Source organism: Oryza brachyantha, chromosome 5 (genome assembly GCF_000231095.2).
Source record: "Oryza brachyantha chromosome 5, ObraRS2, whole genome shotgun sequence".
NCBI classification, from domain to species: Eukaryota; Viridiplantae; Streptophyta; class Magnoliopsida; order Poales; family Poaceae; genus Oryza; species Oryza brachyantha.
The window spans coordinates 5,655,007-5,799,185 of record NC_023167.2 but is presented as its reverse complement, the minus strand read 5'-3'; the positions used below and the strand labels follow the sequence as shown (position 1 = coordinate 5,799,185).

At 39.5% G+C, this 144,179-nt stretch overlaps 9 protein-coding genes and 1 pseudogene across 11 annotated transcripts; 5 read left to right on the top strand and 5 right to left on the bottom strand.

Annotated features, from left to right (window-relative positions):
• The first annotated feature begins 786 nt into the window (after positions 1–786).
• Positions 787–3,532, top strand: LOC102711158 (annotated as a pseudogene).
• A 4,535-nt stretch (positions 3,533–8,067) lies between these two features.
• Positions 8,068–11,576, bottom strand: LOC102710878 (serine/threonine-protein kinase AGC1-7-like). Its single transcript, XM_040524537.1, has 3 exons — positions 11,387–11,576; positions 9,915–10,708; positions 8,068–9,224 (listed from the first exon to the last, which is right to left on the bottom strand). Exons 2-3 carry the CDS (start codon positions 10,670–10,672, stop codon positions 8,309–8,311), a joined length of 1,674 nt encoding a protein of 557 aa, XP_040380471.1. The 5' UTR covers positions 10,673–10,708; positions 11,387–11,576; the 3' UTR covers positions 8,068–8,308.
• A 2,363-nt stretch (positions 11,577–13,939) lies between these two features.
• LOC102710593 (cytochrome b561 and DOMON domain-containing protein At3g61750-like) lies at positions 13,940–18,001 on the top strand. The gene is made up of 4 exons (XM_006655060.3): positions 13,940–14,186; positions 15,352–15,754; positions 17,158–17,444; positions 17,540–18,001. The coding sequence occupies exons 1-4, from the start codon at positions 14,013–14,015 to the stop codon at positions 17,834–17,836; spliced, it is 1,161 nt and encodes a 386-aa protein (XP_006655123.1). The 5' UTR covers positions 13,940–14,012; the 3' UTR covers positions 17,837–18,001.
• A 1,008-nt stretch (positions 18,002–19,009) lies between these two features.
• LOC102707213 (cyclin-A1-4) lies at positions 19,010–22,673 on the bottom strand. The gene is made up of 11 exons (XM_006654109.2): positions 22,623–22,673; positions 21,649–22,030; positions 21,430–21,569; positions 20,653–20,745; positions 20,434–20,567; positions 20,258–20,333; positions 20,109–20,185; positions 19,994–20,027; positions 19,761–19,910; positions 19,537–19,671; positions 19,010–19,436 (listed from the first exon to the last, which is right to left on the bottom strand). The coding sequence occupies exons 2-11, from the start codon at positions 21,794–21,796 to the stop codon at positions 19,365–19,367; spliced, it is 1,059 nt and encodes a 352-aa protein (XP_006654172.1). The 5' UTR covers positions 21,797–22,030; positions 22,623–22,673; the 3' UTR covers positions 19,010–19,364.
• A 784-nt stretch (positions 22,674–23,457) lies between these two features.
• Positions 23,458–27,692, bottom strand: LOC107304170. Its single transcript, XM_015837035.1, has 4 exons — positions 27,634–27,692; positions 26,984–27,299; positions 26,798–26,889; positions 23,458–23,575 (listed from the first exon to the last, which is right to left on the bottom strand). The coding sequence occupies exons 1-4, from the start codon at positions 27,690–27,692 to the stop codon at positions 23,458–23,460; spliced, it is 585 nt and encodes a 194-aa protein (XP_015692521.1).
• A 1,696-nt stretch (positions 27,693–29,388) lies between these two features.
• On the bottom strand, positions 29,389–35,267 carry LOC102710306 (disease resistance protein RGA4-like). Its single transcript, XM_006655059.2, has 2 exons — positions 34,447–35,267; positions 29,389–31,564 (listed from the first exon to the last, which is right to left on the bottom strand). The coding sequence occupies exons 1-2, from the start codon at positions 35,265–35,267 to the stop codon at positions 29,389–29,391; spliced, it is 2,997 nt and encodes a 998-aa protein (XP_006655122.2).
• Positions 35,268–59,983: 24,716 nt separating this feature from the next.
• LOC102709743 (disease resistance protein RGA5-like) lies at positions 59,984–70,834 on the top strand. Its single transcript, XM_015837033.2, has 12 exons — positions 59,984–60,069; positions 60,213–61,003; positions 61,991–63,817; positions 65,359–65,414; positions 67,526–67,686; positions 67,801–68,062; positions 68,360–68,588; positions 68,713–68,866; positions 69,170–69,358; positions 69,899–69,997; positions 70,121–70,306; positions 70,474–70,834. The coding sequence occupies exons 2-12, from the start codon at positions 60,240–60,242 to the stop codon at positions 70,525–70,527; spliced, it is 3,981 nt and encodes a 1,326-aa protein (XP_015692519.2). The 5' UTR covers positions 59,984–60,069; positions 60,213–60,239; the 3' UTR covers positions 70,528–70,834.
• An 11,838-nt stretch (positions 70,835–82,672) lies between these two features.
• Positions 82,673–112,941, top strand: LOC102706940 (serine/threonine-protein kinase TOR). Its single transcript, XM_006654108.3, has 58 exons — positions 82,673–82,915; positions 83,040–83,095; positions 83,917–84,255; positions 84,325–84,399; positions 85,038–85,210; positions 88,223–88,321; positions 88,543–88,702; positions 88,867–89,010; positions 89,094–89,266; positions 89,352–89,547; positions 89,617–89,814; positions 90,736–90,888; positions 92,269–92,390; positions 92,462–92,561; positions 92,649–92,744; positions 92,828–92,958; positions 95,426–95,528; positions 96,043–96,225; positions 96,304–96,396; positions 96,487–96,522; positions 97,012–97,113; positions 97,236–97,346; positions 98,064–98,226; positions 98,308–98,429; positions 98,689–98,741; positions 98,938–99,061; positions 99,627–99,809; positions 100,621–100,773; positions 101,060–101,212; positions 101,300–101,371; positions 101,450–101,584; positions 101,661–101,722; positions 101,914–102,011; positions 102,310–102,419; positions 102,506–102,679; positions 102,765–102,830; positions 104,204–104,272; positions 104,344–104,454; positions 104,539–104,679; positions 104,757–104,885; positions 104,984–105,149; positions 105,285–105,499; positions 106,573–106,779; positions 107,961–108,074; positions 108,152–108,343; positions 108,550–108,630; positions 108,716–108,790; positions 108,875–108,941; positions 109,393–109,553; positions 110,017–110,190; positions 110,286–110,414; positions 110,504–110,587; positions 110,670–110,731; positions 110,818–110,890; positions 111,098–111,232; positions 112,099–112,269; positions 112,356–112,621; positions 112,739–112,941. The coding sequence occupies exons 1-58, from the start codon at positions 82,870–82,872 to the stop codon at positions 112,755–112,757; spliced, it is 7,398 nt and encodes a 2,465-aa protein (XP_006654171.1). The 5' UTR covers positions 82,673–82,869; the 3' UTR covers positions 112,758–112,941.
• A 1,423-nt stretch (positions 112,942–114,364) lies between these two features.
• On the bottom strand, positions 114,365–117,301 carry LOC102709466. 3 transcript variants are annotated; one of them, XM_015837392.2, is made up of 3 exons: positions 116,941–117,140; positions 116,388–116,455; positions 114,365–116,061 (listed from the first exon to the last, which is right to left on the bottom strand). In XM_015837392.2, exon 3 carries the CDS (start codon positions 115,342–115,344, stop codon positions 114,589–114,591), a length of 756 nt encoding a protein of 251 aa, XP_015692878.1. In that variant the 5' UTR covers positions 115,345–116,061; positions 116,388–116,455; positions 116,941–117,140; the 3' UTR covers positions 114,365–114,588. The 3 variants fall into 3 exon arrangements, with proteins under 3 accessions (XP_015692878.1, XP_015692880.1, XP_015692879.1); XM_015837394.2 differs by lacking the exons at positions 116,388–116,455; positions 116,941–117,140 and adding an exon at positions 117,189–117,301; XM_015837393.2 differs by lacking the exon at positions 116,941–117,140 and having other exon boundaries at positions 116,388–116,468.
• A 3,313-nt stretch (positions 117,302–120,614) lies between these two features.
• LOC102706656 (DNA replication licensing factor MCM6) lies at positions 120,615–128,398 on the top strand. The gene is made up of 18 exons (XM_006654107.2): positions 120,615–120,808; positions 120,913–121,062; positions 121,421–121,561; positions 122,672–122,834; positions 122,913–123,106; positions 123,190–123,385; positions 123,488–123,565; positions 123,964–124,193; positions 124,585–124,699; positions 125,060–125,134; positions 125,217–125,357; positions 125,490–125,693; positions 125,770–125,931; positions 126,194–126,249; positions 126,324–126,448; positions 126,539–126,661; positions 127,515–127,645; positions 127,822–128,398. Exons 1-18 carry the CDS (start codon positions 120,732–120,734, stop codon positions 127,954–127,956), a joined length of 2,496 nt encoding a protein of 831 aa, XP_006654170.2. The 5' UTR covers positions 120,615–120,731; the 3' UTR covers positions 127,957–128,398.
• Positions 128,399–144,179: the final 15,781 nt, after the last annotated feature.

The following is a 144,179-nucleotide window of genomic DNA, read 5'->3' as shown; positions in this document are numbered from 1 at the left end:
GATACTTGTTGATACCACTTAGTATCGCCAGGTATCATATGATACCAGATGATACCATATATCACATCATACCGGAAGGTATCACCTAATTCCAGCATGTATACATATGTTATAATTTTTACACTAGACGATACCATATTGATACTTGTTGATACCACTTAGTATCGCCAGGTATCATATGATACCAGATGATACCATCACGTATCGTCAATATAAAGTTTGGTATTAGTAGTTACTTTATGGTATCACATCATACCGGAAGGTATCACCTAATTTCAGTATGTATATACATATTATAATTTTTACACTAGATGATACCATATTGATACTTATTGATACTTTATAAATTAGATGACTATGGAGAATACGGGTGAAGATCAGCACCAATATGCGGGGTAGCACGGAGGAGCGATGACGAGCAGCGTGGAGGAGCAGCGCGACGCGGGTACATGGAGGCAACGCCAACGGCACAAACGCACGGGGGAGAGCATCAGAGTGATAAAACGCAGACTGCGTGGTACGTGGTAAGAAAACCGTCCCATCGGTATGAAATCCCGTATCGTAGTTTTTCTGTTTTTTTTGGTAAGTGACCTTTTCTTGTTTAGAAGAAGATACATGTTCTATTTGCTCATTAATTCTGCAACGATCAGAAAGCCATACATACACAAAAGATAAAATTTCCAACATTTAATGGGATCGAGAGCCCTGCAGATCGTATGGCTCACGTGACAACATAAATCAAACACCCTTCCGGATAAGCTAAAGATAAATTAGGGATATGAATTAAATTAAAGGGAAAATTACAAAATTGGCACTATGATTATGCAAAATTAAAAATATGTCATCCTAACCCATATGTTATTGACTGATACAGGTCATATGTGTCATTGAAATACCAATAATATATATCTAACTTTGCAAAATTATAATTACACGTTTATAAATTTTTATTAATTAAATGGAATAGAAGATCGGACCTACTTGTGCGCGGAGCCGCGGATAAAAACATACAGGCACTCCCGCCGCTCCCCTCTCCCTCCAAAACTGCGCCTCCCGCTCCCGCGAAAACTCACCCTAGATCGAAACCGGGATGGCGGCGGCGGTGGACGTGATGGAGGAGTACGTGGCGACGGCGAGGGAGCGGCGGGAGGAGGAGCGGCTCAAGGACGTGAGCCTCGACGAGTGGCTCCCCATCACGTCGTCGCGCACCGCCAAGTGGTACTACTCGGCGTTCCACAACGTGACCGCCATGGTCGGCGCCGGCGTGCTGGGCCTGCCCTTCGCGATGGCGCAGCTCGGGTGGGCGGGCGGCGCCGCCGCCATCGCCGCGTCGTTCGGGATCACGCTGTACACGCTGTGGCAGATGGTGGAGATGCACGAGGAGGTGCCCGGGAAGCGGTTCGACCGGTACCACTAGCTCGGGCAGCACGCGTTCGGGAGGCGCCTGGGGCTGTGGATCGTCGTGCCGCTGCAGCTCATCGTCCAGGTCGTCACCGACATCGTCTACATGGTCACCGGCGGCCAGACGCTGAAGAAGTTCGTCGAGCTCAGCTGCGACGGCCGGTGCACGGACATCCGCCTCACCTTCTACATCATGATGTTCGCCTCCCCGCAGTTCGTCCTCTCGCAGTGCCCCAACTTCAACTCCGTCTCCGCCGCCGCGGCCGCCATGTCGCTCTGCTACTCCATGATAGCCTTCATCACCTCGGTGGTCAGGGCCGCCTGATGGCCCAGCTCACCTTCTCTCACAATCTCAGTGGTGTATACACGAACACAAGCTCGCTAGCTTCTCTCGGTGGATGGAAACACACAGATGCACAGGAACAAAAGAAGTAGCACACACAGAAGTTATTCGGTACTGCACACCAGCACCAGAACTTGCACTTATATTCAGCTCACTGCATAATCACACCACTGATTACATAGCTTAAATAAGCACACACACGCACTGATTCAGCCACGTTTGGCCGCACGACTCGGCCAAACTCTCCCGTGGCCACACACTAATCACCTTTCTACATGCAAAGCACATTTCTCTACATGCAGATCACACCACTAACCACTACATGCACGAGCGATTTGATCCACTCTTCTACCCATGACTGATTCACTTGACTTGGCCCCAACTCCACGCCAACGTGCGCATGCATGACTGACCAAACTAACTAACACATGCATCGGCTAATTTGCTCCTAATCACTCACCACTAATTGACTAAGCACCTGATCGCACAAGCATTCCCACCATACACAACTCACACAAAAAATATATATAAAACAACAAGATTAATTCTAACACCGCCCACCCGGCCGCCGCCGCCGCCACCGCCGCCGCCGTCGACTACGGCTTCAAGGCGACGACCACGTCGGGGCGCGTGTTCGGGGCGCTCAACGCGCTGGGCGCCATCTCCTTCGCCTTCGCCGGCCACAACGTGGTGCTGGAGATCCAGGCCACCATCCCGTCGACGCCGGAGAGGCCGTCCAAGAAGCCCATGTGGCTGGGCGTGGTGGTGGCCTACGCCGTCGTCGCGCTCTGCTACTTCACCGTCGCCTTCGCCGGCTACTACGCCTTCGGCAACGCCGTCGAGCCCAACGTCCTCATCTCTCTGGAGAAGCCGCGGTGGCTGGTCGCCATGGCCAACCTCATGGTCGTCATCCACGTCATCGGCGGCTACCAGGTCTACTCCATGCCGGTGTTCGACATGATCGAGACGGTGCTCGTCAAGAAGTACCAGTTCACCCCCGGCCTGCCGCTCCTCGTCGTCGCCCGCTCCGGCTACGTCGCCGCCACCATGGTCGTCGCCATGACCTTCCCCTTCTTCGACGGCCTCCTCGGCTTCTTCGGCGGCTTCGGATTCGCGCCAACCACTTACTTCGTAAGCGATCGATACCATTGCACCCATCGTTCCATCGCCATTGCTGCATCAACAAACTGCTCCTCCAAACGCATTAATTAACGCATTAATTCTTGGTTAATTGTTTGCTTAATTAAACGTGCATGCGCTGTTTGATGCTGCAGATTCCGTGCATCATCTGGCTGATTGTGCGCAAGCCCAAAAAGTACGGCCTCTCGTGGTGCACGAACATAGTAAGTTTCAGTGTTCACTCTGACGTTCCTGAAAAATCAAATCAAATCATGAGTTGTTTTAATCATGTTCTTAATTGCTTGGTCAGTTGTTCATCATCATCGGAGTGCTGCTGATGCTGGTCTCGCCCATCGGAGGATTCCGGCAGATCATTCTTGACGCGAGCAAATACAAGTTTTACTCTTGAGCTGATCTTGCCTAGAAGATTAATTACAGTTTTCAGATAACAGGTCTAGAGGATGACAGTGGAATTCATAGATATAGCTATAGTTTTTGTTTTCACGGTTTCATCAGCAGTATAAGATGTAGCTTTCCCAGTACCTGGAAGACCAGACATGGATGTATTATTTGATCTGTGCCCAGGTCTCTATGGAAAAAGTTTTTTAGCACATGGGTGTACACGGCGTTACTTGCATGTCATCTAAATAGTTATAAAAAATATGAAACAATTTGACAAGATAGTTTAATATGAGTTATATCACTCCACCAACATGCTAATTTAAATTCAACTTCTACAAGTTGTAGCAAAAATAACAAAAACAATTATGAATATCCGTATACTTAGTTTCAGTTTTGTTTGTTTTTTTTGCTACAACTTGTAGAAGTTGAATTTAAACTTGTATGTTTATGGAGTGATATAACTCATATTAATCTATCTTATCAAATTTTTTTATATTTTTGATGACTATTTAGATGACATACAAACACACGGGTGTACATATACCCGTGTGCTAAAAACTGTTTCCCAAGTCTCTATCTTTAAATTTTAGAGTTACAATATACGGAGTATAGTTAGAATCTTGCTATATTTTCTTAATTGCCTGTGTATTACTATATAATTAATTAATTTTAGCTTGTGTGCAATAACTTGTTTGGATGGGCCTCCTTATAGGTTGACCCGTACATATATTTTAGGTATCCCGTACATATATTTTAGGTATTCCGTTGTGTCTCGGAACATTTACATGCATCTTACCTGATTTAAAACCAAACAAATACAGCGTTGTGTCACGGAACATTTACATAAAAGATATTTTTAAACCAGAATCAGGTAGATATATGAAACCTCGTTTTAATTTTTAAAACCAGAATCAAGCAGATATACGCGTGAAACCTTGGTTGGAAAAATAATACTCCTTCCATTTCATAATGTAATAAGTTTTAGTTATCCTTAGATTTATCTATTAATCAATGTATATTGTTTATATATATGTCTAGATTTATTGATATCTATATGAATTTAGGATACGCTAGAAAATCTTACATTATGAAACGGAGGTAGTATATGATTGTTTGGCATTTAGATAATAATTTAACTCGGATGGTTAAATTGGTAGATATAACTTTTTTCCATGAAGTTGGATTTAGGCCTTGATTCTTTTAGCTTAGGATTATTATAATCTAGATTATTGGGAGTAAGCTGAAAGAAACAAATAATTTATTAAAGTAGTTTATTATAATCTAAAGAAACAAACAATTTAGGTGAGCTTTTTCTAGCTTATTGGGTGAAAAATTACCCACCATGCATGCCACTCCACTCCCTCTTTACACTTGCAAACCCAATAATCTAGTAAAGAAACAACTCACAACTTATTCTCCTACAGATTATAACAATCTAGCTAATAATCTGACTCAATAATCTAGATTATAATAATCTTAAGCCGAAAGAAACAAAGTTTTAGTTTTTGTTTGGCATCCAGATAATAATTTAACTCGGATGGTTAAATTGGTAGATATAATTTTCTTCCATGAAGTTGGATTTAGTTTTTGTTTGGCATCCAGATAATAATTTAACTTTTTTTTTGCGGGGAAGATAATAATTTAACTCGGATGGTTAAATTGGTAGATATAACTTTTCTCCGTGAAGTTGGATTTAGTTTTTGTTTGGCAGATATACGACGATGGTAGAGTAGAAACGCAGGATATATTTTGACGTTATGCATGACGTAGATTTGCAATCAGGAGCGCATATCAAACCGATCTCGCCGTGGGAATTCTCGAATAGCTCCGGCGACGGCGAGTACTCGAACACCAGGAGAGCAGGACTCTGCCGTCTCTGCGTGGACGTTCAACGGACAATGGTTCAAGCAGCTGCGCTGCTGGCTGCTGCCCTACAGTACGTCGTACACCCCTGCGCCTCTAAATCTCTAACCAGGTGATCGATTCTACGAAGAATTTAAAATTGATTAATAGTTGATAGTTGAAGTGTTAGAACACTTGAGAACAGTCGGTAGTCAATGGTTGGTTCATTCTATATTTCTATGATTCTAGCTCTCTCTCTATACAGACTTTATATCTTGCGTGAGGAGTACAGTGAGGCATCGATTACTAAACACTCCCTCCATTTTATAACGTAACGTATTTAACTTTGTTGCTTGCAATATTTAATCATTTGTATTATTTTAAAAATTATGAAAATTTTATTTATTTTACTTATGACTTACTTTATTATAAAAAAATTTTAAGCAAAAGAATTTTAAGCATGATTTGCCTTTTTTATATTTGTACTAAACTTTTTAATAAGACGAATGGTCAAACGTTGTAAAAAAAAGTCAAACATATTATGTTATGAAACAGTTGTAATAGCTGATTAGTAAACACTAATAAGATGAGCAACCCTGCTGAGAACCACCGTACGAGATCATGTCCATACATCAAATTACCACGACAATGACTGAGTTTGTGTTAAGCCGACAGCTAATAATGTTAATTTATTTTTAATTACTAGGCCCCATCTATGATACAATGTCGTCAAGAAAGTATCCATAGGATAGTGAGAAAAGAATACTGTGCAAATTTCATACATGTATTATAAAATTTAAGTGTTTAATAATAGTGTGTACTGAATCATCTAAGCTAATATAAAAAGTACCACTTAATTTTTTTTATAAGCCCACCTAGAAAAATTTACGCAGGAGTTTAGTAGTCGTAGCCGTCAGATACATCAGGTCTGTCTTCACAGATGTAACTGCCTATAAGCCAAAATTTAAATTTTAGAACTTAATTTTAGACTTAATTTTGTGGTTTTTTTTATCGTGGTTTATTTTACACATTTCGCTTTTGAGTTTATATATACATATATATAAAAGTTTTACCTACAAATAATTTTTCGTTTAAAAAACGCGTTTTTTGCTTCTTCCTAAAAAAGCGAAACGATGGAAGCCATCCATCCGACAACCCAGTAAGTTGTATTAGCCTTCCAATTACTGCTGTAATTAACATGCCACCTCGCAACCACGTTCATGTTGTCCATTTTAACCACGTCACATCGCACCTACGCCACGACCCTCATCCCACCGTCGTGGTTGTGATTTCTCCCTCAACCCGCCGCCGCCTCTCCCTCGCCCGCGCTGCTCCCTCACGCCGCCCCCGCCGCGCGTTCGCACTCCCTCGCCCAGTTCTCCCTCTTCTTCGGAAGGTCCAATCAGTCGATCAGTAGTTCAGTGAGGAGCAACGGGTGGTGAAGGAATGCAGCCAATTCATCGCTTTTCAGGTAATTACAGCATTCTGAGATCCGGTATTATTTGGATGCACTAAAGTATATTTTGCTTTTAATAAGCAACTGTTGACTGGTGAAGATATTATTTATTACACATTTTGTGTGCATCTTTGTGAAGTGTTTATCATTTGCTGCAGGGACTTAAACATACAAGTAAAATTGAAGGAACTTTTGATCAACTGGAGAGATCAGCTAGAATATCATAACAACTGAAGACAGTTGAAGTTCAATTAATGCAATGTGATTGATGATAGCGCTCTTAAAGTTTTGAGGTACCTGTCAACATGTAAAATTTTCGTACCTTTTCTTTTACAGCTTTGAAAATGTTACTTGACTGAAAGCCACTCAGGCCGAGTTCGTTCCCAATCCATTTCCTCGTTTTTTTTTTCACGCATCCTATACTACTAAATGGTATGTCTTTTGTAAAACTTTTCTATAGAAAAATTTCAACACAAAATTCAGACTAATCTATTTTTCTAATTTTTTATAGTTAATAATTAATTTATGATGTACTAATCTATTTTTCTAGTTTTTCGTGCCGGTTAATAACAATACTGCTCAACGCAGCCTCAGCTATCTGCTATCTAGGCTGTAACACTGTTGTAAGGAGCCAATGAATTGATTTTTCTTGCCATGAAGTGGTGCAAATTACTGGCCGTCACTTCCTGATTGTATGTGAGGCTATGCTAATTTGTGGTTTGGATAACTATGAACTGAAACACAGAGGGGAGAGAAAATGATGCAGGTATTGTGGCCAAAATCCTGTTTACTGAAACCTCGAAGTAACTGAACATGAAAATATCTTGAAGCAATGATTTATGAAATGAGAAGGGCAGCAAGATTAAAAAACATATATTACAAGGATTGAAACTGGCTTAGCAATATGAGCAATCAGATCGTTACTACTGGTACTGTCGAAATCAGAATTCCAAAACAGATATTACCAGGATTGAACATTAACAATGAGCCTCAGGGAATGAAGTTTTTTTTTTCCTATATGAGCGCTTCGTGGAATATACATTTACAATCACCGTACTGCTGCTCCATCCTCACCGTACTGAAGAACCATTACGGGGGCTTTGTGGAATATAGTTTTTTTTTTCCTATAAGAACCATCGATGTTTATATTAAAAGAACACAAATCAAATCACTCACACCACCATTTGCTAAGACCAATGATCACTGCTGCTGCCTCAATCACCCAGGAGGTCAGGACAAAGGGTTGCACATGAACTCGAGGAACTTAATGATAATATACTCCTCCAAAAAAAAAGAGTGAAAATGACAGGCATTCATGACAGGAATGTTTTTAAGCTGCACGGGTGGAGCCAAACCAGCCACCGAGTGAAAGCATCTGGACCGAGGGCAAAATCGTCCACAAGAAAATACAGTCACCCAGAACAGTATAAAACTCAGCTCAAAGCGCAGATAATGGCATGGATCAAATTTAGTAAAATAATAGTGGCATGAGTCAGCATTGACGAATAGTAATGATATTTTTTTAATTCACTGTATTTGTAATGGCATGTATCCAATAAACCCTAAAACAAGTAACAAAAGTTCACGGATAACAAACCACATCAAATTAAAATCGCTACATTTTCATATGATTTTTATAGGTATATGGTGAATCTACCAGTCCATGAATGAGTTCTTGAATTCTCAGTAATTCACAACCATCCATCAAAAACAATATCTGCTGTGCAACAACATTGTCAGCAATACTAAAAATACTCAAAATCGGTGTAGGACTCGCCGGTGCTCGACTTGGCGGCGGCGCCATCCGCCGCCGGCGACGGCGCCGTGGTGCCTTCGGGCGTCTTCTTGTCCTTGGGAGTGGCGGAGGCGGCGTACTGCCGGAAGTCCACCGGCTCCGGCACCGACGGCGGCGTGAGGCTCCTAACGAGCGCCCAGTTGACGCCCTCGAAGAAGGGGTGCTGCTTGATCTCGGTGGCGCCCCGGGTGAAGGCGATCCTCCGGTGCGGGTCCTTGACGAGCAGGCCGCGGATGAGGTCGCGCGCGACGGCGCTGGCGCCGTCGGAGGGGAAGCGGAGCGGCTGCTCGATGACGTTGCAGAGCGTGGCGCGGTTGCCGGCGCCCTTGAACGGCGTGGCACCGTGGAGCAGCTCGTAGAGGAAGATCCCCAGCGTCCACCAGTCGACGGCGCTGCCGTGGCCCTCGCCGCGGATGATCTCCGGCGCCAGGTACTCGTGCGTGCCCACGAACGACATGGACCGCGCCTCCGTCGGCTCCGCGTTGAACTCCACCGCCGCCGCGCCGTTGAGCAGCAGGCCCATGTCGCTCTTGGACGCCTTCCGGCTCCGCCGCGGCAGGATGCGCGGGAAGAAGGACGACGGCTGGATGCAGCCCTGGGTCGACGACGCCGAGATGCCATCGCCGTCCAGGCCGTCCCTGCCGCCGCCCATCCCGCCGGCGCCGGCGCCGCCGCCGCCGGTGGCGTGCACCGAGGAGGACTTGACGAGAGTGGGGCAGACCGTGCAGCGCAGCGAGAGGTCGAAGTCGGAGAGCATGATGTGGCCGTCGTCCCTGACGAGGACGTTCTCCGGCTTCAGGTCCCTGTACACGATCCCCAGCATATGCAGGTACTCCAGTGCAAGCAGCACCTCCGCCGTGTAGAACCTGACGCGTAAAATATTGCGCTTTTTTTCAGCGAAAATTTCAGTGTTGATTTTTTTTATGTTGCCAATATATACAGTTGTATATTGAATAGTAGAAGTTTACGTAATTTTAGTATCTCTCGATACCATACTAAATTTTAATTTCAATAGAAGGTGTTGACCTTTCTTGATACAAACTTAAGAACCGTAAAATCAACCTCCAGTTTTTTCAAACATAACAAATAAAAGCTTAAGTTTGAACAAATACTTCCTCTACTTTCTTTTGGCATCTACATCTGACTATTTCTTTTATTTAAAAATTTACATAATTATTAAATTATTTTTTATGATTTGATCTATTACTAAAGACATTATAAACATGGTTTATAATTTTACATATACGAATAGAACGAATAATCAAATATAAATCTAAAAGTCCATTGTGACCAATGTTAAATAAATAAACTGGAGGAAGTATTAAGAGGTGATCGTAGCGTGCCTGTAAACGAAAAAAATATTTTGTGAATAAAATTTTTATATACGTGCTAGTAATTTGAAAGTCCAGGCTAACAAATAAACTACGACGAAAAAACTTCAAATTTATTTAAAAATTTAAATTTTGGTTTATAATTATAAGCAGAAGCGAGAAGATGGGATTTTAATTTGTTTAAAACTTATAATGAAACAGCATGAAAATGGAGTGGGCGGTGACCTGGCGGCGGGCTCGGAGAAGTGCTTGCAGGGCTGCTTCTGGCGGAGGGAGTGGAGGTTGCCGCCGGAGCAGTACTCCATGACGAGGCAGTAGAACTTGTCGGTCTCGAAGTGGGTGTAGAGGGTGGGGAGGAAGGGGTGGTCGAGGAGGCCCAGGATCTCGCGCTCCGTCTCCGCGCGCGCCATCTTGTTCCGGCTCGCGATCGACGCCTTGTCCATCACTTTCATCGCGAAGAACGCCGGCGTGCCCCGCAGCTCCACCAGGTACACGCTGCCGATGTCGCCGTACCCCAGCCGCTTCAGCAGCCGGAAGTGCGCCAGGCTCAGCGCCGCCCCCGCGTCGCGCGCCGTCGCCGCCTGGATCGCCTCCCACCGGCTGTCCCCGCCCGTGTGCCGCTTCACGTGCTGCGCCGCCGCCGCCGCCGGTGCCGCCGCCGCGGACGCGCCGCCGCTGCTGCTCTCCAGGCTGTTGCTCCGGGTGCTGCCGCTGCTGATGCTCTCCAGGCTGCCGTTGCTGGCGGCCTCACCACGGCTCGCGCTCGCTGCTGCCGTCGTCGTCGTCTCCGGCTTCTGCGGCGGCGCCGTCTTGTCGGTGTGATTCGGCTTGTTGTTCTTGGGCTTTGGTTTCTTGTCGGAAGAGGTCTGGGAGTGCGACGATGGTTTGGAGGTTGTCGATCGAACGGCGACTTCATCTTCAAAGCTAGTCCGATTGTGTTCTGTGCTATTTTTATGAGGGCTAAAATCCATGCCGTCCTCCATTGTTGTACTTTACTGAAGCTTGAGTTTCTTGGTAATCTGGAAATTCACATGGTATAAATCACAAATTGATAGGTAATTTAAGTAATAGTGTGTTACAATCGATAACGGGTTTAGCAAACAATATTAGATGAGTCTGAACAACTTAAATAGAGTTTCAGTCTCCTTTGCATTTGATTTTAGGCTTAGTGGAGATTTCAATGGTCTTGACAGAGATAGTGCGGATTCAAGCCCCCACCGTTCACATGCTAAATCCGTCCTTATTTACAATGCAGGAAAAATTTTCATGTTTGTACAAATAATGCACTTGTCCTATTTGTACAAATAATGCAATTGTCCTTTAAAATTTCTATGGTGTAAACATAGCCAAATTATTCTTGTCTTGGGGCATTCTCAGGCCTCCTTGACAAGTTGCTAGCACTTGATACAGTTCTAGTTGATTATGCGTCTTCTTTGCTTATTGACATCTAGAATGAGTTTGAGATTGAATTTTTGAAAGATCATACAACTTTAGATGCAAATAATTTTGAATTCTTCGAAGTCATTTGTACACAAGATCCCACTGCTAATTTGTTATGAGACTATTCATTCTAAAACAGATAATGAAAGGTTATGGCTACCATATAGCTACTAATATAAAAACAAAACCGGTAACAGTACGAGGAACTTCATTTATCGCAATAAAACAACCTGAAGATCAGACCAAGAAACACAAACCTGGAACCAAATCTTGATAAAGGGCTTCAAAGTTCGAACAGCAGCCAAATTTGAACAATGCTTCATGTGATACACAAGGAAATATAAAAGCTGAAGGGGATTAATCAAACAAGATTAACAGAAGGTCTCTTATTCGTCCTGCCATGCTTGGGAAGCTGCAATTGGCAGCAAAACAGGGGAATGCTTGCTTTGTTGGGAGGAAATAAACAGAGTAGAAATGCATACAGACTTTGCGTTGAATGGTTTGTGGGGCTGTGAGAGCAATCCGTGCGATGGAGGGCAGCATGAATGGACCAAGAATGCACTTGCTAAGTTTAGTGAAAAACAAGTGAGGTATTCTGGGTCATCCATGGTCTCCCTATTCTTGTTCTTGTCCCAGGTCATCCTTTGCAGAGTCCTATTTGAAAACGTGTGAAATTGTGCTTCAACTTGGGCTACCCAAGAAATTTGCTAGAGTCCAACATGTGTATGCTCTCACAGACATCCCACCGACACCAGTAACAAATTGTCTGCAATACAATTTGATCTTTTTGTTTTTTTATGAATAAAAGATGAAAGATAAAATATTGTCTAGCTTTTTATTGGATATTTAATAGTGTAAATGATATAATTAACTACTACAAAGTCGAAAATATATGTAAAATCTTTTTATAAAAGGCGTACCAATTAGCATTTCAGAGAAGATGTAAAAAAAACCAAAAAATAATCTATACTATATAGTGCTATAAGAAAGAATTCATCCCTTATACCTTGTATCTTTATCGAAATTGAGGATTTACATTTCTAACCACGTATTAGTGACCATAGATGACCCCACATGTCACTTGGCATTGGAGAGTAATCCTCAATTTTCAATCAAGCCGGAGGTACATGATCCAATCTCCCATCATGAAGCTAGGTTGACTAGAAACAATTTCCGTTCATGATTATACTCCTCTCCATATTAAAATATAACTGTCTTCTCGGAGTCGAATTTGACTCGAACTTCTTCACCTACCTTGTTGCCCCCCTTGCCCCAACTAATCAAATCATCTTTCATTTAATTTTCTCGTATTTTTCTTATCTCAATCAATCGTAAACATCTCTTATGCCATTTCTAATTTCTCTAAAAAAACATAATTACCTATATTTTAAAAAAGGAGGGAGTAAAATTTAAGCCAAAGATGGCAACAATGTCCAACGATTTAGGCATGGTAAATTTAGTTATAATAACCCACTTTTACTAAAATTATGCTTGTCTTAGTTTTAAGAGAAATTCCAACGTAGCTTCGTTTGTGTACACCTCCATGGCCTAAATCATGCAGCTAGCCTCCAGTTTTGGAAACACGATAAGATTATGTTCCCAAGATCACTGCTTTTATTTTTGTCGTAAGAAGGTAGAGGTGTCTCTACCTGTAGCCATTTAATTGATTGAAATGAAGTGTTACAGGGAAAAGAGGGGGGGCACTGCTAATAATTGGGTGCCATATTTTCTTTTTCTTATTATGTCGAGTGCCTCAGGTAATGGTAAAAGATCAAAGGTGCACCAATTGAGTGTCATATTATCAAAAATATTTTTTTTACCATCTTTGAGAAGTATGTCAAGAAAAAAATTAGTATAAAATATTTGATATCTCAAGATATAATATACTTCAAGAACTAAAAATTTTACACTAAACCTCGAGATAGCTTTTTAAAGATAGGAAAGAACCTCTTATCAAAAAATCTCCAGGTAATGGCATTGTGACCTTTTTTTTTTTAACAGAACGGTACAGAGTTTTTGCTTTTCAATTAATCAGGGCGAAATAATGGTTTGCAAAACAGAACGACATAACTGCGAGGAATTGCAGAAACCGTGAAGCTTGTCCCGTCTGAGCTCAAGAACAAGATCAGTGGATCAACAGTATCTACTATCTATGGAGATGGCTGAAAAATACAGTAGCTTGCTGCCAATAACACAAGACGATGTCTTTAACATCAGAAACCATCAGAAGAGGTCTCTCAATTTACGCGTGTTAAAAAAAAATAAATCCTTCTCCTGGTTGAACAACTGTCTACAGAGTACAGACATCATCAGTACTAGCATTTTTTTGGTGGATTTTTCTTGTCCAACTTCTTGTTTTTACCATTTTTTTCTATTCCATTTCATAGTTTTGATCCTTTTTCTCTTCGATAATTAAGCAGAGAAATTCCAAAAATAATGCATCAATGATCATGCCAGTTTCATCACCACAATCATGCCCTGATAGCATACCAAAAGGGTAAACTGTTTCAACTGCTACAGCCTGCTATCTTTGCTGGTTACTGCTGCCAATGGTTACTGCAGCAGAGTCCAAATACAATATTGCAGGAAAGCCACCTTTGGATCACTTTCTTCCATACTGGGTGTAACTGTGAGCCATTTTCCATCTCAACTGATGAAGTAGAATGCAAGAAATGCTTTTTAGTATTCTTTCATAAAAAAGTAGCCATGATGGCTCCAACCACAATAACCACCGCTGCAAACAACCAAAGCTTTTTCTCTTCCTCCCAATGGAAGCATCAGTTCAGAAATATAACCATCATTGCTGCTCGATCTGCTCTCATTGTAGCATCCTCTACCTCTAGCTGCTAGCTAGTAGCTGCTCCTTGCTCTGCATCAACATAGATGGCTGTGCCAAAGCAAGTTCAGATCGTCCTGTTCGTCACAGTGATCCTTGCTGCAGTGGCTGTCCATGCACAGAGGGATACCTGTGGTGCCGAGCTGAACACCTTCCTGCCGGCGCCTTTCAATTCATCCAGGCTCCTCTGCAGATCAGTCTGGAACGGCTTCATACTCAGGGTAACATTCCTTATCTGCTGAAAGGGATCATTTGCAAAATAACCATGCATTCAGAAAGATTGTTGCAGATGCCAAGTATAGATGTGCTTGTCTCACCTGTCAAATGTTAACCCTTTTTTTTTTAATGTTAAAAGTAGAATAAGGCTAAGAGGCAAGGATCAGGAAAACGGGTCATAATTGGAATATGCTAAATTATAGCAAACATGTATTAGAGCTTCTAAATGGTACAAGTTCATCTTGCTGCATCGTGCATACATTCGTATTTGAAACCACCAGGGCAGCAATAGTTCATAAGGCACTTCTATTGATTAATTTAGCTATTCTTAGGTTCCATGAGATACTGAAGGACCATAATTTGGTCTTCAGATAACAGTCTAACTTGAAGTAATTTCCCCTGGTGCTCTTCGATAACCAAATATAAGAAATAAATTACTCTGTTATTCAACTTTTTTTTTTTTACTTTTTTACTTTCTTTCGTTGTGCATTGTGAACCATGGTTAGTAACTTCTAACCATTGGAGTAGCTGACACTATTACTGCTAGTCAGTACTCAGTAAGTGCCTAGGAAAATATGTCCACATATATATTCCTGCAAATACTTGAGCTGTCCAATTCTGTTGATTCTTGTCTCTTACACTTGTTCCCAGTTGTACAAGATGTCAAACTGATATTGTACTTTGATTTTTTTTTTCCTTCTCCCCTCCTTTCGCAAACTGTGCTATGGCCACCAAGAATCCAAGACAAAAGTGGAAAGCAGAAGAATTGAGTTGATCTTTAAATAGCACAAACTGATCTTTACTCTGTAGAAGATATCTGCTGAATAATTAAAATTGAACACTTTGGAAGTATAATCTATGAATTGAAAATTCTGAAAGCATTTTCTAGGAACAAATTTAGACTTAAAAGACATTCTACTAGATGGGAATATCCAAAAATGTAGAAGTACTATCGAACATTTCGTAATCAAATAAGAAGTATCAGACATTCTTAACAAACATAATATTACAAAAATGCACATGTTCTAAGAAGATCACGACCATCCATGTAATATTTGATATTGATCATGTTATTCCAAAAATATTTATTTATTTCACCGCTCTGCTTTCTTCATTGTACAAAGTTGTAAAATCTATCCTTAGTTCATGTTGTCTCTGCACATCTTGCAGTATTCACATTTGCAGATTGAAGATGACACCACCAACATTGTACTTTCAGCACCCTATTCATCTGGATGGGTTGGAATTGGTTTCTCAAATGATGGGAAGATGGTTGGGTCCAGTGCCATGGTTGGCTGGATTGATAATCAAGGGAGAGCATACATCAAGCAATACTACCTAAGTAGTCAGGCTAGTTCAGGAGTGAAGGTAGATGAAGGCAAGTTGCCCACAACAGATGTTCATTCTGCAGCTGTGCTCTATGGAGATAATATTTACTTAGCATTTCAATTGAAATCCCCTCTTCACATTGCTCGACAGTCCGTAATTTTGGCTTTGTCAAAGGTATCACCAAATAAGTTCCATCTTGCAGAACATGATGACAAAACGACTCTGTCTTTTGACTTCTCATCAGGTATAGTTATTGACTTATGTTCTATCACAGATAAATTTATTTTCTATTGAAGTTTGTTTTTATGCTTGGTACTCCTCCGTTCCAAAATAACTTTATTTTCACTCCGCACATACATTGCAATACAAAAACAAAAAGATTAGAATACCCTTCACTCTATAAAATCCCAATACATTTATACCACACTTTATCTATTCCCAATGCATTTACTCTTTGATTTCATACATTCCAATACAATGATTACTCAGAGATGAATTATTTTGAAACAAGTTAGAATGGGAAAAAATGATCTTATTTTGGGTAGTAATAGACTAATTGTACATGCCATGTTGAAGCATTCAACGCATTCTTGGAGCATTAAGAAAGTAGAATCAACTATGATGTACCTAATTCCAATTCACTGGACAATTTCTAGAATGCCCATATAAAATATGTTTCAGCTCAAAAGGATGCTAAACTACTTGAGCCTGTTCCGTCACAATTATAGAAACACAACTCAGAAGAAAAAGTTTTGTTATATTGTCCCAGAAACGTGAAACATTATAAAGGTTATTAGCATTTACTCACGGCACAACATGGCACATTTTACAATTGTCACTTGGTTAGATTTGTATTACATAACATTTAACTGAAAAACGGACCTTTCTGAATCATTACCTAGATATGCAAATATGATTTAAATTCTGATTTCAAAAGGATGAACTAGACTTTTAACAGAACCCGATCAGTGATAGCTGGAGATAACGCCAGAAATGGACATAAAAGAAAATTAACAGTGACAATTTCAGCAGATCTTTGAATGTCACAAGAAATTTACAGGAATTTGAACTCCATTTAGAAGGAAGGAATTTTTCATGCAATAAATGGGGAAGTTACAGATATGGTTAAATTCCTGGGGGGTTTGATGGTAGAATGGCAAAGGAATAGTGCGAAAATGCATTATGCAGCTGAGAAGTGGGTTATTGTTGGATATAGAACCAAGAGTCTGAAAATTGATATTTGTTTCAATAACATGAAAAAACATCCCAGATACCACATTATGCAATGAATACAGCCAAAAAATTCATTGATCTTGCTGGAAAAGTTACCTGAATCGTCAGTCGTCACAAAGACAATCCCATTAAGGTTCAACCAATGTTTATTAGATCTCATTAAGAAACATGTTTGCCATACGATTTGATGATAACACATCATAACACAAAAGTTCAAAGAATATTTTCATTTTTCAGACATTGAACTAATTTTGTACAAGTAATAACATATTAGCAACCATACATCAGCAAAAGTTCAACCTAAAATGTAATACAAGTCCAAGCCTGGCCCATTTACTGCCATGTATAGTACCAAATTTTCTTTAACAAAATGTTTTTCAGTACTAACCTTCAGATAACCTTTTTCCTGCTCAGGTGATTCTGTTAGTACTTATTATTATCCATACCGACTGAAGAGGAACCATGGTGCATTTGCAATTTTGGGCTGGGGTGTTCTGGTACCACTGGGAGCAATTGTTGCTCGTTATCTCAGACATAAGGACCCACTCTGGTATTACCTTCATGTTCTTCTGCAATTCATGGGTTACATCATTGGGCTTGCCGGTGCTGTTTCTGGCATTGCTCTGTACAATAGAACTCATTCAAATTTTACTACACATAAAAGCCTTGGCTTTTCAGTTCTTGCCCTTGGTTCTCTTCAGGTTAGTATGATCATGCAATTATTTTGAAATTCTGACTGCCAATGCATATATCATTTGAAATTCTGAAGCCATTTGTTTGTACTACATTTTTACAGGTTATTGCATTTTTCATCCATCCTGATAAGGATTCTCAAGTACGGAAATGTTGGAACCAGTGCCACCATTGGTTAGGCAGGCTTTGTATTTTCTTGGCAGCCATTAACACTGTTCTTGGCATTGAATCAAGTGACACCAACATCTCATGGAAAGTGGGTTATGGAGCTGTAATTTCTGTTTTGCTGATAAGTGCCACATGCCTGGAGATCGTGATGTGCACTAGGTTGTCCAAGGAAGGCACTTGTGCCGGTGGACTCCAAATGCCAAATCATCATCACACATTGACTGTAACCTAGTTTGTTTCTGATATGACAAAAAAATTTAAAATTTTCTGGTGGTTTTTGTTTACTGATGTGAGAAATAGTCAGCCTACTAGTATTTTTTTGTGTTCATACGTGCCAGTGTATTTCTTTTTATAATTTTCCCCTTTAATGAAGAAGAGAGTGATATTTTTATGAATCAGTTCATTCCTCTATGGTTGACGGCAACATGATACCAAAGAAAAGCTGAATTGTATGCTCATTACTCCCTCCGTCCTAAAATAAACCAATTTTTCACTTTTTACTTTTAATTTTTGACTCTTCGTCTTATTCAAAATATTTTTGCGATTGATATTTTTGTTTTTATTAGATGATAAATCATGAATAGTATTTTACGTGTGACTAATTTTTTTCTAATTTCCTGAAAAATTTTCAAATAAGATGGATGGTCAAATATTGGACACGAAAACTGGAGAATTCGTTTTTTTAGGACAGAAGAAGTACTTAAGAAGCATCGAAATATTTTAACCGCAGTTCTTGGAAACTGCACTAGTTCGAACTAGTAAGTTCTTAATTTGACATGAGCATGTAATTTTGTGATCAATGAAAAAAATTCAAGTTAATTATACAACAAAGTTTCCAACCGTACTTTCACATCATAAGAGGAGTCCATTAAGCTATCCATGAAGTAACGTGCTCTCCAGATTCAAGAATAATGTAGGATCACATTGAAGCTAGAAATTAGGAACCAGCTTTTATATATTCTTATCAGTTATTTCTTAGAATCACAGTGCCTAGGATATCCAAAAAAACATCGATGGGAAAGAAAGGTTGTAAAAAAAAGTAGTAAATTTTATATTTACTCTTCGTGACTTTCGATTCTCTTCTGGAGAAAAAAAAATGGTTTAGGAAATGGACGAGACAGCTAGACGATCAACGCTTCCCAGAACTTTGCAAATACATATACTCCATATATAACAACCGTGTTAAATGGAATGCTACTCCATTTTAACCCGAAATGGATCCTCACAGTATTTCAATAATGATTTTTCTCTTAAAAATACGGATTATTCTGCTACATTGAAATAAGGCTGAAAAATAATTTGTAAAAAAACTTTTATATAGTTGTTCATATGATCTAAAATCAAAGGCTGAAAAATAAACTATGACACGAAAACCCCAAACCAACTTCAAATTTAAAATTGAGAATTCCCGAATGAGCAATGGAAGGACAAATACTTAAGACTTCACGTGCCCTTAGGCCTTAGGCATTTATCTTTTTGTCCAGTAATCCATTTTGTTTAATAGTCATATCAAACAAGTTTGGATTCACAAACTAGGATGACCATGCAAAAATGGATACAGTGCAGGACAGAGGGCGTAAGAAATGTCACCGCCAGCGACTTGCGGTGGGTAGACAAATGAGTACAGCTCAACCACTTCATCTACAATGTACAATCTAAAACAATCTTCTGACATAAGGGCGCATCGCGTGTGCTTGCCTTGCGTATGAGCAACCTGTACAGATCAGCCTAGCATTCTGGGCTAATCGGGCTTTTAAGTTTTAACTGCTTGGATCTTGGAAGAACTCAGCTGGAATTGATGGTGGAGAGTACTTCTTCGCTACAAATTTGTACTGAGAACAAATAGATAGGTGACAACAACAATTTATCAGCAACCAGAAAAATGAAGTAAATGCTTTCCGGATCCAGCGGCCTTAGATTGACTGCACTCACCTTGTGCTGACTGTATTTCTCTCTAACTGCTCGAAGGTTGCTTCCAGGGCCAACCAAGAAAAGCCGATGTAGTCCTTTTGTACAATCGCGCAAGTCGGATGGTTTGTATTGTGTGTAAAAACAAAGTGTTGAATTCTGTTTTTAGTTTAAGAGAGAGAAATCAATACACTCAAGTCTAGTTTGAAGAAGACTACTAGAAATGTGGAAAGTTAAAGGTATTGTACCCAAGGATTCTCTGTTGGCTTAAGGATAAACTTTGCCAAGAAAATAGAAGACGCAGCTATCAGTGACGGTACATAGCAAATTAAGCTGTACTCCAGAAGTGATAGCTCAGCAATGTAATTAGATAGGAACTCAAGATGCAAAACTGGAGCCTGCAGAAGGAAGGTTGGTTGAGTAAGCTACATGAGAATGCAGAAGTGGCCAAGATTGTAAGCCATCAAACAGAAACAAGTACCTCACAACATACTTGAGCTGCTCGTAGAAATCTCCTATTATGGAAACAGGACAAAATATTTGGTGTTAGTAACTATAAGCATGATAGTGAGCATCACTGTAACAGATAATACTACCTTAAAAAGCATTTTGCTGTAGGTGCAGTCATCTCAAACTTCAAGTACTTCAGGACAGAAGCTTCCATTTTCAAAACCTGTTCATTAGAAGATGAGAATAAGAGACAAAGAACTAAATAAACAAGCCTAATCTATACTGGGACACAGACCTCATCCTTAGTGTATGTATTGTCAGTAATATAGCACAGCTCTTCTATTTGGGGTGGGCATATCTCTTCATACTTACTGAAATTTGATCATATAGAAACATCATCAGAATAAAACATAAAAAACAAATATAAGAGAAAAAATAAGAGAACAGAAACAAAAACAAATGGGATCTTACGCAGCTATAAGCAAGCATGCGACACCAAGTAATTGCATTCTCTGCCGATTGATCACCTTGAGAGAGAGATACCGGTCAATGTAATTGACTGTGAGGTATAATGTTTCAGGTACAAGCCGGTATTCTTCTGTGACCTGAATTGAAATAGACATTCAATGGATCATTAGCTTCGCCTCTAGATTCTCAACCCTGTCTTTATCCCGAAATAGAGTTGCTTACTTCCACAAGCCAATCTATTAACACTGCCCTCATGCTTGTGTCAATGCTCTTCTGAATGGTTTCCAGAAAATCTGTTGAAGGCCTTTTCTTGGTCTGCTAAGATGTAGCACAATAGCAAAAAACGTAGATATCAGATTCTTTGCGAACAAAACAAACAGGAATGGCCAAGTGCACTGATGTTACATTATCTTACGTAGCATTATATTTTACAATAAGAATATACTCCGCAAGAAGCTAAATTGGAAAGCATACAAAGATGATGCAATGCATCACTCTATACAGTGACTGAACAGAGACATTTATAAGGAACTGCAATGTTTTGTTTGAGAATAAGGGTGCGTTCGGGATATAGGGTTCAGTATCCTTCTCCCCAGCACTGCAAAACTAGGTGACATATTAGTGGATGATTAATTAAGTATTAGCTATAAAAACTTAAAAAATGGATTAATATTATTTTTAAAGTAAATTTTCTATCAAAATTTTTTTTAGCAAAAAAACTCACCGTTTAGTAGTTCGGGAAGTGTGCGAGCGGGAAGGAAGGGAGTAGAAGTTGGGCAAGGGATCTGCTGAACACGAGTTGTGTTCTATTTGTTTGATCCAATGAATGCAAATATCATTTTTGGTGTGTTATGCAAGCACTCCCAACACCAGAAACATCTTGTGGTACACAGATATATGCATTCATTCTGCATGTATTATTGCTTCTTCAAATTGTTACTTTTATGCATAGTACATCAACATATTAGCAGAAATATGCCATGTAAAAGAATCAATCACCTCAGCCACATGCAAGTTCTTGTAAATGTCAAAAGCAAGAGTTGCACACAGCTGCGGATCCTCATGATTGTTGTCAATATCAACGATATAATCAATTTCTACAGAATTAGAACCGTGGTATGTCCAGTTGGATGCCATATCTGTGAACAAACCAGTAATAAACAATTGTTTCATACTATGCATCAAAACTGAACTGTCCATTTTGATGAGGAAACAAACCTGGAGCATCCCTATTGTCGGAGATATGAAGCTTATCATCTGCCAGATGTTGCAAGGAAGATTCCACTAAGGAGTCCCCATCGTCAAGGAAATCAATAACAAGGCCTTCCGTCGAATCACTTGTTGACATAGCATCTCCCGTAGACATAGAATTGTCAGATAAGCCAGGTGAACAGTCATGGTGCCCCAATGACGGCACAGTGGTGGGCCGATATGGGCAACAAACTAATTCTTTCTGAAGGGTACTGCCTCGATGTGGTATTGCTTGATCAAAATGGCCAGAAGTTGGTTTTGGGACAGAAACTCGTTCTGTGTTCAAATTGCGAAGGCTCGCCAAAGACCCCTTCTTGACATCACTGACTGTGCTAGGCAAACTCGATTTCTGCAATATGAGCAGACTTGAATTTTCGTCGAATTTCAATTCAATAGTGCCACCAAATACGCACAAAAAAAAAGATCATAAATCAGTGAGTCATTGACATAATCATGATGCACATAATACATTCCAAATGGATAACTGAAAGATAAGTAAAAATAGAGAAATGATGAAGCATGGATGAAAAAGAAAAACATATATAGCCTGATGATAAAACCCCTGCAAGATTCTAAATGCACCCAATTAGATTATCAGACAACACCAACCAAAATGCTGCCCCAGGACTGGTTGAACAAGCAAAACAAACTGATGCAGACACCGAAATAATTCTGTTTGTTGCGTAAATTGATGCAGGAAACAGGGGATCTGTACATGGTAGTAACCACTACAAAATCGGATTAGTGTTGCACAAAATTGATCAAGACGAGAACAACAATAATAATTATATCAAGCAATGCCTAATCAAACTGAACCAATAAAACTTTCTAGCCGATATCAAGAATCCATCCCTTCTCTACATTATATTCCATTTACTAACGACAAACCAAAACATTTCACCCGGGAAGAAATCGATCGAGCAAAGCCCTACCGCACCGACCTCGGACTTCGCCGCATGGGCCCTCGCGCCGACGATGTTGGTGAGGTTCCGCAGCGGCACGCGCCTCTCGGACCGCGCCGCCGCCTTCGCCTTGCTGGTGCCGCCCGCTCCGGCGCTCTCCGCGACGGACGAGCGGCGGGCGGCTGCCCAGCTCGACATCGCGACGAACGCCGGAGTCGTCAGGGAAATGCCGACCTCCTCGCCATCCTCCTATCTCGACGACGACGAGGAGGGTTAGGGTTTAGGGGAGGCGGTGGTGATCAAAGCGGAGGCGAGGGCTTTTGCTTGGCTTCCGACGGCGAGGTGGCGGTTTTAGGCGAGTTTTTCTTTTTCTTTCTTGTTTCTTAAATAATACTCTCGTCTAGTTGATCGTCATACAGGAAAAGAGAGAGAGCCTATCGTGTATTAGTTATAAGGCGAATAACTTTCAATTCACATGCCCATTAAATATATGCATACATCCATCCAATCGGTCTTAGGTGATTTGCATATTTCAGTTTTGCATGTATAAATGCACCTTGGGATATGTGATTTTTGGTTTTTTCAATGTTGATTAAATAGATTCTTTTTATTTGTATCCAGATCTTATATAATGGTTTATTTATGACAGAGGGAGTAGTATAATACTATGTAACACTATGAAGAAAATTGACATCATGCCACTTTAAACAGTAGGTTTTGATGTAATGCCACTTCGAAAAATGGCTTTGTTAAAATGCCATCACCGATAAATGCCAATCCACTGCTTTGTATTTTTTTTTCCTATTTTCACCGAATTAAGGCACTATTTCATTTTATTTATGACTGTTGTGACCCTAGCTCATTTGTATGAGAACTAAAGCAGGCATTTTGGCCATTCTGCAAGCTGAGTTGGGTTGCCGCGCTCCTTCGGCACCGATGGTAGTTTAGTGCTACTGACGCCCTTCTCCTCCCTCTCGTCCTCATCTTCAACACTGAACAGTCTCCCAAAGCCGTCATCATCCGTTGAGACAAGCAAGAGTACTAAATTCTTACCACAGGACTAGCTCATGCCAGGTACATTCCATCGGTTCCACCGTATTCCTAACTTATGCTAGGGAGCTCATTTTTGTATGGGGCTCACTTAAGCGCCTGCATGAAAAAATCAATTTTTCATACGAGCCACTTAAGCAACCGTATGCGCAAGTGATCCTCGATTTTCTGCAGATGCCACTGGTTATCGTATGTTTGCAAAAGTCATAGATCTCGTATAGGAAAATCACTTTTGTAGTAGTAGATTTGTATTAGCTTTGAAGTTCAAACTATAAAGTTCTTTAGATTTAATAATTATAAAATTCTAAATTATACATATGCAGTTCTACTTGTGTGGAGTCCATATCAGTTACAACTCTTTTTGTTATTAATTTCAAACTCTATAATTTAGTTAATAAGTTTCTAAATTGAGAGCTCGAAATAAGTACGACCCTATCTTTGTTAATTCTGGAATTAAAAATAAAACTACATATTCAATGTAATTTTTAATGGTGTATTTCACTTAACACCTGTTATTAAGAAATTCTAAACTATGATAATATAATCTACATGGTCAGCGGCCAAAACTAGGAGCTTCCGCACGGTGCCTAATTAATATAGCAGCTAACACAATTTTTTAATTGACCTATGATTATGACTTATACAATCCACCAATAAGATACTTTTAGTTAGCGTGGAAAATCCCTTAGTATTGTTATAAATATCAACATTATTTGTGAGGAGAAAACTTATACCAAACATTTCAACAGTAGGTATTATTTGGGGAATAGGGTTTGTATTGTGGCATCCCAAAGTCTTGACTTTTCATGCATTCTTCTCATCATCAACAGAATATATATACATCAACAGAATATATATACAGTGGTACAATGTGAAACACTATAGAGACGATGCGCGGTACGAAACAATGTAGCGCGACACACAGCGATTAAACCAACCCACCTCCCATAACAACCCAACTGCTCGTGGAGTTAAAAAATAACTTACAACTAGGTTGGTGGTGGGTTGCGATGATAACGTTGTGGAGTTAAAATTTAACCATTGTTTATATTATATGAGTGATTGTTGTGGATTTAAATTTTAACCTGTCTGTAAGTTATTTTTTAACTTCATTAGCGAGTGAGTTGGTTTCGGAAGTTAGGAAGTTAACTGTTAACTCTATAAATATGACATCGTAAAAACAACCACCTGTTGACGTTAAAAGTTGACTAGTGACGTGTCACGGACAAATGCTTGGAAGACTTTCTTAGATCGCTTCAGTGTAAAACCTAAATTCTTATAAAAAACCAGGCATGGTAGTCAGTTTGATACTGTAACTAACGAGATATGAAAAACAAGGATAAACTGTGAAACCCAAAGATTTTATCGACTAGATAGTCGATATCGCTTGAAGAACCTAGCCGATGGATTAAGACGATCGACTTTGTAGGAACTTCATGATATATAACATAAAAATACCTTATCGGTTGAATTATAAGTATGATAATAACTAAATAAACCAGCCCACTAGCCTTTCTTGAAAGATTGGATTTAACCGAGACAATTTCAAGATTAACCAGCCAATCGGACCAATTTAGCGATTTTCGCACGTGCAATAAGTAGCCAATAGGGTTCAGTGTAACGATATATGAATTTAACAACCAAACCGATGGATTACTTGAGATAATGCTAGCTAGAACTCTAGCGGAAAGATTATGCAAATACTCGATCTAATCTATAAATGTGAATTCAGCAAACAAGATTGATCAGACCAAACCGAGGTAGAATCAAGCGTGCAAAACTCATATTGACAGATTTGACAAAGTATCAGCATAACCTTGATCGAGAACTAACTACTGCTTCAAACTAATAAATAGATTGAAATAACAACAAGTCTTAGATAAACCGTCAAACGAATTAGATAGAAGATTGAACTAATAAGTTAGTTCTATCTAGCCAATCCGATGGGTTGACAATCACGAATTCACATTGCTTCTATCGAAAGTTGATGCGATGCACCCAAAGATGTATTGATCATATGATTGTTGATAATTTTACAAGCCACGAGATGTTGTATTTATACCCCTACACTAACTAGAATTGAATATGTATCTGTATCTATTACCTAACTTATTATACATAGACTCTACTTAAATAAACTACCTAAAACAAACTCTAATATTTACAAATATTACTTCGTGTGGATTTTTTATCTGTTTCCCGAATGTATCTGCATCGTTTCTAGGCCCAATAGGACTTATCTCCCAATCCGAGTCGATTTCCATCAGCCTTATTTGATTCATTTTTTAGCTGATTTGTCCGATTGCTTCGATTCTTGTCCGATTTGGTTGTTTTCTCCCGCTTTTCTTTTCAACAGCTATTTCCAAATTCTGGCGTTAACACCATCCAATATATACTAAGCTAACTAGTTAGCACATGTTTCACGTTTCACGCATACAAGATTAGTGAATTTAGCTAATACAATGGGCGAGCCCCGATATGAATTGCCTGTTATTCTTTAGCTTTTTGCCATATTCCCTTTGTGTGAATTTACTCTTAATGTTGTGTTTGCAAGATGAGTAATATTTTAACTCTTGATCAGTGCAAACTGAAACGTAAGATACATCTTTTTTTGTTAACTCATTCGCATGACGATCCCGAGGCGTATGACCAGTTATTGTTTAATTCCCAGCATTATAAACTTGGAGTGCTTTTTATACTCCAAACATCATGTTAATTAAAAATAGTTATTTATTAACTTCTCTAGCAATGAACCGATACTTAGAGTCTGTTGCTGAGTTAAAATTTCAATGCAAAAGAACGTAACTGCTGTGTGTCAAAGCTTATTACACATAAGAGTTAAAAATTAACTTTGATATTTGGTTCCATGTGAAATTTGTTTGGTATATGAATCAAGAGTTAATAAATAGCTCAAGAAAAAAGCAATCACACTCGGCATTATATATTGGGGTTATCAAACTGGCCAATTGAGTTAAATATATTGGGGTTACCAAAAAGAAACCTATTAGTTTTGCGTGCGCACAAGTTGGATGATGTGGTTTGCCTTGGAGCCATAGGTTTACGACAAAAGTTATGGATCCCAAAAAAAGGTTTGACAAAATGGTTGAACATCACATGTGTTACACCGAAGGATCAACAATAGCGGGTGTGTCCGTGTGTGAAACTTTTCGATATCGGGATGGTGCAACGCGGCTTGGTTGTGCTCGTTGAACATAAGCTGGCGGAGGATGCTTGAGCATATAATCGTCGAGTTGGTCTGCTTTATACATTGGGGAGATTTTGTTAGAGGAGTTATATGATGAAAGGTGAGCTTGTCAATCGTTCAATGTGAGTATGATATAATTTGTTACCAGGATGGTTAGCTTCTCGATGGGTTCCTTGTTGCCGTCATAAGACTCCATGAACCTCATGACATAAAATACGCAGTCGTTGGAACAAATCTCCATCTCAGGGCACTCCAGTATGTTCTTCCTGAACCCGCCAAATCTGCAGTAACTCTTCGACGCAATCGTCTGCAGTGCATCGCTTAGCCACTTCACGACCCTTTTGGACAACACACCGTGGTGATCGCTGACCATTGTTCCAATTAACTGGTAGTTGTTTGAGTCCATTATGTCGACCCGCTTATGTGCGATGTTGGTTGCATATAGTGACCAGTGACTAGGCCTGGATAACGAGCTAGCTTGGCTCGTTATAGCTCGGCACGATAACGAGCTAGCTCGTTATGAGCTACGAGCTAAAACATCGGCTCGGCTCGTTAAAAGCTCGAGCCAGCTTGTTTGGCTCATGAGCTAGGCCTGAGGCAACGTTCTGCAGAAAGATGTTGGCTTGCTGTCAGGGTGATAGAGGCAGCGTGCTGCAAACTGCAATGGCGACGGCGGAGCGGAGCGGCCTCCTGCTGGAGTGTCGGTGTGTGTTCTGCCTAGGCAACGACGATGGCGGGGCAGCGAGGCATGATGTCGCCTGTCGGGCCATCGGAGCGACGACAACGGTGTGCTACCGAGACGGTGGCGGCGGCGTGCTACTGTGGCTGGCGGCGGTGGCCTCTTGTCGGGCCATCGAGGTGACGACGGTGGCCTCCTGTTGGGCTGATGGTGGCGGCGTGCTACCGGGGGCGACAACGGCGGGGAGGTGGTGGTGTCGGCGTGGTTGTGTGTTGTTAGTGTTGTACGCATGTGTTGGCTGATTAGGGTTTCACTATGGATTGTGGGCTATGTGGGTTGTGGCCTGTGACTGTGGTTTGTGGGCTGTCTCTTATGGGCCAAGTTTCGAAGGCTCGTTTGGCTCGTGAGCCGCTTGCAAGCTAGCTCGAGTTGGCTCGATAACGCTATCGAGCTAAAATGCTGGCTTAGCTCGGCTCACCGGGCCAGTCACGAGCTGAGCGAGCTACCGAGCTTTAAGTTTTCCGTCCAGGCCTACTAGTGACTGTTATGGAGCACATGTACGATTATCTAAGCATGTGGGGGAGAAACAAGTTTACACATTCCTAAAGTTTGGATGGGTTCCACGTTCATTACTTGTAGAAACAACCCATGATTTTTTTGGAGCGAAAAAATAACCATATCAAAACAATCAAAGGATGCTTACTATCTAAGTGTTCGATGTGTTATGTGCTGAAGGAAATCGCCCAAATTTCTAGCCAATGCATCGACAAATTTTTTTGTCTTGCCATTTTGTTTGATAAAGTCGATGTTAACTAGTGTAACCAATAGTTGGTGTCAACCAAAAGATAAAAATCACAAAAAAACAAGCAAAGATCATGAACTTGTGTTAAAAAATTTCAAAGGGGGTGTCGTTCACGTTACCGAGATAGTGGTCGGAATGAAAATTATTTTTACAATTGTTTCTGCCATGTTCCTCATGTCATCCTCGTACATAATCAAACCGAATGCGTCTATGAACAACCACTTTATCAATTTCTCACTAGAGAACAATTACTCTACATCATTTCTATAAGCAATAGAGTTGTCGATCTGTAGGAGTTTTATACTGTGATTGTTTTCAAATATAAATGGGATGTGATCGAACAAATGTTTATTGTTCAGTAAACATTTAACTGAATACACTGCAGCCTGCAAAAAATTGTTGCAAAAAAATCAACTATAAAGAAAAAAAAGAAAAAAAAAGGTGCTCACATCGTCGCCTATTGCACCCTCACCGACCAACGTAGCACGCCATTTTCTTTTTGGCTTCCTATATGTGTTGCTTCATCCCCACCATTGACGAAGATGCTACATCACTAGCCACAGATTTTTTTAACTAGTGAATTTACCTAGGAGTGACAAAATGTGCTGCTACAGGGATTCACCCCATTCGTCTTGCATCTTATGGGACACCTACATGGTTCATCACTGTTGACCGGAGGTGCGATTGGATTGGCGGCATGAAAGACTGCTTTTAGACTTACGGACCTATCAGCCCTTGTGAACCACACATTTGGAGCGATGATGGGCTTGGTAGGCCCCTATGCAAACCGTTGGATAATAATGATGACAATAATGAGGGGATCCGGCAGAGGGCACCCGTACATATTCTCTATGCTTATCTAGATGCATGCATGAATGAATAAATGAACATTTTTTATATCAGAACATCTTATAAAGTAAAATAGAGATAATAGTAGCTAAACACACAACTACTCTAGTTCATTGATGTAGCAGAGCACGATAAGACAACTGTGAACATGACTACTTTCTACACTGAAACAATCAAAATGAGGCTAGACGTATCCATTTTGAAAATGCACAAGGAGGCATCAAGCTGTCCCAATCAAGCCAATGCTTGGCATCTCGGTTGAAGCCAAAGAGGGGCCTGGAAGTGAATGATTCAGGTCAGCACTAATCAAATCGCCAGTTGAACTGGACTGGGCAGCATCAATTTCACATTGCGGGGAACCCATCCTTGGAGCTGGTCTCTCGGCAGCAACGTACTTCACCATTGAATCGGTGTCATTTGGAACGATCCTTTCAAGTAACAGAACCCTGGGCCTCTTCGGATGTTTCTTAGCCGTGCTTTCCCAAATCTGTACTGTTCCTGGATTGACCTTAGAATCAAGAGCAACCACCCCAAGTTGTTTGAAACATGTGATGTTGATGCCTTCAGAGAGACCATGCATAGATCGACAGAGCAGCTGAAGCGAGACGAGTTTTGGCGAAGCTCCTTCTCTGATGACAGGAAGCTTTGGACTTCTCACCACAATGCATAGGCCACGAAGTTCCGGGAAGTGCCCCTTTTCGATTAGGAAACCCTCAAGGTCGTCTTGGACCAGTTTGAGGTAATTCAGCCGCCTTAACTTGCACAGGTTCGACAGCTCACTGGCCGACAAATTTGTGGATGAAAGGCACAGCTCAGTGAGACCACAGAGCAAGGCAACGAACCGAGGAAACTGATTCAACTCACCATGCAGTTTGAGTGATGTCAGATAGCCATACGAGTTCCCTAGAGAATGATCTTTCAGAAACAAGGCATCTAGAGAATGAAGAAAGTTGGCAATGGTATTTCCGAGGTACAACGACAGAGAACGAGATTCAGTGGCGGTGTCGATGCCTTCCTGGACGAACTTATTGACGGCCTTCAGAAGGTGCGCCCAGCTCTTGCCACCTTGCAGGTCAGTGGAGGAACTGCACCATATCTTGACCTTTCTCAGCATCTTCATGTGAGCCATCAGCTGCGGCAATGCAGAGGTGTTGTCCAACACAAATCCTGCCAGAGTCTGCAGGTTACTTTGTTTTGACAGGATCCTTTGATGTTTACTTATCTTAAACAACTCCTTGTTAACCTTGATCTTCCCAAGCAAATGAGCCAGGTGAGGGAGCCTGATGATTTCAATGGGCACTACCGTCTCTACACTGCTCTTCCTCAGGTCTAGTGTCTCCAAGCAGTGCAGCCTACCGAGTCCCCTTGGAAGACTTGCGACGGTGCCCCCGAGGCTGACGTACTTGAGATGGCACAGCCTACCTATGCCATCGATGTCACCGTCGCCGCATTCCTCGAGATCCAAGACTCTCAGAAGCTCACACTGGTTGAAGCACGCGGCATGCTCTCCTGCATTCCCGCAGATGGTCAGAGACCGCGCGCGGAGTTTCTTCTTGGGATCGCCGCTTGTTGCCGCTGCCGGGTTGGTCATGGTGCCCGGTGCCACCGTGCTGCCGCTGCCGCAGGGGTTCTTCGTCTGGGCGACGAAGAGGTGGCAGGAATTGCTTCGGTTTGGGTCGCGCAGCGACGTGATGAAATTGCTGGACATGGACTCCCTCAGCATGAACTCGTGCATGATGCCGTGCGTCCTGCATGTCTTCGCCTTCCCGTTCTTGCCCGCGGCGATTGGCCGGACGATGCTCCGGTCGGTCAGTTCCCTGAAGTTGTCATCTGCAACCTCCTGATCGCTGCGTGGAAACTGACACTGCACGTATCCTTCGGCTAACCATCGCCTGATCAGATTTTTCCTCTTGATCTCCCGACCATTTGGGAACACACACATGTACTGTAAGCATGTTCTCAGAGGGTTGCCAGGCAGGCCGACGAAGATGTCCGTAAGAACTTGTCGAAGCTTTGAGAAGACGACCGATTTTTGCATGTGATAACCCAGGTCACGGCAGAATTGTTCACGTTCTCTTTCTGTGGCCAAATCCTCCCTTGCTAAGAAATTGGCTACGCTGACAAGAGCGAGCGGGTGGCCATCGCACTTATCCACGATTGACGATGGATGCAGCCCAGGTGAATATTCACCCAGAACTGCATCTAGCAAACCCTTGGAATGCTCTTCGTCAAGAGCTCTCATGCTGTACACATACCCATTGCCATGGCTGCTGCAGGCTTTAGCTACTTGCTGCATACTCGTTGTCACTATTATTCTGCTTCCTGCTTCTTCAGGGAAGATGGACTTGATAGATTCCCACTGTTGCTCCTCGATATCATCGAATACAATAAAATACCTACAAGATATAGATGGAGAAAAATGAATACTGATTAACCGTACAAGATATAGCTGTCTCACACAATTCATTTGATTTTAGTGTTCTTTAATTGGGTTTATTTTCAGTCTTAGACTTTCAGATAGCTAATGATACGTATAAAATTTGTACCTATAAATTATTTTTTATTTGGAAATATGTCAATTGTTTTTTTCTAAATAAACCAAACAATCACCCCCTTGCATCCCAAATGCAAATCACGGAGTTCAAACTTTCATATTCAAAGTTCCCTCTAAAACCCTACATGAAACTTACCCTCCAATATTGAAATTCCAAATTTAGTCAAAAGATTCAAATCAATACCCTAAAACATTTCCCGCGTTTTCCATGAAATATTATCTGAATTTTAACTCCAAAATTTCAAATTCAATTTCTTATGTTTGAATTCCTCTGAAATGTTCCTTCAAAGTACAAAACACAAACCCATTAAATAACATTCAAATTTCCCACCAAGATTAATTCCATTCCTTGAATTTTCTGCAGATCAAATTCAAATTCAAATTCAATACAAAATATTCAATTCCTTAAAAAATACATAAAAGTTTACTGTTCAACATAACCCACCCTTTTTCTCCTTCAAGACCTACCCCTCCCAAACCGCATGGCTCCCATTCCCCTCCGCGTGTCATGTCACCCCTTTTCTCCCTAACATCCCAAGGTTTCCGTTACCGCGGTAACAGCTGCGGTTGCCACGGTAACCGGCCCCTCTGCGGATGCGTGGTATGGTATGTACCACAGTTTTGAGTTTAAATTTGAGCAGAATTTAAAATTTTTGAAGAAATTTAATAGAAAAATATGTTGTAATAGGTTGATATATAGTATAGTTTTGTCAAAGAAATTTATGAAAAATTGTATATTTTCGGTGTAATTAAAAATCATAATTGAAATTTTCGGAGAAAAAAATTAAAAAGTATAGCGTATTGCAATTAATATTTCGTAAGAAGATGGTTAATAATATTTTGTTGTTGAGTCATTATTAATTTGCACTAGACACACGTTGTACATATTGTTGAAATACAAATATACAATGATGAAAATAGGGAAAATATGCATGGAGGAAAATTATATGCATGTTGGTAGATATATAATAGTTGTGTTTGTAATAATGGATAGTAGGTATATTTGTGACGCAACAATTAAAATAAAGTTGTTGTTACTCGTTATTGATGTGAACTATTTGTTGAAAGGTGATATGACTGTTATTTGTATGTTGCAATGTCAAGAATTTAGAAAATATCATATCAAAATTTTCTTGTTTTCCCTATAACATGTCCTAAATATCACAAATATAGTCACAAAATATTTTTCTTATTTTTTTTATTTTTCAGATTTTTTAAAGTTTTATTGTATTTGACATCTCAAAAATTTTCTTGTTTTTAAATCTTCTTCTCCCCGCGGTTTCCTCGTGGTAACCGTGGTTTTTGCAGCCAAAACCATGCGGTTTTGCAATTTTTTCGGCGTTCTCAGGTGTTGTTTCGGCAAGCATTAGCCGTGGTTATCGTGCGAAACCGCGTGGTAACCGCGCAAAACCGTGCGGTAACCGAGATTATTGCATGGTTTTTGTATTCAAAATTTTAATTTTAAATTCATCACAGTTTTTACGGCATCCACGGTTACCGTGCGGTAACCACGCTATCGGTTACCGCGGTAGGGACGATAAAAACGGGAAGTGGAACCCTGATTCCAACCCACTTCCGATTCCCTCTACTTAGCCCGCCCCATCCAACAAGGCTATGTACGTTAGCACTGTCGGTGTTTTTTCTCATGCCTCCTATATAGTCTGCGTCACGAAATTGGATTGTTTGTACTACTAGTTACTATACACAGCCGTTACAACATCTGACAGGTGAGCCCTATGCCTCATATACTCATTTAGAATGCAATGTATACATTTGGAACCTCAATCACAATATTGGTGTGGCATGTGCAGTAGCACAAGTCCGGACAAAACAATGTTAAAACATCACCAATAATACTTTGTGTTCAACACTACGACATAGCTGCTCTAATCATGATATCGATCAAGATTCTATACAATATACCAATATTGTTAGACATCTAAATAATCAAATCACTAACAATATTATCATAAATAAATCTTTGGTAAGTAGGAATGGGTATCTGCGACTCTAGACATATTTGGTTAACAACATATTTTTATGTAAAATAAGTAAATTCTTTGATCATCAGATAATGCATCACTCCATAATATTTTTTAATCATTGAAAGATATGTGCACAACCTGTATTTGGAATTGACAAATACCAAATTGGACTCACTGGATTTGGAGGTTTTAATTAGTTGCTATACTCCCTTTGTTTGTTTAATCTATATTTCACCATTAGTCTTATTCAAAAAATATAGAATTATTATTTTATTATGATTTTATTTATTACTTAAAAGAACTTTAATAATAACTTATAGTTTTGTATATTTGCATTAAAATTTTTGAATAAGGTAACAATCAAGCGTAGATTAAAAAGCTAATGATGTCAAATAAAAATCAGGAAAGAGTATTTTCTTAACATGATAATTAAATACTACACACAGATATTCGATTAGCAAAAAGAATACTAGGTAATTATCGATCAATAACTAATTGATCGATTTGTTATTGGTCTACACTCTAGAATATGATTTAGCTTAGAAATTCGGTAAATATGTCTTTGGAATCTAAATGGTCATCTTTGTTACTAGATGGGGAGAGAGAAGAGAAAGAAAATAAGTTTTTTTATCGTCCTTGAAAAAGTACTTTTAAATACTAGAAATTTGTACTAAGTACCTCGAGATACTTTTTAAAGATAATTAAAAAAACCCAAAGAAAATAGTTAAATTAGAGGTACCTCTTATTATTCATCAGATACGTTTTTATGTCGGACTGGAGATGCTGGAGATGGGAGTGTACTAGCCCTTGACTAGTCAGCGATCCTGTAGAACGAAGCAGCTTGTGGAGTAACGCGGCAAGGAGCTCCTCGGTACCCTTGTACCGCCGCGCCTCGACCCAGGCATGGCAGGAGAATTCACCGGCGAGGCTGTCATACACCGCCCTTGCGAGCGTCGTCTTCCCGGAGCCGCCGAATCCCACGATTGGGATCACCCTCAGCTGCGGCGGCTCGTCACCGGCGTCGTCGGCCTGTGCCTGCAGGCCTAACAGCTCGAGAACCTCCTGCTTGGGTATGTCGATGCCGACAGCAGGCGTGGCTGCCGCCGGCGCCGCCGCCGTGCTGATCTCCTCCTGCGCTCCGGCGTTGTCGTCGTCTTTATAGCGGCCTCTCCGCTCGTGCGCAGCAGCCAGTCGCTCCTTGAGCCTCTTGACCTCCGCCGCGAACTGCTGACGGCTGGTGGACGACGGGAGCTTGCCGCCGCAGACGGTGCAGGGCAGGAAGCGGTCTAGGCAGTCCTCCATGTCATGCGCCAAGTCGCGCATCTCCTCCCTGGATTTGAGGCGCACCACGCCGGGGGGCCGCCGGTCCGTCCTCCGCGAGATCAGGTCGTCCTCTGTTTCGCCGGCGATCATGTCCAGCTCTCTTTTCATGGACCCGATGTCGTCGACGAGGCGGCGGTCGTGTTCCTCCTCCTTCGCTAGCTCTAGCAGCGCGACGAGCTTCGACACAACGGCGGCGGTGACGGCGGAGTTCACTATACTCGGTACCAACACCTCCATCGGTTCCCGGTAGATCACCGCCTCACTAGTCACGACTGCTAGTGCTAGTGCTACTACGACACTACGGATAGCTTTTTTACCGTACTTAAAAAAAAGTATCTTAAGATACCATAATTTTTAGCGTAAAATGTGTGGTACCTTAACGTACATGTATGGGACCTTAAGATACCAAAAATCCATACTAAAATTTATGATACCTTGAGATACTTTTCAAGAAAGATAAAAAACCCTAGTTTATAATACACCCGGCCGCCAAATCTGCTTAGGTACACTGCGCTATACTTGCATATTTGTATAGCATTCTACTTACACTTTCACACTCATTTCGTGTAAAATAGTTAACCCCGTATATGTACCATACTTAATACTTTCACGATATACAAGATTCATTCCCGCATATACCATACTTGGTGTGAGCTAACCCAACCAATCTAAGCTTTGCAAGTGGGACTAATTGTACCAACCTAATACGGGACGACCTAACGAGCTAAAACAAGAACTACACAAGCGGGTCTAAACATTACTAATGAGTTAGGATATTACGATTGATGTTTGTTTCTTCCGCATGCACTACTTCTATATATGCCACTCCCTCAATTTTATATTATAAAACTTTTTAGATCAATATATATTTATTTTGTATATGAGTCTAGATTTTCTATTATCATTCATATGAATCTCTTAGTGAATATTAGAAAATCTTATAATGTGAAATGAAGGGCTAATTAAACCTTTGACGTTGCTGAAGGAAAATTGATTTCCATGACAAAAGAGTATGTATGAATTATAAAACTATCTTTATTTGTTGTTATATGAGTTTATTTCAGGTGCTTTCTATGTAAGCTCTGGATCAATTTATTCAAATCCTATAAATAACTGAAATACTCCTATATGGTGAACATTTTCGGACAAGAGAGGCGATTTGCACCCTTCATCAATCATCCCGAGAGTAAAAGACAGTCGACAAGAAATGCTGCGCTTTATGAGACAGAGAATTAGTATTAATACAGATGTGTTCTTCTGGCTATGTTTTTTTATCGACTTTTACATGCACACATTTATGAACTTTTAAATAACAAAATTTTGCACAATATTTTTATATAGAAATTTATCATCTCATATTTTAAGTAATTTTTAATTAATTATATCATTTATTCCATTAAACAGCTACCACAAAGTTAGGTAATCTTTCATCAACGTAGCCTCGGAAGCAATTTTAGATACTAAATGTGGCGCGGAAAAAAACAGGAGGTAAATATCTCCGTTGTGTTCACTGCAGAATCTGTCATTGATATGAAACTATACATGAAAGTTTCATCATCTATTCATTATCCAAAAGAAGAAAATCAACCATGTACTTCCATAGGAAGCTAAAGAGAAGCTAGAAAACTCGTCCAGAGTGTTGTGTAGATATGTTGGTGTAGCTAGGTCAATCTAGCTGTGAGCATATGATTAATGACTTTGCAGGTTGGGTCGTCACACATCATAATCCCCAATACGAGGTTTTCATGTGAAAGACTTTAAGCTAATTATATATATAATGCAACTTGTTTATGGCCAAGAATATCGACAAGGGAAAATAGACCTTTTTTTTTGTTTAAAAAGAAGTCATTAGTGTCACTGCGGAATGAAACAGATCTGCCGATAAATATACACAATGCGGTTGTGATGTTACCTCGAAGCAAGTTGGAATTAATTGCGGCCACACAACCAAATGGCTAGTTTTGGTCAGACATTGACTAGTATTCTTAAAAACACCGAATTGAATGAAAATACCGTTTAGAGCAAGTACAATAGCAGGCTATAAGTTGGTCGTAAACATATTTTAATAAAATAAGAGAGAAGATAGAAGAATAGTAAACTATAGATTTGTAGCTAGCTGTAGCATAGACTCTAAGACGTAGTGTGTGTAATAGATAAGATATAGTAGTATATGTTTTGTAGGTAACTATTATATAAATTGGATATTAGATTGGTTATAGATGAATTGGAGCCAGTAGTTGGCTATACTGAACTTGCTCTTAGAGCTTTTCTCACAAGAGTAAAATACCATTAATGTCTGTTCTTTCTGTGGTTCATCTGTTGGCGGAAACAGATTCGGTAGAACCACTTTGGCCCTGTTCAGTTTCCCAAATTTTTTTCTAAGAACATCGTATCAAAATCTTTGGACACTTAAATAGTGCATTAAATATACATGAAGACTAAAACTAATTATACAGTTATGAAGGAAATCGTGAGACGAATCTTTTAAGCCTAATTAGGCCGCGTTCGGTTCGAGGGCGTAAGTTAACTTATACCCTGGCACAAAAATATAGTAATAAATTAGTACATGATTAATTAATTATTAATTATTAAAAAATATAAAATAAATTAATATCATTTTTTAAAATAACTTTCCTATAGAAAATTTTTGTAAAAAATACACTGTTTAGTAGTTTAAGAAGCGTGCACGTGAAAAACGAGTGAGTTAAGTTAACTTAGCCTGGCCAGCCGAACGCGGCCTTTGATTAGTCACAAGTGCTACAGTAACCAACATGTGCTAATAATGGATTAATTAGACTTAAAGGATTCGTCTCGCGGTTTCCAGATGGAATCTTAAATTTATTTTTTTTATTCTTATCCAAAACCCTAACTAATATTCGGTCAAATGTTTGATATGCCCTTTTGCCAAAATATTTGGCAACTAATCGAGGCCTTATATATGTAAACCGTAAACATGCGCGATCTGCAAGTTGCCAGGCTTACTTTTTGTTTAATTAATTGTGACATCAACATTGCGGACATACATCCATCAATTTTAAAATTTCCTCTTGTTATAACAGTGCCTAAATAACACGTAACTAAAACTGTGGGCACGTTTGTCAAATTTCTTAAATCAAGTGGCCTCACTAATAAACCCAAATTTTCGTACAAGTAAATCAAGTGGCCTCACTGATAAACATGTGGCATTTTTTGTATTTTAACTGATGAGTGATTTTTTTTCTTTTGCATTGCATTCATGTATACTACATCTGTAAGATAAGTTTCAACAATTAATTATTGTGGGCGTGCAAAAAAAAAAGACATCATAAAAGATTGTATGAAAAATTTTGCCAAATTTATCAATTTATTTGGGTCCATTTGCTAGGCCTCTAGCTCCAAATTTAACTGATCTAACCCAACTCTGTCTCATTAATTCATTTTTTCATATCACTCCAGCCTGCTCTGCTCTTATTTCTCATATAACTAAAACCGTTTGGTTGGACACCAACTCTAGAAGAGATGAAGCTGAAGCTGGATCGGGTTCCAAATAGGCCCCTGCTACCTAAATTCATTTGTTGAAAGTTGCTAAAACATGAAATAAATCATAATGCTGGGGGAGTTAAGCCTAAGTCCCTTGACCTAGACTATTATGCAATATGTTCAACATGAACCCCTCTGCTTGTTGAGTAGCAAGATCCTAAATATGATATTCAGGGGACATAGGGTCGTATCATACCATGTAATCTATGAGACTATATGAAGAAAAAAGACATGGATATGTATAATGGTTCAGGTCCCCAACATGGGTAATAACCTTAGTCCAATTTATATATATTGTTGATGGATAGACCACACCAAGTACAATTCCGGGAAATTTCTAACCTACAATACCAACAAATCTCAGCAGAAATGTCAAAGTTGTAGTCAATAACAATATAAAGTTGGATGCTATATGCAAGATCCTCCTAGCAACCGACTTGTTGTAGCATGGATTACCTAACTCGTGAATTTGATGCCCTCCACTTCTAGGAAGCCCTTGCATTTATACTGAGGTTAAACGATTCTCCAAGTAATACTTGAGTAAACTAATCCTGATACGGGTAGAGTAGTTCTTACCGTACTTGGATCCAATTTCTATATCCTTCCCTTATCAGGGCAAAACATCTATCCCTACCTATGTCCTTAAGCATATCTGATTATCACCTTTCGTATATCCTTGGGTATTTGATATTTTCGACTACCTTGTGCACATGATCATGTGTGTGCCATATCTACAACACTGGCAGTTGCCCATAAACCTTATTCACATGATCCTGTTAACTAGTCCTTCAGATCTTCCATAGTCAAGACACAACCATGCTTTATCACAAGGTCGATCATGTTTTTTTTGACCACGTTGTCTTACATGGTAAAGTATTCAGTCATAGGATTTTGGATAAAGTTTAGAATTCTAATCGTTATCCATGAAGCGCTATCTCTAGTGATAACATCAACATGGATGAGATCCTGAACATCAGGATTCTTTGAACTCCTACCCCTATTTGCAGCCCACAAACCTCCTTATTACTTGCTCCCTCCAATGCCCAAAACCCAAATATTATCTTCTTGCTCTTTTTCCATCACCACCATGGATTTCGAAGCAATCACAAAATTGTTGGTTTTTTCTTTTGTCCATAGTGCATCCCATCTCATCCCTTTTAGTTTCTTACCTCAGTTCTTGATTTATACAGGATTTGATTTCTTCACCTCAACCCTAACTCCATTGTTTTTCTTAACGCCTTCGCCCGTCTATAATCTATATGAGCCATATCTCGGAGTTCACCCCTTCCTCGATCTCTTATCCTACTTCTACAAGCTCTCGTTATGAACAAATCCAAAAATACCATATGTCTTCTCTATGGCAGCGGGATGGGTACATTATCATCAACACTAATTCTTGCTTGAACTCTCACAGGTGATGGTAAGGGTTTTAGATATCATGCCCCGGGAGGGATTCCTCCCAGAACCATAGCTACAAAGCCAAGACGAAGTTCATAGTCCAATATGAAAATGGGTTTTTGACGAAGGTGGTGGCTCAAAGAACTCGCCCTCCGGAGGAGAAAGGTCTTGAATGGATAGCTGCTCCATAGTCAAAAAGTAAAAAAAAAAAGAAAAGACACACAGACTAGGTTCAAAAATAAAGTAGGAAGCACTCCTTGGCAACAGTGCCAGAAATGCTTGTATGTACTTACGTCCATAAATAAATCTACAAGTGCACGCATATCGCGGTAACACATCACCTCAGAATATTCAAAGGAAACATGTGTGTACTCCGAAGGAAACAGGTTCAGGAAACTATAACAAACTAAAATGATAGCCAAAGGGTGGAGAGTATTCCTATGATTAAGACTCTTTGAATTAAGTTAAGGAAAAACTTTATCACTTACTTCAGGTATCGGATTTCTCCTGGTCTAGCAGCTGAATTCAACCTTAGCTCTATGACATATCCTAACGTGGAGGATTACAAAGGATGGACATGGCTATCACCACCTACCACATACCTCTACAACTCATGGAGTACGCAACAAACACAGGAATCCTATAACCTATACACCACGTCTATGCTTTTGATTACTACTTTAGCCTTGACAAGGAACTTCCTTAATTCTTTATCCAGAGTATTTGAGTAGAGCACTCAATAGATTAAGCGATGAACCTCTAAGCAATGAGAATATATCATACCTAAAAAAGAAAATTAATTACCAAAAGTAAATCATGAAACACAGGAATCCTATAACCTATACACCACATCTATGCTTTTGATTACTACTTTAGCCTTGACAAGGAACTTCCTTAATTCTTTATCCATAATATTTGAGTAGAACACTCAATAGATTAAGCGATGAACCTGTAAGCAATGAGAATATATCATACCTAAAAAAGAAAATTAATTACCAAAAGTAAATCATGCATACTTTGTTTATAAAAGAAGCATCCATCAAGATACAAAAGTGAAGAGAGTGCTAAGAGGCCTAACACGTACTTTTTCCAGATCTTCCCCTCACTTCCTATTTTCTAAGCACTACAAAGGCAAGGCTTCACCTTTGAATGAACTTGACACCTTGAGTTGTGTTGTATGTACTGAGAGTAGAAGAACATCCATTTTATACAATTCTAATGATGGTTGTAAGATGGTTATCATCCTTAACCGTCATAAGGGATCAATAAGTTATCTTCATATGGCAATAGAGAGTGAGAGGAGGCATGGTTGGGTCGGCTAACCTAGCCTAACTGCCTCTAGCCACCGCATTTCTTCCTAAGTATGACATGTGGGCCCTTGCATTGGAACTCGGTGAATTGGTCTCAATTAGGCCAATTTACTTCATTTTGTGGGTGGTTCGATCCTTTTGCTTCTTCACATGACGAGTGTGTTTCATACATAATTACCTGCATACATATGTTTCACTAACACTTTTGGAAATGGTTAGCAATAAACCCTACCACTGTGCTTAGTGTTTCAATTTTTACTTGCTTTTATGAAGAATTGACGGTTAGATTCAGTGTTTTAAGGACCGTGAATATTGATGTCATTGGCTCTTCACTCCTCTTGATCTTGATCAAAACACTTTCAACCTTGGTGGATACCTAACATAGCTCTATAGGGAGAATTGCCTTGACTCTATATACTAAGTGGAAATGGGTGTCCTTGGTGACCATAGTTGCATGGTACATGCAGCCCTTAGTTGCATGGTACATGGTTGTTGTTCACATGCTTTAAATTGATCATACACTTGGGTTTTAATCCCTATAGTATGGTGCCATTAGCATGCTCAACTTGGCCATTTGTCACGCCCAGAAATTTACACCAAATTTCTGAACAATAGCATGTATTAAATCTCGGTCCAGGCATCAGCCCGAGTACACACTATGACAAATCAATACACAGTTCCACGACTTAAAAACAAATAAAAACAATTATCTATCGAAATGCAGCGGAAAAGGAAAACAAACTAAACCATCTAATCTTCAGCTTCAGCTAGTGAAGACGGCTCCACACCACAGGCACTCTCGACGGCGGACTGAACCTTACTTCAACCTTCGGAACAACCTTCTTCTGACACAGGCTCTGGCACTTGCTCTGGTGGGGAAAAAGTAAGCAAGGCTGAGTACAAACCACCGTACTCAACAAGTAACACCCAAGAGAGGGAGAATAATGAATGCAATAGGGTAACAAGGATAGGCTAAGGTTAACTTGCACAAAAGCTGCAGTAATTTAGCAAAACAGTAAATAGAATAAACTGAAATAAAAGTAAAGTAACATTTAAAATAATCATCCACTGTCCAACGTTACACCACGTTGCAACAGGCCCAAACCACTGTCGAACGTTACACCACGTAGCGACAGGGTCAACCCTCTGCCCAACGTTAAACCACGTTGCGACAGACCCAAACCACTGCCAACGTTACACCACATTGCGCAGGGTCAAACCAATTCCAAGATTTGTAAAATTATTAAAGGGGTTCAACTAATCCCAGTGAGTCTGTCAGTTTGCCCAATAACCGCGGGCACGGCTATTCGAATAGTTTTACTCTGCAGAGGTGTACAACTTTACCCACAAGACATGGCTCCCAAGCATGTTACCATGCCCCAACGTATCACCACGATACCTCAGTACGGAAACCATGATAAGACCTTTCACCCAGCCCTCCCTAGACAATCGCACCACACTTCAGGTTTCACCCCCTCCTTTACACCAAGTCGGGCAGTCCCCTCTTGTGCCTTGGTAGATCCGGAAGCAGGAGAAGCTTTCGTTACACCACGATTGCCCGTCCATACTCCATCACGCCTACCCTTGCCTGGGTACGTCGAATAGGGACAAGCTAGATTACGAGTCTCACCGTTGCCCATTCTGGCTTGTGGTTAGTACGTGTAAGACCTTCAGGGTTTCCTGAGAACCGGTCCTTAATTGCCATGGGCACGACTCTCAAAACCATGCACCCACAGCCCACCATAAGCAATATTTTAGTTGTATTAATCCATATCGGGAAATGAATAATGATAACACCCATTAAAGGTCTATCAAAGTTTAATCAATAATCAAAATAAGAACTGGTGAGCTAGTTGAACTAAGCATAGCTAAGCATTGACTAACCCTAATTCTAGTCAAATTAACCCTGGGATGACAATAATAAATAGGAATCAACGGATATAGAGGTAATTGCCCAATAGATAAATAAAGTAAATAGATTTGCATAAAACAATGCATGTTTGAATGTAAAAGCGGGGGATTTTATAATCATAGGTTCAATATGATCAAAGAAGGGTGCCACTTGCCTTGCTTAGACCCACGAGGAACTTCGGCGATGACTTCGAGAACGAACGGCGCTGCGACGGGGTCAAAACCTACGACAAACAAGGCAAAACCAACAAAACAGGCTATAAAACTACTGAAACAGAGAAAGAAACTATTTTTAATGGATTCTTGGCATTTTTCTGGATTTAATGAAACTTGAATGGACCTAAACGGAGACTAGATGAATTACTTATGAATCTTAGAAGTTCTCTGGGTTTTTTAGCTAAACAGAAAAGTCATAAATCAATTATTGCGCAATTAATGGGGCTGCTGACGTCAGCGAGGAGAGAGGAGGCTGACGGCTGACAGGTGGGGACCACCTGTCAGTGGGAGAGAGGGGAAGTGGGTGGCTGACACGCGGGCCCGGGGAGGAGAGAGAGGAAGGGAGGGTGCGGCGGCGGCTGACGGGTGGGACCCGTCGGTCGGCGACCGTGGAATAGAGAGGAGAGGAGCGGGGTCCGGCCGGGGGAGGGAGAGGGGCGGCAACGCCCGGGCGGCGGTGGACGGCGACCGGCGGAGGACGGCGCCCGGCGACGAGCGGCGCGAACTGGCGGGCGACGGCGGAGACGGCGACGGCAGCCGGGAAGCGGGAATGTCGGCGGTGCGAGCAGCGGCGGCGGGAGCGGCGGAGACGGCGAGGGCCGAGGAGAAAGGGGAGGTGGCGGTGGCGACTGAGAAGGTGGCGATGGCAAAGGTGGTGACGAGAACGGCGATGACGAGTCGGCGCGGAGGAGGCGGAGACCGCGACGGGGTGGTGCGGCTCAGAGCGGCGACGAGCGGCGGGAGGGAAAGACGGTGACGGACGCCGGCAGCGGGGCTTGGCGACCGTGCGACGACGGTGACGAAGGGCGGAGATGAAGGTGGTGGTGGGCGGAGGGGCGACGGCGACGGCAACGCAAAGATGACGATTGCGACGAAGTGGGGAACGGCGGCGTGGAGACACGACCGAGAGGGAGAGGGATCGGGGCGGCGCGGCGGTGAGTCAGCCAGCAGCGCGGCGGGCGGAGGAGCTCAGCGACGACGTCGCGAGGGAGAGAGGGATGAGATGCGGCGTTCAGCCGGGGAAGCGGCGTCGGCGCAGCAACGACGGTGTCGGCGACGACGTCGGGCGGCGACCAGTGGGCGGCGACGACGGCGCGACGACGACGACCGGCGTCCGTTACAGCGCGTGGCGCGCGACCGAGCGCGGCGCACGGCGACCAGTGGCACGGCGACGGCGGGCGGACGCAGAAAGCGGCCATGTGGGAAGGCGCGGGTGGCGCGAGGACAGCGTGACGACGGCGGAGCTGGGCGACGGTCTGGCAGGGGCCGCCGGCGACCGGCGGAGTCCAACGACGACGGCGCGGGGTGAGCTCGGAGGCGATGATGGAGGGAACGGGAGAGGGAGAGGGGAAACGCTCACCGGCGGCGACAACGAAGGCGGCGCGTCGGCGAGGGCGAGGCGGAGGTGATGACGCAGACGCGCGGCGGCTGGCGACGCGCGGTGACGAGATTGGCCGACGGCGTCGAGACGACGAGCACGGCGGCGGGAGGGATGAAGGGGCGGCGACGACGCTCGGGTGCACACCGGCAGCGACGGAGGCCGACGGGAGATCAGCGAAGACGAGGCGGCGGTGGTGACGCGGGTGGGCGGCGACGTCCGACGGCCGACAAGAAGATCGGCGGCTGACGGCGACGGTGGGGAGCGTCGGGCGGAGAGGGGGAAAGTGGCGGCGGGGCAGCGGCACGGGGATTTTATAGGGTGGCGGCGCCGGCTAGGGCGGAGCGGCCGGTGGAGACCGAGTCGACGACGCGGCGAACTCGGTGGCGGCGGTTGCGGCGGTGGTTGCAGCGGCGGCGCGGCGTCCGGAGGAGTCGGGCAGAGGCGGAGTCGGCTGGCGCGGCGCGGCGCGGGCGCGGGCGAAGCCTGGTCGCTGACAGGCGGGGCTCGCCTGTCAGTGGCGCAAGGGAGGCGAGGCGGACTTCGCGGCAGCGCGGGCGCGGACGCGCGAGCGGGCGAGCTGGGCCGAGGCGGCCCGGCCGGGAGGAGGCGCGCGCGTGCGCGGGGACGGAGCGGAAGGCCGGCTCGGCTGGGCCGGCCGGCGGGGAAAGGTGGGCCAGCTCGGCTGGGCCGGCCCGGGAAGGAGGTGAGGAAAAAGAAAAAGGAAAAAGAAAAGGAAGGGAGGAAAATTGGACTTCGGCCCAATTTGAGAAGGAAGGGAAAAAGGAAAAAGGAGAAAAAAAAGGAAAACCCCACTTTTGCCAAATTTTAAATTATTTTGTTTGGCCAAATTTTATACTTCTGCAATTTAAATTTAAATCCTGTTAATTGATTTGGAACCTCGATTTAATTAAATTAATTCCTTTTAAAGGGATTTTTCCTGAGTTAATTAAACCAATGGTTATTTACGAATTTCTTTTTACGATTTTAGGCTTAGGACAAAACTCCGGGCGTGACACCATTGCTTTGACTATGGTGTATAGAAGTGAAGCAGACTTGGATTCCTAGACTTCCACAATATTTCTATCATCACTATAGATTTGGGAGCAGTTGTCTATCAAGATAAAGTAAGATGGGCCAAAACTATAAAATATCCCTTTCATCAACTCAATGGCTTCATTAGATGTTATCTCCCTCACTAGTTGTACTTATATCAATTTAGTGAATTTGTCAATAGCCATGTACAGGAATCTGAATTCTCCTTATGCTAGTGGAAACGGCCCTAGTACGTTCAGCCCATAGCACAAGAAAGGCCATGGGATGGGTATTGTCTATTGCGCCTGTGTTGGCATCTTGGTGTGCTTGTTGTAATATTTACAAGCCTCACACCTTTGAACCATATCACAGGCATCCTATAGGGTAGTTGTCTAGTAAAAACCTTGTCAAAAAGCTTTACGAACCAATGTACGTCCTGTAGTGTGAGGTCCGCATATATCCATATACCCTCATGGAGACATCATTGAGCAATCATACATCGTTAGCCCAAGTGATGCATTTCATAAGTGATCCACTATGTCTAGGATTATACAACTCATTCTTGACCATCAAGTATAGTTTTGCTCATTGAGATAGCTTTGTCACATTTGCATCATCGTTGGGAAAAATATTAGATATCAACACCTTTGCTCATTGGGCTTCCCATCGTTGTTGGAGTAAAGTTTTGCTCATATGCGACAGTCCTGTTAGTCATGCATCATTCCCACCACTTTGTCAAAGGGAAAGCCCACTATGGGGTGGTATTAGAGTACCCCTTGTGTTAGCCCTTCAGCCATTATTGGCTTTATCACAACCACCATCCATGACATGGTGGCTTTTGAAAATTTTCCATAAACACGCCCTATCATACAAGCTATCGTCTAGAGGCTATCCCAGCTAGTTCACTAGCTTCAAAGCTGTCCTTGCAATACGCATGCCAGACTTCATGATTGTTGAATCATGTTTTGAGCTTGCACAATGTTGCCAAGTACTTTGATAACTCTGCATTAGAGTATTGGTGGTCTTTGTGCACTTGTTTGGCAAAGTTGTGAGACCCCTTTGAAAACTAATCACATGATGCCAAGTGTAGCGGCTACTCTCAACCCTACTAAAAATCCTTCATAGGCAACGGTGTTGATTGTTGTCCGATAACTCAAGTCGTATGATATTCTTGAGCCTTTCTCCAATCAGTTATTGCAAAATTACCCTAGCCCCCATGCCTTGAACATTATATGCCCCCATCGAACATCATGGTCTAGGTATCCTGTGTTGGTAAGTCAATCATGGACTCTGCCTAGGTGGTCTAGTCAGCAACTAAGTCAGCCAACAACTATGACTTAATTGATGTTCTCAAGAGAAAGTTGATGTCAAACTATGGGAGTCCTATTGCCCATTTAATTTGACGTCATGCAAAACCTCACTGACAATAGTATGTTACTACGTGTGATTTGTCCCTTTTGACAACAAGGATGAAGCCGACATAGGACGAAGTAGCCATGTTATATATGAACAGTTCCTTATGTGTGTAGAGAGTGTCCCAACATCTTTGTTCAATTTAAAACCATCGTGTTTCTTTAAGAGTTTGAAGAAACATAGTTATTTCTTGCCCACCCTAGCCACGTACTTGCTAAGGGCAGCATTCACCCTATCAAATTTTGTACCTCCTTGAGTCTTCGCGGTGACTTAATCTCCACGATCACATTTACGTTTTTTTGTCATGGCTTAGATGCCCCATCCTCAAACAAGGAATTCGAGCAACTTCCTTGATAGGACATCACATATGCACTTGTTCTTGATTCAGCTTCATGGATCTTGGGTCTTTGACAAGACGACCACATTATCTATGCCGAGCAGCCTTGTCTACTAGGGCATATCTTTCCACATCATCGAGGAATTTGATCAACTTCCTTGACAGGATATTGAATGTACACTTGTCCTAGTTTAACTTCATGCGATCTTAGGTCTTTGTCCTAATGACCACATGATCTACGTTAGACGACCTCATCTAGAGCACATCTTATCCCATTGTCAGATGTGTCATGATTGAGCTTATCCCTTCTACATAGTTGGTACCTAATTAGCCACGTCGTTCACATCTACTCTAGCTACATGAAGGAGCATGTAATATACTTCAATAAATTTCATGGGGGTTTCGATCATGTCATATTTCTTACCAGTTCTAGGGAAGAATTTGGGTGGCCACCTAACTCCAGAAGGGCATGGGTGAACACGTTTCATGGCCAAAAGAGAGGAGGCTAACTATGAGATCTCAGATGTCAAAGATATGGATCTGAGGACGGGGAGGAAGAGGATGATGATGGGTTAGTAGGGTCACCATGCCTAGAAGGGCATTAGTGGTTAGTTATCATACCTCCTCTTCCAATTTAAATCATTGTGGTGTTGTTCGTTGAAGTGTTGGTTATTATTGTAGCCTAATTCTCACTTACTTGCGATCTTCTCACTGTTGATTCAAGGCTATCTATGAAGTCTTGTTCTCTTCGATATTATTGATCTTGATCTTGGTGATGTGAATGGTAATGTATAGGGATGAACCGATCATTTTATACATTTGAACCGATCGAATTCATATTTTCAAACAAATTCAAAATATTAAAATTTAAAAATGGAACACAAAATTTGGAAAACGAAAATAGATTATAATGGTTTTACACGTGTTTAATCGATTTCTATATTTCCACATTTTACTTGGAACATTCTGTATTTCCAAATTCAGTTGAAACCAAAATTGGCCCACTATGATAAGTCTCAGGGAGTAACAACCCAAGCCCATTAGCCGAAAACACTGTCTCCCCATTAGTCTGTCACCACCCCTCCTTGGCAATGGCTATGTGCCTGACGGCCTGCGTTGCCCCCGCTCATCTAGTCTCAACGACCACGAGAGGGACCACAAACCAACGAAGGGAACTCTAGGCTGCCCTCCACCTGCCGGCGTCATGTCACGCCTAGAAATTCCTCACACGAATTTCTGAACAGTATTATGTATTAATTCTCCATCCAGGACCAACCAGGGTACACTAATAGACAATGTTGATTACATCACCAGCATTCATAAGAACCAACAATAAATAACATTAAAGTCTAACAACATGCAGCGAAGAGTAAAATAAAGGACGTCGGGCTCCAACGTAGCTTGGCTCCAATCCACAGGCAGCACCTTGACAGCGGACAAGCATCAAACCTTAGAGTCGCCTCCATCTGAACCGTATTCTACCTCTGAAGGGGGAAATTACACAAGGCTGAGTACAACCACGTACTCAACAAGCAGCACAGAAAGGGAGTAATAAATGAATGCAAATAAACTCAAGGAATAGGCTAGGGTTAGTTGCACCAAAGCAGCAATTAAGCAAAACAGAGGTTTAAACATAATAATAGGATTTAAATAAACATGTAAAGCATTTAAACAAACATCTCCACAATGTTCAACGTTACATCACGTTGCAACAAGCCCAACCACTACTCAATGTTAGACCACGTTGCAGTAGTCCCAAGTGGAAGTCAGTTTACTTAGGTTATTAAAGGTTCAACTAATCACAGTGAATCTGGGAGTCCGCCCATGACCATGGGCACGACTATTTAGATAGATTTACTTTGATCAGAGGTGTACTACTATACCCACAAGACACAGCTCCCCTGCACTTGAACGTGCACCGATGTGCCACCATGGCACACCGGAAAGTATACCATGATAGGACCCGTCACATAACCCTCTCTATTTAATCGCAGCACCACACTTCAGGTTTCACCCTCTCCTTTACACCAAGTCGGGCAGTCCGCTCTTGTGCCTTGGTGAATCTAGAAGCAGCAGAGACCATCGTTACATCACGATGTCCCGTCCATACTCCATCACGCACATCCTTGCCTTGGTACGTCAAATAGTTCGAAGCTACGCTTCAAATCCCACCTTGCTCATACTCGGCTTGTGGCTAGGACTAAAATACTTCCAAGGTTTCCCGTGAAGCGGTCCTTAATTGTCATGGGTCCGACTCTCAAAACCATGCACCCACAGCCCACCATTATCTATATTTTAGTTGGAATTAACCCTGACCGGGTAATGAATCATTAACAAGTAAAATTAGTCTAACAGTGATTAAAGGTTCCCATGTGCTACTTGTTCTAAGCAGGACTAAGCATGGTCTAGACCTAATTCTACTTCAATTACCCCAGGTATAAAAAGAATATTGAATGGGTAAACAACGACATAATAATAATAGGTTAAACCCGAAAAATAACATAAAGTAAAGTACGGTAAATACTTTAAGTAAATAATGCATGTTTGAATGAATAAAGCGGGAATTTTACAGTAAATTGGATCAATATGGTCAAAAGGAGTGCCACTTGCCTTTCTCAGCCTCAAGAGGGATCTCTACGACGATCTCGAAGTAAACCGGCACTTCGACGGGGTCCGAATCTAAGCGACAAAGCACAAAAATAAATAAAAAGGCACAAACTGTACTGGAACAGCAAAAGAAATTATTGTTAATGGATTCTTCGCATTTTTCTGCATTTAATGAAATTTGAATGCACTAAAACGGAGACTAGATGAATTAGTTATGAATTTTAGAAGTTTTCTAGGTTTTTCAACTAAACAGGAAAACATTAATTGAGTTATTGCGCAATAATGAGTCCTGCTGACGTTAGCCCGAAAGGAGGGAGGCTGCGCCGATAGGTGGTCCCCACCTATCGGTGAGAGGGGAAGGGAGGAGGGGCTGACGGGTGGGACCCGAGGAGAGAGAGAAAGGGGGGCGGGTGGCTGACCTATGGGCCCAGAGAGGGAGAGAGAGGGGGGGTCGAGAGAGGCCAGCTGGCGGGTGAGCCCCGCTGGCCAGAGAGAGAGTACAGGGGAGAGGGAAGGGAGGTGACCGGCGGCAACGGCCAGCTCAGGTTGGGAGGCCGGCGGTGAGGTGGCGGTGGCCCGATGGTGGTGGCAACCGGTGGCAACGGCGGCACAACGACGGTGACGAGCGACGACGCGGGAGGAGGCAGCACAGTGCGTCGCCGAGAGGGGAAAGGAGCGGCGCGGCGACGAGGACGACCAGTGGTGCGGGCATGCTTGGGCGCGACTAGCGGCGACTCGAGGACAGCGTCATGGAGGCGACGATGACGGCAGAGGGGCGGCAACGGCAACGGCGGAGGGACGGCGACGGCGACGAGCGGTGGGGATACCCGGCGATGGCGCGGGGCCAACACGTCGGTGACTATATGAGGAAAATGGGAAACGAGGGGACAGGGGAGCTCACCGGCTGCGGGAAGACGTCAACGATGACGGCGAGATGGCAGGACGCACGGTGACGGGGTCCGACGTGTTGACGTCAGAAATATGATCCGACGTATCACATAGAAAGGCATGGGAGTCATTTCTTAGAACGCTCCAGTGCAGGACCTAAATTCTTAGATTGCGCGGGAGTGCCAGTCAATTTGATCCTACAACTAACAAAATGAAGAATAAAATAAGTCGATCGGCTATCGAGCCGATAGGTAACCAAATATCCAGCTGATCGAATGTTAATGTAGCAGCGTTTAGCCGTTAGGCAAGACAATCGGCTGTTGAAAGCAAGGATCGGCTGGAAACTTGATAGAAATAGACTTGGATAAAAAATAAATAATGAATGCTTTGCTGCAATCGGCTAAATCCAATTTGCCTGTAATTCACATAAGTCGATGCAACACTATCGATCTAACTAAATCAAGCCGATTGGTATAAAAATAACACAGTAAGACGATCGGCTACTCTATTCATGTAAATATGATAAGCATGTAGATTGGCAAAAATCATCGGCTATAGATGGCGAACAAACAACCAAGATCTATAAAATATCTAGCCTAGATTACTAAGAATAATCATAGAAGATCGGACCAAATCGAGACGATTCAAGATTACACCTAGCAATGTGAGGCTAGATACTAAACAGATCTAGATTGCTATCAAGCCAATGGATCGATGACTGATAACTTATCGACTGGTACTTCGATAAAACAATGAGCCAAATACATTGATCAGATACAAACCATCTGATAAACACAATCTACTGGATCGGACCGAACCGAGACAATACTAGATTGAATATGTCAAATAGCAAATATCAAACCAACGTAGATCGCCCAAAGTGGTCGACCAGATCAACTCAAAACACGAAAGCGATCTAAGCTGAAACTGATACGATAACTAACAATCGCACAACCAAATTAGAAGATCAGACCGAACCGAGACAGTTCTAATCTAGCCGATATGATTACCTTGGTCGGCAGAACGTAGGACTTACCCCCTCCGTCGGAGATCGATACGATGCAGCCCCACGTCAGGTGCTAAGTTCCACCAGAGTTGAAACATCGATGAAGAGGGGTGGTGATGCACCGAAATTTGATTGATCTGTGATGTAGATGATTTATAATGACCCTGGGCATACATATTTATACCCTCGGGTGGATAGTAGTCCATGTTGGACACAACATGAGACTCCTAACAGATAAAAAGAAATAACAAAGTCTATTTGGACTCTATCTCTAATTCCTACCAAATACGACACGATTTCTAATAGATAAAAAGAAAACAAACAAATCCCGATCGGACTCTAACTCCCCTAAAGATAAATCAAAAATCCTAACTAACTCTAATTAATAGATAAATTTATGTTGCCATGTCTTGGTCTTCATGATTCCCTGTTGAATTCGAACTCTTCCGGATAAAATTTCTTTCGGTTATTGCACCTTTCCATATTCGAATCCAATAAGAATCCAATAAGGAAATTTACCAAATTTTGGTGTTAACACAAGCCCCCAGTTTTGAAGCATGAGAACTCATGCTTCAAAATTATCTTTTCTGCTCCGGCTCTGCCGACCCAAAATTTTTCTTCTTCTGCCTCTTGTAATCGGCTTTCATGAACTGACACCGTTTGAATCAAATGCGCCAAGCTTGAAAACTCGTGGCAAAAGAATTTGTCTTTGATAGATTCTAATAGTCCTTCGAATGCAAGCTCTGCCATATGTTTGTCATTCAAGCTCCAACCATAGCATCGGCTGCGAACATTACGAAATCTTTGTATATATTTCATAGCCGATTCATCTTTCTGCTGCTTAACCAGAATTAAATATGTAAGTCTCAGCTCATCTGTTCCAGCATAGAATTTTTTATGAAATTGTGTGTCGACGATTTGGATGTCGGCAATATATATGGGGTGGCTAGCGAGGCGTAAAGATCGATAGTTAGGATGAAGAAACAGGGTTACCCAGGTTCAGGCTCTCGACTAGCGTGATAATACCCTACTTCTGCTTGGCGATTGTATTGGATTGTGGGTAGATCAACTAGAACATAGCCAATTTGAATATGCCGTCTATCTGGCCCTCCCCATGAGGGGTGCCCCTATCCCCCTTATATAGTGGGGGATAGGGCTTACAGATAGACTCCTAATCTTATGAGTCCTACTCGGCTGTAACGGTTAAGCCAGTTGGCATAACCTACCCCACGGGCAGAATATCGCCGAAGGCTGTATGTCTGGGGAACCATGGCACAGTTAGGATAGATCTTAGTCTTATTAGATTAGGACTCTATCTGTAAGCCCTATCCCCACTATATAAGGGGGATAGCGGCACCCCTCATGGGGAGGGCCAGACAGACGGCATATTCAGATTGGCTATATTCTAGTTGATCTGTCCACAATCCAATACAATCACCAAGCAGGAGTAGCGTATTATCTCGCTAGTCGAGAGCCTGAACCTGGGTAACCCTGTGGCTTCATCCTAACCATCGATCTTTATGCCTCGCTAGCCACCCCATATATATTGCCGACATCCAAATCGTTGACAAACATGAACATCGATATAATACTTGATTTATTGATTTTTGTTTACAGTACATGGGAACTTCATGGTTTTCTCTAACATTTCGTAATTACTTTCATCTATTGATGCAGGCCCTGAAGACCCTTTGAGTCAGAGGTCACACAGCTCGCATCCCGTTCGACGACCGGTACATCTCGTACCTGTGGCGAGCAAAGTTGTTGCCTTTCGTCACCATGGCGCAGAGGCCCATGCCTCTATACAACGCTGCAGCTCTGATTTCTCTGGTCGACCAGTGGCGCCCAGAGACCCATACCTTTCACCTACCCAGCGGAGAGTTGATGGTCACACTAGAGGACGTGGTGATGATCCTGGCTCTTCCTATATGGGGCCAGGCAATCACGGGTGACACGGCTTCATGGCACTAGAGGCAGAGAGTGGTGGAGTACCTCAGTGTTGAGCCTCCAGTTGCACCTGATGGTCAGAGGTTGACGAAGACCTCTGGCGTTCCACTCAGTTGGTTGCGTGCCAACTTCTCGCAGTGTCCTGAGGGAGCGAACGAGGACATTGTTGGGGTTAATGCAGAGCCTGTGCTATACACTTTTTGGAGTATTCTGTTCCCTGACTCCGGTGGCGATATGGCTTCGTGGATGTGGCTGGACGAGGCGGGTATGTTCAGCTAGGGTCCACGGCGCTATCTTGGCTGTATAGGCAGCTTTGTGATGCGTGTCGAAGAACAAGCGTAGACGCAAACCTTGCAGGGTGTGTTTGGGTGCTCCAGGTGTGTGGCATCAATAATTCCTTGACACTTTTGTTGTGTTACATAATTCTTAGTCCTAACATGTTTATTGACCTACATATTTGGATGTGGATGCACCTACCTGTAGGTCATCCCACATGGAGGACGCATCCAGTTTAGCCCTACTAGGTTCCTGACCGATGACTCACCGTCGCCTTCTTGTGGGAGTCTGTGTGCCCATCACCGGTAGTCGACCGTAGGAATTTGGCCTGCTACCACTACACAAGCGAGATGGACTACCTCCAGCCTGAGCATGTGAGTCTTAGTGATGTCTATTGTACCTATATAAAAATATAGATGTTTCATATGCATCTTGTTATGTTTTTTGCAGGTGGTGTGGCTGCCATATGAAGCACAAGAGGTGGTTGATCTCGACATCAACCCCACGTGCCAAATTGAAGCTGATCTACAATGGTTGCATTTGTCCCCTGGTTTGTTTCTACGCAGTGGAGTTCTAGCTTTGCCATCACGTAATGTGACAGTTCAGCGTCAAAGGATACCTTAGCGTTTCTCGATGAGTATCCACCTTCACAAGTACGTGAAGCCAGGTCAACACAATCAATTGACGATAAATGTTTCACTAATATTTACGTACCTCGTGTAGGGTGGATCGTCAAAACGATAAGGTCACCGATTGGGCGTACTACCATCAAGATCGGATCGCCATATGGGACAAACTCAAAGCCAACGGAGTCCCGGATCATGCCCAACACAACAGGCCAGACTTTGATGCCTACTTGGTTTGGCTTGAGAGAATGTACCGTCTTTTTCTTTGTTCGGCTTGGATGTTAGCAGACATAGCGGACGACCCTGAAGATGTTGAAGAGCAGAACGAGTATGATACTCGCACCCTCGTAGGTTCTACTGTCGAGACAGGCCCTGTCTGTGATAGAATGGTTAGTATATAAATCATTTCACACAAAATGTTGGAATCGCGTATAATACGTTTGTACTAACTTTATGTCGAACATGTTGGCAAGAGAGCTTCTGAGGACCATGAACAAAGCGGGAGTGGCGCTTGGAACAGCTCTAGGGTCGGAAGGAGAGAGCAGCACCCTGCGCAGTGCACTGCAGGTACTAGAGCAAAACAACTCGACACTACTATATGAAGTTGTCATATGCAAACGGATTAATTAATCTCGTCGAAAAGATAACCTTTGTGGTCTTTGTGAAATTCTTAAAAATAATTAGCACATCTTTTCAACCAATTGCACAATTTTGACCTCATGTGTTGTGCTTCATATGATGTATTCTTTGATGAATATCCATTACAGAGTCTACGATAACGATGTCGTAAGATGGCAACATGAATGGCTCGATTGTAGGACCAATGATGCTGTCAAACCACCGCAACGCCAGGGGGATGAACAAGGAGACGATGAAGAGGAAGCAGATGCAAAGGGAGAGGATTACGATGAGCCCAACAAGGAGGACAAGCAAGACGACAATGATGATGTCGATGAGGGAGAACATGACGACGTCGAGCTTGGGAGATCTCAGTTGGAGGATGCCCTAGATCCGTCACAAGCAAGGTCGTCGTCACAGGCCGGGCCTTCGTCGCACGGAGGCCCTTCTCGACCACGTCGCAGGTGAGCTCCTGCCTAGGACTGGAGGTACACTCCGTATGTGCCTCGAACTAGGGGTAGAAGGAGGTAAGCAGTAGTGACGGATTGATGGACGGATACATATTAGCATCTTTTGTGTTTAGTGCTATGGGGCTGATATTTTATGTTTAAGACCTTGAGATTGATGATGGATGGACGAACCTGTGTTCTAATGGAGAAAATGGACATTAAGCCATTTCCAAAACACGGTTTCGCTGGAATGCCATCCCGAAATAGCGATTTGCTAAAATGTCAATTTGGGCCACACACAAACTGCTATTTTGCCATTTTCTGTCTTTTAGCTATTTTTTATTCCATTTTGAAAATATAGAGATGGGAGACGATTTTGCACCTTCGGCTCGAGCTCGTATTCGGAGAACTCGGTCGTATTGCCGGACGACGAGGACCCGAGCTCACGCTGCCGGCGGCGGAGCGACATGAGCCCGTCCGACACGAAAAGTTGCACGCTCAACAAGAAAAAAAATCCAAGGTCTCACATGACAATCCATATATACTCACCAAATGCATAATCTCGAAATACTGATTCAATTACAATCCTAACCTATCATCACCAAATGCATCATCCCGCAACACTGCTCAAATATCTACTCATCTATACATCAACAGAGTTGTGCTAGAAACTGCAGGCAGTGTGTTGTCTCGGTAAACTATCAACACAGGCACATAGCTAACATGACAATTTTGGAATAATAAATCACCATTTCTACGCCTGCGCCGGCCACGTGCTCTCGGGCCTCCGGTGGTGACGTGCACCTCGACGAGCGGCGGCACGGCCCGCACGGACGATGCGCACCTTGTTCGCTGGCTTGAGGGTGAGGTTGACCAACGCGGCGGTCGCGTCAACATGAGCGCTGGCGTGGCGCGGGATAAGCAGCACGCTGCGGAGCACGGCGAGAATCTGCGGCGTGCAGAGCGCATGTCGGCGACAAGTAGGACGAATTCGAAGAGCTCGCCAGCGCCGCACGCCGAGTCCTCACAGACTTCACCGCATCCGGCGGCATCGCGCGGAGCACGGCTACCCGAGCAGCCTCAGTCGACGGCGGCAGCGGTAGCGGCACCGCCCTCCCGGAGCGCGCGCACCAGGTACCAATCGCTGCCTTGAGCGCCGCGTTGGGTATCATCGCGTCGGAGGCAGACCATATCCCAGCATGGAGGCAGGCGCGCTCGTGCATCGACCCCGACAGAAGGATCACATGATCGGCCATGAGTGCATCCAAGATCGGGAACACGAACTCAGCCGGAGGTGGTTCCTCCTCTACCGCAGCCATAGCCGACCACGCCAGCGAACGGGGCTCCGACACCGGTTGAGGCGGGGGGCAAAATTGTCTCCTCATCCTCTACATTTTTAAAAATGGAATGAAAAATGGCTAAAAGGGAGAAAATGACAAAGTAGCAGTGTGCGTGTGGTCCAAATTGATATTTTAACAAATCGCTATTTTAGGATGGTATTCCAGTAAAACTGTATTTTGAGAATGGCTTAATGTCCATTTTCTCGTTCTAATGTCTGTGTGCTCTGCATATGGTTATGGATGGGTGGCTGGGTATGGATTGTCTTGGCTGATTGACTGAAATGGATGGATGGATGGATGATTGTCTTGATGGCTGGATGCATATCTCGATGGATTTAAATGAAGGTTGTATATATTTGGATAAATTGAGCTCACATTGTTGGCTGATTGACTGAAATGGATGGATGGATGGATGATTGTCTTGATGGCTGGATGCTTTTTTTTTTTTATCAAATGGCTGGATGCATATTTCGGTGGATTTAAATGAATGGCTGTATATATTTGGATGAATTGAGTTCAATGTGTGTATATGTATGGATAGATTCTATGGCTGACTGTATTTTAATTAACTGATATGAATGTATGTAGCTGTATGTATGGATTTAAAAAAAATGGAGGTATATGTTGCCTGCATGAGCTCATATAGCGCCACACGAATTAGCGCTGACATGCCCATGGGAGCCTAATGTCAGCCAGATCAGCGCCGCGCTGAGCTGGCCACCTCATGTCTTGCCCTTTCCCTTTTCGAGGACCAGTACTTAGCTCTGGTTTGCCAGAGTGGCTAAGTCCCCATATTTCAACGCCAAATAGCTGGCGCTGAGGTCGATGCCACGTTGGATTGTCGCCCGACTCGGTTTCACGATGGCACAACATCAGCGTCAGAATACCTAGTGCTACTGGGCACCGCTACTGGGCACGTGTTCAGCGCCAGTCACACTGGCGCTAGCGACCGACTGTAGTTATAGTTTGTGAAAAGTATAACGACTGCATTTTAGCTATATTTTTTTGCAGGGTCTAGTTTCGCAATAAGTTTGTGAAAAGTACCAATTTGCCAATTTGGGTGGGACAGGGCTGGGGGAGAGAGTAGGACGACTGCATTTTTATAATATAAAATTATATGAATATCATTTAAAATTTGTTTGTCTCAAATGACTTCTTAAATGGTTATACATGTAAGTCTTTATATTATGTGTTGTAATCTTCGGTCGGTACATGCATTGTATTAGTACTTTTTTGTTTTTTGAAATTTTTGTTACTTCCATTCGTGTGTAATAACATTTCTATGTTCAACATGTAAACTATCATCCTTCTATCACTTCAATCTACTGTAATTATATCTAAAACCATGTATCTTGGCTTTAGGTACTCCATAAGTAATTGAAATTCAGGCGAAGAAACCTTCACCCTGGTGGCCGATTAAAAATATCCCATAGTAATTGAAATTCATGTGGAGAAATCCTTACCTAGTGAACTATCTAAGAAAACAGACGTATATGTGAACGTCTGCGTCTATTCTCTCATCCTTTTGTTTTCTTATGTTTATAAACCAAAATTCGATCTTTTTAACTTTAAATGTAGAATTTACTTTGGATGTTTCATTGTAGTTCATTTTTGAGCCTAATTAGTGCACGATTAGACATAAGTGCTATAGTAATCCACATGTACTAATGACAGATTAATTAGGCTCAAAAGATTCGTCTCGCGGTTTCCAGGCGAGCCATGAAATTCGTTTTTTCATTCGTTCTAAAAACTGCTTTCAACATCCGGCCAAACGTTCGATGTTACCACAAAAATTTTTGGTTTTGCAAACTAAACACACCCTTATACAAATACAAATCGGAAGTAAAAAATTATAAAGAAAAGATAGTAAATACAACTAATAGATAACTTACAGCTCGCAGCTCGGAGGGAGGCTTGTTTTTTTTTGTCTCCTAACCCTTTCTCCTCCGGAACAATTATATTGTGCTAAGTGGCGGGTTGAAAAGGACGAGCGGCTTTTTTGCAATAATTTGTTTTGATATTTTTTGCGAGATGTTACATATTTAAAGGGAGATTATTTAAAATTGGAATCGAATCAGTCTTGGAGAAAGAATCCGATCAAGAGTCTACAGGGGAGATGATGTGTTGCTGTTGCTGACCCACGCGCCACGCACGGTGCTGCAGGAGTTTGGACGGAATACGACATCGTCTCTGCTGCTGCTGACGACAAAAAATGACCACGCGTTGCTGCTGCCGCTGCTGCTCACCCACGAGCGTTGCTGCCGCTGCTGCTGCTGCTGACCCAAGGGCCACGGCTTTGCTGCTTCTCCTCCTGACCTAAGGGCAAGGCTTTGTCGCACGGGAGAAAGGAAAGACCAAAGTATCGTTGAGGTTGTTGCTGCTGATGTTGACGTCATCATGACGTAGGATGACGTCAGCACAGATGGAAGAAATTTTCAGTAGAATCGTTACCGTTTTTTATAATAGTATAGATTAGTCTAAGAGATATATATACATATTCCTTGTGAAGATAGGTTAGGTGCAGACAGAGATAGAAGTTGAGAAAAATGAAAAGGTGGGAGCACCAAGACTTGAGCAACAAATTAACACAAAGCAGCTCCGGTTATCCTATTCGATGTCTATATCTTTCGCTTCTGTGTGGGTGTTACTCCAATTGTTTTAACTTGCGCGTCTACTAAGCATCTCTAAATTCAACAAAACATTTTTTTTCTTTTGCGAGTCCACTAAGCATAGAAGAGTACGTTCTTGCGCACCTTGGATTTGGGGTATGTACTAACCTCCCCTCCTCCGTGTTCAATTCGAGAAATATCGGTGCTGTTCTTCCCGCTATTAAGTTCTAGCTTCCTGGCACATATATAGCAGTAGCTCAGATAAACAATACTTTACTACATATATAGTTTTTGCTCAGGTGATTCACTATACGGATAAGAGAGTCATGGAAGCTCCTGTTAGTGCTAATTCCTTGGGGGCCATGGTCTCCCTTCTGGCAAAGCTCGAGAAGATCACTCATTCCAAGAATTGGGATCCATGGTGGTGTAGAGTGAAGGATCAGATCGAACAACTTCGAGCCGATCTAAGCTCCATGCAAGAACATCTTCTGAAGCTCTCGGAGGTGCAGGACCCTCCCAGGGCTGCGGGTCACTGGATGAAGAACTTGCGTGAGCTGTCCCTGGACATGGACGACTGGGTCGACAGCTTCACCCACGACTACGCCTCTACCGACAGTACAGATGACCGGACTGACAGGCAAATCGCAAGACTGAAATCATTCAGGCGTTGCCTGGACGAGGCGCAGGATCAGTTCATCAGGTACAGCCTCGGATGCGTACAGAGCCCAGCCAAGGTGACGGCGACGACGACGACGACTAGCCATCGGGCATGGACTGGAGCTGCTGCTAGCACTGAGCCTGTCGGCATGGACGAACTTGGGAGGTTGCTGACCGACGGAGAGCAGCAGCTCAAGGTGGTGTCCGTTGTTGGTGAAGCAGGAGCTGGCAAGAGCACGCTTGTTCAGAAAGCGTGGCACAAACATGGAGGACAGTTCGAGCACAGGGCTTTCGTGCAGACGGCTAGGAAACCTGATATGAGGGGGATTCTCAGAAATATACTCTCACAGGTCTCTTCTCCACACCAACCGATCGATGCTTGCGACGTGCACAAACTCGTTGACAGCATCAGCAATCATTTACGAGATAAGAGGTTTTTCTTTTATTTATGTGCCCCTTAATTATGTCATGCACTCTGTGTGTTATTATGTCCCAATGCCTATGCCTTCTTCGTCGATCATTATTCTATCACGATATATTTATTATAAGGAAATGTAACCGTATCAATAGATACAAAATTAGCATTCTTATGTGAAAATTATATGAGCAATGTTTTGATATAGGGACCAATTTAATTGCAATTAAATATATTAAATATCAATTAAAACTGGTATCTATGCACTACAAACTACTTGAAATTTTATAAGATTGAAGAAAAAGACCTCCAATTATTTCAATGTCATATTTGAAATTTTCTCATGCGGTTTGATCTTATGCAGTTTGAAATATGCATTCATTATATAGATTAATACTAATTTTAAAATAAAAATTTATAGCATCATCATTTTGCTTATCAAAACTATAAACAAAACAGCATATTAGCTATTAAAAAATAATTTATGGATAAAACTTGTGCATACGTGTTCTTATCGTTCCAAAAACAAATGTATGATAAAAAATCCTAGCAGGAAGATTTGGTGGTGGATTTTGAGGGTATTTCCATTTTTGAAGGATGAAGGAATTTCAAAGGATTTTGAATGTGAATTTTATATTTGAACTAGACCTTGATATTTTGGTAGAGATGAAATAAATAAACTGTGATCTTTTGGCACAACTCTCAAGACAACTTCTTCTTAATCCAAATCATGGTAATATATTTTATTTAAATATTTTCATGCTGCAGATATTATCACTGCCGAATCCAACACTTGTAGTCGGAATATAGTTTTTCAATTGTTAGCATGGGAAAAGTTATATGTTTACTATGACCTCAGAGAAGTTGTAGGAGTATTATACTTGCAATCTCTTTCTTTAAAATATAAAACTTACAGTATTTAATATTTTTACCATTTTATTTAATTCCTCTTTTGATATGTGCTGTAGAAAGCACATGATTAATATGCACAAAATTATTTGCCAGATACTTCATTATAGTCGATGACTTGTGGGATGTAGCAGTGTGGGATGTTGTTAGTCATGCTTTCCCCATGGACAACTGTGGCAGCCGAATAATAATAACAACCACAATTGAGGATGTTGCTCTGGGTTGCTGCAATTACGAACCTCAACATATTGTCAATGTGAAGCCTCTCAGTGCAGATCTCTCCAAAAAACTATTTGCTGATAGGGTTTTTGGCCCTGGAAAAGAATGTCCCCAACAATTCAATGACATCTTAGAAGAGATTACCAGAAAATGTGGCGGTTTACCACTCACCATTATCAGCTTAACCAGTCTTGTACCAAGTCGGCCAGAAACACGAGAGCAGTGGTTACACCTACAGCGGTTTTTACATAAAAGTTTGAGAGCGAAACCAACTTCTGAAGAGATACTCAGAGAAGTACTGAGGCATTGTTATAGCTGTCTTCCTCGTTATTTAAAGACATGTCTGATGTACCCTAGAATATATCCGGAGAACTATATGATCTCAAAAGAGGATTTGGTGAACCAATGGGCAGCTGAAGGTTTTGTCTCTGCAAAAGAAGGAAAAAATGCCATGCAAGTTGGCCGGAACTATTTTGATGAGCTTGTCAGTCTGGGCATGATCCAACCTATTGACGTCAAGTACAATGACAAGGTGTTGTTCTATGTGGTGCCCCACATGATACTTGATCTTATCACATGCAAGTGCATAGAAGATAATTTCATCACTGTAGTGAACTATTCTCACGGAAAACTAGATTTGTATGACAAGGTTCGTCGGCTGTCACTCCACTTTGGCAGCGCGACATATGCAGCTACCATACCAAGCACCAGGCTGTCACAAGTTCGAACACTTAGCTTCATGGGTCTCTTGAAATGCATCCCTTGCATCAGGGACTTCAAGCTTCTTCGAGTGGCAATACTTCATGCCTGGGGCGATGGCAGAGACCGGTGGTTCGACCTCACAGCAATCTCTGAACTCTTCAGGCTGGTATACTTGCAGGTCAGGTGTAACGTCCCTGTGAAACTACCAGACCAGATGAACTGCCCTGAACACTTGGAAACAATGGAAATAGATGCAGGATTGCATGCCGTTCCGTCAGATGTTGCCTTCGCTCCAAGATTGCTGCACCTGCGCCTTGGAAGGGAGAAGAGAAACCCGTCCGCCATGGACAGCAACCACAGATATCTGACGCTACATCCGGATTCGGATTCAGGCATGGCTCTCCCTGTCCTCCTACAGACATTCGAGCTGCTGCCGCCGGTCTGCGTCGGCTCAAGGCTCCCCGAATGGATTCGGCAGCTCTGTGAGCTCTGCACTCTGAAGATCGCTGTCAGAGAGCTGCAGAGGGAGGAAGATGTGGATGTGCTCGCAGGGTTACCAGCACTCACAAGCCTCTCCCTGCATGTCCGGCGAGTCACAAGCATCAGCTTCAGAGGGGGGGCCTTCCCGGTGCTAAGGTCGTTCGAGTACACGTGCGGCGTGCTGTCGCTGGGCTTTCAGAGAGGGGCGATGCCCAACCTGACGACGCTCAAGGTAGGGTTCAACGCCCACGGTGGGGAGACGCACGGCGGCATGCTCGCCGGCGTTCAGCACCTCGCGAGCCTCGAGGAGATCGCCGCGGAGATCGGGGCAGCGAGTGGTGCCGAGGAGGCTGACAGGAGCGCTGCCGAGCACGCGCTCTGTCGCGCCGTTGCCGACGGTCTGAATCTGGATCGTCTTGCGTTCAGGTTCCACGTTACAAGAGTAGAGCAGGTCGACGAAGAGTGTTGCCGCCCTTCAGAGAAACACAGCTTGGCTTCGCGCGAATGCACTGACTTCACTGGGTATTCATTCTTCATCCTGACTACTATTGCAAACATTGTTTTTCTTTTTTCTTTTATCATTAACACATATTGATTTTATAAGTTCAAAAGTGTGAAGGGGCTACAATATATACTCCCTCATTTTTCTTATTTGTCTTATTCAAAATTTGTGTGCAAATATTCAACATTATAAGTCATTCTTAAAATTCCTTTAGTAATAAATCAAATCATAACAAAAAAATAATTAATAATTATATAATTTTTTTGAAAAAACGAACGGTAAAATATAGATCTAAAAGTCAACGACGTCAAATAAAAAAACGGAGGGAGTACTATATACAGAAAATTGATTTATGATAGTTGAAAAGATAATATGGTTTGTAGTATACAACTTGAAACCTCTTATTACCTCACTCTCCCATACAAACTACATCAATTAACTTCTACTTCTTGATAACGTTTTTCTGCTTAAAATGCTTAAACTGAAAGCAATGACATTATTGCAAGAAACAGTACACTTGCCAATATTGTAACTCCTTTTTTAAACAATACAAAAATAAATACTGATGTGCATTGCCCAATAGCTAATTTACTAGTGAAAGGAAGTAATTGCCACATTACACACAAGCAACCAAAAATAAAACATTATTTCTTTTGTTACCAGGGTTCAATGTTTCAATTAAGTGTCCGAGTTACGATAGTCCAAATTCAATGTTTCTTTTGTTGACAGTTCATGCCAAATTAGTAATTACGATCAAGTTTGGACAAATTGTGATTAAATTTTGATCAAATTTACTGCTTTAATCAAAAACCTTTTATAATTTTCACTTGGAATCTACTTTTGTCCCACATCAAAATCTCAAAATTTTGCGTTTTTCAATTGGTTTTCGTCAAAAACATAAAAAATGTTTTTTCAATTGGTTTTCGTCAGAATAGAGTGAGCCATGAGCTCGCCAATTATGCTATGACTCAGAATATTTCTATATTTTGGAGAGACAATTCTTGTAACCTCATATCACAGCTAGTGATGGAGGATATTGATCCTACTTAATATATTCTAGATTCCCCCCAAAAAAAACACTTGTTTGGGTGGCTCTTTCATCTTCCTTAAAACATCTTTCTTCTACCTTTGCACAGCTTGACATTCTAAAATATAATAACATTCTTCTGCTTTCAAATGGCGCATTATACCTATTCGGGAACATGATTTCACACTTTTAATCTGCATACTAGATTAGCATAAAAAATCCTGCAAACCGTAGATGGGTGGAAATTATCCGATTAAAAAAGTCAAAATTCATTTACTTGTTTTTACGATTAGTTAGAACGATATTTTTTTTGCAAGAAATAAAGACTAACAAAACATATTAGTGGCTTTCTTGATTCTCCTAGCATAAGTTCATTTCGATTTTGTGGTTTGAAAATGTTATACGACACCCCCACTTTCGAGATTAAGAAAACAATCATTAGTTTTCTTGCCAATTTTGGTGCCTAAACTGACACTTTCATGATTGCACCTAACTAATATAGTACTGTCTAATCAAATGTGCTTATGTTGCCAGGATCTCTCAAGTCTCCCTTCAGCCAAAATTTCAAATTTCAGCTTGGCCTAAGTCAGGTAATTCCTCGGATCACCATGTTTGCAGATCAACTTGACAACTATATCTGGCTTCAATTTCTATTACCCGGCCAATTCAAGCTTCTTCTAGTTCTTAGGAGCATTCCATGAGCGAAACACGAGGCAAAAATAAAACCAATTTTTTACTGGATACGAACTCAAAAATTGGAAATTTTATGAAATTCTAACTCAATTTGACTGTTTCTCTCCCTATGTATTACATCTAATATTGAAACTTTTCTTCTAATCAAATATATTCGTCAAACTGGTATGTTTGTTTATGCTAATTGGAGACCCTCCAGTAAGTCCTCGCATTAATTCTAGATGATAAAATAGTTAGAATTTTTCACATTAACAAAAAGTTCTCATAGAATAAGAATATTTCTAGACTGCTATCCAATCTACAGAAAGATTTAACAATTGATTGGTGTTGTTCAAAAGAATATTCTTGTTCTACTATTTGTGGAACATAATATTGAAGGCTTATAACGAAACACATAAAAGAAGTTCTATTGAGAAGGTGGTAAGTTCAGTTACAGAACTATCTAGAATGCAGATATAATCCTCTCGAGTCCTGATTACTTGAGAGCAAGTTCAACTATTAAGCTTAGTTCAAACTCCTAAGGCATCCATGTCAACAGCATGTTATCACATTTACCCTATTACATTTTTGTATGAAATATCACATTTATATTTCCCAAAACAACTTTTCCACAGTGGAAATACATGCAACCGTAATATAGAAATCTATGAAAAACACACAAAAACCAATGGTTTCATCAGATTTTAGGTAGAAAAAATATATGCTACTCCATATGTCCTAAAAAAGTGACCGCTTTTCTATTTACAAGCTAAATTATGTGGGGATGAAAAATAAACTTTAGACAGTGTTAGGGTAAGATGGGAGAAAATTAAATGAGAGCCGATTACAATAGTACTCTAGCGGTAAGTCGAAAATGTGGGAATAATTAACTTTTTGCCGCTCTTAAAATTGGTGGTAACATATTTGCCACTGGGCCCACATATCCTAGACACATGAGGGTCCACATGTCATAGACAGCGAGAGGCAAATATGTTAGATGCCATTTCTAAGAGTGGCAAAAAGTTAAATGCCCCCAAAAATATGTATGTTTTACAATTCTAGAATATAGTAATTGATGCAAACCATTTATATACTGGGGACGAGGGTGTCAACACGAACTATGTTGGTGTCGAGATGTTGGCCTTGGTGTAACACCCTGCCTCCAAAATCCCCATTAGTCCGCTTTACACGTTGAAGCGATCCACGTTCGCATGGTATCCCGCTTACACTTTCATCCTCGCTTATATAAAATGATTAACCTGTGGATACCATGGTTGGAGCACCAAGACTTATAAGCAGACCCTCACCCACCTAAACTTTCAAGGTGGTACTAAATCACCACTACACTTCCACTTCTAGACCACATGGACCAAACTCATACCATTAACAGGCTTCAAATAGGATAGGGTGTTACACTTAGTGCCAATGATGCTACCATCGAGAAAAATATCAATTCTTAGAATAAGTGTTTTCAAGGGTCTAGTTATGCAATAAGTTTTAAAAAATGGCTAAAATATAAATTTATAGGGCAACAATATATAGATTACCATGTTTGCTCTAGGCATTTAGATGGAATATGCAAGAATGGTCCAAATTAATTTGGGTGTATCTTATAAATATCTTAATGATATTCATCTCAAAGAAATGCCAACAGCCAAATATGCGTGTCCTCATTATTTTTCACTTGCAGTAATCTGTTCATATATTTCTGATCCACCAATTAACAGAATGGACACTAGTTGTAGCCCTCTATTGTGGTATGACCTCAGCAATATTTTTGGGAATAAAATGCTATAAATGCTTCTCACTGATCATAAATCCGAATGCTTCACACTGATCAGAAATCCTTACCTAAACCTAATAAAAGCACCATGGTAAGCAAGTGCAATATTTTTGGATATGTTTGTTGGTTATTATGTCCATCAGTCTGAAGCAACCGTACGTGTTATTGTCGTATTTAATACAAATGTAAAAAGAATATATGATATACTTCCTTCTGAAAAAAAACACATTTTTTTTGTTGATCTAGAAGAAAGTACTGAAGCTAAAGGTAACATCTTGCAAAACAAATTACACCAGCCAAGTGCACTGTTAAGGGATGTCGTTACAATCGAGTTCTTAGAGGATATCACTGACAATTTTTCTGAGGAATGCAAGATTGGTGTTGGTGGATATGGAGAGGTTTACAAGGTATATATATCACAAATACTTGTATTTCTGTATTTTTGAGATGGTATACTACTAACAACAAGGCAACATGCACTATATGAATTACCAAGATAAGAGTATTTTTCATTTTGGCAGGGGACACTGCATAACGGGGAAGAGGTTGCTGTGAAGAAGCTGTATCACATTCCAGGAGTTCCCCATCTGCAATTTATCAATGAAGTTAATAAACTTATGAGGGTACAGCATCAAAATATTGTACAACTGGTTGGCTACGGTTATAAAACAAGACATTATAAAGTGGAGGAGCAAAATAGGGAGTTCGTTTTGGCTCAAATGGAGGAAAGAGCTCTTTGCTTCGAATATTTGCAGGGTGGAAGCCTAAAAAATCATCTTTCAGGTGCGCGTCGGTGATTGTCATTACATCCGTTTTATATCGTAAGGTATTCTATTATTCCTAAATTTATATCTATACTATTGGATTTAAAATACACATATATAAAACATATTCATTGTTCTATGGATGAATTTAGCTAGACAGAACAAAATTATTTTATAATATGAAACAGATGCGATATATTGTTTTGATTTTGAATAGGAGATTTATGTACTGTTCCTGAAATTTATTACTTCTAGTGATACATTTTTTTCCTATTTGAAAGGACTAGCAATATATAACCTTTGTTTACGTCTACAGATGAAATGTGTGGTCTTGATTGGCCCACGCGTTACAAAATAATTAAGGGAGTTTGCGAAGGTTTGGATTATCTTCACAATAAATCCGAGGATTGTAGCTACCACCTGGATTTAAGACCTTCTAATATTTTGCTGGACAAGAATATGGTTCCAAAGATAGCAGATTTTGGTATGTCAAGACTCTTTAGTACAAGAATAAGCAATGTCACAGAAAACTTTGTAGGAAAAGTGTAAGTTGATATATACACCTCATGACAGTCCCAGTACTCCCTTAATTTTCTAGTTAATTATTATATATTGACATGTATGAATCACGTACTTAATTAATTTGCAAAATATCATGCATGCATGCAGTGGATACATGCCACCAGAATACATCCAGAAAGGCGAGATCTCAAACAAGTTTGATGTATACAGTTTGGGTGTTATAATCATCGACATAATGTTAGGCCCATTGGGTTTATCATTGTACGCGGAAATGCCATCACCCCAACAGTTCATTGAACTCGTAAGAAATTAAATTTTGTTTCCACTTTCTGTACCTCCTAACAGCATTATTTTTCTCAGGATCACGGTGTTTGTCTTGATTTGTGCAAGTGTACTTAGAATTGGTAATGGGCCAAGGCCATTAGGTTCTTTCACAACACCATATTTAATTCTTAAATATCTTTGGCTCAAAACTCTATTAAATTTTAGTTTCAACCCTATTTTAAACTCAGTACTTAAATTTTGTAAGCAAAATAGTTGGATCCATTACCGTCTAAGTGTGCTGCATTTCTAGCTAGTTTTAAAGATGTTTTGTAGTTTGCAGGTGCACCAAAAATGGAAGAAAAGGCTGCAGGCTACGTCCATGTGTATATCACAGGATATCCTACAAATGAAGACATGCATAAACATTGCATTGAGATGTGTGGAGACCAACCTGGTGGAGAGGCCTACTATAGACTATGTCCTCCATGAACTCAATGGAATAGATGGTAACGTAGCTCATATAACCCAGGTAATTATAATTCAAACTCGATCTTAAACATGACTTACTTTCACTGATGCAATTCTATGTTTCTTGCAAGTAGATTTAAATAGTAGTGAGCAGAGAAATGTATAATGTAATATAAAATTTCCATTTATATAAACCTTTTTATGTCGCATTTAGGATGATTACCTCGGATTATTTGCTCCATGACTATAAAAATCGTTTTCCTGAAAAATTTCCTTGTAATGATTATTTAGACCATTTATTCTAAGATAATACTTGTTAAGTATATTTCTCAAAATATTTAATTTTTTCCTATAATCAAGTACATAGCAATTACCCAGTGAATAATCTGTTACAAATATTAATTTAATTTTCTTCTAACCTCATCTTTTCTCTCCTACTTATGCTTATAAGTCAAATTTGAATTTTCAACCTTAAATTTAGAGTTGATTTGGGAGTTGAATTTCCTGTTTCCTTTGAGCATGCATATATACAAACCGTGGTCTGTGAGGTGTTGATGCTATTTTCTCAGGATTATTTTTTTTGAAAGGAATATTTTCTCAGGATTATAGGCATAGGTGTAAAAAGAAAGTTGACCTCTCAGACAAGGAAATAGTGGAAGAAGAAGAAGAAGAAGAAAGAGGAGATGGAGGAGAGGAAAAGGTACAAAAGAATTTACTCCTAATTTATTAGATTCTTCCTTAATTGTTCGTTATAATAATATATATTAAGCCATTTCTTCTCTTGTATGATTCTTGTTTGATTGGCTTAATTTTCACTCATAAGGATGGAATTGTTGGGTCGGTTGGAAATGGAGGAACTTCTCACCACAACTATGTGCCTCCTCACCATCTTGAAACGGTGACAATTTGCGCAAAAGGCGTAGCTGATCCAATTAAATTTCCATACAGTGGCCATCTTGAATGTGGGCATAGGTACGCCATGGGTGCTGCTGTTGGGGACAGTTTTAGGGTGAGTGAATCTTAAAGCCAAAGATTAAACCTCATTATGAAACACAAGCATCTATGAGCATTTATGCATGTGTTAACTCTTGTTTAATTTGCAGATCAAATAAGTAACCCCTTGCAAAAACTTTATATTGAGATTCTCCTTTTTTTTTTCCTCTTTTTCCCATGCAGACCAAGCCTGACCCTCTAGAGTTTCTATGGTACGTTAATGGGACAATGTGGTAAACTGGTCATATATATATGGATTGTTTGGAGAAGATATGCTGATGAAATTGGCGTCCACATGGAAGATATGATCGGACTTTAGTCTCTTGGAAGCGTCCTCTGAACCAGAATCAATGATAGGAGAAGAGAAAGAGAGATAAGCACTGATTGTGGGTCAAGTGGTTATTATGACATTGCGTGTTTGTTTGAATCTTAAAAAACATAGAAACTTGTTTATCATAAACCATGTTTTGTGAAAATGACAGTACATGGAAGCACTAACTAGTAAGTTCATGCATAGTTTCGCTTATATATAAACCACGTTATTTTTCAGCATTTGTTTTTAATTCTTTAAGTGTTTATATATATGTATATATACATATACATATATAGCAAAACTAATATGTACACCCCTTAGAATAAGCTATTTTATGTCCTCCTGCCCTTATAAGGCTCAAACCCTCTGCCACCCTCTTTCAAAGGCCCAAACCCGTCTTCTAGCCTGGTCAAATCTCTCTCCTGCCGGTCAAACCCATCCTTTAACCTTTCTCCACACCCTACCTTTGTCAATTCGCGTCTGTCTGAAAAATACAGTAACATGAAGGTAAAAATACAGTAACATGCCTTATAAAATACAGTAACAACATCAAAATATAGTCATGACGGATCTAGTTTCTTAAATCACACTTTTTTAACCAATGTGATAAAAACAGTTTTGAAAAATAATATAAAACACATGAGATATTGCTCTCTTAAGATTGAAAATACAATATTTTAGCTCTCTCACATGTATTAGTTGTACTATATCAACATTATATAGTCATGATGTTACTGTACTTCTATCGTGATACTTCTATCATGATGTTACTACAATTATGCAACACACATGTTACTGTATATATATTACGATGTTACTGAACTTCTATCACAATGTTACTGCAATTGTGCAGTAACAATACACATATTTTGTAGCAACATAACGTTATTACTACATAGAAGGTGCATCGTTACTGCACTTATAGATATTTCTTAAAATTTCGAACTTTAAACAACTTTATCTCTCACCTCATATATTATTTTTTAATAACTTTTGTACCATATTGTTTGAAAAAGAATTGTTTTAAAAATATAGATCCCTCATGGGTATGTTTCGACGTTGTTCCTGCAAATTAGTCGTCATCTTCCTGTATTTTTGTCATCGTGTTACTGCACAATTCCTGTGAGACGAGAAGTGAGCTTAGATAGACACGAGGGGAAACCCATAAGAGGGTTGACCCATGGGGTTAACCCTTTGACCAGCCTTTAAATGAGGTAGGGTGGTTACTGGGCCTTGGGAGGCCTTGGAACGGCCAGAAACGGTGACACGGTGAATTTTACATTTAAGCCCTAAATGCAAAATTCGCCCTACCACCCAAGAATTTTACGATTGAACCACGGTTTAATACATATATGTATAACGTATGTAACTGTTTAATTACAACTACTACCTTGTATTAGTGGTCATCATCCCACTCTTCTATCTAGGAGACCGGAGGTTGAATCCTCATAGTAGAAAAGAGAATTCACCCTCCAGTCTCCTAGATGGAAGAGGGGATAGGTCTCCTAGATAGAAGAGGGGATAGGTCTCGTAGATAGAAGAGGAGATAGGTCTCGTAGATAGAAGAGGAGATAGGTGGCCACTGAGCCAAATAGTATTATTGATTAAACAATTTCATACATTATACATATAGTTAATTTACAAAAAATTCCAGATGACATAGCAAGTTTTGTATTTTGCCGTTCCTCGTAACCGAGTGGTCATTTGCCACGTCACCTTTCCGTCCTCCTAGAGAGCGGCAGGAGGTTAGTTTTGTGATTTTTTGAAATGCAAAATTAAATTTATAAATTATTTAATAAATAAAATTCAAAATTCAAAAAATTCTTACCTTGACTATAATTACTTCCTCGGGTCAGGTCGAGATGCATGTGACGCTCTTCCAACCGCATAGGCGATGACAATCAGGCCCGCATGCGCCTCTAGGAATTTGGAGGTGACATAGGCGTGGGCCCCACACATACGAATTTGGGCAAGGTCATAACATCTTATAATGCGGAATGGAGGAAATATCAAATTTTCAAAGGTTCTATTTATGAATGTATCTGCACAGAGGACATCTTATCATAGTGTAACAATTTGCTAATTATTACAACATGTCACATCCGTGAGGATTAAATAAAAATTATTGCATGATTCAAAACAAGTAGGACTACCTCTCAAGGGGGTAAACAATTCAAAGACATCCTATCACCGCGCTGCTCAGCCTCCGGCGCCTTCAGATCCTGCCCCTTGGCCATGGAATACTCCTCATCTCTGCCAGGTCCTCCTCTCCACCTCACCAACAGGCCAAAAGCGCCCCCTTTTTTTGTTTTGCTTGCCTTCATAGAACCTTGGGTCTTTTCATTTGCTTCTGGGGCTTGTGTGCACGGTCAGAATTGGAAGCTCTAGAGAGGCAGTATAAATTGAATGGGGGATGAGATGATATGGGTTTTAATTAGTACTCCCTCCATATTTTTTATATGACGCCGTTGACTTTAGGGACCATTCGTTTTATTAAAAAAATTATATAATTATTAATTATTTTGTTATAATATGATTTATTATTATAGGAACTTTAAGTATGCATTATAATTTTGCATTTTTGGATATAAATTTTGAATAAGACGAATGGCAAACGTAATCCTAAAAGTCAACGGTGTCATAGATAAAAGGCAAAATTTGCTACAGGGCATCGAAAAATACGTAATTAACCGGTGGACACCGTAAGATCACGAATTTGCTATAGAGCGCCACAAAAATATGGTAATTAGCTACCTGGCACTTCAGCCAATTTTTTATTATTTTTGGAGTAAAATATTTTAGAAATGACAAGATTGCCCTCGGTGACCAACCCGTTATGTACCCTCGTCGCCGCTGGGTCGCCGTCGTAGCCACCTGCTCACTCGCCCTGTAGGCTAGGGTTCGGGTGTGGTGTGGCATCGAGACCAACTAGGTCTGTCCAGTCGAAATAACAGGTTGGCCACCGAGGACAATCTCGTCATTTTTAAAATTTTTTACTCCAAAATAATAAAAAATTGGCCGAAGTGCCCGTTACCATATTTTTATAGTGCCCTACAGCAAATTCGTAATCTTACGGTGTCCACCGACTAATTACGTGTTTTTTGGATGCCTTGTAACAAATTTTGCCTACATAAAAATATGGAGGGAGTATAACTTATGGGGAGGTGGGTCACCGTTGGTTCGGGTTAGGGGTAAATCTTGGCCGTGGGATTGTCGAGCATCAAAAACTTGTCAATTGATACTGTTTTGATCTAGATATGGTCATATGTTTTTTATCTGAAGCTGTAATTTTTCCATAGCACCAGAGAGTCCATAAATTTGTGATCATGGAGGTTGCTGGAGCTTTCAACTGGGGAAAGCTTGGTCTTTTTTTAGATTAGTTGGCTTCTGGGGAGGTTCCCACATGCTAGATAGGGAAAATGTGAATCTTTGTTAAGTGCAATAAATTAGAATACAACAAAATTTTATATGAAATAATTCTTTTTACTCATTTGGCGAAGCACGGGCATTGTGCTAGTATATATAATGTTAATAACAAGTTAACGAGTTGATTTTTAAACAAAAACCAGTATAGAGTCACTGTTTATAAAAGCAGAAGAGGGCCCTGGTATTAGTCACCCATCTTTTCCTTTATGCTTATATTTATAAATCAAAATTTTAATTTTTAAAGAGTTGATTTGATGGTTTCTTTATCATAGTATATATTTCCGTCTTTGCTTTTGCTTTTAGATCGCCGAGAATACATATATAAAAGTTTTATCTATAAATTATTTTTATATTCCTTAATTAGTGGTTTCACATGTGCTTCCAAACAGCTAAAACACGGTTACACGGGACTGCAAGAGTATCACGGCTTTCGTTTATGCAGTAAAAGTAAGGCACCTTTTCCATATGCAGTTACATGATTGATTATTTCTCTTGCTGAATTTGTATACAGGGCCAAACAACCATGAAATAAGAACTCATGGACCATGAGATGGAAATCAATGCTAGCAATGCGAGGTTACCACTTCGTACTCTAGCTGCAAGTGCAACCCTATAAATAATGCCTACTGTACACCGTAGCCAAAAGATCGTGACATGGGCATGAGAGGTTCCAGCAGAAATCCATGTTATGTCTTCTGAAATTCTACCTCTCACATATTACCACTGGCATCTTTGTTATCAATGTTCAACATATAGCTCAGATGACATTAATATAAGTTAAACATTTCTCAACTTCAACATATTTAGATAGTTTTTTTTCCTTTCTCACTATATGAGGAAGAAGTACCATCGGACAACTGTCGAGTATGATCTATCTATGGGGACAAAACGATCTATTGATAAAACTTTCTTATAAGCTATTTGTCATTAATGCTCGTTTTGTAGACAAAGTGTATGTCAATCAATGAATTATTTCCACTAATTAAATTGTTTGTCGTTATTAGTTATCCATGGTTAAAACCACAATATTGTCGTCAGACTGTATGAGCAAAGGTTCAATCTATCGACAATCTCCTTTGCCGATAGGCTTTTCATTGACACTCACTTTCTATCGAGAAAAAATTTTCCTAGCAGAAAATATGACCTTGAAGGTGTCGTTGTTGCAGACAGATGGTGCAGAGTCTATCCATTGAAAGCATATTATATTTCCATAACAAGGAAAAAAATAACAACTAGAAATACTTTTTGAACATAGGAAGTCAAAATAAAACAAACACATGATGTTACCCAGCTTCTGACTTTCTCCAACAGCATTAAACAAAGTGTTTTTGAACTGCATAAGACATCCTGACAGGTGCCAATATATGACAAGTTTCTTTCTCCAGATTTCAGATGCCACAAAATGTTTCGATTGATGTATGTTCACTTCGTATTTCATCCACGATATACAATTTTTTTTTACCATTTCGAGTTCAAGAATCCTTAATACAGTTGTGTTTGTAAATGTCATCAAGAAAAGGTTTTACAACCGGCTTTGAACACAGAGACAATTTTTTCACATGCTACAGAACGCCAGAAACTTTCACTACTTTGTAAAATAAAAAATCACATGTAGCATCTCATCGAACAAATATTGTTCTTATTAGAATGGCATTCCTAATTCTTGCAAACATGTATTTGTACATGCAAGAATCACCACGGACAAAAATTTGTCCAGACAAATGACAATGCATAATAGAAAAGAGATGTTATACTCCAACCCTGTGATCATTTTATTGCGTTTAAGTTTACATTCAAAATATTTTCTTCAACTATATAACTCTACGATCACCATTTTAGTGAATCCCATTTAAGACAAAATCACAAGCAATTTGATATGCCTTTGTTGGGCGATTCCACATGAAAGCAGGTTTTAAGCTGATCTGACCCATTCTGTAGCTCTGAATCCTGAACATGGTCAATTAAGACTGTGGTCCTTTCAATACTTATCATCCAGCTGCTATAAAATTGGCCTCTGCAGCTCAATTTTTGATGCGTAAATTAAGGTGGGGAAGCTGTTTGGTGTCCCTCTTGTTTGGCGTCCAGTATTGATCTTTCCTTTCCAATTACTCATGCAACTAAGTTGATAAGAGAAACAAAAACTTGACAGTGTGTGTCATGAGAATGTTAGGCATCAGGATTCAAGGTTGGGCATTTCCAGGGTTTGCTAACCACTTTGTGTAAATTCAAGTTATTGTGTATCAGGTCCATTCCAAACATCCTACTGACTTTTTGTAAGTATTCATAAAGTGCTAACAGCAAATGACACGTCAGTTGATCAGGGACAACAGGGTAGCTAACCAGTTAGGCTTGAGTTTTCTGTGGGATTTCCAAAAGAAAATGGGAAGAGATTTGCTCCGGTCCAACAAAAAAATACCTCAATGTATCAAATCGTTTCCCACCATTGGATCTAACTGAGTATGATGTGCACTGTTAGATCCAACGATCACATTGCACGTAGGTTAGCCGGCAGCCGTTGTGGATGAGTGTTCATGGATCTGTCCCCTTGAACACATGCGAGCCAAGGTCTGACACTGAGCTTAATTTGTTTCCAAATTCGCTAGACTCCGTGCTCTAGACCTCCCTACTTTTAACTCCGTGCCTCCATTCAATTCTATTGTTTCCGAATTTGGGGTAAATTCATCGTTTAAACTTCATGGCTCCACCCAATTACAACAATAGAAGGTTGAGAAAAGTGGAACGGAAAGATGAATCTGTCACTGATAATCAGGATCCACTTGTCAGCTGGTTAGTACTAGCAGACTGAGGCTGCGTTCGGCAGTGAAGGTAAGAAACCAGATTCCATTCTTTTCCTGCGCGCGTTTCTCAAACTACTAAAAGGTGTGTTTTTTTGCAAAAAAATTCTATAAAAAAGTTACTTTAAAATATCATATTGATCTATTTTTAATTTTCTTTATATTTAATAGTTAATTAATCATGTACTAATATATTAATATGTTTTTCACACTGGATAACTTACCCCAAAACAACATAAGCCGAACGCGGCCTGAGTGGTATTTCTTTTGTAGATACATCCTGAAATATATGCTTCTGTGATTTAAAAGGCACAAACTAAAGCTAATTCTATTGTAGATATGCCTCAAAATCTTAGGTTTTATGAAACTTACTTTAAATTGTCAATTTCAAACAAAGAAACAACACATTTCTTTTTCCTTTTGGCTTCAGATATTTCAGTGGAGCATAAATAACTATTGGTGGATAGGAACAAGTATAAAGTAAAACAATTAACAACCGAAGAATTATGGACATATATCTTTAACCCTAAAGTATGAAAATTGGTTCAAATATGAGGTTCTTTTCCACCAATTGTGTCCGCCGCGGTGGCGATGACCAGACTGTGTGTGATGAGCTGGTAATTCACTTGAGTTGGGCGTGTACTTTTTGTTATGGCCAATGTAGAGCAAGATTATTACCTACACATTAACAATATTAGCAAGATTATTACCTACACATTAGCAAGATTATTACCTACACATTAACATTAACCATCGCCATATCATTGGCACATTAGCTTCCACGCTATCAAATCAACTTCAAAATTGTCTCTCAATTTAAACTGGTTTCGATTCGATACATGGTAGAATTTCTGATCCTGTTTGTAAATTTTACTAGTAGGTTAAATATACCAACAACAATAATCCAAGGTACCTTCTACTAGTAAGGGTAGTGGTGTTATAAAGTAAATTCATTCAAGTAACTCTTTTCTTTGGTTCAAAAATCATTATCATTCAGAACATATCTTATCTGTATTTTGTAAACGTATCATGGGGAAAGTCTAGTCCATCTTGACAGTTTGATCATTATCTTTTATTTTTCTTTACAACAAAATAATTCTGCTTTTTAAGTGTAAAATCCAAGTCATAAAAGGCGAAGCTTGTATATTTACTCACTGGATGAAACTCTGCACTTTGTTGTGGGAATATTGTATGATAATGCTAGAAATTAGGTTCAAGATGGATTGCTTTCTAGCTAAACGACATATGAATTGCATTGTATATGCACCAGCACCTTTCACAAGTCATTATAAAATACTATAGACGAGTTTTGTATATGAGAGAAGGGAGATATTTGAATCATAGGTTGATAATCCAAAGCTACAAATAATTAATAGGTGATGTGTCTTGCACTAGGAAAGGGAGGGAAAGAAATGAGCCAAGGACCATAGATGAAGGACACGGTAATATTATTACTTGGTTTTGCGTGCACGTTTCCTAAACTGTCAGACGGTGTGCGTTTTTGCAAGAAAAAAGTTATATATAGAAGTTTATCATCTCACATTTTTAAAGTATATTTTCAAGTTTACGTTAGTTACTTTCATCATTTGCATAATAAAATTACTATAAAAAATCAGATAATCTTTCATCTTTCGTCTAAAAGAACACAACCATTATGATTCTGTTTTTCAAGAAAAATCTACGTATATCATTTATTTTATATTTAAACTAAGCATTTAATAAATTATTAATGGTCAGAATTTTATAAGTTTGATCAAATTTTATCCTTCATGACAAATATTTTTGACCAAACTGATAGAACCTCGGCAAGCATAGATAAAACCAGAATAAGACGGTGCTAATGGTACCTATTGATGAAAATGTAGCCACTGATTCAGTGAACACATTCTTTGCAAATTATATATTCGTGATGTAAAATTAATTAAGTGCTTTTCATTGCAAGAAAAGTGGGATAGCCTTTGTAGTACAGCAACACAATACCTTTTGTTGGACTTAATTCTTCGATAAACTAAAAACGCAGAGCTTAATTAGCTGCAACTAACTAATGTGGAAACATTCGCAAAAAAAAAATTTAGTGTAGGAACAACTATGAAAACCTTACTCATAATTTGTTCTGTGAAGTAATTTTGAAGATTTTCTGAATGATGGTTTTCTCAAATCTCAAATCAAGCTAAATTCATTTCCGGGGCGCAACAATCACAAAATGTTATCTCGGTCTTTGGACTTTATGTAATACTCTCTATATGTTAATAAATAACGTCATCGACTGTTTAAGTATATGTCTAACAATTCATCTTATTCAAAAACTTACGCAATTATTGTCTATTTTAGTGTGATTGGATTTATTACTATTGAATTTTAATTATAACTTGCATTTTCGTATATTTGCACATAAGTTTTGAATAAAAAGAATGGTCAAACATGAAAAAAAGCCAACGACATCATATATTTATGGAAGGAATATTTCTTTTATTTAACAGTTAGGTTCAAAAAAAAACCCATGAAAAATTAAACATTCTATATATGGTACCAGTGTTCCAGCAACAATACACAAATTTCATCAAATAGTTATTGTTAGGCAAATTTCCATGAAGCACTGGTTCAATAGCTTCCTTGGCCCAGATGACATCAACCAATTTTCTCTGACAATAATCAATTTACGCGATATATGTAAATTGGGTGCAGACTGCCGAGGGTAGAAATATGTCTTCAATATCCCTGTCCCGTAACTTTGGTTCTATTTATGCCAATTAAATATATTACACATATATAGAAAACTCCTCATATGTTAGACAACCCATATATATGGTGCCTCACTGATATAGGAATAAAATGCTGCTCACAAATTGTGATTTAGGTTTTTTCATGGGCCTTGCTGTGTTAGGGATATATACTTGCATCCACGATATAATTGAAAGTCATAATTAACTGCATATTAAGTACTGAGTTAGCATGAGAATGGTAGGTATTGGGATGTCACGCTATTCACGAAAAGAATGTGGTTCTAGTTCAACTTCATTATCTCTCTACACCCTTATGCGTTGAGAAATAACCAAACAAATATATGAATGGGTTGTTGCAACCTCATGGCGTTCAAGTATTAGAAGGCAGTTTAACCGGACGATAGGACTACGTAAAGAAAATGTAAGAGCTCGTGTTATTTTTCCTTAACATATATGGGTAATTTGCTTTTGTCCTTCATTGTTTTCTTTAAATACTCGGCCTTTTTATTTTGACCACTTTTACGGTGCCTCCCTCTAGGATTGTAGTGTTGTAGTGCAGTAGGATTAAATGATTTTGGTGGTTATTTTAGTCATTTGCTCAACTAGTGTAGAGGACAATTCATTAATCATGTTTTACTAGATGAAATGGGACGTGCAAATCTTTTGCGCGTTTGAAAAAAAAAATGGTTGTGCAGTATCTTTCCATTGTGGGTTACTTCTGGCCAAAACCTAGATTCTTTTACCATCTTATCTTACCGTTACGGTACCTTTTTTAATACACCACGGTTTTAATAAGATTACTTTTTGGTAACAATTAATAGGAGGTGCGAAAATTTAACTTTTAAATTGTTTTTCAGATAGACTATCAAAGACAGTGAACGTGTAAACGCATATGATTCGTCGAGTAGTTCGAGAGTATAAGTTTGTATTAATCGGAGTCCAAATGAATTAATAGTCATCGAATTAATTTGGACCATCGGATTTTCATTAGTATTCTCTATTCAACCAATAAAAAAAGAAAAAAAAGGATTTGAGACCGATCCTGCCACGTCCTTGAGATAGATCCTGCCGCGTCTCTGAGATAGATCCTACCGGATCAGTCGTAAACATATAAAAAAACAGTCCGCCTAGCGGACGGTATACCGTTAGTACGGTACAAGTTATGTATCGACGGTAGAAGCGCGAGTGGTCGAAACGTGTTGCGCACGCCTCCGCTCCTCCTCCACGCTCGACCATGCATCTTGTAGAAAGTGAAAAAAATGTTTATTCTCGGTCCAAGATGCAAAAAAGTTCATCCATTGTGTGCAATTTACTCTCTTTTCTAGGAAATTAAATAATTTAGGCCACTTAGTAATAAGCGTGTAGCGATGCAATTGGTACCTGATGATACTAATTTGTATCATTGGTACCGGACGATACCAACTGTCATCTACGCTGCCTGGATACTTCTCCTAAGTGGCGTATCCGTATCCGATACACCTCCGGATATGAATACGCGCAGGATACGGCCGGATACGTATCCCTCATTTTTTCCTTTATCAAATAATTAAAATAAACACCGATATGACTCTGATACGGCGGGATACGGTGTGGATACGGGGAACCCTAAATAACAAAACCGGCGGCGATGCCCATGGACTCCCACGGTCGCGTGCATTGGCCTCCCATCACAGGCTCGCACTCCTCGCGGCGCCGCCGCCTCGCCACCCGCCGAGCTGCCGACGACGACCGTCGACCGGCGTCGCGCCCCCTCCTCTTCCCTCTCCTCTGCCACTTCTCCTCCCCCCAATCCCACTCATTGGCTCACTGCTTCTCTCTCGATCTCCCGATCTCCATCATCGTGCCGCCGCTTGCGCCGTGGTTGCACCTCTTCACCGCTGCAAGCGAATGACACTGCCTTCCACTGGCGACCCGCATGGCTCCGGCTGCGACCCAGACACCATCAGGATGTGCTCGCCGCCTCCCTCCAGCTCCGGGTGCGCGCGGAGCCACTCTGTGCGCTTCTCGTCCCACCTGCGATGGGCAGGTCCATGGTGTACCTCACCTTCGGATCGTCGTAGAACGTCCGGCCCCCGCCAATCCGGCCAACCTTATCGTCCCCCACGCCAATACTTGTTTGTGCACCAAAATATGCGTCTTCTTTCTGGAAAATCTGAAGAATGCTATAGTGGCCCATCAACAATGTGGGATGTTGAAGGAGATAGATACGAGTTGTTTGATGGTGGTGTTGATTTTTTTCAACATGCTGAACTGTGATTTTCTTCATCCACTTCGGTTTCTATGGATGAAATGAACATTTAATTTATATAGTCTTGCTATCTACTTATTGAGTTGAATTTGAAGTCATGGACTTATTTATGCACCGTTGACTTGCTGAGATTATTTAGCACTGATTTGTGCATTGGTGATTTGGTGAATGGTGGCTTCAAATTCAGTTGTTGTGCAGTTGTGTTGCCAAATATTTTTTTTGCATATTCTACATTCAAAATTATTGTATTTTTAATTTTTTATATATATACGCATATCCCCGTATCTATGTTTGTAGGAAAACGTCGTATCCCGGTATCGATGTATCGGGTATCCGTATCCGTATCGGCGTATCGAGGCAGCGTAGACTGTCATTACTAACTGGTATCATTTGGTTTAGTGCTAAATGGCCTAACAATACTTATATTTTAGAAGAGAGGTAATATTATTTATTTTGTTATAATTAGATTTATTACAAAATATATTTTAATGATAACTTATATTTTCACATATTTATATAATTTTTTAATAAAATAAATAGTTAAACATGTAAAAATACAATACCATCTATAAAAAATAATAAATTATATCTTCTACTATCTTCGTTTTATATTATAAGACTTTGTAACCTTGTTTAAGTTCATCAGTTGATGCTTATATATAATTTATTTATATGTTTAGATTTATTAGCATTCATATGAATTTAGACATGGTACAACTCACACGCACGGATGAAATATATTTTTCGACCCACGACAACAAAATCACATGCACGTATACCTTTTATGACCTGACGGACCCACCTGTCAGCGCCCTGTCTTCTCTTCGCCTCTCCCTACCCCGAGCCCTTGCTCTACTCCGCCTCACCCCCTCCCCATCGCCGGCGCCGCCTCGCCCCCCTCCGCCGGCGGCGCCTCACCCCCTTCCACTCTCCTCTGTGGCGGCGCGGAGGCGCATGCCCTCATCCCCACTCCGCTCCGGTCGCGCAAGCCTACAAGACAGGCAGGCAGGTCGGGAAAGCTAAACCCTCCCTCTTTGCTCTCGCCGCGTCGGCTCTGGAGCCGCCGCAGTCGCCATGAAGCCATCGCCGCACTTCCCGGACATCGGAAAGAAGCCCAAAGGTGCACCCTCGCAGATTGCGACCTCCTTGCCCTCGCAGATTACAACCCCCTTTCGATTTCTGCCCTACCCCCGGATTCCGCTCCTGGCTGCGGCTAAGCAATGTCGGCTCGCCCTCTTGTGCAGATTTGGTGGCCAAGGAGCACGGGTTCAACATCGCGGCGTACATCTCGTCGGGAGAGGTCCGGTTTTTGCCACAAGATTCCCCATATTCCATTTCTGTTGCGGTAGAACGTTTGTTATGCCCCAGCTAGGGTTTTGGGCGGCGCAAGGTTTGGGTTGAGCGTGAATTGATCAATTCGCCGTACTGGGTTTAGGCTCCCCAGCCGACGTGCGGATTTTCCAGAGCATTTTTGCTACTCTCTAGGGCACGGTGGATGGATGGATATCTGGGTATGTTTATAGTTGAGGAGGACTCATTTTCTTATCCGAAACCAATGGGATTTATCATGATGGTTTCTTGTGCAGATGTGTCGCTTATATTGCTCCTGAGTAGCGCGGGGTGGTATAGGGCTATATGAGCATTAGGGTTTATGAGCTTGATCTAGTTTTTTTACTTGTGGCAACAGTACTGTATGAAATAACTCGTTCCATGCATGTAGCATTGTGGTCGTGTAGCTTCCTGATATATGTGTAGTTGAGGTGGTGTTGCTGGTTTGGGGAATCGACAAGGTTGTTGGACTGTTACATGGCACATCTTACATGAAGACTGTGAACAAGTGCTGCTATTATGGGGAAAATGATATGAAGTGAATAGGCCCAAGATATGCATTTACCTCATGATGATAATGCAACATAGTTTCCACTTATAACTTATTTTTGGTCTTCATTTCAATGTTCAAGCTTTCTGGAACTTCCAGAATCCCTAATGGCTGTTCATTTTTTTAAGTTGACCTGTACAGTTATACCTCCTCTGGGTTGATCATGGAAGAATATTGTTTCTAGGTTGACATATCTTCGAATCATCTATAACTGATTAAGTGTGTTTGCTGGTCACCACTAGGATGTTATTGCTGCTGCCCTAAGAAAACATGTTGAGGAAGAAGCTCGAGATCTAAGTGGCGAAGCTTTTCTTAGATTTATGGAACAGCTCTATGAACAGATTTCTAGTCTCTTGCAAAGCAATGATGTTGCCGAAAATTTACTTGCTCTTCGTGCTATTGATGCTTTGATTGATATGCCTTTTGGAGAAGGTGCTTCAAAGGTTTCTAAGTTCGCAAATTTCTTGCGAACTACCTTTGAAGTCAAGCGTGATCCTGAAGTTCTAGTTCCAGCTAGTGCAGTGCTTGGCCATTTAGCAAAAGCTGGCGGTGCAATGACTGCAGATGAGGTGGAGCGTCAGGTAAATGATGACTACATTCATTTTACCTGAGCATATTTTCATCAGTATGCTAATAAGGACATTTTGTAGATTAAAACGGCTTTAGGATGGCTTGGAGGGGATCGAGTGGAGTATCGGCGTTTTGCTGCTGTCCTTATTCTCAAAGTAAGTTTAATCACCCAACTTTGTATTTGCTACACACTTCAATCAAACCTCCCATTATGCCCTTCTTTGCACATTTCCATTGTGCTCACATGTTGTGTTGCAGGTTGATAGTTGGACCCATATATCTAAAACATTTGTGTATGCATAACTTGATATTGAATGAAAATTTGTTGTCCTGCTAAACATGAGCTATACATATTAAGTATATGAATCCTTTGTTCAACCTTTTTGGGAAGAAAATAGCAATAAGGCCATCAGGTTCATCAACCTTGTCCATGGTGCACTATGATTAATTTGTGGTAGTTTGTTATTTGTTAATATAAGGTAAATCAGTGGCAATAAAGTCATCAATTATGTTAAGGGTTAAGGCTTATATTGCTCTCAGCTAAGCAGGAAAGCTGTCTAGACTTAGGTGATCTTTTATGTATCTGTTAAACCTTGTAAATCCGCCACTGAAACAATCCATCTGGTCTTATATTTAAACTTTATTGTATCATGAATCTTTTCCATCAAGTTTCTGAGACGAGTTAGTTTGTTGGTTTATTATGATTGCATTAGTAGAATGCCATGCAAATATTACTCTGAGAAGGCACTATACCATGATTTGTATAAATATATATACTTTTATCTTATTGTAGGAAATGGCTGAAAATGCGTCAACTGTTTTCAATGTTCATGTTCCTGAATTTGTTGATGCTATATGGGTAGCACTGAGAGATCCCAAACAGGCTGTTCGCGAGCGAGCAGTAGAAGCGTTGCGTGCCTGTCTCCATGTTATTGAAAAACGCGAGACACGTTGGCGTGTGCAATGGTAAGCACAATTTTGTCTTCACTACATTTGATATTTGACTTAATCATTATGAACTGTCTGATGGTTAAGATGATTTCTCTATACCCCCTGAAAGGGAAAGTTGTGCAGGCTCCACGGATTTTCTGTGGATTGATCTTTGTAGAAAATAATTTGTCAGTTTTAGTATTTTAAGAAATAATTTCACTTATACATATTAGACATGCATATATCTGGTTGATATGTTTTTATTTAGTTTTAGATTTCAAAACAATGAGCTGTTATCTTTAAATTGGAATATATACAACATGTATTTTTATGAAAGCTGGTGCAACGGATGGTCGTTATGCTAGTTTGTTTTGATGTATGTATGTATGTTTCAGTTTCATATTTGCATAAAATATACATCTAATTTGGGGTGAGTATTTGTACACTTTGGGTTTAGGAAGTCCTTCGAGCCAAAGTAAAAAATAATATTTTTTTTATCACAGCTGAATAAAGAAAACAAAGGTCTACAACTGAAGCAGAAGTCACATTGTAGAATTTGGTTGCTTGGGTAGTTTGTTTCGGGTGACTATTTTAAGAGCAATGCAAGTGTATGCCTTGCATTTGCTAATCAATATATCAGTAACTGACCAAACTAACAACACCAATAAAGATATTTTCCCAATTTCAGTGAACAATTTACTGTTGTTTTGCATTTAACATGTTGGTGGTCCTTTGGTGAGACTGCTTAATTATTATGGCTGTTGCGGTCGTGTGATTTCTGGAAACAATTGAAAACTGGGTTAGAATTCACGAAACAAGTCAATTTGAGAAGTAAAAAGTTGACCAACAATTAGATTTTTCATTAGCATGTCCACTCATCTATTTGCTGGAACCTCTGCATGTGCTTTGACCTTGTTTGGGGGCATCAGAACTAAAGGAGGCATCCATGTTCCAGGTAGCTTACAGCAGCAGGAAGTAATGCATAGTGCTCCTGGCAATGTTACTAGGATGCTCTGCAGAAAAAAAACACATCATCAGCTTGGAATGGGCCAGGCCTGACCTTGTCAGGGTCATGCATGGCTTATGACTGGTTGTCATGGGCCTCATGGCTTGGATTAAAGCTCAACCTGTCTACTGGCGTCTGTAACTTCTAGTGTTTGTTAAGGATATCTCCATAAAAAAGAAGAGAAGAAAATCACCCCAAAAGAACAACAAATGCATGCGGTAGGGATTTGATGGATGCTTCACATCTTCTCAAAATGGTGCTGCCATTGGAGGAAAAATTGATTCCACTAAATCCACAGTCTTAGCATCTCCACCTCCACTAGATATTCTCATTCCCTGACTAAATGCTGTGCGCCACACTAGCAAATGAGCATGCTCTCAATTAGCAAACCGTGCAAAGTTGCCAGAAAAGGCTGGCAAAAATGGAAGTTTGCGGACTTAGTTGAAGCTTGAATTAAAGTTTGAGTACCAATAGTTAGATTTGCTCATGGATGATTCTAAATATGCTTTGCTTCCCAGTGTATGAATGTTCAGGACTGATATGTAGGTAATGGCCATGGTTGGTAAATGCGTACGTGCTACTCATCCAGTAAAAAGATATATGGTGTAAAAAAATTATATATGACATTTGACTTTTTTCAAGTCAAACTTCTTTACTTTCAAATAATTTAAAAATACTGTTTGAAAACATAAAAAAATGGTATGTGTAAGTCTTGAAAAGTACGTTTGCGACACTATAAACTTATTAGTAGATTTCGTACTTGTTATAGGAAAAAATTTATGGTCAAATTCACACCTTGAAAACTGTAAAAAAGTCAAGCATTGTAGAGCTTAGCTACTCCTCAATATCTGTTAGCATGTTTGCTAAATGGTGCGTTTCAAGTGAAAATTTTCTATATAAAAGTTTCTTTAATAAATAAATAAATTCATTTATCAACTTTTTAAAATTTAATACTCAATTAATCATATGCTAATCACCTTTCTTGTTTTGTGTGCGGCTAATCGTAATACCTTAGTAGATTTCATACTTGTTATAGTAAAAAAGTTATGGTCAAATTCACACCTCGAAGACTGTAAAAAAGTCAAGCATTAAATGTATTTGATTGGAAGGAATATGTTATGGTCAAGGTCTCACACTGTGAAGACTTTAAAAAAGTCAAACATCATACCTTAGGGAGTATTTCACTCTTTCTACACAGTAGTCCATCCTATGTAATTTGTTATGGCGATTGTGAACTGCCATTGATATACATATTTGTCAGTATAGCTTTCAATTTTTGCTGGAACAACTGACATGAATTTTTTAACAGAAATACGTTAGTGCTACTGTAGTTGTTGCTGTGGTCGTGAAGTACGGTCCTCATTATGCCACAGTTTGATTTTTATAGGCAATATTTTATTTTAAAAATAAGTTTTCCAGATCACACTTTGACCATTGATTTCTTATAAAGTATATTCTTAATATCTACAAAATCAACATTTTTTCAAAGTGATTTGAAATATAAATAATATTATTATATGTTCATACATTAAATGTATTTGTATTTGAGTAGTTTCTGTTCAAATGTTATAAAGTTTGGCCTTCTGAATCGAAATATGTCATCTAAATATCTAAGACGCAGTACCACAAAAACCTAAATATACTTTTTCTTGTCTTAACTGGATGACTGTAGACTCTGCCCTTTTTTCACTCTGTCAGTCTGATGGAAGTTTTAGCTAGCTTTCACCAACCCCAACTATATCACTTAAGTCTGCTAAGTCCGACTCCATGAATTCAGTTTTGAAGAGTGTTGTTGATAGCTCATATTTTTTTTGACTGAACTAGTGATATATGGGGCTTGATCTACATTAAGGGGAAATTAACGATCCTTTTCTGGCCCTAACGGTTATTAAGAATTTTCTGCTTCAGAAATCTATGTGGCTACTTAAGCTAGCTTTTGAGTCGTGAGTAATAATGTATAAGGTGCCTTTGTGATTGGAATCACTTCTAATGTACTTCTGCCTTACCATTTTGTCTGTCTTTTCATTTTATGATTATGTTAGGTATTACCGCATGTGTGAAGCAGCACAGGTTGGGCTTGGAAAAAATGCTACTGTTCATAGCATTCATGGGTCCTTATTGGCTGTTGGAGAATTATTGAGGTATTACTGTTTAGTTGGTAGGGATTTATTTATTTGATTTTGGTCACAATAATAATAGTTTCTGTTGCAAGATTTTTTCTTGGCTTTACTTTACACATGTCTAATTATTTATTTAAGAGCATTGATGTAGCAAAACAGCTTAAAACAATGCACAACCTCTTTCTATGTAAATGCACAACCTCTTGTTATGTAATTCTGTTATTGCCTGAAAACTTTTGCAGGAATACTGGGGAGTTTATGATGTCTAGGTACAGAGAAGTGGCTGATATAGTCCTCAACTACCTAAGGCACCGGGATCAGCTTGTTCGTCGTAGTATAACTTCGCTTCTTCCTCGAATTGCTCACTTCCTGCGTGACAGATTTGTGACCAACTACTTAAAGGTTTTCTAACTACCAGTACTTATTAAACCAAAACATTTCATCTCCTCTTCTTTACATTTCCTTTTCTTGTATGTATTTTTCTCTTTATCCCTAACCCTGTAGTCATTAGGAAAGAGAGACATTAAAACGCTACCATTAACTGAAAATGCTTTTCTTATTCTCAGATTTGTATGGATCACATCTTGTTTGTTCTACGTACACCGGATGAACGCGCTAGTGGGTTTGTTGCTCTTGGAGAGATGGCTGGAGCTCTGGGTGCTGAACTTGTGCCCTATTTGCCGTTAATTACCTCACACTTGCATGATGCAGTATGCTTCAGAATCCCTAGTTTACTCTAGTGCTTACTTTAATTTTGCCCTCCTTATTAGCGCATTGCTGTTTGTATTTGTAGATTGCTCCTCGCAGGGGACGCCCATCTCTTGAGGCAATTTCTTGTGTTGGAAGTTTCGCAAAAGCTATGGGTCCTGCAATGGAACCTCATATTCGTGGTGGATTACTAGATGCGATGTTTTCTGCTGGTCTTTCTGATAAACTTGTAGAGGCACTCGAGTCTATAAGTACCAGGTATTATTTCTTGATTGAGCCATACATAATACATATATATTATTCTGTCTTTAGGGCCATAATTTCGCATTTCCATTTCCTACAGCATCCCGTCTCTACTGCCAACAATACAGGAACGTTTGTTGGATTGTATATCTCAAGCACTGCCAAAGTCATCCGTGAGGACTGGTGCTGCTGTTGGCCGGGGAAGCAGATCAAGCAGTTTGCAGCAGTTTGTGGATTCCAGTGGTCCAGTCCTTGTGCAGCTTGCCTTGGGGACTCTAGCAAACTTCAACTTTAAGGTTTGAAATGGTCTGTGGTGTTGTACATTGCTACTATCTTTGAGATGTTACAATATGCATTGGTTTCAGGGTCATGAGCTTCTGGAATTTGCCAGAGAGAGTGTCATCCTTTATCTGGAAGATGAAGATTGCAGTACCCGTAAAGCTGCTGCAACATGCTGTTGCAAACTAGTTGCGCATTCCCTTTCAGCTTCATCTAGTTCACAGTTTAGCTCAAACCGGCCAAATCGTATGGGTGGAGCTAAACGTCGCCACCTTGTAGAGGAGGTCAGTCTCAAAATTTTCAGTTTACAAAATTGTTTATTGGACATGTACTTAAGCACTCTTGCTACTACACATGCTTGTTATGAAGTATGTAATTCTTTTTTGTGGGGAGGATTGCATAGCTGAACTGCTGAAGTTAACAGTTTGAAATGAGAAATTATGAACTACAAATGCAATTTTATGGGAGTATTTCAAGTGCTGTGTCTTGAAACATAATTTCAGTAACCATGCAAACATTTGTTGAAGCATAGCTTTGTTGATTGGACGTTTATTTATGAGATGTTGGTTTGCTCAAGATTCGAACTATTTTAGCGTGCCACACTTAGATATTAGATATTAGCTTCAGTGCCCACATTTTATGTTTAGTTGCTAATATCTGTAGTGGCACTTCATCAAGGGCATTGTTTAGTTGCCCCCCCATCATCGCGTGCTCCCGGAGGACATATTATACCATGCTACTCCCTCCGTCCCATAAAGGGACTATTTCAGTTATTAAATGGAACTAACAGAGGGCTTTTTTACAACTTGTCCTTAATTTATGTGGGAAAGTTGTAGTGAGACAGGTAGGCAGTTCAAATCCTAATCCTAGCTGTTTGTTACATTTGGTATTCTTGTTATACATGACTCTTCACATAGTTCATGATTGGGTCTACTCCATCTAGGATGCAACATTGCTACGTACAAACAGGGCATGCAAAAAAAAGCTAGTTATTTACTCATTTACTAAGAGACAGGAATCCCTTTCAATGCTACCCATCTTCAATCCATTAATATTTATAGTAGACAAATCTTTTACAGGCTGGACTTGGTTCCTTGTAATTATGCACTTCTATGTTGTAAGCATGGTGTAATGATGTTCTCTTTTCATAATTTAATCATACTCTGTTGTTTATGTCTATTAAGTATTCTTAAATTCGTCTGCAGATTGTGGAGAAACTTCTTATGGCTGCAGTTGCTGATGCTGATGTTGGTGTTAGAAGTTCTGTGTTCAAGGCTCTATATCGTAATCCAGCTTTTGATGATTTTTTGGCCCAAGCTGACATCATGACTTCAATTTTTGTTGCCTTAAATGATGAGGTATACCATACTCCCTCCATTCTAAAATATATGGCGCCCACATTTTAGGTTGTATTCGCAAACGAAAAATAATTTGTGACTAAAATTGTATATAGGTGTTCTTAGCGATCTAAAAGCAAAGGCTTAAACTACGATGAAGAACCCCAAAATCAACTCCAAATTTAAGGCTGAAAATTTAAATTTTGTCTTATAAATATAGTCAGAAGTGAAAAGATGAGGCTGATAGGAAACTCAACACTTGACAAATAACTAAACTAACAATATATGTGTTTCTTGAGCACGCATGTCCTATCATTAGATTCATATAAAGTACTTCCGTATGATGTTAATTTGATTGTCTTTGATAATATATTATGAAAGAAACTAATAGTACTATTACGTAGGAGACCATGTAAAAAGCTAACACTCCATATTTTTGGATGGAGGAAGTACCTTAATATTATATAGCTTGGTCCACTTAGGGCATGTACAATGGTATAGACAACCGTTGTCTATTTGATATATACATATACAGACAGCTAAACAGACAAGTTGTACAATGGATAGCCTATTTGCTTGTCTGTGTAACATTTTTTATATCTTGTATTTGTTACATGCAACAAATGCATGACGTTTTTCTCTAGGAAATATTGCATGCAACTTGGGAGCACATGTCCAATCAGTAGATGAACGAAGAGACAACGTCCAAATTTTTGTTGAGTTAATGATACCATGTAGGATGATTAATCTGACGTGAATGTATATAGACGGCTATCGTCTTACTGTTGTACATGCCCTTACACAGTAGATAGTTCTATCAGCCATTTGGTTTAACTTATATCTTTTCTTTATGGATATTTGAAAGAGGGTGAAAGTACTGTCATTGTTTTGTTTATTAAAGATTGTGAGGGTCCCTTTCTGTATTTTCACCATTCAGTAACATTTGAACTTTGAATTGGATCCAATGCTCTGAAAAGTTGGCGGTAGGTGCCACCTAGGTTCCTATATCTGCATGACATGTATGTGTGCATTTGTACATATTCATGTCGATTTATTTCGGTACATCCTTTATGTTTATGAATGGGTTCCTCTTGTGAAACGATGCTACAGGGATGGCTCATTAATTAGCTATCACTTGTTAAGAGGGTCTATCTATAACTTAGTGCACTCATTCAAATATTTCTAGAAACAGAATCATTGGTGAATAGCATCATGTATCTTGTGACCGTTAGGTGCCTTTTTATTAGTGTATTCAATATCCAAGATTGGGATCATCTACACTTTAGCAAGAACATCATATTCTTTTTATTTGGCTACCTTAACATCTTGTACATAGTTTAAATCTCTAAATGTAAAGGTCCATGTAATCACCGATAATTTTCTTTCTACCATTTGACTTAGGAGTATCATGTCAGAGAATTGGCAATATCAGTTGCAGGTAGATTGTCTGAAAAAAATCCTGCATATGTACTGCCTGCCCTTCGTCGTTATCTTATACAGTTGCTCACATATCTTGACCAAAGGTTTGCTGCTCAATTTTTGCCTCATATAATTATGTTGCTCTGGCATATTCTAAAATCTTGATTATTCACAGTATGGATAGCAAGTGTAGAGAAGAAAGTGCCAGATTGTTGGGTTGCTTAATTAGGAGTTGTGCACGACTCATTCTTCCTTATATTGCTCCAATTCACAAGGTTAGTAATTAATAAACCAGCTTTATTTATTGTTTCTTGATATATTCTTACCTTCTAGAGTTCTACTTTAATTTTATTTTCTTCCAGGCACTAGTGGCTAGGCTACGTGAAGGAACAGGACCAAATGCTAATAATGCACTTGCTGCGGGAGTGCTTGCGACTGTTGGAGAGTTGGCCAAAGTGGTACATTCTGTTTTCCAATGTGTGATCTTCTATATTTTGTTTAGTTATTTTGCTTGAAAGTTGAAGGTAGCTCTTCATGATAGGGTGGTTTTGCAATGAGGCAATATCTTCCCGAGTTAATGCCTCTAGTTGTGGATGCTCTTTTGGATGGAGGTGCTGTTAGTAAAAGGGAAGTGGCAGTAGCAACCCTTGGACAAGTTATCCAAAGCACAGGGTATGCTTGACCTTTCATTGGATGCATGCTAATTTATGTGTTGCACACTTGTACTAAATTCCCAGCATTATTGCAGTTCTTAATTGCAAGAGTTCTGACCTCAAATTTTGTCTGCTCATCTTTTGAAATTTGTTACTGATTTGACTCTCATAAGTGGCATCATATCTAGTGTTGGTAAAACATTTAAGCTTCAGTTATTAAATTATGAGTAAATTGCGTTGGTGGTACGCAAACTTGTTAGGTGGGTGCAATTTAGTACATAAACTTGTAAAATGCTTATTATGATGCATGAACTTGCTTAGTGCATGCGAACCAAGTCGAAAACAACATATTGTGGCAAATCATGCTGAGTTAAAGTTGATTAGGATGTCGCATGCACATAAGGAACCATGAGGAATGTCATATGTGCAAATATCCTTCATGTATGCTTTGTATTTATTTTATTTCCATTGTTTTCTATCTATTTTATACTCCCATTTATGTCTTATAAATAATTTATTTATACATAAAATTACTTACTCTATGTTTGATTGAGCATGTGCGTATGTATTTGACATTATCTTGACATGCGAGCCCACCTGTAAACTTAATCATTGTCTAACTTAGTGAAATTAGACATAGTATATTTTTTGGCTTTGGTTTGCACGCACTAGACAAGTTTGTGCACTGAAACGGATGATTTACAGGTTTATGTACTAAATTGCACCCACCTCGCAAGTTCATTCATCGGTAGCGCAATTTACTCTTAAATTATTATTATGGCATTAGTAAGTCTTGCATGATGGTGAATAGTAGTTACTTTTAAAAAACATCACTATTTTCCTTTGTGCGAAACCTTGGATATTTACCACTGCAAAGGTTGACATTCCAAAAAAATGCCACTGGACAAATCTAATTCCTAGCACAGTGAATGCACATTGCAAATGGCCTGCAATATATATACACCACATGTTGTGATTGTTTTTTTATGAAAATTTAATACTATCTAGTCAAACACATTGCATGCATATTAGCAATATCATATCAATAAACAATTATATACATGGCAAAGAATGCATTAGTTTAACAAAACAACCTAAATAATATACACATACTACAATAGATTTAAATTGGGGGCATAGGAACACCATCACAATCATCAACTCTTGAAAAACTACCAAAAAATGAGGTAATCGATTGTTTGCCACTTTTACCATTTCTTAATTGACCTCTGGTCCAAATAAATGATGCTTATGCCCTCCCTCCATTCCTTCCTCTTCATTAGGAGACCACCATTCCTTCCTCTTCCTTAGGAGACCATTGTTCCCTTGTTCTCTCTAAATGTGCGAGTCTGAATCCTCAAATAGTGAGCACTCAATGTCGTAGTGGCTGAGTTGGGATGGATGGGCTGTTGTATTTTCTGTGATACTAGCTTATTGATTATGCCTTTCTAGGAATGACAAATAAATATAGTATAAATGTAAAACTAAAAGCAAAAAGTATTCCCAAATCTCAAATGTAAAAATTATGTACAAGATGTCAAGATCACATAAAAATCAAACAAACAAATGGCATATCCAAAGAGTTGTGTTACGGGCCAGCTTATTGAAAGAAACACTGTTGAGTTGTAGGACAGGGATGTACTGCATAACTGTATGATCGTATTGAGCCTCTGAGGGATATATAGATTACATGACTTGGGGTCTTAAGCAATTTCAGAGAGAGAGAGATAGATAGAAACTAATCTTATCCTGCCATAACAACCAGATCACATACGGCCACATCTATATTACTCAAACATCACTTTGGATATTTACCATGCAAGTCACTTCCTCTGTTTGCTTGTTGTCCTCACGGTGCTGCTGTCTTGTCATCATCCTCACGCCACCGCCATCTGGTCATCCGCAGCGTCTGATCTGGGTGCTGTGGCATCACCATCGGCTGTGACTGGGCTGCTGGAGCTCAAGCATTGGTGAGCCACCAGGAGAAGAGGGCACCCCTTTTTGTTCTTTTTTTTTTCTTTCTTGTGATTTTATGAGGGGCATTTTTGTTGTTGAAATAGTCCAACTCTTTTGACTAGATGATGTCAACTTAGTTTAATGATGGAGTTGCATCGTTACAGCCCTATGACGAAATGAGTGGTATTTGAACAATTAGCATAAAAGCTGTTGCAGATTGACTATTGGACAAAACCCTAGTAGCATGGGAACAATCTTTTTTTTGCATTACCATTGTGAGTGTGCAGGCGTGTGCGGGGTTGTACTCTACGGCAGTGGTGCATTCTTGTAAAATTTATACTTCCCTTCCTCTCTTATGGCCACATATGGATGTGGTCTCTTGATAACATCTAAGATAGCTGCATTTTTAAACCTATAGTACTTCTGTTTATATATATTTTAGTAATTGTTTTCATTCAATATTATGTGTATTACTGTGGCTTGGACGTCACTCATGTTTTCTGATTTTTTTTCCTTGGATGTTCCACCAGCTATGTTATCTCTCCCTATAATGAGTACCCTCCATTACTTGGTTTACTCTTGAAATTGCTGAATGGTGAATTGGAATGGTCTACTAGACTGGAAGTGCTTAAGGTACTTATTCATTTGATAAATTCCATCAATACCACACTACCATTTCTTAAACTATCAGAAAACCCCGCTGTGTATAATCAATTTTCGAGAGCACTACCTTGTTACAAAAGATGAAACTCACATAATCACACTTTATGTAACAAAACTACTCCTGTTGGATAAAATGAGCCTGATGCTAGGCCCACTCATTGAAACCACATAGTACAGAACATCTGATGCTAGGAAAGGAGCTTGACAGCTCTTGTCTGTGTCACATGTAGTTCGTTTCAGTGGAAATGACCTATATGTGGACTAATGAGTGGGTCTGGCCTGTCAGGCTTTAATTCATTAAGAATGCCGGTTTGTGAAAATGCTTCACAGCATGAAGTATGAGTTTCTGCAATAGTTTGTGAAAAAATGATGTTCAGTACAGTTATGTGAAATTTACTTCTATTTGGTTCATGCTTACTAGCCTTTTTTTTATATAATGATATAACCCCCTTGATTTGAGCAGTGATGAAACTTTTTTTCCTAGGTTTTAGGCATCATGGGTGCATTAGACCCACACGCACATAAGCGTAATCAACATAAGCTACCTGGTCAACATAGGGAGGTCTTGCGGCCAACTATGGAAACAGCACAACATATTGTTTCCATGGAAGAATTGCCGACTGATTTCTGGCCATCCTTTTCAGCATCTGAGGACTATTATTCAACAGTATGTTCTGTGCTATTTTGTCGGGAATAATAAAAAAAATCATATATAGTCTTCGTAACATTAATCTTCTATTGCTAGGTTGCAATTAGTTCTCTCATGCGGATTCTTCATGATCCTTCCCTTTCAAGTTATCATCAGATGGTGGTTGGCTCTCTTATATTTATATTTAAGGTAATATTTCTATTTTATAACCTTTTCCTTCAACAATATTTTATTTTTTCCACTGCAATAATTGCTTTCTTCTCTATGATACACATATAGTCGATGGGACTTGGCTGTGTTCCATATTTACCAAAGGTGAGCCTGTCAACTTGCTTTCTTGTACTTTAAATTCTACATATTTTCTAGCAGACCCATTTTGTCTCACTTGATACGTAGATCCATTTTGTTCTGTATTTACCAAAGGTGCTCAATTGTGCTCTTGTTTGACCATGGTCCACATGATCTTTAGCTGATAATGTTGCAAAACTCAGCCTTCAATTATATAATATTTCATTTGTTAGACAAGCATGTGTAGCATTGAGTGCTTGCTTCTTCTGTCAGACTAACTCATGATTTTATACGAGTTAGAGAGTAAAGAAAGTGGACGATTTTAAATTAACCAGTGGGAACTATTTTTACAAGAAAATTTCTTCAAAATATTATCCATGTTTACTGCCTTCCTCTGATGGTAGTTGCCATGTTGTGAATGGAAGCAATACAATTAATATGGTTTTGGATGCAAGATAATTCGCCATTTTGGGAAAAGGCCTAGTTGTCTGAAATGCTTTACCCTTGCTTCTAAAGGTTCTCCCTGAGCTGTTTCGCGCTGTTCGCATGTGTGAGGATGGTGGTTTGAAAGAGTTCATTACCTGGAAGCTTGGGACATTGGTATCTATTGTTCGACAGGTAACATGGTCCTTTTAGTGTTGCACTTTTGCTTATTGTAGTTATTGGAATATTCTTAATTTCCTTCTATTGCAGTTGATATCTCATATATTACATATTTATCAAGGTTATTTATTTTACAGCACATTCGCAAATATTTACAAGAAATACTCTCTCTCGTATCTGAATTGTGGACCTCCTCATTCAGCTTGCCTGCACCAAATCGAACTGTCCAAGGTCCACAGGCTTCTCCGGTAATAATACATTGGGATTTTCCTTGTCGTGTGCTCTTGTTAATATGCTCTGCTGACTGTATAATTCTGCCACAGCTAAAATAGCTCCTAAGGCCTTGTTTAGTTCGCAAAAAGTTTTTCCAAAAACATCACATCGAATTTTTGGACACCTAAATAAAGCACTAAACATAGATGAACCAAAAAACTAATTGCACAGTTATGAAAGAAATTTTGAGACGAATCTTTTGAGCCTAATTAGCCCATGATTAGCCATAAGTGCTACAGTAATCAACATGTGCTAATGACGGATTAATTAGACTCAAAAGATTCGTCTCGCTGTTTCTAGGCTAGCCTTGAAATTCGTTTTTTCATTCGTGTCCGAAAATCCCTTCCGACATCCGGTCAAACATTTGACGTGACACTTCTCCCAAAAATTTTCTCAATCTAAACACCACCTAACTTTGATGAGGCATATAGTAGGCCAATCTATTTTGGTCACATCATCAGTTAGGCAGTTAACAAAACAAAGTACCATGTCTGCCAAACTAGTAGAGTACAACAGGAAACTTATACTCCAATTCTTACGAGGTTACTTGTTCATGAGAAGTAGAGTTGATATTTCTTCCCATCTATGTGCCTTTACATCCCTTCTGTTACCTGCTTGATTCTTATATATATAGTAGTATTTGTTGAGGTGTTTATACCATTGTTTTCTTAATTACTATTTTGTGTCTTCAGGTTCTTCACCTTGTTGAACAACTATGCTTGGCACTGAATGACGAATTCAGAATGTATTTACTTCACATTCTACCAAGTTGTATTCAAGTCCTGGGTGATGCTGAACGATGTAATGACTATTACTATGTTCCTGACATATTGCACACCCTGGAGGTGTTTGGAGGTCTGTCTCCAGTTCTGTTTCTTTTTTTATTTACAGAACATTTTTGGTCAGTTTTAACTTACGTTGAATTGCTCCTTTTAGGAAATTTGGATGAGCACATGCACTTGGTTGCTCCAGTACTTGTTCGGTTATTTAAAGTGGAGCTAGTTGATATTAGACGTCGTGCCATTGTCACTTTGACTAGACTTATACCTAGGGTGCAGGTTGGTTGCTGTTCAATTCTAGTTTAACTATTATAGTGTTTACCAAATACTCCCCCCGTTTCATATAATAAGACTTTCTAGACTTACCTAGATTTATCCATTGATAAATGCATATAATTTGTATATATGTCTAGATTCGTTAATATCTATATGAATCTTGATAAGGCTAGAAAATCTTAAATTGTGAAACAGAGGGAGTACGGAGAAACTTCTATGCCTTTCTACTGTACATAATGTGTTCTAAACATATCTTGTCCAGGTTGGTACTCATGTTTCAGTTTTGGTGCATCATCTGAAGCTTGTTTTGGATGGGTAAGACTTATGATTACAAGTAACATTTTATTTTCCTGTGTATTATGGCTGTATCAAGGAAACATTGAGAGATTATGAACCACTGATTCTTGCTTCCAGAGCTTGTTTATGAGTATAATGCTTATGATCTGTCTGTTAACTTTTGTACTTCTAGTTTTGCATCACCAGAATGTTAATTTTTTCTTTCTATGGTTAGAAACAATGATGATCTACGGAAAGATGCAGCAGAGGCGCTTTGTTGTCTCGCACATGCTCTTGGAGAAGATTTTACAATATTTGTGTCATCAATACACAAGCTTCTTGGGAAGCACCATTTACGGGTATCTTGTTTAGTTTGGACAAAATCTGCTTAACCCCCTAAAGTATCAGGGTTGTTCTACTTAACCCCATGGAGTATGAAACCGATTATTCTACACCTAAATCTGAAAACCAGTTCAAATAAATCCTAGTTTTATAAGTGGTTTTGCTATGTAGATGATGATGTGGCAGTATGGCTGATGTGGCTGACATGTTAGCCCATTTTACCTAACAAACCCAACCAACCCCCCCCCCCTCCCTAGCACACTCTCTCTCTCTCTCTCTCTCTCTCTCTCTGATAGGTGAGCCCAGGGATTACTCATTAATGGTGATGTGCTTCCTTTCCTAGATGTCTAACTTGTTGAAAACATATTTAACCAATTGCATTGCCATGTTACTGTCCTCGCCATGGTCCATGTGGCCAAAACTACTCTAAGGGGGAATTTGAACCCGGTTTCATACTTCAGGGTTTAAGTAGACTAACCCCTATACTTCAGGTGGTCAATTAGACTTTTTTTTATTTTAGTTTTTCTCACGTAGCATTTTGAATCGCTTGGCGTAATTTCTAATTACTGTTGTCTCTTACAGTATAGAAAATGGGATGAGATTGAAAACCGATTACTAAGGCGAGAGCCAATCATATCTGAGAACTTATCAGTACAGAAGTACACGCAGTGTCCACCTGATGTCATTAGTGACCCTCTTGATGATTTTGATGGTGTTCCTTCTGAGGAAGCTGATGAAACACAACGGCAACCAAGAAGTCATCAAGTAAGATGCTTTGTTCTTTAGAACACATTGGGACTCTGGATTCTCTGTAATTTCTGTTTTGTATTGAAGTGTGCTTTTGGACATTTTGGTGTTTGGCAAAATGTATGATATTTCTGCATTCTGAAAATATGAAGCAACTGCAAAAGAATGACAATTGGATGACATTTTATTTAACCTTAATGTGTTTTTTTAAATATAAACTTGGAATCCTTGTTTGCATGTCAACTTAAAAGATAAGCATAGTGCAACATAGGACAGCCCCCACAAACTGAGCCTAATTGTTATTCACTGGTCAGCCTAGTTTTACGGCTCCGGCTCATCTTAGTTCATAAAACCTTTTGGCTTTGTTGAAGTCTTGAAGATTATGGTGTGCCTGTGAAGATCTTTGGTCTTCTTATGGGAATTACAATCCTATCAAGCCGCTCTGCATAACTTATTGGTACTGAACCTGCGGTAGGTGTAATAGTTTATTGTGTTTCCAAAAATGGACATCCAAGTAGTAGCGCAATGATAAGGAGATCTATTGTGAAGTTTACTGTTGGTCGTTTTACCTAGGTTGCAGCTGATCATAGTTCCAAGACATAAAACCTTGTAGACCATCATATTCTGATAAGAAAATTATATTATGTTACTCTAAATTCCTGTACCTCCATTGTTCATATTCCATACCTAAAATAAACTACATTTTTAATGGAAGGGGATAGCCTCTAATAATTTATTCCTTGTATTAATTTCCTGCATTTTTGTTTACTTGTAATTTAAAAAAAATGGTCTGTTTCTTTTTTAACATTAAAGATTTTGACTTCTGCAGGTCAACGATGTTCGACTGAGAAGTGCCGGTGAGGCTTCTCAAAGGAGTACTAGAGAAGACTGGGCTGAATGGATGAGGCACTTCAGTATTGCGCTTCTCAAAGAATCACCATCTCCAGCTTTACGCACTTGTGCAAGGCTAGCACAACTTCAGGTGAGATAGTTGTTACCAAATGCTTGAGGAAGCTGAGGATAGTTCTTACTCATTCATTGATTTTCCCATATAAGCTCTCACCCACCATACTGCTTTTGCCAAGGCAAACAAAATCATCTCAGATGTCTGGGTGCCCTGTAGCATTTCATATTTGTTTTGACTGTGCTGTCCCTGATCTAGAACATCAGTGCCACCGATAATGGATTCATTTGTATTCACTTTAAAAAGACCAGCTGTTGGTGGGGGTCCAAACTCACAGCTTGCTTTCTGATGCAAACTTTTTCAGCCTTCTGTTGGTCGTGAGTTGTTTGCTGCGGGCTTTGCAAGTTGCTGGGCCCAAATGAATGAAACATCCCAGGAGCAACTTGTGAGAAGTCTCAAGACAGCATTCTCATCTCAAAACATACCTCCTGAAATTCTTGCCACGCTGCTGAACTTGGTAAATAACTAAATTTGCCATTTTATTCGCTTATCATTTTTACACTCTGTTATCTTGCTTTATTTAATTGTTCTTTTACACAACTAGGCAGAGTTTATGGAACATGATGAGAAGCCACTTCCAATTGATACAAGGCTGCTCGGTGCACTTGCCGAGAAGGTTAGTTTTACTATTCATGTTCCCATGTAATCTCTGTTTTTGTTGAAAACTTTGTTGAAACCTTTGAACGTATTTCAGTGCCGAGCATTTGCAAAAGCGCTGCACTATAAAGAAATGGAGTTTGAAGCTGTATGCTCCAAGAAGATGGGTGCAAATCCTGTTACTGTTGTTGAATCCCTTATTCATATTAACAACCAATTGCACCAGCATGAGGTTCGTTTCTATGTCGTACTAGGCTGAGAAGAAATATGTGTTGTAGTTTGTTAATCCCTTTTTGTTATTTATGCAGGCAGCTATTGGGATATTGACTTATTCACAACAACACTTAGAAGTTCAACTGAAGGAGTCCTGGTACAGCTGCCACAAACCTGTGATCCCCTACTCTGTATTTTGTTGGATTATTTTTTTTTACATTTTGTAAACACTATCAGGCACTTGACAAATTTACCTGTAATGATTTATGTAAAATTTGTGGAAATATAGCTCACACTAGATTTCATCTAAGATCTATTTTCGATGCTTGCTTAATTTTGTGCAATCAGGTATGAAAAATTACACCGTTGGGATGAGGCCCTAAAGGCATACAAAGCAAAGTCATCTCAAGCATCTGGACCATTACAAAACTTGGATGCTACATTGGGTAGGAATTTGTTTCTTGTGTTGCATTCCCTTCTATTCTAAAATTGTCAGCATTTTCCCAATCCCTCTTATCAACCTTCCTCACTTTTACTACTTCCATTTTTGTGCTTTTGTTATGGACGGTGTTTGTCATATTCTATAAAAATATGATTGCCTGTACACACACCGTTCAAAGTGCCAAGTTAATAGAAATGGGGGGGGGGGGGGGGGGTGGGGGTCTTTTCTCTTACTAGTCCTTTCTGACCTTTTTTTTTGCATATGTGATGAAAGTAGCTAAATGAGATTCATTCTTCTGTCAGGTCGAATGAGGTGTCTAGCAGCCTTGGCCCGTTGGGAAGATTTAAGTGCATTATGCAGGGAGCAATGGACTGGCTCAGAACCATCTGCCAGATTGGAAATGGCTCCAATGGTTGTGGATATATCTTATTATCAATCTACTGTGTGCCTTTAACCTGTAATTATGCTAATTTAATTTCTATTTTCCTTTCTTTCTAGGCAGCAAATGCTGCTTGGCATATGGGTGAGTGGGACCACATGGCCGAATATGTTTCTCGTTTGGATGATGGAGATGAAAACAAGCTCCGGATATTAGGTAACACAACAGCTAGTGGTGACGGAAGCAGCAATGGTGCTTTCTTCAGGGCTGTTCTTTCAGTTCGCTGCAAAAAGGTATGTATGTGTATTTGTTGATTTCTTGTTGCATTCTTTTTAAAAACTTAGCCATGCCTTTGTTTACTTGGCATTTATTTCACAGTATGAAGAAGCTCGTGTCTATGTGGAGAGAGCTCGGCGGTGTTTGGCTACAGAACTTGCAGCATTGGTATTAGCATTATAGCCATTATATTCTTTACATAATCTCCTTCATTCAAATTATCATATTGTGGAGACATTTGTTTTGTGCATGTTTAGGAATTTTTCTTGTGGAATTTGGGTATTGTGGGGTGGGGGTGGGGAGGCGCTAAATAGCTCTTACTGCACGTTTATATCTGGCAGAATTTCATAAGCTAGAGGGACATTAGGTGATCTTTTGGAATTAATTTGCAGCAGACAGAATAATATTCACAGGTCAGGTGCTGTTTGAGAAGGGTCTAGAAACACTAATCAATGTCCTATGGAGTCCTTCCCTCATTGAAAAGAAAGATAATTCTGCTTGCTTTATCTTGGATACCTGATAAGTTCATCTGATTCAAGGTATCTTAGTGAACAGCACATTCAGTGCATAGGCCGGTCATCATCTCTCTATTCGTCGGAATGGATGTTGAAGAGTTAAATAAGGAATTGTTAGTTGATACGATGAAAAGTCTACAGCTAGGGCTGGCTGGTGCTACACCCAATCTTCAGCTGCCCGCTTCTTACGGTGGTGGAGCAAGCTACCAGGGATCGGCCAAAGGAGCTGTGGAAAAGGACTTAACTCTTTGTTCATCCTTTTGTCTTGGGAGATTTGGAAGCATTGCGATGACTGCGTTTTTAATGGTGATAGTCCTAGCGTTTCAGTGGTCTTGCAGACGGTAGAGAATGAGTGTAGCTGGAGCCTCTGTGCTCCATGAGTTCCATGAGTGTGGCTCTATTTTTATTTTCTTTCTTCTTAATGAAATGAAACACAGTCCTCCTGTGTTTTTTAGAAGAAACAGGATGAAAAGGGTACAAAGATAAACTTCTGATTTGTAACAAATTGAATGGATTGTTTGGATGGTTGGATGAATCCTATACCATTGATCAAGGGGATAATGTGTGACAAAATAGACTTGAATGTGAAGCAATGAAGGGGTAAACTTTGGAACTCTATTTTATAAGATAATAGAGCAGTTGAATATCTAGCTAAATCAATATCTCGTGTCTTATGGAGGCCAGCGTGGGTGTTTTGCTTTGCATTTGTCTCTGTCCTTTGTAAGACTTTAGGTATGTGGGCTCTAGGATTAAATCCTACACCCCCAGCCTTCTTTCTCTCTTGCTTAATGAAATGGCACGCAGATCTCCTGCGTATTCGAAAAAAAAAGAGCAGTTGAATATCTGTCATATACTTCTATGGTGACTGGTTTGGACCAAATTGTTTTAACTAATTTCCTTTGGTCCGTTTTTTACTTTGAAAGCAAAGGTGAACAGTATTAGTTCTGATGACTCCTTTCTTAGAAGTTCAGTAATTATAACAGAACATCCTTTTATTCCCTTTCATGATCCTGTTCTTGTGACCAGGTACTTGAGAGTTATGAGCGTGCTTACAATAACATGGTGCGGGTTCAACAGCTTTCAGAGCTGGAAGAGGTATTGTCACTTTGGTTACTTTCTAAAGAAACTTATAGTCTAGCTAACCAAATATATAACCTGGACTTCAGGTGATTGATTACTGCACTCTTCCAATGGAAAGCCCAATAGCTGACAGCCGGAGGGAACTTATCCGTAATATGTGGAATGAGCGTATTAAAGGAACAAAACGGAACGTTGAGGTAATATTATGCCTCCATTAACTGCCTTGTGCCTTATACTGATATCATTTTTATATATTGTTTATATTGACTAAAAATTCACAGGTGTGGCAAGCCCTCCTTGCTGTTAGAGAGTTGGTTCTCCCTCCTAATGAAGATAGAGACACCTGGATAAAATTTGCTAAACTTTGCTGGAAGAGTGGCCGCATTAGTCAGGCTAAATCTACTTTAGTCAAACTCTTACAGGTAGGTTAATAGTCATCGTTCATCAATGTGCCTGCTACACCCTCCTATAAAATACTTAATTCATCTGCAAAATGCAGTTTGATCCAGAATCTTCCCCTGATTTGACGCTGTATCATGGGCATCCTCAAGTTGTACTGGCATACCTGAAGTACCAGTACGCTGTTGGAGATGAGCTTAAACGAAGGGATGCTTTTTCTAGGCTACAGGTGAGCTTGTTCTTGTCCTTTGTCTTTGACCGCAAGTTGCAGCGTTATTCTTCATTTAAGTGGTTGTATTATACTTTTTTTTTCGTCTGGTGGTGTAGGATTTGTCTGTGCAGCTTGCTACCACAACGAATAGTTATTCTGGAATATTAGGAAGCCAGATTGCCACATCAAATGCTGGAGTACCACTTATTGCTCGCGTATATTTGACACTTGCTAGCTGGAAGAGAGCATTATCGCCTGGGTTAGACGATGACTCTATTCAAGGTCTGAATAACTTCAGTTTATTTCCTCTGTGGGGTGGTGCTCAAGATTGCCCACCAAAGTATTTAGGAAAATCAGTTATTTAACTTATTGTATGCCTACCCTTTTTGATGTAAATATGCATTTTTCTTTATCCAGAAATATTGGTCTCTTACAAAAATGCCACACTTTGTGCCAAGGACTGGGGCAAGGCATGGCACTTATGGGCTTTGTTCAACACTGAAGTCATGTCTCGCTATACTTTGCGTGGTCGACCAGATATTGCAGGAAAATATGTTGTTGCTGCAGTAACTGGATATTTCTACTCTATTGCTTGTGCATCTACAACAAAAGGTGTTGATGATAGCTTACAGGTAAATCTTTATTTTTCCCTTTTTTCTGTATAAGGTTGATTCTCATCCTGGAGCTATTCTTCATGAACACTGTTAAAATTTACAATCTTGGATTATCACACTTATTCGTTCGAGAACATAATACTACATTGTCCCAAAATAGAGCTCATCTCAACCAATCACAAAGGTCTCATTTAATTTATCCACCTACTTCCGTATATCAAACAATCGCAACCATCCCTCATTTAATTTCACCTTTGTTCTTAATCTCTGTGTTAAATAACTACTTATAGCTATATTTTGGGATAGGGTACATGTTATGAAGTGTTTGGATGGAGATTGATGTTATTCATACCCGAAAACATCTAGAGAAAAGCTTGCATCTACTGAGACTTAGCTGCCTAAACTAACACTGGTCAACAACTCTCTAACTAAAAGAATTTCTACTGTGATTTCTTGATAGTCTTGGAGATAATTTCTTACTTTTTTTTTTCAAAAGGGAATAGAAGGATCTCTGCCCATTTCAATAAGAGGAGAAACAATGCAAGATAGAATCAATCATGTTACATGCCTGTTAGAAAGCAAATCGCAAATAAAAAAAAACTACTTAAAGATAGAAGGGGTTGAAACCCTCTCAATGGTTCGGTGTGTTGTCGTTTGACCTGAAAGCTATGCATTGGATGCTAGAGCTAATTACGGCATACTCTCCGAGAAAGCAACCTGACTCTCTGAATGCTGCTTATGTGCATATTTCTACTTTTGCTCCTGATAGCTGAACCATAGTGGTGTGAATGCAGAAAAAAATACTTACTCTGTCCCAAAATAAGTTCATCTTTCTAGATGAACTTATTCTGGAATGGAGGGAATAGTTTTATATGATGTCTTGTTGTAGAACAACTTTGATGGATGGATTTCAGTGTTGTTAAGGCCAGGGACCTAAGTACGTCTAGCTGTCATTTTGCATATTTAAATAGCTGTCTAACTTGAAAAGTCAGGGATGACAAGGTGGGTGGCAGGACGCGGAATGTCTAGTGCCTTTCAAATCACTGCAATTTTTGCTGATGGAGATCATTTCTGTGTAATTGCTTTTGTAGGATATCCTTCGTCTGTTGACTCTTTGGTTTAATCACGGGGCTACATCAGAGGTTCAAATGGCACTGCAGAAAGGCTTTTCACTTGTCAACATAGAAATGTGGTTGGTTGTCCTTCCCCAGATAATTGCAAGGATCCATTCAAACAATAAAATAGTGAGAGAACTGATACAGTCATTGCTGGTTCAAATTGGAAAGGACCATCCACAGGTTTGTGCACCTTTTTCGACAAAGGTTTTTGCTATGGCTGGGAATATGGGATGCTCCACTTGAGTATCTGTTCTTAGTGCAATTTACTACACCATTTATTCTCAAATAGATGATGATGTTTTAGAAAGCTTGCAGTCAAACCTTGAAATCTCGGGTCACTAATGTATTAAAAAATATTGAGATTTAATATATGCAAATGATATTGGTAGATTTTCTATGAAAAATACTTCTGTGTTTTATTTCTAATAATATTATGAATATATAATTAGAGAAACAATAAATCGGACATGAGCATCGAGACTCCCTATGTCCTGAAAGTCAAATAGAAATGAACAGAGGTACTTTAACTACTTGTGCATAGTAAATTCTCTACATGCCCATGGAAATTTCGTCAATCCCTTCTATACCCCTTAATATGCCCCTACATATGCTCCACTTGAGTATCTGTTCTGGGTGCAATTTACTACAATTCAACTAGAAAGGTGAACTTATTTTGGGATGGAAGGAGTGGGTAGCACAATGTATGAGAGGGACAATATAGTCATCTTACAAAAATCTACCAGTCAACTAATGGAAACGGAATAGAGAGGATCAAAATGAAATTTCAGAGGTGTGTAGCATATTAGACAAAATTCAGGGGCACAGACGTAAGGAACTTTCTCTTGGGATTAGGGTTTAGGGCCTGTTATCTATTAAAAGTACAAATAATCCAGAGAAACTATTAAAAATCTAAGGAACTGGATTTATAGCATAGTTCTGCAGAAGGCTGAATGGAATAGTTTAAAAACAATGGGGAACATCTTTGTTTGTTTTCTTGCTTAAATGCTAGTGTCTCTGTTTTTTCCACTTTTTGTTTGTTCTTCCATGTGTTTACTTCTGTCCTGGATTCCATATCCTCTTTCTCTGATGAAAAGAATCTGATTTATCTGGATGCCTGCAAAGGGCTGGACACGTCTGTTCACAATTTCTGTTTTCCACCTTTCTGTACAATTGAATCTGCTTAGCCTTTTGTGTTTCAAATGATGTGTATATCCTAATACTGCTAAAACCTTTACTAGTTAAAATAAGTATGACTGTTGACCACCCGATATAATAATACACATAAGAAAGTTTACCCTACATTAGTCACAGTTTTTTGCATGACCTAATTATTGTTTTGCTTACTCTGATATCTTAATCAGGCATTGATGTACCCTCTGTTGGTTGCGTGCAAATCAATAAGTATATTAAGACAGCGAGCGGCGCAGGAGGTCGTCGATAAGATCCGCCAACATAGTGGAGGTCTTGTTGATCAGGTTAACACCAGGACCTGTGAAGCTTGTAAGGAAGGTGCATCTCATTCCTAATATTCTGTGAATGTTTGTTGTTCCAGGCACAGCTTGTTTCAAAGGAACTGATACGAGTTGCCATTTTGTGGCATGAAATGTGGCATGAGGCTCTTGAGGAAGCTAGCAGGATGTATTTTGGTGAGCACAATATCGAGGGAATGCTTGCAGTGCTTGAGCCACTTCATGCAATGCTCGAGAGGGGTCCTGAGACAATAAAAGAAAATACTTTCATTCAGGTGGGACATCTGCAAAATTTGATGACCAATGCTTGAATACTTTACCGTGACACCAATCCAGTTCTTTTACCAGGAAATTGAATTTTTTTATGTTACTTTCAGTTTGTTTTAAAAAATTAGGTCGTTTTTTGTACCTTAATATCTTCTTTTAATAAATTTATCCTGTGAAGTGTTGGATTTATTATTTATGATAATAAACTTTCCAGGCTTATGGTCATGAATTACTGGAAGCCCACGAATGCTGTTTAAAATATCGGGCTACAGGAGAGGATGCTGAGCTAACTAAGGTACATCAGACTGTTAGTGCAAGATAAGTTATGTTTGATTCCTTCATGAGTATTGGTAGGAGTTAACATTTCTCTTACTTTTTAGGCATGGGATTTGTATTACCATGTTTTCAGAAGAATTGACAAACAACTTCCAAGTCTTACAACTTTGGATTTACATGTAAGCTTGTTATATTATTATTGTTTGATTGGCAGTTTCTTTTCATTTTCTTTCCCTGATTTGAGTTTGCAATGTTTCTTTCAGTCTGTGTCCCCTGAGCTGCTTGAGTGTCGAAAGTTGGAACTTGCCGTACCAGGAACTTATTCTGCAGGTTATTTAACTGGGAGTTGTTTCTATATGTTGTTCTTTAGTTCTTATGGACTTTATACTGCTGTCTTTTCAGCATTATTTAGTCTCCAGAATATAAAATTGTGTCATAATTATGTTAATAAATGGTAGTATCATATATTTCCTATCTGCATCAACATTTTTAACTATTATACTAGCTTGTTTTATATTTTGAATTATCCACAACTCAGGATCTCATATTGTTTTTTGATATTTTGTTGCTTGAACCATGTGAAATAAATCAGTGAAACTGTGGCCTAAAAGGCAACAAGACAATTTAATCTGATTTTCACAGTTAGTTGGGCTGTTTGGGCCTTCAATAGTAAAAAAATAGCTTGATTTTTTCAATGTTATTAGACTTTTTAGTTATATTTTCCTTTGTAAATTGTAATAAGGTCATTTTTGAAATTAAAAAATTGGATCTTTGCTTCCAGATGCACCACTTGTGACAATTGAGTGTTTTGTTCCTCAATTGATTGTTATAACATCTAAACAAAGACCAAGAAAACTGACAATTCATGGAAGTGATGGCAACGATTATGCATTCTTGCTGAAAGGCCATGAAGATTTACGACAAGATGAGCGTGTAATGCAGGTTTGTACATAGATGACAGCATGTTATTAATCTGATTCTGAGAGTTGTTCCAATAGAACCTGGAGTAATAAGCATATTTTTCTATGCTATACCCATCAAGTGCTTCAAACTCCATTCGCCTATGTGCAGCTCTTTTATTTTTTAGCACCCTTGTGCTTTACCATATGCATAGTAATATTTACACATCATTATTTCCTTATCTTCGATTATACACAATTAAGGAAGACAAGTAATCAAGGAATTATCAATCTAGGGTCTTGCGCCTATGTAGAACTAGCCTAAGCTACACTGGTATGCACCCACTTAGTGAATTTACCGAATGAAACTTACCATTTCAACAAAAATAGCACTTGGCATTGAACTCTAGAAACATCTTAGCACTAAAACTATAAATGCCAATAGTACTTATCTACTCTATATTAGCTGGTATATTTTAACCTAAATGTTTTTCCTATTCATCTAGCTTTTTGGCCTGGTGAATACTTTGCTGGAGAACTCAAGGAAAACTTCAGAGAAAGATCTGTCAATACAAAGATATGCTGTCATACCTTTGTCTCCTAACAGTGGTTTAATTGGATGGGTTCCTAATTGTGACACGCTTCATGCTCTGATCCGTGAATATAGAGATGCCAGGAAGGTTTGTCTGATGCAACCTCTTTTTTTATTCTTCTGTTAGGAGAGGGATATAATATTCTCTTTCATTGAGCATTTAAGGTTTCCTTTCCTTTTCAGATTTTCTTAAATCAGGAGCACAGACTTATGTTAGGTTTTGCACCTGATTATGACCACTTACCCCTCATCGCGAAAGTAGAAGTATTTCAGCATGCCCTAGAAAACACTGAAGGAAATGACCTTGCAAAGGTACCATACTGTTTTCTTTTTGAAATGCCAATTTGGTGCTTGTTGAGACAAATGTTTAACATTAATCTACCTGAACAAACCTGTGTCAGGTTCTCTGGCTTAAAAGCCGAACCTCTGAAGTATGGCTTGAGCGGCGCACTAATTATACGAGAAGTCTGGCTGTTATGAGCATGGTATGATTTACTGACATGTTCTGATTTTTGTTGAATTAAATGTTCTTTTCCATGGTTAGATGCTTCAAAGGTGATTTTCCAGGTCGGCTACTTGCTTGGTTTAGGAGATCGGCATCCAAGTAATCTTATGTTAGATCGCTATAGGTACATCAACAAAACTTTTCTTCAAGCAACCCTGTTCAACTCTATGCAATTGTTTCCATTGTCTCAGTCTTCTTTTTGTGCTTTAGTGGAAAAATATTACATATCGACTTTGGAGACTGTTTTGAGGCCTCCATGAACCGGGAGAAGTTTCCAGAAAAAGTAAGTATGCATTGTTCTGTAAATTATTTATTCCAAAATTAGTTTATTCTATAGTCTGATGATGTATCATTTTATGGTCTTCCTTTGACATTAAATTCTTCTTCATGTGAGATTGTCATTATCTCGTATGCCTTGATGATCACCACATGGCATTTTAATTATTGTTTGCTGTTGTTGTTTACATATTATTTTTAATGTCTGGTGTAGGTTCCATTTCGCTTGACTAGAATGCTTGTGAAAGCTATGGAAGTTAGTGGTATTGAGGGCACTTTCAGAACCACTTGTGAAAATGTCATGCAAGTACTTCGAACAAACAAGGATAGTGTTATGGCTATGATGGAGGTAAGCAAATTGTGTTTTTTATTTCACACTGCAATCTGAATACTCGGCTGAACTTGTTGATTATGTACATGCACTTCTGCAATTTTCTTTATGCTCATGATTTTAGCATAGGATGTAACTCTTAAACTTAGTTTCCTAAGGACCATAGTTTTTTATCCATGCATGGACTCAACGGAGACACCTAATGCTTTGAAAAACCGAAAGGGGAGTTTCTGAAAAAAAATGTTCGATCTGTTCTATTTTTTTCTAGTAATATCCAAATCCTGATGTTAATAAATTATTTTGTGAAAAATGTGGTTCATGGGGTGGGAAGTTTTAGTGCTCTCATTTCCATTGAATATTGGTCAGAGCTTCCCACATGGCTTAAGAATCAGGACAAGTACTAAAGCTTTAATCGTTGGTCAAAGCACGTAGCCTTAAACCACAGGGTCATATCGTTTAAGCTCTCCTACATTTTTTTAAAGAAAATCGTTCTGTTTTTCTTTCTTTCTGAATCATTTTGTTCATTGGAATCTTGATAATTCTGTTCAGTTTTCCAGTAATTTTGAAAGGATTTTGAGGCCCAGCAATCAAAACTGAGAAATTCAAATTTAAATGTTGATTTCTGAATTTTGTCCTAATTTTAGTGGTTTTCGATCTGTTTTAGCAAATTCCGTGAACCACGTGTGGTGGGATGACGAATCTGAACTTACTGATTTTGGATAAACTTTTCTGGAACCGTTGCCAAGAAACCTTGTCAGTTTGCATCTGGTTCTGGCAGGCTTTCCCAACCCAAATTGCAGCTTTATGCTTCATCTGCTGTACCTCATTACATAATTGGTGATACATTAATACTATAAATTCATTAACTTGTACTCTTTTTCCAGGCATTTGTGCATGACCCATTAATCAATTGGCGTTTATTCAATTTCAATGAAGTTCCTCAAGTTACAAACTATGGAAATGCTCACAGTCACGCAGTTGTCAATAGCGAAGAAGCTGCTAATCGGGAGCTCATGCAACCACCCCGGGGAGCTCGTGAAAGAGAATTGCTACAGGTTGCCTTCTCTTTCTCAACCTTGACTTGACTGTTCAGTTAGTTATTACAGTATTAACGACCGTCCCAAATGTGATGCTCATGCAGGCGGTCAATCAACTCGGTGATGCTAACGAGGTTTTGAATGAGCGTGCTGTAGCTGTGATGGCACGAATGAGTCATAAGCTAACAGGGCGTGATTTCTCTTCTGGATCATCGTTGTCGGGAGCGGGAAGCTCCACCCAACATGGCAATGAGCACTTGGCTTCAGGAGATGCTCGGGAGGTGGAGCCTGGTTTATCCGTGAAGGTTCAGGTTCAGAGGCTTATACTTCAAGCGACTTCGCATGAAAACTTGTGCCAGAACTACGTCGGGTATGCATCCACAATTTTAACCGGCCTCATGTTTGTCGTACTGCCAGAAAAAAAAAATAGTTGACCACTGATTTTGTCGAGTTACTCACAGTTGCTTGTTTCTGCTATTTTCCACAGGTGGTGCCCGTTTTGGTGAGCTTTCCATAAGCAACCCCATGTACATATTGTAAATAACGTGTACAGAGATAGATATCTTGTAAAGAGTGTTGTATGTACCAGAATCTCATTTTTAATGAAAAGTTGTCATTGGCATCTAGTGTTTAAAAGACATCTTGCCATTTTTTTTGGCGGATTTCAGGAGCTCTTGGTCAGGCCTAAGCAAAAGTTGCACGATAATATGGCGTGATGGCCGCTTTAATGCTCTGATTGCTTAATAATATATGAACTAAGTAACCAAAATTATTTTATTGATAAAACTTTTGTATCTAAACGAGTAAATTGCACTTTGACTCATTTTTTATTACCAAAAGTTTCACTTTAGACTACCCATAAACCTATATTTACTTTGGTTCAACTAAATTTCTTATTATTGCAGGGGTTAGATATGGCTAGAAAACAGAGTTGGGTGGTTAACACTGTAAAAAAAAATACAAATTTACCTGGCACTGGCGCAAATTAAAAAGGTAGGTTTAAGAATAATCATATATTTGCTGGACGAACTAGATACAACTACGAATCAGAGTTGTATGATTCAAATTGCAAAAAGATAAATTAACCTAGCACATGGAAAGATAGGTATAAATAAAGAAAAATATATAAACTTTTCAATCAAAAAGTTCTATGTATACCACAATGTTAACGCGACATGTGTAGTACAATAAGTTGGCACGAGATACTATTACAATATCAAGAAAACAAAGTTTATATTTAACACTATGCCACAGGTGTGTTAATCATAAGATTAATTAAGGCTATAGATCATTATTGTTTGACGTCCAAATAATCAATCACTAATAATAACATCAATAATAAATCTTTGATAAATAGGAATGAGCATCGGGGGTTCTACATTTTTTAAGCATCATCTTTTCATGTGAAATATGTAAATCCCTTAATCTGTCAAATGATGCATCATTTTACAATATTTTTTTAATCAGATATGTGAACCTTTTGATAATACCGAACTGGAAACACAACGAAAACATTTACAAAGATGTAATTAATTATGTAAAGTTAAAATAGGCACTATTAATTGGTGTTTTGCTATTGTTTTGTCAGAGTTTGTTTTAATAACCAGTTTAACAAAGTGCTTGATAGACAAACAAATTCTAATGTTTGATTTATATAATTAAATTTGAAGGAATTTATAATATCTTATTTGCATTACTAAATTGAATCGTATCATTAGTACGGACATAACACTAGTATTAATTAAGTACATATTTTATTAATTAATTTCTAGTTTTGTATAATTGGTAAGATAATTTCTAATTTAAAAAATCTCTAATATATGAAAAGTCTGTATAGGGAAAGATAAAGTTTGTCCTAATTATCAGATCTTATTAAGAGATTTTAGTCGTCGAATTTGAAAAATGATGGATGAAGAATAAAAATAAGTAAAATCTGTTGGAACATTTTATCTATATTAATGTCTAGCAACCGCTTCGAGGCAATTTCACTACTCTTAGTCGTAGCTATCGCCTAAGGGTCCGGCTGTGGATTGTTAATAATCTTTATTGGTGTAATTGTCTCACTTTGCGTATTTGGCATCCCCTTTCAATCAAAAATTGACAGCTATGGTACTTGAGCATTGCGAATAAAACTATATTTCTCTCATGAGTCATGAAGCAAAGAAGGCAGCACAAGTATCATGTATTATCCAATTGAGACAATACACTTAATGGCCAGGATGCCCACAGAGGCTCAACAGATCAACCATCCTATCTGCATGCACCATTTCAGCAAAATGCAGATAAAGGCCAGTACATGCATAGAGGAATTATAAAGTCCAGCAAAACACTCCAGAATTAGGACGGTAAAGCCATGTCCTTCTTCGGCCATTGGATAAATTTGTGGAGGGCCTGCCCCAGTGTCACCATCTCGTCATTTGGGGGTAGAGGCAGTGGGAATGCAGTGAAATTTGAATATACCATGTCCACTCGCACCTTTCCATATCCTGCTGCTAGCTGCACACCTTGCACCCATGCATCTCCACTGCATGGATCTGCAATCCCCTCACCAGCATCAACAATGAAATTAGAGCCTACACCGACAGGCACCTGAATCTTGCACTTTGTACGTGCCTCGATGTCATCAACAGGATATCTGTCACCGGCAATGCTTCCACCAGGGTGAGAATGTGCCACAGCCCCACTGCTACCCTGACACGAATTGGGGCTGGCTTCCAAGGAGGCTACCGACTTCTTATTCAGGGCCTGCTGTAGTTTCTCTTCAACTTTGGTGTCTATTTTTGCTGCTAATTCATCAAATATCTCCCTTTTGAGCTGTGCTAGGTTCATTTCTTCGCAACTGCCTTTGTTTCTCCTCTGTCTCTTGTACAGATCAGAGTTGTCAGAGAATCCCGCCTTCCATGGAACTGTAGCCCCAAGGCCTCGCGTGCGACCTGGGTGTTCTTTGGTTCCTAGGGCCGCAGTCAGTATGTCCTCTTCCCTACATGTCTGGAAAGACCCTTTGAGAGATTCTTCAGCAAGTTGCTGAACCCTTTGAGCCACTTGCTCAGTTTCGGTATTTGCGAAAGAGATGATGCCATCAGAAGTGGTCATTGCCCTTGCCCGTACCCAATTCCGAGCCCGCTGTACTGGAATGTTCGCAAATGGAGTGGGCTAACTCAGTTGAGCTGCTTCCTCGTCCTCCCTTGCCCATTGCAAGGATTTGCCCACATACCCACCTGTGCCGAGTCTGTGAGGGTGAGTATTGAGTGCCGAGATAGCCTTGTTTACCTCACTCTGATGCACAAATTCCGGCGTCCGGCATCTCTGCACAAACTCATCCCATTGATCACGCAAGTGTGCAAATTCCTTCTGATGGAAGGGAGTCAAATCTTTCTTCACGTATGTGTTGTAGAGCTCACTCTTGAAGTTCTTCCATACCTTGCCAATCTTAAGCATTGCTTGTCTTTGCAGGCTTTTATGGGCGCCTTCAGGCATCTCAAACAAAACTTTAATAGTCTCCCATAATACGGCCTTCTCAGTGTTTGGAACTTTTTTCCAGTCCTTGTAGGTTATTTTGATATTTGTCCTTCCAATTACACTGCATGCTCTCCGGAATGCTGACACTGCAATCTTAGGTAACATAGGCTGACCATCAACTGTGACATGTGTGATGGTGTATCGACCTTTGGGCATTGTGTTTCAACCTCGGCCACCACGCTTTCGCTTGACCGGTTCATCTGGTTGAGGTGATGATGCTGGCAGTGAATCCAGTTCATCAGGTTGAGGTGATGATGTTGGCAGTGAAACTCGTTCATCTCCATACGCCACCTTTGCCATAAAAAAGCAGGGTGGATCAAATTAACTCAAATTCTTGTACTAGGAATATATCAAGGTGCACAGCAAACACAACTGTATATGGCAATTATCTTGTTTGCTACTGTCGTAAGATAAGAAATCCCCTTATAAAATCTGAAACTCTACATGTAGTTTGGTTTTGCAAGAGAGTTGAAACAGGTCTACATAGCAGGAATCTGTATGGTCAGGGGCATTCTCAAAGTATAAATTTTCTAGTTTAATATTAGAAGAAAATGCATGACCTACCTAACCCAGTATCAAGTAGTTAGCAGAAAAATTTACACAATAATAGGGAGTACCAGTACAGTGGCATCCACAAGTCATGTCATAGCAAAGTCCAATGCTGGATAGAAGGTCCAGTAGCGATCTATAACAGCATGAACACATTGATAAGCACAAGGGCTGGTATTTTAGACAATCAGGGTCAGAAGAAAGCAAAACAGACGTAAATAGATTAAAAAAATGCAACAACAGAACATATAAACCAGCATATGCTCATTGCTGCTTAGGGCTTGTTTTTGGATGAGTGGATATACCAACAGTCCCTTTGGAATGGGATGGCAATTGAATTAAACAATGCCCTGAGGATGCACGAACTACAATGCTCTCATTTTTGCAAATAATGCAGCAATCAAGTTATACAAACTTGGGGCGATTGTTTCGGTGTTTCATGGAAAAAGCCAAACGACATATTTGCAAACAAAAAATAATTTATATCTAGAAATTTTATATATGTATGCTTAGTGATCTTAAAGCCAAGGCTGAAAAATAAACTTTAGTGGAAAAACCTAAAATCAACTAAATTTTTGCTTATAAGCATAAGCATAAGTGAAAAGATGAGATCTGTAGCACCTTTTATCTCCTCGTTTATGGGTACGTTTAATATCTCCTCGTTTATGGGTACGTTTAATCTTTATAGACACGAACATGAGCTGGTTTCAATTATGCTCCATTTGCACAAACAGTTGGAGGTCATTAAAATAACATCAACAAATTATTTTGGAAAAATAAAATCAGCACTACCACTCACCGGTGTTCATAGGAACTTCTTTATTAAAAAAACAAATCATTAGCAGAAATCAGGAAAAAAAAAAAGGAACCTGTGGAGGAACAGTGGCAGTCGGGGAAGAAGACGTCGACGCGGCGGCGGCGCTCGCGAGGAGGACGACGCCTTGCGGCCGGCGAGGTCGGCGCGGCGCTGCTGTCCAGGGGGGCGATGCGACGCCCGAGGAGGAGGAGGGTGAAACGGCGTGGCGGGTAAGGTAGGGGTCGACGCGGGGCGGCGGGCTTGGAGGACGACGGCGTAGCGGGCGTGGAGGCGGATCGCTCGGGCCGGAGTGGGGAAAGATGGAGGACACGATGTCATTCGAGGATGATGCGGCGGCGCGCATTTCGGCCGCGGCGGTGGCGTCGGCGTCGGCGGCGGTTGGTTGGGTGAATCGGCAGCGGAACAGGGAGCCGTCGGAGGGCTAGGGTTCGCGGTTGCATTTTTTAAACGTGGATTATCACGGACGGATTTCTCGTTTAAATGAAAACATAATGTTTTTTCTAAGATAAAATGAAAATTTATTATTTCGTCACATTTTTACAAGCATACCTTATTTTGTCGTAAAAATGCAAAAATATATTTTACTGCTACGAAAAGTTTATCCTCTCTAATATACGACTAATATTGTATTATAGGCCTGTTTGGGAGCACTCCAACTCCAGAAAATTAACTCCATCAGCAAATCCAGGATTTACAACTCTAGAATTAGCAAATCCAGGATCCCGAGTATATGTTTGCCAAATTCGTGTATCCAGCTCTAGAAAAAAAAGAGCTTGGTGAGATATGACTATTTTTATCATTTTACTATAGCGAGTACTTATATTGGAAGGATCATGAAGATTGGGGAGATCCATTCCGCCATCCATGGAGGGCCACCAACGACAACGGAAGGGACGACGCCCTAGGGTTTGGCGGTCAGAGAAGGGGGCTGATTACTGTTCACGATAAACAGTACCTCGTGAACCGTAACAACGGGGAGGGGAGGTTTCTTTTTTCTTAACGAAAGGGTACGTGTGTAATGGGTGGCATTGGTGGGTAATTACCCCTCAACTCTATGTTTAGGTTGATAAGATTGGTTTTTGGAGCACCCTTTAAGGAGCTCCAGGAAAAACATGGAGTTGGCCAACTCCAGGATTTTTTTCGGATTCGGAATTTCTGGAGTTAGACGCGTTTGGCAGAAAAAAGTTGGAGCAGAGTTTAAAATGTTGGAGTGGAGCTGTGCCAAACAAGCCCTATGTATTGTTACATGATTCTAGTTGAGTTTATGCTAAACTACTAAAAAGCACAATGTGCTTGTTCTATATTATTTTTTTTCACCGTATGAGGGTATATCTGTAATCCTTTCCACATCATGCTAATCACAATATTGAGGGCTCGTGTAGTCTTGACTTGCTGCAAGGAGCTAGGTTGGCAAGTAGATTGGTCATTCATACGATGTCGTTGGAAGCATACACATCTACAAATGGAACTGAGAAGCTTACATGTATCCTCAAATGGATCGATATAGAAGTTGGACTATGGTTGGAGCCTCCGAGAGATAGAGTTGTAACTTCATCGGAGAGACGCTTGAAGCTTAGTTGCTCGGGGGATGAGCGTCTCCACGAGAAGTGAAGGTCAGTGCAACTCTCTTTGTTCTGCACAAATACTAGAATTTCTGGTATGAGGGAAATTGACATGGGCGCAATAGTCACATGGCCTCTGCGCATCGATGACTTTATCTTCTTTTACAATGCTATCACAACATTTGTCACCATCGCCAGCGAAATAGTCTAGTGTGATATTAGGTGCCTGATCTTTTAACCAATTTGACTTGGCGACATGAAGATATTCATATTTTGAGGCTTCCGATCAATCCATCGTCACCTCATAACCACTGCACCCTAGTCGTTATCATCCACGCTCTGTATCACCCTAGCCTGTTTGAAGCCTGTTAGTAGTGTATGTTTAGTCCATATGGCCTAGGAGTGGATGTGTAGCGGTGGTTTAATACCACCTTGAAAGTTTAGGGGGGTGAGGACCTGCTTATAAGCCTTGATGCTCTAACCATGGTATTTCTAGGTTAACTCTTTTACACAAAGCGACGACGAAAATGTAAACGGGATACCATGCGAATGTGAGTCCACTCAACGTGTAGAGCGGATTAATACGGATTTTAGAGGCAGGGTGTTACACGCTCCCACGCAATCAACCTCACTACAAAGCGAGCTCATAGCTCAGTTCTTGTCAGCGTGGTAGGCATATTGGTTTGATCAGGACGTTCTCAGTTCGGTTTGATATTTTGATATGGTTATACAACTGCTAGTTATCATATCCATTTTAGTTTAAGGTACTCTTTCATATTTGATTGTTTTGGTTACTTATTTAGTATCATGGTTTCCGTTACCGCGTAGGCGCGGTACATTATGTACCGCGGAGTGTAAATTTGAGGAGAATTTAAAATTTTCGAGGAAATTTAATGGAAAAAATATATGTTGTATAGGTTGATATATAGTATAGTTTTGTCAAAGAAATTTATGAAAAAGGTGTATTCTCGGCATAATTAAAAATCATAACTGAAAATTTCGGAGGAAAAAAATTAAAATAGCCTATTGCAAATAATATTTCTTAAGAAGATGGTTAACAATATTTTGTTGTTAAGTCATTATTAATTTGCACTAGATACACGATGTACATAATGTTTAAATACAAATATACAATGATGGATATAGAGAAAATATGCGTGGAGGAAAATTATTTGTGCGTGTTAGTACATATATAGTAGTTTTCTTGGATAGTAGGTATATTTGTGACATAATAATTAAAATAAAGTTGTTATTACTCGTTACTGACGTGAATTATTTGGGGAAGGGTATGACGGTGTATGTTTGTATGTTGGAATGTCAAGAATTAGAAAATGTCATATCAAAATTTTCTTGTTTTCCTATAACATGCCCTAAATATAGTCGTAAAAATATTTTTCTTACTTTTTGTATTTTTTCAAATTTTTTTTTGCATTTGACATCTCACAAATTTTCTTGTTTCAAATTCTCTTCTCCCCATGGTTTTCTCGTGATAACCACGGTTTTCGCAGCCGAAAACACATGATTTTGCACGGTTTCTGTCATTCTCATGCACTGTTTTGGTCAACATTAGCCACGGCTAATGCGCTGAAAAAGGTGAACTTATTCTTTTTAAAATCCATATAGAAGGATAGAACAAAGGCAGCCCATTTAATGCAGAATGCGGCATGTTGGACCACACGGCCCATCACAGCCCAAACCAAGACAGTCACGTGGACTGTGCACACGGCGCTGGTGGACTGGTGGTCCCATCTCTTCCGCTCTAGAGGCCCCACGTGCCAGTGACAGCCAACAGCCAGCGGTTAACGGACACGGTCCACGGAGCCCCACCCCCTGGCTCCCCAGTTTTGGCGGGAAGAATTGGCGCCAAGACGCCGCCACCTTCCCGCCAAAGACCACTCCACGCATCTTCTTCTTCCTCCCCCAACCAAAACCCTCGCGCCCCGCCGCACCACGTGCACGGAGCCGCACAGGGCAAAATCCTCCCCCCACCCCAAGCACTCGGCGAGGTTTCGAGAGGTCTCGCCGCCCCGGCGATGGAGGCGTTCGGCGGGTTCTTCGTAGACGAGAAGGCGGCGCGGGTGGAGAACATCTTCCTCGAGTTCCTCAGGCGGTAAGCCGGAGCGCCCGCCGCGGCTCCCCCACCCCCCCTTCCTCCATTCCATTTCTAGGGTTTTCTACCGGGTCCCGGTTTCGACTGACGGCGCGGATCTGTAGGTTCAAGGAGGCGGATGCGGCGGAGCCGTTCTACGAGACGGAGCTGGAGGCGATGCGGTCGCGGGAGTCCACCACCATGTACGTGGACTTCGCCCACGTCATGCGCTTCAACGACGTCCTCCAGAAGGCAATCTCCGAGGAGTACCTCCGGTGAGATTGGAATTTTTTCCCCTTTTGGTGTGTGTGTGTGTGTTTGGGGGGGGGGGGGGGGTTCAGATTTGGGAAATTTTGAGATCTGTCACTGGATTTGGGCACGGAAAGGCGACGCCTTTGGTTCGTTTGCTCCTGTTAACCTGTTTATTTTATGGAAATTTTACAGTTTTTTTTTGAGATTTCGACGGGGTCTATGGGTTGTTGGTTGGGTGTAGCATTCTTTTTTCAATTGAAAAATTTTGGTTGGTACTGACTTGCTGAAATGGATTGTTTTCACTAAAAGAAGTGCAGATTGATCAGTTCATCTGCTACAGTTTTGAAATAACTGCTTATGTGGTGCATTTCACTGCATCAGGTTCGAGCCGTACCTCCGGAATGCGTGCAAGAGGTTCGTGATGGAACAGAGGACTGGCGAGAATCGTGCGCCAATCATCTCTGATGATAGCCCTAATAAGGACATTAACATTGCCTTCTACAACATTCCAATGCTGAAGAGGTCTGTACTTGCTCCTCTAGAAGTTTCATTTTTTATTTCAACAAGATAATTCCAGATGTAACGGTTATTTGTTGATAAATAAACAGACTTTGAAAATGGCCTGGAATTCAGTACAAAGTGTGTTACTTGTCTAGTTGCACTTATTGCTTAGGGATAATCCCCTGTATGCCTCTATACCCCTGAATTTTGCTTGCTTCCTTGTATAGCCCTAAAATTTGATTTTGATCCCTTCCACGTCAGTTGACCTTTAGTTGACCGTCTAATTTCTATAAAATTGACCATTTTACCTTTTGGTTGAGTATAGAAGTTTATGAATTACATTATTAGAAATGTAAAAGTTTATCGCATTAGACTATTAATAGTTATGAGTTTGTTGTGTGATTCATTATTTATGACAAAATTTATTTTTAGATAATAAAATAAAAAATATGTATTTATTTTATTTTCTAAAACTCATAAAAATGAGGTGCATTCGTGCAAAGATAAGACTGTCAATGCTCACGATATTTTTTAAGAGTACCCCTGATCAAAAAATCTATTGTCCTATTAAACTTCAAATAAAAATTTTACTTTATTATATTTTTTGTTTTTAAAATTTGTTTTAAAATTTTCTGTAATTAGTGTCTCATTAGTTACATAAAATGAATATACTATGCACTCAAACGACTTTTTCAATTGTTTTTCAACCTTATATTCAAACTTAAATCATCAAAGGCATTAAAGACATTTTTCATGAACTTAACGGTGAAATGTAATGGCTGGGGTATGGAAGGGATCAAGTTAAAATTTCAAGGGTATAGAAGAGATCGGATAAGTTTTAGGTTAGGGGTACATTAGGGATTGAGCGAGCTTTTAGGTGTATATAGGGAATTTACCCTATTGGTTAAAATCCTTGTTACTAATGCCTTCTATGTTTGATACTATTCAAAGGAGTTCATTGCCTCTGGTCTTTCATTCTGTTTAATGTCCTATGCTTGATAATAGATAATTGTCTCTCTTATTGTTTTACATCCTCTGCTTTGTCATAGGTGTTAAGCTAAATTACATGATTGTTGCAAAAAGCATCGACTACAATTGTTATATTTTTCTAAAAAAATGTTGTTATAATAGGCTGAGGGAGCTTGGGACAGCAGAGATTGGTAAGCTCACAGCTGTAATGGGGGTGGTGACACGGACAAGTGAGGTCCGGCCTGAGTTACTGCAAGGCACATTCAAGTGCCTTGATTGTGGAAATGTTGTGAAGAATGTCGAGCAGCAGTTCAAGTATACTGAGGTTGTGATTGTGTAGCTTATCTACTACCTTTTCTCTCTGCAATGTGCCTAATTAAAGGTTTCTGTACCTTAACTTTAGCCAATAATATGCGTCAATGCGACATGCCAAAATCGATCAAAATGGGCCCTTCTCCGACAAGAGAGCAAGTTCACAGATTGGCAGCGGGTCAGGATGCAGGAGACATCAAAAGAAATACCTGCTGGTTCACTACCACGCTCGCTGGATGTCATTCTGAGGCATGAGATTGTTGAGAAGGCTAGAGCTGGGGACACGTGAGGAAGTCTTGCTGGCATTGTTTTTACTTACTGGATGGTCTTTTTACATTATTAAAATATTCTGTTTTGGCTATTTTCAGGGTCATATTTACGGGAACTGTTGTTGCCGTTCCAGATGTTATGGCTTTAACTTCACCTGGTGAGAGAGCCGAGTGTCGCCGGGAAGCTCCTCAGCGAAAGAATGGGTCTGGTGTCCAAGAAGGTGTCAAGGGCTTGAAATCACTAGGAGTGCGAGATCTCTCGTATCGCCTTGCTTTTGTAGCAAACTCAGTGCAGGTATGGCCTCTTTCCTGCAATGAAGATCCATCTAATTAGCTTGGCTATAATATTTTTATTGTAAGGATATATAAGGTTAACATTGCTCTTTAATGTTACTAGGTGGCAGATGGAAGGAGAGAAGTCGATATCAGAGACAGGGACATAGATGGAGATGACAGCGAAAGACAGAAGTTCACTGTAAGTCCAAATCAGAATTGAGATTTGTTACTCTGTTTCAGTGAAGGAAAAGAGGACCAGCCTCTTAAAAAAGAACTATGAGAAATTCTCCTTAGACGGTATTCAAACATTCCGGTGCCATGCTAGCAGGCAGACATGGATAGGTGTAACCATACTAGTGCCCTTTTTCTAATTTTTTGACAATGCATACCATTCAAGCTCCCCAAACGTTTGCATGATCCTGGTACACTGTTGATTTAGTGTGTTATGTATTCATGTAAGGATGTTAGACCATGAAATAGTTATTATGGCACTTCTTGTGTTTTTGTGGATTATCTCTATGCTTTCTTTTCAACCTTATAGTTTGTCATTACAGTGTTTATATTATTAACTATCTCTGTCTCCCCCCTCTCTGACAGGAAGAAGAGGAAGATGAAGTTGTTAGGATGAGGAAAATTCCTGATTTTTTCAATAAGATAGTTGATAGCATATGTCCTACAGTCTTTGGACATCAAGAAATTAAGAGAGCAATCCTTCTCATGCTTTTGGGTGGTGTTCACAAGATAACACATGAAGGGATAAATCTTAGAGGTGACATCAATGTCTGTATTGTTGGTGATCCAAGTTGTGCAAAGTCTCAGTTTTTAAAGTAAGCTTCTCATTGTCTCGTTACCATATAATAATTATTGTTTATCTTTTTCTGTATATTTAAGTTACATCATTCAAGGTTACCATGCTGGATATATAAACACTGTTCTGCTGCTTCACCACATATTTTTTTTAGTTAGGTTGACTCAGTATTGTACATTGTATCTTGCTCAGTCTACTTGTTGAATTTATGTTGCTATAAGCTTCTTCACAATGTTTTTCTGATATGATTTTTTATGGTTCACATGAAATCCAGATTTCTTGTTGCTTATACAATTTTGTTCTTGGATAGGACTTTCTATCTTGCTAGTTATTTATCATTTCATTGATCATATTGAAATATGTTCCATGAATCATAGTGGAATTTAATGTGTTCTTAATCCAATCGTCAGATATACTGCTGGTATTGTTCCACGATCTGTTTACACATCAGGGAAGTCCTCATCTGCTGCTGGTTTGACAGCAACTGTTGCTAAAGAACCAGAGACTGGAGAATTTTGTATTGAGGTAATACCAATGATTGGAACTCCATTTGTTTGTATTACCAATACAGATATATGTGGATGCAAGTTATATTAATAAGTGTACCTTTGCTTTGAATTGCATGGTTCAAGTAAGATTCATAGATATAAATAATTGACAGGCTAGGTGCTCACTAAATTGTTGAAGTTTGTATATAAGTCATAGCAACACATCTATGAAAAATGAATTTTGTTTCCATAAAAGCATTTTAACAGTGCACATATAATATGGTAAATGCTAAATTGAACTTCAGTGAGCATAGTATATACTTATTTTGCATGCATGCTTCCTAGTTCTGAACTTCTGGTACCTTACCTCTGTCACTGCTATTGGTTGTTTATGCAGGCAGGTGCGCTTATGTTAGCTGATAATGGTATCTGTTGCATTGATGAATTTGATAAAATGGACATTAAAGATCAGGTAGGCTTGCTGAGTTCTCCCTATTAGCCTTGCCCTTTTTTTGCATGAACTTGAGTGTGTTAATCTCATTTCTCCATTGTAGGTCGCTATACATGAAGCAATGGAACAGCAAACCATTAGCATAACAAAAGCAGGAATACAAGCAACTCTGAATGCAAGGACTTCAATTTTGGCAGCAGCAAATCCCACAGGAGGGCGTTATGACAAGTCAAAACCACTCAAGGTAAGCCAAATACATTATAAATTATATTTTTAACTACTTTTGAAAATATTTAAATTCCTGTTTTTTGTTGAGGCATGACATATCGTGAGGTAGTGTTGGGATCTAATATTTCAACTGATGCTATCCTTTCAGTACAATGTGGCATTGCCTCCGGCTATTCTTTCAAGATTTGATCTGGTATACATCATGATTGATGAGCCTGATGAAAACACCGACTACCACATTGCTCATCACATTGTGAGGGTCCATCAGAAACGTGAAGAGGCACTTGCCCCGGCATTTACCACTGCAGAGTTGAAACGTTACATTGCTTTTGCAAAGTCCTTGAAACCTCAGGTTTAAATCTTCCTTCCATCATAAATAAACTTCAAATCGTCATCAACTAACCTATAGTTCATTTATGTCAATGCAGCTGAGTTCTGAAGCAAAGAAAGTTCTTGTTGAATCATATGTTACCCTTCGGAGAGGCGATAGTACCCCTGGTACTAGAGTTGCTTACAGGATGACAGTTAGGCAACTAGAAGCTTTAATCAGGCTTTCGGAAGCTATTGCCCGAAGTCATTTGGAAAGAGTTGTAAGTAAAATCCTCATTCGTTTTATACATGTTTTTTATGATGGCACTGCAAGTTTATCTTGGAAAAACACTTAGCTCTTTCTTAGATTATGCAGTATGGTGTCTAAACAATTTAACTTCCACTATCAGGAGTAGTATTATTAACTCATAGTTGATTTTGGTATTAAATAAGCTGATGTTTGGTCCTGATGTCCTTTGCGCTGAGTTATTCATTGTTCTCCATGATGTTTACTTTTGACTTCATTTGGTATAAATTTCATAGGTTCTCCCAGCCCACGTCCGCATGGCGGTTAAATTGCTCAAGACATCAATTATCAGGCAAGTTTCTTGACCCTGTTGAAGCGCTGATATTTGCATGGTGATTTGCTAACAGAAGCTTATTAATTGTGCAGCGTGGAATCAAGTGAAGTTGATCTCTCTGATTTCCAAGATGCTGATGATGGCGCAAATGTACCTACCGATAATGATGCTGGTCAGCCACCAGAAACAGATGCTGCTCCTCAACAAGAGGGTCAAGGTGGGCTTCCAACTGTCACCAAAATGGCTTATTATTTATATTATTGCTGTTCTAATTGTTTTGGTACCTTGGTTTTAATGTAAAATCTAGATAATGGTCAAGAGGCAGATACTGGTAAGAAGAAATTGGTTATAACAGAAGAACATTTCCAGAGAGTGACACAAGCTTTAATTATGAGACTACGGCAGCATGAAGAGTCAGTCATGAAAGATGGTACTGTTACTGAATTTTACAATACTTTCGCCATTATTGTTTTATTTTGACTTATTCCCTAGTATACTTATCTGGCCTCATGATTTGCAACTTCAGATGAAGCATAGTACTACGTGCTTACTTTCAAATAAGAGAGCTAATTTTGACTGCCTATGCCCCATATAACTAGTTCTTTAGTTGTGAGCAGCATTACATCATTTTATGGTTTGCTGAGATATGCTTCCTTTTCAGAACATATGATGGTCTAGGTTGGGAACATTTTTTTTTAATTGTTCCTTGTTGATATTCTGATAAAACATGCTAATTCGCAATAATGGTCTAGTACTATTGAATTGCTTCAGCTAATTCTTTTGAAACATCTTTACTAGAACAATATAGGCATTTAAGTCGTGGAGCCTCGTGCAGACTTGTAGACACGTACATGTGATAACTAGTATGCCAACTATTTACAGTGGTTGTAAGCTTAAACTGTAGTATGTTTCACCATGTTGGTGTCTCATCTATATTATAGTTCTTTTGACGGATAAAAGATAGCTATTTAATGGTATAAACAATGAAATTAACTAATATAAAGTTGAAAACCTTGTTTAGAACGGTGAGAATAAACATCTATATAGAAACTTTTTGCAAACACACCGTTACCAGTTCAGGAAGCCCGTGCCTAAAAGCTAGGGAATAATCTGGGAAAATCTATACCTTTTAGCAGTTCCATCAAGCTCCTCTACTGTGCCTGTCACTGCTTTTAGCTTGTCCTGTGCCATTGAAATGTTTCCTTTTATGAACAAGGTGATATTTCTTAGACCTCCAGCTGATATAGAATTCGTGCTGACATTGTTCCAACAATGAATTGCAGGAGATGGTATGGCTGGCATGAAGCAAGGTGATCTGATAATTTGGTATGTTGAGCAGCAGAATGCCCAAGGTGCCTACAATGCTACAGCAGAGGTGAAGGAAGAAGTGAAGTGCATCAAGGCCATCATCGAGGTAAAGCCCTCTGCATTGTTTTACCATCTAATTGCAGAGTTTGGTATCTAAAATTCACAACCTAACAAAACTGCATTAACTTGCCTGCGCTGCGAACTCCACATTAACCGTTTACGTTGAGCATGTACTTCAGATTCATATGTTGCTAAAAGCTATCAATCGATTTGCAAATGCAGAGGTTAATACAGAGAGAAGGGCATCTTATAGTCATCGACGAAGGAGCAGCCCCGGCGGCTGACGACAGTGGCGCCAGAAGAACATCATCAGAGAGCAGAATTCTGGCAGTTAATCCGAACTATGTCATTGATTAACCATTTGGTCTGGGTGACCATGGTTCGCAGCTGACAATCCAATCGATGTGGTTAACCGATGGAACCAAGAGTAGATTCTAGAGAGGGACACTGCATAAATACATGTTGTACCATCTCCCAACTGTCGTACGCTGGTAGTTTTTCCAATTGAGCACATGATCTACACAATTGTATAATTAATTATCTTGGAAGCAAAGGTGTAGTCGACAGTCATAGTGATGATAACTACAGTTAGTCTTGATATGTATTGCTTGTCAAATTGTGTTCATTTTTTTTATGTGAATTGGTTGAACTATGTCAAGCCTTGGGGGCAGCTTAATTTGTATGCTGCTTCTGGAGGTCACTGCCTCAAACGTTTTTGAGAATGAGTTGTAAAAAAAAAAGAAAATCAAATTCTTGCCATACGCAAAGGAAGCATGCGAACTTTTAATTGAAGTTTCGAGGAGAGATTGTGAAAAAAAAAGGGTAAGATGCCTGTTAAACCATTTCGTTTTTATCGTATGAAGCATTAAATTTTCAATAGATAATAGGAGGATTATTAATGGAGCCTTTATGCATGCATGCATAGGGTAGAGGATGACAAGTAGGCTCATGACCGTAATAACACGTATTTCTTCCGTTTTAAATTATAAGACTTTATAATTTTAGATGTATTTATATGATAATAAATTTAAACACATATATAAAATATATATATTGTTACATGGATAAATATAGTCAAACTTGAAAAAATTTATAATATAAAACATATAGAGTACATGATAGCAGGAGATAAGAGAAGAGAGGTGGAACAGGCAGATGCAAGTATGTAAGGCCATTTTTAATGCTCTCTTTAATTTTAAGTTTACAGTTTTAAAGTATGACACGTCAACGTTTTAAATTTGTTCTGTGAAATAAAAGGACATCTGTCAGTAATCTTTCAATTTACAGTTTCATATACTTGTATAGTATTGAATTCATGCATGAAAGTGTGATGAAATGTACCATACAAATTGTAGGTGAAAGAAAACTTTGACTTCAACGGACTTTCATTTGCTTGGAAATAACTCCATGAGCATTTCACTATGATGAAAGAGTTCTCTTTTCTTTCCTAATTAAATACTTGTCATATCATAAAAAAGAATTTGATGTGACATATAATTAATGTCAAATAAAAGAGCTACTGAGAATGACATAATCATTCATCTTTTGGCATTGGATTGGGTACCCTAAGCACATTATTTCTATCACCTCTAGGCGGGTACCATCACTGAAAATGGATGTAGGTGTTAATACTTGGGCGTGTAGTGCACTAATTCCCGTACATAATAATGAGACAGAGGGTTAACTACATAAGAGCATCTCCAACAGTTCATCTATCCTATCCTCTATTCTAAAAATAAAGGATGAAAGATAAAGGTTGAGCTCCAGTAGAACATTCATCTTATCCTCTATTTTTAGAGAATGTCATATATATAGAGAGAAACTCTATATTTGAATATTCTCTTTCTATCCTCTAAAGAAATATAGAGAATGTCATATATGGATGATCTGCTGGAGTACAAAGAGATATAGAGGATGAAATTGTTTTAGATGGTCATCTAAATGAAGATATGGATGACCAAATTTAGATGATGATCTGTTGTGTTGGGGATGCTCTAACTTATGGGAACACCTTGGATTAAGCTGCGCTGGAATTGTCATTTTCGTTTAGGATGCTTACAATAGGTGGCATAGATTCAACTGTGAGCTGGTACGGGTGACTCACTGACTCGGTACTGCTGAAGCCCGGTATGTGGAGGAAATGTTTGAACGAAGGAGGTTACTTTCTCTATGTGAGTGTCCAGTCATGTACATCAGCCTTCAATGGACATGGACGCAGATTTACCTTTGCCGCCTAGACTTGTAGTTGCTCGGCAATGTAAAGTACAATCCCATTGGACGTGTCAAAAAGCTTATGTCACGTTTTTTTATTTTTGTTTATATTTATAAGCTAAAATTTGAATTTTCAACCTTACATTTAGATGGAGTGTTTTTTACCGAAGCTTATTTTTCATCATTGATTTTTAGATCGGTAAGAATATATATATAAAAAGCTTTATTCACAAATTATTATTCGTTTATAAATATATCGTTTGGTTTTTTCTATAGTCAACCCCTTAATGATCTAGTCTCGTTAACATTAGCCATGATGTCACAAGGGTGGCTATATCCTTGTGTTGCACTTTGTCGAAGTGTGGTTCACCCCCTAGGGGGTTTCAGCCCCTCCTACCCGATTTGAGCCATTGAAGCCCCCTAGCCCCCGTAGCAAAATTTCTGGTATTTCTAAAGGAAGTAAGGGCTGAAAACAATTCTCTTTCATCCAGCCCCTTCTAATATTTTTTCTAGATTCGATATTTCTAAAGGGAAGTAAGGGCTGAAAGTAGTTCTCTTTCATTCAGCCTCTTCTAATAGTTCTTTTTGGATCTGCCACTGATACAGGCGTAAAGGTAAACGAGGTCATATTTATACATGATGATTAACATTCACTGCACAAAGGACTGTGTAAATGTTCACCCCATGACATTTACTCCACTTGTACAACTTGAGCTACCATATTAAGGCCCTGTTTCTTTCAACTTAAGATTATTATAATCTAGATTATTGAGTCAGATTACTATAAGCTAGATCGTTATAATCTATAGTAGAATAAGCTGTGAGTTGTTTCTTTTCTAGATTATTAGAGTCTGGATTATTGGGTTGCAAGTCTAAAGAGAGAGTGGAGCACCATGGTGGGTAATTTTTCACCCAATAATCTGGAAAAAGCTCACCTAAATGAGCTTATCAGATTATAATAAGCTGTGCTCCAGATTATAATAAACTACTTCAATAAGTTGTCTGTTTTTTTCAGCTTACTTCTAATAATTTGGATTATAATAATCCCGTATCGAAAGAAAGAGGGCCTAAGTGGATGGGGTATCATCAAAAGCGAAAGCAAATCTTTTCCGTGGAGTTATCTTTGATCTCGCACTACTAAAGAAAACTTTCATGTAGCCTGCACCAAATCGATGGTACAAATGGCCCAATTCACATGGGAAGAACAAGAGGGGTATTAGCAAAAATGTTTTTTTAGTAGTGTGGTTGAAACAAAATTCTTTTTCTTTTAAATAATTTAGAAGCAGGATGTCATCATGTGCTCAATGAAATATAACTCCACGAGCCTTTTTAGGATGTTATTCCAACCTCCCTAGAAGTAAGACAAAGAAAGAAGGTCCTAATAGTTGATTATTCACATGGCATTGCATTTTTAATTACTTTGTGAGTTTTGTCATACTCCAAGAAAATATGACACGCAAAAAAGTGAAAGATACAAATATAAAATTATTCCATCCTAGTAATATATTGTTGTGAAATGTAATGAAATACGTACTTATAATTGAAACATTTATATATTATTATCTTACCTTAATTATAAGTTAAAACTGAAACCGATTTCTTTCCAATCCACATAAGACAATTTGTATTCAGAACATTTATAGTTATTTTTTTTTGAAGAAATGATGTTTTGAAATATAATTGTCATATTGTTTTAGAATTAATTTTGATACTGAAATAAGGAGACATATTTCTTGCCTTTTGCAGTATAGTATTTGGCATCAATTGTCTTTAGATAGTAATAAATGAGACCATTACCTTTCAAGAGGTAGGAGCAATATCATATAGTGCAGCAGTTCAATATGTCAGAATTTTAGTAATAATTCGAGCATCCCAAACATTAAGAACATGGATATATAACATTCCTGCTTGAAAGTTGTCGTATACAAATGTAAGGAAATGAGAGTTTAAAATTTTGGACTAAATCTTGTCCTAATTGTTGGGCTGGTAGGATCAAAACAGAGTTAAGCACACCCACCAGATGTGGATGAATAGTATGTAGAACCAAAACATAAAAGTCTTTTAGCGGAAATAAAATATTACCCTAGTTATGCCGTTCCCGAGATTACCTCTGGTTACGTCGCTCCTATCCGCCGATCTGGTTACGCCCTGAGATTATCTCTAGTTACGCTGCCGATTAGATCATCGAGATCCAGAAAAACACTAGTAGAGAAAACACAGAAGATGCAGATTGAATGCTCTTAACTTTATTGCATCAACTGATATTTACAAAATACATCAACAATACTTTTAAAATTATCTAATTCTAAATCTTAAAAAAACATAAAAAACATACCTCAGTATCTATTTATATAAAAAAAAAACCTATCTCTGGCGAGACTCCTCGCGGACGCACACCGCCTCACGGCTGCACGGCCCGGCCGAAACCAATCTGCACACGTAGACGTACGGCCAAACAGACGCATGTCTGACCACGTACGATCAACCGTTCGACGCGTTTGCTGCATGAACCAAGATTAACCTCCTGCACGCGTAAACAATAATACGTGCTGCCACCTGACACCCATGCATGCTACAGTACTGCGTCACTCTAGCACTGCATATTCCTTTCTTTTTCCCGTACAATTTTCGTCCAATTTTATTTCGCGATTTTTCGGTGTCTCACAAATAACGTGCGAAACCTCTTTCGATTTTATTCTACACAGTGCTCCACCATATACCACCTCGTATTCAACATCATCACCCGACGTTCTCGATCGTCTGGACCTTAACTCCTCCGTGAGCCTAGTCATGATCCCGCCACCATTGATCGATATTGAACTCCAAGAATCATGACTTTAGTCTAACTTGGTCACATGGCATCCTGACTATGTAGACATCGGTTTCTCCTTGAATCTAGTCATGGTCCTTGTCACCACAATTAACCTCAAGTCACCTACACACATAAAGTCAAAACCAACCGTTTCGAGCACAGATATCGTAACCTGACTCACATTACTTACGGATACACCGACACCAATTTACAAGCCAATTATTTATCATAAAACATTGATCATGACTATGATCTTACGGAACTACATGCACTATTACTAAAAACTGAGAGTTAACTGTTTCCATCACCCAACCTCGCCGAAATACCTTAGCTTCGCCCTATGGTAAGATGGTAAAGATTTGCATCTAGATCCTAGAATTTCTGCTTTCGCTACCCTCACCTACCCTGCTCCTATGTCCATCAACCATTCCACCAAACTGTATCCCCTTAGTTAGATCATGTTTAGTTCTAAAAACATCACATCAAATCTTTAGACAGTTACATGAAACATTAAATATACATGACTATACCATTCCATCAAACTGTATCCCCTTAGTTAGACCAAGTTTTGTTCTAAAAACATCACATCAAATTTTTAGACAGTTAAATGAAACATTAAATATATAGGACTATTAAAATTAATTACACAGTTATGGAGAAAATCATGAGACGAATCTTTTGAACTTAATTAGTATATGATTAGCCATAAGTGCTGCAGTAACCAACATGTACTAATGACAGATTAATTAGACTCAAAAGATTCGTCTCGCTGTTTCCAGGCGAAATCTGAAATTTGTTTTGTAATTGGACTACGTTTAATACTTTAAATGTGTGACCATACACATCGACGTGATGTTTTTGTAAAATCATTTTGTAAACTGAACCCCACCCTTAATTAGTTGAATATAGCATTGGGCCGCTATGTTCCATGATAGAGATATGATTCCCTGTACTCTCCAACCCATTTTTTTTCTGGTAGCATGCCATGAAGATTACCGTTTTATAACTTATACAACAAAATAACCTCCTATAAGACCATACTCAATGTAAGTTTCATGGACATGATTACTTAGAGTAAAATATCATCTAAAAAGTTTAAAACTAGGATAAAACACCCCTCTCTCGATACATAGCTTCATCTATTGTTTCCTAGATTACATGCAAGACATAAGCTGTCTAGATAACAATGTCTAGAAGGTTTTATCTTCATGAAACTCATTTTATCTCTTTCTTCATTAATACTTTACCACATCATAAAAAATATCTACATGCCACCCTATTTATTGCCTATAAAACTCCCACTAAGACTGGTCTAATAGGCCGGGCGCATTCGCATGAGCCTAAAGAGGCTAATCTCTTCATATTTTTCTGTGCGCACGCTTTCCGAACTACTAAATGATAAGATTTTATTAAAAAGATATATATGAAAGTTGTTTAAAAAATAAGATTAATCTATTTTTTAAGTTTAAAATAACTAATACTTAATTAATCATACACTAATAACCTTCTTCATTTTACATGCTTTGTTTAGACATAATACAACAGCCTCTTGCGAACGAGCTCAATATATTTTGCTCTTTGGCTTACTATGCAAGGGCTGGTTCTACGTACATGCACTGCACGGCTTGGAACAATGACAAGAGCATGATTTAAATTATTATAAGGGATAAGAGTTTGATACTTTCTAGAAGGTTTACCTTACCATATGGGTCATGGTTACTATCACCCCACTGTTAAATGGTTATGGCATTCTCTCGTTTTTTCACGAACCGCTAAAAGGTGTATTTTTTAAAAAAATTATCGAAAAGTTATTTATAAAAATCATATTAACCTATTTTATTTTTTTATAATTAATATTAATTAATTATATACTAATCTATTACTACGTTTCCACGCCGAATAACTAACACCCCCTCGCTCTACCAGCGAACGCGGCCTATCAAGCGATAGATATGAAAAAACTAGATGAAGTTTGAGCTCAAAAGTTTGCATTCAAAATTTACAAAAGGGGATGAGCACAGTTTGCGTACGGTCACCGAGCGGCAACAAGCAGTGGTATTTTTTTCTTTGGCAAAAAAAGAAAACTACTGAAAAATGACAAAAACATAGAAAAAATTCAGGAAGATTGAGGTGGTGTTTAGATTTTGAAATTTTTTGGGAGAAGTATCATGTCAAATGTTTGGCTGTATGTTGGAAGGGGTTTTTGAACACGAATGAAAAACAAATTTCACGGCTAGCCTGGAAACCGCGAGATGAATCTTTTAAGCCTAATTAATCTGTCATTAGCACATGTTGATTACTGTAGCAATTATGGCTAATCATGAACTAATTAGGCTCAAAAGATTCGTCTCAAGATTTCTTTCATAACTGTGTAATTAGTTTTTTGGTTTATCTATATTTAATACTTTATTTAGGTGTCCAAAGTTTTAATGTGATGTTTTTAAGAAAGATTTTGAAAACTAAACAAGCCCCGAGCATGAAAGGTAGGGGAGGGTTTTAAGAGTGAGTGACTGAGGGATGTGATTGACGAAGAGAGGAGACTTTTTCATCTCTACTGGGCCTAATGGGCTTCAAGAACCGCGCTCATATTGGCCCAGCCTATTTATTATGTTTTATCCTTTCTTTCAAACAATTCCATTTGACACCAAAATATGAATTTAACTTCCTAGGTTTCACAAAACTTTTTAACGCTATAGCACTAGAAATTATGTACTACATATAAGGATCTTTTTGAATATTGTGCCTTTTCAAATTTAAATTCAAACAAATTTTCGAAAATTGTACGGGTTTTCCTATTATTTCTCCGGTTAAAGATAACCACCCCATATTTTCGCTAGTGCTTATACTTATATGCCAAATTTGAGTTTTCAACCTTAATTTTGGAGTTGCTTTTGAGGTTTTTTCATCGAATTTTATTTTTCAACATATACTTTTAGATCGTTTCGAATATGTATATAAAAGTTCTATTCGTAAATTATTTTTCTATAAATATGCAGATTGGCTTCGCCCCAATATTGATCCTTTGCAGCCTTTAATTTTTACATCCATGTAATCACTGTCTGTCGACGAAGGATTGCAGATCTCTATGTTTTTTTTTCCTGTTTTGGAGACACGGTTAGTAAACAACCATCGCCTATTTACCTTTAGTATTTCTCAAGATTAATCAATACGACAGGTGAAACGAATCATGCATGAAGAATTTGTTGACGCATGTGCGATTCCTGGCCGAATATGCTCTCTGATACATCCCATGTCCATTTATTTGACATACCAGAGACTATCAGGGTTATTATTTGGCTTTTACAAAGAAAAAATAATTTGTGAATAAATTTTTTATATATGTGTTCTTAGCGGTCTTAAAAAAAGACTAAGAATGCTAATAAATTACGGTGAAAACCCCCAACTCAAAATTTAAGACTGAAAATTTAAATTTTGGTTTATAAATATAAACAGAAGAAAAAAGATGACGTCCTATATTGATAGGTACCCTGTTCTCATCACTTTCTCCTTGCGTCATTGCCATATAAGAATCACTAGATAATATGGAATTCAGGCAATGTTGTTCAATTATATGTTTATGACCATATGGTCCACATAAATACACGGGGATCAGCATGCACTGCATAAGAACTGTGCCTTTATGTTTAGCCCTTGAAATTTACTTCTGACAAAAACAAAAAGTGAAACATTCCATCTTATGTGGTTGGGAGATTATTGGACAAACATTGAATCTTTTATGTGGGGTTATATTGATCTCATGTGTAGAAACTTTTTTCCGTTCTTTTACATAATTCAGAACCACTGTCATGTGCTCAATGAACTGTAAAGTAGTGGTGCTGGTCAGCTTTACAGTAATAATATTCAGTTCAAGCGTTACAAGCATTATGAAAACAGATTTAGAAATCTTGTTTTTGTTACGTGGTTGGGATAATTCATGCTACCTTCTTCTAGAACAGAAATATGTAGTATATAAATTCTAAAATTCGTGCTAAAATGGAATCCTCTGACTTAAAAGTTAGGTGGACTCCTCTCGTTAACATGTGAGCCCATACACGGTAGGGCCTACATGTCAGTCTCAATGTCCCACTGATTTTCAGAGGAACCTCAACCATGTTAGTAAACATTCTATCGGACAGCCATTGTACTGCAGCTGTGACTAGCTGTAGTGTCCTTTTGGGCAAAAAATGAGCCATTTTAGTGTGCTCCACGTACAATTCAGGTTTTTGTTACATCAAAGGAATTTATCCTTCAACTGATACATCGTAGCCAAAATTCTGGATTGGGTTATTTGACAGGTGAGTTCCTTTCTTGGGCGAAGTATCTATTTTTTTTAAAAAAAGGCTATATATCTTGTTGGATGGATATAGAGGCCGGGTAAAACATACCATTCTCTAAAAAATAAAAAAAATAAAAGCCAAAAGTAAAAAAACTTCACAATCATCTCTCATAAATTAATTATTGATCATGCATGCAGTCTACAATATCCATAAAATTGTATAATTAGTCAAATATCCACCTGAAAGAAAGAAAAAATATATAATTAGTCATTGTAAATAAAAATCTGTTAGATTTAATTTTTGAACAAACAAAATTGTATTTCTTTTTATTTTTGCTAAGATGTCCTAAGATGGGCAATCCAAATGCTCTTAAGATTGAGGGACAAATGATAACAAGAAAATTTTCAATGACATAAGGCCGTCGAAATTGGTTATGCACAGGAGCACATGCCTAGAAACCACACACAAACCACGGCAAAACATACCTCTGAGAAGGGAAGGCTAGTACTAAGTTAGCCATCGCTACGTGTGGTCGCTTGCCGCTAGGTCAACAACAACGTCATAGGACAGAGTCTACAAAATCATGCATCCACGAAGGTTACAACACCAAGAACATCAGTGCCACCGCCCGTCTAGGAACCTTCGTGACGCCCCAAACTATGTCGGTGCTAGCAGTGAAATTTAGCATTTGAAGTCGTTAAATATAGAAATTAACATATTGGATTGGATGTTGACCAGGTCAAAGATGGATGACAAAACAGAGACAATCGGATAGTAGAAGGAGATAGTGGCTGATGGAATTCCTAATCGGACAAGGATTGGAAAGGAGAAATGAAGTTAAAGATAGGGCCCAAAAGGGAATCGACTCAGGGAATTCATGTTACGCAATTAAATTTAGGAAAATAAGACATATTAACTCTGTTTCTACAGTTGTAAATAGGAAATAAGTTATAGTACGAGTCTGAGTCGGATAATATCATGTCGAAGGTATATGTATATACACCCTTGGTCCTTGTAACTTAGATTTTAATCAATACAAACTCGGTGCATCGCCACCTTTATACTTTTGACGGACCGAGCTGTCGGCATAGGGCTGCAACAATTTAGTTCGATCTCTTGCAATGTAAGTTAGCTTTGTCACCCTATCAGCTAGATCGACTAGGACTTCCTCGATTAAGTTCGATATTATAGTTGGTTAATTTGATGATTTTATCTGATATTTCTATTCTGATCTGGATTGCTTTTTATGCTTACTTTTGTTTCAGTTTACCAATTATAGTTTACACATCTTATCGGCTCAATTCTAATTTTCAATTACTTCAAGCATAATTCTGCTTGCATGGTATGGTCCGATCAATTATGTTTGTTATCAATTGTTAACATAGATCAAGTTGTGTGCACATGTGATCTATTTTATTGGAGTTCCTTGTTTTGTTAACCTCAACCATATACTCTCGATTCAGTCTGAAACTCTGAATTATTATGATTATCTTTAATGAGATCAAGCCTGCTATAAATCTTTATCTTTACTATTTAAAATATACGTAAATTACTGGCCCCGCATACCAGTTACGCTGTCATGCTGCGGTCTCTCCTCGCGCGGCGCCTTACCTTCATGGGCGCGCGTTGTCGCCTTCTCTTCATACGTGCATGCCATGCCTCCGTTGGGCCGCCTCGCCCCCGCTCTTAGGTTTCCTCAACTGCGCTGGCTCGCCTCCGTGGCCCAACCGGCCAACGGAGTGCTCGCACAAAATTCATGAATTTTTTGAACTTAATTTATTAAATAATTTACAAATTTAATTTTGTATTTCAAAAAGTTACAAAACTAACCTCCTACCGCCCTCTAGGAGGGTAGAAATGTAACGTGGCAAACAACCACTCGGACGCGAGGGACGGCTAGAAACGGCGGCATGGCGAATTTTACATTTAGCCCCTGTTGTGCCGTTCGGAAATTTTTCGATTTAACCGTGGTTTGATACATATATGTATAATGTATGAAATTGTTTAATCATAATTACAACCTTAGCTCAGTGGTCACTATCAATCTCTTCTATCTAGGAGACCAGAGGTTGAATCTTCGTAGAAGCATATTTTCTTTTATTTCTGACTCTCAGGGGAGGGAGACGTTGACCACTGAGCCAATGTACTACATGTCAGGCGGCACGACAATTTTACATTTAGCCGTCATTTCCGGCTGTCCCTCGCGCCCGAGTGGCCATTTACCACGTTACCTTTCCGCCGTCCTAGAGTGCGGCAGGAGGTTAATTTTGTGATTTTTTGAAATACAAAATTAAATTTGTAAATTATTTAATAAATAAAATTAAAAATTCCAAAATTCATCCCAACTGTGACTCCGGGGTTGATGTCTGCCCAACCTGTGCTCTTGCAATGTAGCCAAAATATGTCAACTCACGAGTACTGAACTATTTCAAGAAGAGCTAATACATATTATTCAACCATTTTTCCCCTTAACATTTACACCTTGTTTGTCTATAGAATATAATTTGTAATAGATAACCATTGTTGATTTTTGACATAAGTTTTAATCATTCAAAAAATTGTGCTAATTATTTAAGTTTTTTTAATAAAACGTATGGTCAAACGTATGTCAAAAAGTTACTCGACTATTTATTAAATTATTTATACATGACACTTACATATGCCATGTATTTTAATAGAATTTTATATAAAATATTTATTTTTATCCCCGTGGCAAAGCACGGGTATTGTGCTAGTTATATCTTATTTAAGGATCTGAGCCGATACGTCACTGTATTACTCCAATTATTGGTTAAATGCCCGTAATATCTATTATGGGTCTATTATCATTAACATCCATCTTGTGTTGTCTTGGTTTAGTTTTATCTTCAAAGATTGTAGGTAATAACTATAGAGATAATACTTCTGAGGGTGAAGATAGGTAATGTAATGAAGTTCCCAGCCTGGAAACTACAAATCACTTCAACAACGAAATAGATTGCTTGAATTAAGATCTGAAGGAAATTAATTGGCATCTTTCAGTATTGCCAAATATTGTGTATACTCATTATAAGAAGCTTTCAGCAGAGACACACTCTGTCTGTAACACACTGAAAATGCAGCAAATAATTTAAAAGCAACTGAGAAAAAACGCATATGAATACAGATTCAAATATGAACACAAGTGGTATATTTGTATTCAACTGTACAATTCCTATGAAAACTTCCATTTGCCTGTTTCCTTCGGTTTACTCTGTATAATAGTAAATGTTTTCATCATAAATTCATCGGGTTATCATTGTGCTAACTTATCTATTCTACCTGAAGTTATTCTTGCAGCCATCTTCGCATAACTGGAACAACTTGTTGATTCGTGTTGATGTGCAATGATTGATTGGATTAGCAGAGACCCCTTACAAACAGCACGGGTGAATTGCTTGCCTCAATGTTTTGCTGCATTTGCTGAGAAGTTCAGAAAAGCTTACAAAGCAATCTGAAATATGGAAACATTTAACCCTTTCAGCCATGTTTTGAAAAGTCTCAATCCCAAACATACAACTTGATATTACTCTTGCTGACTCTGCAACCATCCTTTTTTTATCTATCCAACACATAGATGCATCCCCTTTAATTTGCACCCATATCCATCTTGCTGGTTGAGGGTCCCTCTGTCTCAATTTTTCATTTGGATTTTCTTTTCGACATGCACACATCTTGTCCAGGATTTGCATTCGCAGGATCCAATTTTGGTCTTGTGAAAAAAAGAATTCACCTCCTTACGTTTGATTTCATTCCCAGGCATGACATTAACCAGGATGGAAATGATAGAATATCATTTTTTTTACAAAGAACTGTTCAAGTTGTGTGGCTCTCATTCCTTGGTGTGATCTGTATAGGTAATTTTTTTAATAATATGTAATCACGGCCTTTACTACAGTAGAAACTACAGCCAATTATTACATTATCGATAAGCACATAGTTTCTTAAAATACGAATGGAAGAAAATAAGGCATCCAATCAATGTCTCACTGGATGGAAAGACATTATTCGGAAAGTAACTCTATTGCTGATGAATCACCCTTCCATATTTAACTCTTGATATCCTCTCGAAAACTACATCCACTATACTGCCATGCACAGTACCTCCATGCATGTAAGATTAACTCGAGAATTATCAAATACCAAATTCTTCCAATTGTTCCAAAGGCCCCAACCAACCACCAGTTTCCATCCACCTGAGAAAGATTATTTTGCGGATTTAAACTGAAAACAATATGGACCATCCTCCACAAAAGTCTAGCATAATAACATTTAAAAAAACAAATATTGGATAGATTGATTATGCATACAAAAACAAACATAGTTTCTAATTTCGCGAAGCTAGATTATTTGTAGATAAGATAATACCTTTATATAAATACCACACAAAAAAATTATTTCTAGATGCATCTTCAAATTCCATAGAACCTTATTTCTCGCTATATATTAGTTATTGATCACATCTTTATATATAGATTGGACCCAAAATTATATATTCCGATGTAAATGTCATCTAAATAAATTTTTACATCATTTTCATTAATAGGCGATCCTTGGAGCCAGGTTATACCAGAACTGTAAAATTTGACCCATCAAAGCTCTACGAAAAGAAACATTTAGTGAGACAGTACTAAAAAATAGTTTCGACCATAACATTTTTTTGACAAATAATGCTATATAGAGATGGATATCACTATTTAAAGGCAAAGTTACCAAGCCACTATTCATCCAAAACCATATTTGAAAAATAAACTTTAACTTTCATAAGGCTAGACCAGCACCAAAAAATATCTGTTTTCTTCTCAAACTGAGCAATTGTTTTATCTTCGGATATGTATTCTTAAGAAGATTCTGGCAAATGTCATCTTCATTTATCAATTCAAAAATCCACTTGCTTAGTAATCATTGATTCTAAACATCAATGTTATATATCCCCAAGCCTCCTTGATTAGTCCATAGTTTTGTTATGGTTGTCATCCGGAAAAATACTTTGATCTATAATAATCAATTTTCTCAAGAATTTCACCATAAATCTCCAAGAAAGAAAGCATAAACACTGCTAAGCTTGTCAGTGCAGAGTTGACCAACACCAATCCACCACCCACCAATATGCATGTGTTTTTCTTTCTATCTAGTACTTAAAATCTCAGTTCTTTGCTCGATTAACTTCTAATCGTGGTCACGTAAACCCTGGGTAATAGTCATACATAGATCGATTGTAACCAGAGTTTGTGTTATTGCGGAGATCTCCGAAACCACAGAACATGATTATCATGGGTTTTTCCACGGATTTTGACGTTTTTTCGCAATGATATAATCACGGTTATCATGATAATCGCAGTTTTCACAGCTGGCATATCGACGTTTTTTTTTGAAATCCTGATTTTAACTCAAATACATGATTATACCAAATCAAAACAAAAGATAGTTTCACCCTATCCACAGCACTTGCAACACTTCCATGCTCTGTTTTACCAACAAAGCCCCTTCAGTCCTCTCAAGCCACTGTATGAACCGGATCCCCCAAAAATTGCCATAGAAATTTGCCAATTTGGTACTGAATGAACCCTATACGACAAGCTGATGGGACCATCCTCGACGTCTAGGTTATCCACCCTCAAGATTTTGCTTTCACAATGATCCAAGAAAAGAACACTACATTTTTTGGTGACAGCAGACCAGTTGTCCTAGCTGCCCAACGCTCACCTGATAATTTATTTGACTTGACAACAATTGGTTCTCAAATCCCTGGCCAAAACAAACCTTCAGCACACGCAGCTAGCGATGGGTGTTTAGTTTGAAAAACAAAAATTTTTACGGTCACGTCACACGTTTGACTGGATGATGGAACATTAGACATAAATAAAAAAACAAATTTCACGGCTCTACTAGAAACCGCGAGACGAATCTTTTAATTAATTCGCCATGAGCACATGTGGGTTACTGTAGCACTTATAACTAATTATGCATTAATTAGGCTTAAAAGATTCGTCTCGCATGTGATTTTTACCATAGCCGTGTAATTAGTTTTTCGTTTTATCCATATTTAAATATGCTCCATTTAGGTATCCAAAGATTCGATATGATGTTTTTGGAGAAAAAATTTTGGAAATTAAACAGGAAGCTTCTACGGCCATGATTCATCACCATCAATCAGACGTAGGTAACATTTCATGGATCCTTCGCTTCCCAAATACTCAGGCCGCGTTCGTTTGTATTGGGTAAGTTAACTTACCCGGTACGGAAAACGTAGTAACAGATTAGTACATGATTAATTAATTATTAATTATTAAAAAATATAAATAGATTAATATGATTTTTTAAAACAACTTTTATATAAAAAAAATACATCGTTTAGCGGTTCGAGAAACGTGCAGAACATGGCCTCAACCCCATGTTGAATTGAATGTCATGCATTAGGCTGACCGGACTGGTAGAACAATGACATGGACATGCTGCACATGTAACACATGCATGCATCTCCACTAATTGCAAATGAAGAACGACTTAATCCAATCAAATATTCTATTTAGAGCTTATTAATTAATTCCATAATGCCATACTCCTTCCGTTCCCAAACAAAAATAACTTCATGGGGTAATCTTTTGGGGCTTTTCTAAAAAAACAAATGAAATATTTGTAAACGGAAAAAAATTTGCGAATAAAACTTTTATATCATGTTCACAGTGATCTAAAAACCAAAGTTGTAAAATAAACTTCAATAAAAAAACATAAAATTAACTCTCAATTTAAGGTTGAGAATTAAAATCTCGACTTATAAGCATAAGCAAAAGCCCAAAGTTTATTGTGCTCTTTATTATTTGTAGAGCCGATCTAGATTATTTATTTATTTAAGCCAATGTATTGTATTTATTTATACTATCATATTAACTGCTAGTAGTAGAACAAAATCAACTGTAGAGATTCTTATGCCAATGATAATACTAGTTATAGAATACTACCACTAGAGAACACTAGCGGCCAAACTCTAATGACTTATCGCACATAAAATACGTTCCAAAATACTTTCTAACAACTTCTACATTTACATTATCTTTTCAGCGAATCAAAAACTTTCACCACTAAATTTTTTTTATCTACTTCTACTTCCTATTTTCAATCAATTATAATCTACCTTCATTCAATTCTATCAACATTTTTTATCCTTGTGTTCAGCTCTAAAACGTACTACATCCTGGAAATGGATGGAGCAAGAACCTTTGCTCCCTCCGTCCCAAAATAAACCAATTTTTCATTTTTTA

Coding starts and splice junctions, on each gene's coding strand:
- LOC102710878 (XM_040524537.1), bottom strand. CDS start 10,672: ATGGAGGACGGCATGGATTTTAGCCCTCATAAAAATAGCACAGAACAC. Junction 9,225..9,914: donor TTCTCCGAGCCCGCCGCCAG/GTCACCGCCCAC, acceptor TTTACGCGTCAG/GTTCTACACGGCGGAGGTGC.
- LOC102710593 (XM_006655060.3), top strand. CDS start 14,013: ATGGCTGTGCCAAAGCAAGTTCAGATCGTCCTGTTCGTCACAGTGATC. Junction 14,187..15,351: donor GGAACGGCTTCATACTCAGG/GTAACATTCCTT, acceptor CACATCTTGCAG/TATTCACATTTGCAGATTGA. Junction 17,445..17,539: donor TTGCCCTTGGTTCTCTTCAG/GTTAGTATGATC, acceptor ACATTTTTACAG/GTTATTGCATTTTTCATCCA.
- LOC102707213 (XM_006654109.2), bottom strand. CDS start 21,796: ATGTCTACGGGAGATGCTATGTCAACAAGTGATTCGACGGAAGGCCTT. Junction 20,568..20,652: donor TAATAGATTGGCTTGTGGAA/GTAAGCAACTCT, acceptor ATTTCAATTCAG/GTCACAGAAGAATACCGGCT. Junction 19,672..19,760: donor AGCCAACAGAGAATCCTTGG/GTACAATACCTT, acceptor AACTAAAAACAG/AATTCAACACTTTGTTTTTA.
- LOC107304170 (XM_015837035.1), bottom strand. CDS start 27,692: ATGGCCCGACAAGAGGCCACCGCCGCCAGCCACAGTAGCACGCCGCCG. Junction 27,300..27,633: donor ACGCCGCCGCCACCGTCTCG/GTAGCACACCGT, acceptor CTCGTTATCCAG/GCCTAGTCACTGGTCACTAT. Junction 23,576..26,797: donor CACCATCCCGATATCGAAAA/GTTTCACACACG, acceptor GAGACTGTTCAG/TGTTGAAGATGAGGACGAGA.
- LOC102710306 (XM_006655059.2), bottom strand. CDS start 35,267: ATGGAGGTGTTGGTACCGAGTATAGTGAACTCCGCCGTCACCGCCGCC. Junction 31,565..34,446: donor TATCTGATGAATAATAAGAG/GTACCTCTAATT, acceptor TATATCTTGTAG/GTATTTTATTGTATTCGATG.
- LOC102709743 (XM_015837033.2), top strand. CDS start 60,240: ATGGAAGCTCCTGTTAGTGCTAATTCCTTGGGGGCCATGGTCTCCCTT. Junction 63,818..65,358: donor GAATGCACTGACTTCACTGG/GTATTCATTCTT, acceptor TTATGTTGCCAG/GATCTCTCAAGTCTCCCTTC. Junction 68,867..69,169: donor CCCAACAGTTCATTGAACTC/GTAAGAAATTAA, acceptor TGTAGTTTGCAG/GTGCACCAAAAATGGAAGAA.
- LOC102706940 (XM_006654108.3), top strand. CDS start 82,870: ATGAAGCCATCGCCGCACTTCCCGGACATCGGAAAGAAGCCCAAAG. Junction 102,680..102,764: donor TTTCAGTTCGCTGCAAAAAG/GTATGTATGTGT, acceptor TTTATTTCACAG/TATGAAGAAGCTCGTGTCTA. Junction 104,455..104,538: donor GAACAAAACGGAACGTTGAG/GTAATATTATGC, acceptor AAAAATTCACAG/GTGTGGCAAGCCCTCCTTGC.
- LOC102709466 (XM_015837394.2), bottom strand. CDS start 115,344: ATGACCACTTCTGATGGCATCATCTCTTTCGCAAATACCGAAACTGAG.
- LOC102706656 (XM_006654107.2), top strand. CDS start 120,732: ATGGAGGCGTTCGGCGGGTTCTTCGTAGACGAGAAGGCGGCGCGGGTG. Junction 125,135..125,216: donor AAATGGACATTAAAGATCAG/GTAGGCTTGCTG, acceptor TCTCCATTGTAG/GTCGCTATACATGAAGCAAT. Junction 125,932..126,193: donor GAAGTCATTTGGAAAGAGTT/GTAAGTAAAATC, acceptor TAAATTTCATAG/GTTCTCCCAGCCCACGTCCG.